This window comes from Embiotoca jacksoni, unplaced genomic scaffold, assembly GCF_022577435.1.
Source record: "Embiotoca jacksoni isolate LCO1_2020_lvr unplaced genomic scaffold, fEmbJac1.0.p SCAF_13, whole genome shotgun sequence".
Lineage (NCBI taxonomy): Eukaryota > Metazoa > Chordata > Actinopteri > Embiotocidae > Embiotoca > Embiotoca jacksoni.
This window is the reverse complement of record NW_027185263.1, coordinates 15,954,310-16,084,015: the sequence shown is the minus strand read 5'-3', so window position 1 is coordinate 16,084,015 and position 129,706 is coordinate 15,954,310. Positions and strand designations below refer to the sequence as shown.

The 129,706-nt window shown below is 41.2% G+C and overlaps 5 protein-coding genes across 11 annotated transcripts in view; 4 read left to right on the top strand and 1 right to left on the bottom strand.

Annotated features, from left to right (window-relative positions):
• LOC138196647 (LHFPL tetraspan subfamily member 7 protein) overlaps nucleotides 1-17,295 on the top strand; it is a 111,328-nt gene extending 94,033 nt beyond the window's left edge. The window contains exon 3 of the mRNA XM_069146916.1: nucleotides 14,904-17,295. Coding sequence (XP_069003017.1) covers nucleotides 14,904-15,130 — 227 coding nt within the window. The 3' untranslated portion in view covers nucleotides 15,131-17,295. The remainder of the gene's footprint in view (nucleotides 1-14,903) is intronic.
• A 426-nt stretch (nucleotides 17,296-17,721) lies between these two features.
• On the bottom strand, nucleotides 17,722-21,932 carry LOC138195968 (spermatogenesis-associated protein 22). The gene is made up of 7 exons (XM_069145622.1): nucleotides 21,899-21,932; nucleotides 21,540-21,677; nucleotides 20,176-20,365; nucleotides 18,789-19,161; nucleotides 18,555-18,678; nucleotides 18,375-18,472; nucleotides 17,722-17,913 (listed from the first exon to the last, which is right to left on the bottom strand). Exons 1-7 carry the CDS (start codon nucleotides 21,930-21,932, stop codon nucleotides 17,722-17,724), a joined length of 1,149 nt encoding a protein of 382 aa, XP_069001723.1.
• A 3,141-nt stretch (nucleotides 21,933-25,073) lies between these two features.
• stip1 (stress-induced phosphoprotein 1) lies at nucleotides 25,074-34,207 on the top strand. Its single transcript, XM_069146914.1, has 14 exons — nucleotides 25,074-25,169; nucleotides 27,807-28,016; nucleotides 28,100-28,241; nucleotides 28,565-28,706; nucleotides 29,020-29,185; nucleotides 29,275-29,401; nucleotides 29,747-29,849; nucleotides 30,641-30,761; nucleotides 30,975-31,071; nucleotides 31,156-31,280; nucleotides 31,398-31,434; nucleotides 31,542-31,645; nucleotides 32,503-32,675; nucleotides 33,153-34,207. Exons 1-14 carry the CDS (start codon nucleotides 25,161-25,163, stop codon nucleotides 33,223-33,225), a joined length of 1,629 nt encoding a protein of 542 aa, XP_069003015.1. The 5' UTR covers nucleotides 25,074-25,160; the 3' UTR covers nucleotides 33,226-34,207.
• A 2,367-nt stretch (nucleotides 34,208-36,574) lies between these two features.
• Nucleotides 36,575-49,135, top strand: rps6ka4 (ribosomal protein S6 kinase, polypeptide 4). Of its 2 annotated transcripts, XM_069146912.1 has the most exons (19): nucleotides 36,575-36,960; nucleotides 37,342-37,457; nucleotides 38,640-38,711; nucleotides 39,323-39,390; nucleotides 39,710-39,860; nucleotides 40,061-40,176; nucleotides 40,937-41,044; nucleotides 41,199-41,279; nucleotides 41,579-41,682; nucleotides 41,892-42,042; nucleotides 42,139-42,300; nucleotides 42,439-42,564; nucleotides 44,157-44,290; nucleotides 44,418-44,511; nucleotides 44,649-44,819; nucleotides 46,044-46,235; nucleotides 46,313-46,472; nucleotides 46,579-46,742; nucleotides 46,836-49,135. In XM_069146912.1, exons 1-19 carry the CDS (start codon nucleotides 36,911-36,913, stop codon nucleotides 47,046-47,048), a joined length of 2,433 nt encoding a protein of 810 aa, XP_069003013.1. In that variant the 5' UTR covers nucleotides 36,575-36,910; the 3' UTR covers nucleotides 47,049-49,135. The 2 variants fall into 2 exon arrangements, with proteins under 2 accessions (XP_069003013.1, XP_069003014.1); XM_069146913.1 differs by having other exon boundaries at nucleotides 36,575-37,457.
• A 25,676-nt stretch (nucleotides 49,136-74,811) lies between these two features.
• flrt1a (fibronectin leucine rich transmembrane protein 1a) lies at nucleotides 74,812-115,032 on the top strand. Of its 6 annotated transcripts, XM_069146906.1 has the most exons (4): nucleotides 75,037-75,448; nucleotides 75,586-75,632; nucleotides 99,791-100,040; nucleotides 110,750-115,032. In XM_069146906.1, the coding sequence occupies exon 4, from the start codon at nucleotides 110,827-110,829 to the stop codon at nucleotides 112,873-112,875; it is 2,049 nt and encodes a 682-aa protein (XP_069003007.1). In that variant the 5' UTR covers nucleotides 75,037-75,448; nucleotides 75,586-75,632; nucleotides 99,791-100,040; nucleotides 110,750-110,826; the 3' UTR covers nucleotides 112,876-115,032. The 6 variants fall into 6 exon arrangements, with proteins under 6 accessions (XP_069003011.1, XP_069003006.1, XP_069003008.1 ...); XM_069146910.1 differs by lacking the exons at nucleotides 75,037-75,448; nucleotides 75,586-75,632 and adding an exon at nucleotides 74,812-75,029 and having other exon boundaries at nucleotides 99,791-99,876; XM_069146905.1 differs by lacking the exons at nucleotides 75,037-75,448; nucleotides 75,586-75,632 and adding an exon at nucleotides 74,812-75,029.
• The last annotated feature ends 14,674 nt before the right edge of the window (nucleotides 115,033-129,706 follow it).

Below are 129,706 nucleotides of genomic sequence, written 5' to 3'. Positions count from 1 at the left end.
GATAATTCTTAATAGCTTACAACAATTACAAACAATGCAGCTGTTCTGTTTTTCTTTGGGGTTGTTTTTAATCTCTTTGTAACTGTTTTGCATCTTTGTGGTCATTTTGCATCTCCTTGTACTTGTTTCATGTTTTTTTTTTCATTTTTTGTCTCTTTGTGGTAGTTTTTAATCTCTTATTAGTCCTTCTGCATCTTCGAGGGTGTTTTTCATGTCTTTCTGGTTGTTTAATGTCTCAGCTGTTTTTGTTTTTAGTGGTTGTTTAGTGCCTTTTTAAGGTAATTTTTTTTGTATGTCTTTGTGTGTCTTTGTTGTTGTTTTGTCTCCTGGCTTTGTGTGGCCTCGTGGGGTCATGTAAAGTTGAACCAGTTCCTCATTCAGTAGCTTTCATCTCCTTTGCATTATACATGCAAGACATGTCATATTATTAGTGTCATGTTCTGCTATATATTTGCCTCAGCCACTCTGGCCCACAGATGTGACCTGTGATGCCACAGCACAGCAGGATATACAACGCAGCCACCAGTGTCACCGGGTTGTTGTGGCTTTCACGGCTGACATTCGCTGTTGGACCCGAGGCTCCAACTGAACCCAGGAGACGTCGCGCTTAAGGGCTTAGGGCCAAAGGCTGTCAACACAATCAGGGGGTTAATGTCAGACACACGGCTGCAGACACGCACACACACACATACACACACACACAGACATCACCTTTAGCAGCCGTCCACATGTAGCACAGGGACAGACCTTTCGCTTTCATCAGATAAACCATCGTTTCATCAGGGACTTCCTCCCCACACACCGTTGTCACGTTGAACGCAGCATCTCATACTTGATTTATCTCTTCAATCCAATCTCCACTTTATCTCTTGTATTATTATTATTTATTTTCTCATCCACACGTGAGGTACTTTGTCCCCTGCGCTAATTCAATCTGCGAGGTGGGATGGCTGGATTGAGTGACGGATTAGGTTTGGTTAGGGTGCACGCTGACACAGCCCTGTGTGCACGGCGGGTTTCCTCGTAACGGATAAGGAAGTCAAGGACAAGCAATTTGTCTGAGGTGTAAATTAATTTGCAACATAAAAAAATTTATGGCGATATGGAAATGGAAGTAATTAAGGTGATAGATTGGATGCAGTTTGTGATATTCGTGTGTCATCGCTACAGTGCTCCCAGGATGGAGACTGGCAGTCATAAGCAGGAGTTCAGATGGTTCAGCATGCACTGGGAGCTCAGAGACACACACTCCAACTGGTCTTTGTTTGGAGGCTGTGAAAAATGCTGTCCAGCTAACTGCATGATCTTCTTCTATGCATTTCTTTCGGTCTTTGTTTCTTTTCCTTCTCTTATCTCCAATCGGATATTTACATGCAAAATTCACTTGCAGTCGCTCTGATTCTCTGTCACTCATGAGATAATATTCAGTACTTGGATGAACCAACCCTCTCAAAAGAATAGTTGTGTGTTTTGGGAAATATTTGTTAGTTAGATGGTAACACTAGTGCTCCCATAACTACATGCTAAAATGGCAATTTTAGCATGTAGAAATCGTGGGGCTTTTAAATACAATTGAATGTCCATTATGTTCAAGCCCTTGCCAAACAAGATCACACAATGCTGATTAAACCTCATCAGTGCCAGAAAAATCTCTCTGTTTCACACAATGCAGAGTTTTTACATCTGGTGTCTGGTGAGGCATTCTCATGCTGCATACTGGGCATGCCCTATAGGCAGAGCCAAGATGACTAATTTCTGTTATTAGCTGTATGCTAACTTTAATGTGGATAAAATAATTCAATCTTGGGACTCTTCTAAACTTTCCAAAATGCATGAAATTCTGATTGTGAAATATGTAATTTCAAGGGACATAACCACGTGTCGACAATGTTTTTATTTTTACTCTCCCTGGCAGAAGGGGGAGACAAAAGCTCCGCGCCCCAGATTTAAGCGAGAGTCAGCAGCTGGTCAAAGCGAGTCGTAACAATGACATTCACTAAAGTCATCTTATTAGTTTTCTAGGCCTGTGATTCGGTCAGGTTTCTGCTCTGGGTCGTTGAGTGTAGTGTCCTCTGGTTCCCAGTCTGATTGAGTCAGATCCAGTGCTTGCTCCTCTGGTTTCAAAATAGCAAGATGGTGACGGCCGAATTGCTGAACTCGAGGCTTCAGAACTGCAGTTCATAAACCAATGGGCGCCGTAACGTTTGGTTGCCACTCGCTGGACACAGAAGGAAACAGCTAATCTGGCTTTGTCCAGCAGTAAAAACAAATCCGCCTATCAGCACCTCTAAACACATTATATAACACATTATATCTTGTAAAAATAAGGTTAGTGACAAGGTGTGCAACAAGTCTTTGTTTCATGGGCTTCATGGAAGAAGTAACTCCACCCATGCAGGAAATAATTCAGTTCATAACCACTCGTAAAATCATGAGGTGGTGGAGGTGTAAATTTCATTACTTATGGCCAGAATAGTTGTTTCCCTCTGCTTCCAGTCTGTGTGCTAAGCTAATCATCCAGCTTCATGTTTATCAGACACATAAAAGGGTGTAGTCTCGACAATGTGGAAATATTTTCTTAGATTAATCAAGCATCATCTTTAGACATCAATATGTTTCCTTGTCTTATCTTTAACACTGTGTATTTGTTTTGCTTTAGTGTATCGTATTCTCTTGTTGCAGCAGTACCACACATATTAATTTAAGCTTCACTTAATCATCTGATATGATCTCCAACATGCAAAGTGCTTGTTCAACTTCAAAATCATTAAGAGTCTCTGAGACTAAACAAAACGTGTACATGCCCAGATGCATTCTGGGTGGAGGGCTTGAGCCTCCGATGCAGTCTCCTGAATGAGCTTCGAGCACTCGGTGATAAAGAGACTTATTACTGGGCTCTGATTGACCAGTACACAGGCAGGCCTGCTCACTCTAAAGATAGCAGAAGCTATTTTATTGCCCTTCTAATCTCTCCTAACTCCCTGTGTTTTATTTCCTCATTGGCTTTCTCTTTCACTGCTCCCTCACTCTTTTATCTCGTTTTGTGCCGCTCTCAAGGTCAACAGGTTTGTGTCTCCATTGACAGTAGAGGACCATTTCCGCTGAAAATGGTTTGATCTTCTATTTAACAAGTCGCTTTCACACAGACCCTGACAGGTAATTCCCCGATGGTTTCAAACCAGCTTTGCAGACGTTTCGAGCGGGCACCCTTGGTTTGTCTCACCTCTTTGTGGTAACTAAAGATCAAGCTGGACCCAGCCAACTGCACAGTACATACTGAGCAGTAAATGCTCCCTGTCAGTGTTTTACTATTTTATATGATAGTTTTGGATTCATATTAATTGTTATATTTGTTTAAGGTTGAGCTCATTTGAACCAGTTTATATCCCGTTGGTTAGTTTAATCTACATTGATGCATCATATCCTATAAGATAAGTAGCATTGCTGTCCAGTAAGAACCATGCATCAGCCCTGTTTTCGGCTTTGTGACGATGCATTTTCCATCGAATCCAAATGGGTTTCTAAATTGTTTCTTTCGTTTAAGAAGCAGGAACATTTTCAAGAAAGATTCAAACTCACAATCAATAAATTTGGGGATACCTGGCTTTCACTGGACAGAAAGTATATAAAAATGTCATTCTGAAAAAAATGAACTAAAGCTGTCCGACAAATGAAGTGGAGTAAAAAGTCAAATATTTGCCTCTGAGATGTAGAGGTGAAGTATAACGTTGCGTAAAATGGAAAAGTGAAGGTACTTTTAATTTGTACTTCATTTCAGTACTTGAGTAAATGTAGTTACCACTAATCAGAGCAGCAGCCTCTCAGTTCTTTCCCTTTTTCATCCTTTTTTGTTCAAAGGTGCCTTTGAAGAAAATAAAGTTTTCTCCCCACTGCCCTGTTTTTCACTCTCTCTCAACCTTCCTCGAAACCTTTATTAGGTAGCCATGTTTTACTCGTCGCTCTGTTTGTCAGCACCTTAAGCCAAACGTTTCCAGATATGTATGTATTTGGAGGGACGTCATTAGCATAATTTCCCAGAGGCGCACTGAGCTTAATTATCGACATGGCTGTGTGCAGACTAGAGCACAGCTCATCACATTAGGATGGAGTCCCTGCTGTTTTTATGCCCACGCTCCGCCAGGTCCCAGCTGACTACCTGGAGATTCATTGCCGCCACAGTTCAACTTCCAGCAACTCCAAAACTTTCATTTTTCTCGCTACGATTCTTCACCCTGAGCACGCCGAGGGGTTGAAATTATGGGGAAAAACCTCGATGCACATTTAGATATGTAGGTCTGGAGACCGTGGTGGACCATCTGTTGTAGCCTGTGTACAGTGCCGTATGTTATTCCAACTCATTTTCTTTTATAGATGATTATTTTTTAGTGTCGTCTCAGGGACACTCACACATATGCTGCTGTCTGGCGATTCTCCTCCTTCGTTATATTTATGTCGTGGATTTCCCTTTTCTTCCTTTGTACAGCTGGACTGTAAGTCGGGTGGTGTACTCAGCGTAAGAGACAACAGAAATTATCCTTTGCCATCTCCATTCACCTGTAGATGGAGGGGAGGAAATGGAAATACTCCCCGTGTGCAGCCAGTGAAAAGGCAATTTCAAAGAGACACACCAATGCCCTTTGTTATGCTTTTATTGGGGAACACAGAGACAAACATTTCCATCAAATACACACGGTGACTAAATCATCCAGTTTAGACCCAAACTATGTATGCATCTCTGCACCTATTCATAATTGTATGTGGCTGACAACCTAAAGGTGTGTGTATGTGGGTCACAGTCTGTGTTTACTGCCCCAGGCTGTTGCTGTAAATCAGCACCTTATTTATATCGGCTTGCCGGATCACATCTGGGTTATTATTATCTACATGGGACTAGACAGAGATCAGCTCACCTGTTCTATTCATGGGAAATGCTTGCCTGATGTCAATAGAAAGTGGGAGACAATATGAGGCAGAGGAAGGCGCTGTATAAGAGCAGTTCTGATATGTAGCTTTGGGCCTGCATCTATAATTAAGCAATAGTTCTCTTTTTCTTTCCACCATAATGTTTCCCGCCACAACCTGTGTTTCATCATTAGCAAACATGTCCTACAACACAAGTCCAATAAGGAGAGATCATTAGGAATGGATACAAATAATAACAATTTTACTTTTAAATTTTGTTGGTTAAACTGATGATGAGAGGCCGCGTCATGGACCGCTTCACAGGACGCCCCAGAGCCTAGAGGTGGTGGAGGGGAGTTTGCAGATTTCTAAATCTTTTTATTTATCTGGCAAAAAATGCCAACATAAGACATCTGAGACAGGAATCAAACATTTACAAAATTCCCATGTGAGCAAAAGCTGGAAGGAAAAACTCCCTTTTAGCAGGAAGAGAACCTCCGTCAGCAGGACTAAAAAAAACCTCCCTTTTAACACTAAAAAAAAAAACTCTGACAGTGACAAGAAAAAACTTCCTTTTAACAGAGAGAAACCTCCCAGAACCAATCTCAGAGGTTGGAAATCATCTTCCTCGACTGGTTGGAAAAAGGAGGAATTTTGGAGATGACTCACACTTCCATTGAGACTCCCAGGAAAACCAATCGAATTAGGTGGTGATGGGAAGAAGTAGGGTTGTGCATCAGAAGGTCTTTAGACAGAATGACAGAATTACGATGATATCTAAAGAACAGGGCAGAGAAACTAATTGGCTAAAAAGCGCGGGCAGAAAGATCGTTGGGCAAGTATGGTGACAACAAGATTACAAATGAGTGTTTTGACAGCGAGGGAAAGCGGCAGTGATAAAAACAAATACAGCAGCAGGAAAAGAATGCCGACAGAGGAGAAGATAAAATGCAAGGAAGCAGATCTTTCTTGATGAACTAAAGCTTCATCAAATGAGTGCTGTTGGCAAATCAAGATTTATTAGCCACAATATGTTGTTGTTGGTTTTAAATTTGTCTGCAACTGTACCTGAAAGAAGAAGACCGGCCTTGACAGACAAAAAAATTTAGCTTTGTATTTGTGTCTTTGCTATGCAAGGTGATGTGACATCAAACAGGTTTGTGGTTACGTAAGGCCACAGTCTAATGTGCGCGCTCCTTTCATGTGTCTTTGAAGTGAATAGTAGCAGATAATGTCCCCTTCGTTTGGACGGCAGCCAGATAAGAAGTTTCTTTCAGGAGGGAGAGTGAGAAATAGGTGCCGGTGACACTGAGGATACGAGCAACACCCAAAGGGCCTCTATGCTTCTTCTTTTAATGTTTCTGTATTTACAAGTCTGACTGGTCCCATCCCGCCGGAGCTCGGTGGTCTCCACCTCACTGCCCGTCTGGCTTGTAGGTCAGAGAAGATAAGGAGGGCATTAGTCTATTCTAATATATTCCACTTCCTCCTTGCTGCATGGCTGCAAGGCTTGAATCTATATTGTATAACTTGGTCTGTCTTATTGGTGAATGTCACTGTCTTCCTTTAGCTGACTTCTCATTATACAACACTTTAAAGGGCATGCCCTCTAAAGAAGAACACAATGTGTTGGTGAAATGAGCTGTAAATCTTCCCTATCATCTTTACAAAATACAAATAATACCATTTTTAAACAGTGAATCACTGCTTCCGTACAAGGCTGCTGTTCACCAGGTTTCACTGCGTGGTAGTTGCCTATTCTCCAGACAGGCGTCTCGCTGTCGGGACCCAGGTGACAATAATCACTGCACTTAGTATATTGTATTTTATGTAAGTCTTTGCCAGAGGGAGCAAACAGATAGATGACACCACGGCAAAGCTTTAAATTAAAGAGCACTGCATCGACCCGTTTCCCTATGGAGTTTAATTCAAATCTTCTCTTTGCTAGCAGAGTTATGACAGTCAGCACAGGGTGGCAGTAAAGTCTGATCCAAAGCACAGGCCTTGGCTTTGTAATGAAAGGAGCTTTAAGGCTCACAGAACTACCGCGAGTTTAAAAGACAGTTTTGAGAGCAAATTTCTCACTGCACTCAAAAATCAAGTTTGTAAGTGAAAATATATGAACTGACAAATTCTCCCTTTCAGTTTTGTTGGTTTTGCTCCCAACTTCTTTATTGTGGCACAAAGTTTTGGTTGCGAATCAAAAGCTTTTGCTTTTTGCATATTTCATTCGGTCACTGTCAGCCATATGTCAATCCCTTCAGCAGGTAGCTCAGCATGCAGTCCTCTCCTGTTGAGTCTTCACACTGTATTCACTGTTCATATACTTTTACTTAAAAACTCAATTTTGTTTTATTGCAGTGAGAAATTTGCTCTCAAAACTGTTACTGTCAAAACTGACATAAAATGCTCTGTGAACTCCTGACTCTTCCTGCTCCCAACAACGGCCAGCAGCACACAATCAGTCAATTTTCAAAGGAAGCAGTTTACTACAGCAGTGAAGAAAAACTCCCTTCTACCAGGAAAGAAAACCTCAGATAGTGGGAAAGAAAAACTGCCTTTTAACAGTAAGAAAACCTCTGATAGTCGGGAGGACAAACTCACTTTTAACAGGGAAAACAGTCTTCAGAGTACAGCAATGCCCATAACAACCAAAAGTCTGTGGTTAGCCTAAACACAAAACCAAAATGCAAACAAAAGAAAAACCTGGGCTTGTGAAATCAAAAAAAAGGAGAAAAATGCTGTTCTTAATATTTAGGTTGAGATAATTAGTGCTATTAAGTATTCCTATTTACACGTCTTGATCAGAGTTGTTCTTCTCAGTTAATCTACTCAACACACAGAAACTACAGCTGGATCCAGTCGTGTTAAAGGACGGCCCAACAGCTGTCAACTGCAACTCGATTGAGCTTCAATTGAGAGGCATCAATTAATTCAAACTGACGAACCAGAATGCTCTGCCTGTTTTACACCAGAATGAACACGCCCACACACGCTCAGGGGAGGAAGTGCAGAGCTGACACATGAAAACATAATTTGACACATAAATAACCCTGGGTCATAACAGTGTGTGCAAAAAAAGAGACACAAAACCTCCCTATGAATGTGTGCGCCTCTAGTGTGTTGGATTTTCTGACAAAAGAAGATTTCAGATTTCTCCAGCTGAACTCAGGCGTTCATGCGTCAATATGGCACATGAGTAATCCCATGAATTTCCAGGTTTGTGTAATAAAGTAAGCCAGTGATTTCTGCGTTCGAGGTCTGTGATGAAACTGATTGGGTGTCACGCTTGGATGCCAGGTTATCACCCACCTTCCTGCCCCACTATCCCATTCAATCTCCTTCCATCATTCTCGCTGCTGTGAACCTCTCTCTCCGTCTCTGGGAGCAGCTCTCCGTTCCTCGCTGCACCACTGAGAAAGAGATTCAAGGCTAATTTAGTTCATTTAACTGATAAAAGCGGCTCTGAGTCTTTGTACGGTAGAACAATGTTTTCTGGTTTGTTTTATATAATTTCGCTTCCCTCCCCTGCCACCTTTGCCACAGATGCTCACACGCACAAAAACCTTTATACCAAAAGAGGGATGCAAGCACATCAAGGTATTTTCTATTCATTAGCTCACACAAAGGTCTCTGTAGCCTTGCAGCTCTCTGTGAAAACAGGCCCGAGCTGATGAACAATGAAATCTAGTCCTCTTGGATGCTTCTGGCTGCTTTGGCTTTCCAAATCGATTTTTTTTTTTACTCCCTCAGACTGGAGTCTGCGCGCACTTCAAAGCTAATGAAGTGTGCATTCAAACAAGTTGGCAGTCATGACAAATGTAGTACAGCGAGTAATCCAAGGATGCTTTTCTAGATCAACAGACTGTAAGTCTAATCCATTATGGATGGAGAAACTCAAAATATTCCAAAGCGACTGTTAGTCAGAACTGAAATTTCTGCTTCTACAGTTTAGTTTTTTAGGTTGAAAAATGATGACAGATACTTTGACAAAAACAGTAATGGCTAATGAGAAGGGGCTGGTGATATGGCTCTAAAATAATGTCACAATCATATTTATCAGGGTATTTATTTTTTTTTACAATAATGATATTCTTATTGATGGATATTCCTTATAGGAAAACCACATGAATTTAAAATGTACAAAAAGTAAAAATTTCTAAAACTAATGGGACCACATTAATGTGCACATGGGAAACATGGGATTTTGGAACATTTTCATGGTGTAATGTGTGAAGCCCATGTAGATTCCCATGTGAAAACATTTCCATAAACTATCCACACATAGTTATCATATGTTGCAGCATATGTTGGAATTGTTGGGTTTCTCTGTATAATATTGTAACGTCTTGCTGTAAGGACGTTAATGTGTTAAGTGCCATGAAATAACCGTGTTATGATTTGGCGCTATATAAATAAAGTTGAATTGAATTGAATTGAATTGAATTGAATTGAATTGAATTGAATTGAATTGAATTGAATGTTGCAGCATGTGGTAAACATGTGTCATACATGTGATCACGTGTCCCATGTGGAAAACGTGGGGAACTCCAACTTCTTCCATTATCTATACCCGCTTTATCCTCAACAGGGTCACGAGGGGCTGGAGTCTATCCCGGCTCACTGGGTCCATCACAGAAAGACAGACAGCCATTCACATTCACACACATTGAGAGAGAAGCTACAACCGGAGTCAAATTCATTGTATGTTTAAACATACCTGGCCAATAAACCTGATTCTGATTCTGATTCACAGCTACAGGCAATTTAGATTCAATAATTAACAAAGAACATGCAAACTCCACACAGAAAGACCCCAGTCGAGGTTCAAACGTAGAAGCTTCTTGCTGTGAGGAACCGTGAAATGGCAACAAAATAAATGTTATAGATTTGTCAGCCTTAATGTAACAGTTGAGCTTCAAATATTGAGCGAAAACAATCATGTTACTGTGGTTTGTTGTACCTGATCATTTGGAACCAAACCACTTTCACACAGTGAAGTCGCTCATGTTGTTAGAAGTAGCTCCTCCACTGTGGAGCCGCTCTCTGCCATGCTTTTTGTTGCTGTGCGTAAGTTACTTACGTCTGAGTAATGCTCTCAACAAGTCAAAATACTTCCATTATCACGCAATACATTTCTCTTATAATATTACAAATTATACCGCAATTATTATGGATGATAAAATGTAGCACACGGCTACGAATAAATCTAAATATCCAAGAAGTTCCTGTCTTGCTGTCTTTCCTGTGACTCAACATGCACTTTGACAATCCCCCTCCCCCACCCCCTCCCACCACACACACACACACACACACACACACACACACACACACACACACACACACACACCCACCCCAGCACTGTGTGGTATGTTTGCAGTGAAACTGGGACACATTAGTGCCCAGCTAACTTGACTAACCTCTCCATTATTCACTGCCTCATCATCTCTGAGCCATTATGATAGCCTCGTGGACTCAGCAGGACTCGTCTGATTGGGGCTGACACTCTCTCCACTTTTACTCCTCTCTGTGGGGAGAGGTCGAGCCGAGCTGCAGACTTTACATCCCGTCTTTAAACGCAGACCTTTGATTGGTTGTTGGGAGGTTAGTAAACTGTCTGCTGCTTGGGTCCATTAGGAAGTAAATGGTGGACCAACTGAGCTCTTTACTGCCCGATGGCTACTGAGCAAGACTCTTAAAACCTCCTGTGCCTGTGTTTAAAGGAGAATTTGAGTTTGTCTATGTTAACACGTTCGAAGCTCAATGGTGGATTATTTTGCTTTGTGTTGTTGATACCAACAACAGTAAGGTGTTGTTAGAAACTGCTGTCATATGATCTGAGCAGCTCTTTTAAATCATCACCTGCTGACTCGGCCCTTTATTTTCCAGCCGGTGATGTCAGTAACCCAGAGGTTCAGTTTGCCATGTTAAGTGGGCGTCCTGGTTGTGCGAGCCACGAACATGTTCAGGTTTCAGTCTCCCTGCACGGCATCATGGTGTCATATCAACCTATGTCATCCCATTGCCCATTAGTCCTGGGATTAGTCCCACATTATAAACCAATCATCATCCATCCTGTGCAGTGTCACACAGTCAGTGTCCGACTCTCAAAGGACATTTAATACAAAATAATTAAACATAAATGCAGCAGAACAAGAGGGTCTTTTTTTTTTCTTTACTCATTTTCTTCCTGCTTGTTAAACGGTGTGCCTACATTACCCACAATGCAACCCAACTGCCAACATTGTGGTCAGAGATTTTGGTGTGTCTGGGGAGCAAATGTAGCCTTAAGCCTCTATGGCCTGAAGCAGACAGGTCTGATGAGGTCGCTTCTTTCAAAGTTACAAAGTCGTCCTCCGCCTCAAACAACGCTGACTCAAGTGACATCACTTGAGGCAATTTCTCAGGAGCCACGCAGCTTCCTCCAGAGAGACAAAAGGCTTTAGATAAGTTTTTTCACACATCAGCACCTTAGTTACAAATGTTTCTCTGAGCAGTGGGCCGGCGCATCTGCAATTTCTCCACACACCTGAAACTGGAGCAGAGAGCGCATAAATAAAGTTTGTGATAAATTGTTGAGGAACAGAAAGAACCTGCAGGGAGACAGATCCAGTGCGTTGGGGTGGTGTGGAGCAACCATTGTGTTGTTGTGGGCAGTAAACTTGTGTGTTTACAGTATGTTATGAGCGGGCGCATTGACATTTCAGAAAAGTCCGTGTTGACAGTCGGACCCTGGGGGACAGATTCTTGGTGCAGTGCCCCGTAAATGTCATAGAAAACCCTCCTCGTTGTTCTCCTGACTTGATTCGCCATTTTCAGTTTCTTTGACCAGTGAAGTTGCGCTCGGAGACGCAAATGTCACTCAAAACACCTCTTCGGGCTCATTGCTTTATTGTTGTAGGCTTCCTGAAGCGTTTAAAAGGTCTCTGTTGCTGATTTCAAAAGTTTGACACAAAGTATGATGTGAGCCACCTGCTCGTGCCCAGATTGCTCACAAAACAGTGTAACTCAGGTGCTGATGTTGATCAAGTGACAAAACTTGAATTACTTACTCGCAGAGGTTATATCCTCTCTGTGCTCGGTGCACATCACGACGCTGTGCACCATTTGCGAATGGCAGGAGCAGTCTAAGAAGGAACTTTATGATCCGACCTCATAGTAGTCTGGAATCTGATCTGTAGAATCAGTGAAATTCCCCTTGACGTGTGACATGTGAATAGTTTGTTTTGGTTTCATCCCTTTCAGATTTGATGGATAAAATTGATCTATTCCGAGTTACAGCCTCTGATATGAGGTTGATTTTACAGATTTTCAAAGCGCCTCCTCTCATTAAAGGCTTAAAGAGATGCAGTCAGCCCGAGCCGCAGCTTATCTGATCCAGACAAGTGTCCTGCATGGTGTCCTGGTCTGATTGATAAAACCCAGCCCTCGCTCTGCTTACCTGACACTTCTTACAGACTGCTGCCTGAGTTTCAATCCTGGATGGATTATTTTGGGGTTATGCCGTGCTGTTGTTCGTCTCCCTGTTTTTAGGTTAGCTTTAAATTTCATCAGTTCAGTGTAGCAGGGAGGCGGCTGGAACCACACGCCTGGGTCTTTGTGTTTCTTGCACAAAAGCCGAGGATAGTTTGATAAAGAAGGTCATTAAAGTGTCATTAGGCAGTGAGCTTCGAGGCGTTGGGCCCCTGCAGATAAAACATGAGGCCTCATGGAGAGCTGGGAGCTGTGAGCAGGTTTGTGATGATCAAAGATGAGAGGAAGGCCCCCAGTGATCTCCAGAGAGACACTCGAGGAGGCTTAACAGACGACCCTCAGCAGATACCTGTGTCTTTGTTTCCTCCCCATCGTTCAGCTTTTTTTCCCTAACGGTCATCCCCAAAGCCCCCGGTGTGCAACTAGAGCATCACTGAAAGCTTCCTACTTCCTCATCGTCGTTCACTGCCCACACAAACCATCGATTTGATGCTCAAACGCCGCTGTAGCTCTCACATGAGTGCTGCTTCCCACTGACCATGAAGCAGCTGCTCTTGAAAGCAAGAAAACCGACATCTCCTGGAATCAATACGGCGTAATAAAAGATCTGTTTGTTGTGTTTTCGAGAGAGCTGCTCACTATCGCAAGTTCAAGCTTTCGCAGAAGCTCCTCTCTCCAACGCTAAAACAACTACGACACCTTGAATTGTAATGGAAATCCAGCCGGCACAATGACTAAGAGCAGCGGTGATAGCCTGTAGCACAGTCGATAACTGCTTGGCAGCGCAAGCTAGGAGAGTTGACTCAATTTGTAAAAGTGAGCTGGCTGCATGGGTGCTGAGGAGAGTCTGAGAAAGCTGATCACTGTAGTAGTGTGTGTGTGTGTGTGTGTGTGTGTGTGTGTGTGTGTGTGTGTGTGTGTGTGGTTTTTGAAATGAGGATTGCAAATGGATTCAGGACATGAGGGTTCATCTGTGTTTTTGTTGTTTAATTCATTAAAAGCTCTGTTCTGCCACCGATGGACTTCTACAATTATAAAGCTCATAATTCATTTTTATATATGGGAAACGAGGCAGCAAATCAAAAGTCTGAGTGCAAAAGGAGCCACTTCAGCTCTGATGAAGTTTGTAAATTACACTTGACTCTGAGTCACGGTGTGTCTGTAAAACCTCTACTGCCACCAAGTGGCTCTCTGCTGGCACAACAGTGAAGAACACACATCGACCATCAGGATGTTAAAGTGTCGGTTCAACAAATGACAGTTACACCTGTCATGATTATTACAGAATAGCCTGACTGTGATTATGAGCTGACTAATAGTTTTGTTCTTTATGATAGTTTCCATTCGCTTGTACAAAAACAGCTGAATAAAACCAACAGAAATGTCAGATTTCCGTCACTTTGATGATGTCACGAGAGGAGAATTAGTGCCACTTGCTGTTTGTCTTCAGGAGCTTAACTACTAATATTCAAGCGACCGCATTTCGATTGCTCTTTGGATCTATTGACATTGACATCATGGATTTAACCAAGCCAAACACCACAGTCAATAAACGGCTCCTCTTCTTTATAAGGTCTACACGTGTTATTACACTAGGATTAAGCTTATACTATAACAGTGACATAAAATTAACTTAAAAATGTAAAAAAAAATGTAATCGCAGTTATTTGAATGACAATCACTAACTAGACTTTCATGATCTTTACAGCACCAATGACAAAAAACTATAATAAAAGGTAATAATAATGTCACAAGGACTGTTACAGGAGATCATTCCTGCCCACTGCAATAAGACTGTACAATAAATCACCTCTGGCCAAATCAATCACACAAAAATAACACCCTTGCACTGCTGTTTTGTATGTTGTTTTGTTCTAATTCATTGCACTGTTGTTTAGGTTTAGGTTTAGGTTAGTTTTGTTTAGTTTAGTTTAGTTTAGTTTATTTAATATTATTTTACCTTATTTTATTGTATAGAATGTGCATTTTTTTTAATCATATTCAATATTTTGTATCCCTGTACATACTGCTATAACATAAAAAATTCCCTCTGAGGGATTAATAAAGTATCTATCTATCTATCTATCTATCTATCTATCTATCTATCTATCTATCTATCTATCTATCTATCTATCTATCTATCTATCTAAAATAAACACATTTTCTTACTTGCCTTTAGTGATGGGTTGTCCTGCCACGCAAAAACATCTGTCTTGATCAACCAGTTTGTATGATTTCTTAAGTAAAAAGTACAAATTGAATCTCTTTACCTCTGTTCCACTGGGGTGTCGGCAGAAAGAGATATCTTAAAAGTTGGACTAATAAAACCAAACTTACCATACATACCACCAAAGAAATTAAACAAATTAAAAATAGTTTTTTTGTTCTTTAAAAAAAAGTTTGATCTTGTGAGATTTCATCTGTGAAGGAATAAAGTCCAATAAACATGAATGAACACCATCCCTTTAATGTTTTCTGTACTCTACGCTATCTAACGTGCTCCTGTATGTCTCGTGCGCTCTCTGCAGTGTTCATCATGGCTGCCGGACTGCTGGTCTATCCTTTCGGCCTCAACTCGTCCCTGGTCAGGTCCTTCTGCGGGGACTCGGACATCTACTACGCCGGAGAGTGCCAGATCGGCTGGGGCTACATGCTGGCTATAGTGGGAGTCATGCTCACCGTCTTCTTGCCCTTTTTTGCCAAATACGCGCCGAAGGAGCAGCTGTCCCCCACCCCTTTACCCACGCTCTTATAGTCATGTCTTGTTTCCCCTCTCCCTCTCCCTCCCCTCCCCCGCCTCCTGCCCACCTCTCTCTGTCCTGGGCCTCAAGTCGAGAAAAGACACCTGCATCTTGTTTTTAAGGGCGATGCGACATGGGAAGCCCGACTCAGCGATAACTAAAGCGGACACTGCGACAACAAACACCGTCTTCCTGCATCTGCTATGTAATTAATTCAAATTCAGTTCATTCAAATGTTTTATGTTGGATTTAAAATGGACATACCTGTTTCCTTCATGTCAGTTTTGGAGACGATGCAGTCTGAAGATGAACTCGATAAAAATGACCACAAACAAAACAAGTACTTGCTAAAAAATCTTAAGTGTTTACCTTTGTTTTTGTTTGTTTGTAACATTCCAAAAACAGACTGGAATATGAGAGTGGAAGCATGACTTTACGTGGCGGTATGACTCGAGCAATCCAACAATGTTTTAATGAGAAGTTTTGAAGAACACTAAACTCAACAAGAGAGAAAATGTGAGCGGTCGAAGTTTGGGAGAATTCTTGGACTCGATCTGAGTCTCAACTTGAAAGGAGTTGCATCTCCACTGTTTTGTGCTGAGACTGTAAATAAAGTCTGGATTTCACCATCTGAAATCACGCAGCGGATGTCTGAGTTTTCAAAACATCACGTTGATAAGAGAACTCCTTGAAGGACTTTTCTCTCCAGGCTTTTTTCTGCCTTCCAGTCTTGTGACCGGGCAGTGAACCGCCGGGAGTCGAGAAGACGTTTTAGCTTTCAAAGACATTTAGTAACTGTCACAAAGAAAGAAAAAAAAACAACAGCATCAGACCTGCCGAGAGGACAAATGGAAACCTTCTCTAACAAGGAAGCGAATCATTATGACAAGTAGTAGTTTCAGAGCAGTGTTGTTTAAAAAAAAAAAAAAGATGTTGGGATACTGCATCCTTTTGTCAACCCTTTTTCCCAGATTTGTTTGTGTAATGAAATGCGCTTGTTTTTTTTTTCTGTCTACAACACACAATACTAAATACTCTAATTCAGGAAAGAAAAATGATCGCAAAAGGCTGAAAGATGTGGGAATTTTGTCCAAAATGCATGATGGGCTTTGTTAATGGTAGAACAATTGATCTAGATTTGAAATGTGATCTGACCAACTTGTGCCTTTTAACATAACCAAGACAAGTATTTAATACAAGTTTCAGGTAATCATCTTTTTCTGCTGAAAAACTGTGGATCCTGTTGTGTGATGTGAACTTTTTTTTGTTTCCTTCTCAGCGGTAAAGTGTTTCTCCTGTACTTGATGCAGTATGATCTCATTAACTTGAGAAAATGTTCCAGCGGGGAAAAAAAAAAAGAGATGTCTTCGAATCCTTGGAGATAATGGAAGAGAAGAGAGAGGGAAAAAAAAAAAGGAAAAGCTTATGTACTTGTGTTCAATTACGCCCTGAGATGATTTCTTCCAGTTATTAAGAAGAGGTAAATCATTTGAATTGCTGTGTTAAGAGGTGGTGACATGCAGCTAACAGATTAATTCCTGGCATCCTTGTCTTAATGTGCTTTTGAATGGGAGTGGAAGAAGAGGGAGCTGTACAAACTGAACTTTGGTTATCATTGCTGAGCCGACACATTATTCGCGGTATGTGTAAAACGTGGCTTCAAATAATTAGCTCCTCAAATAAACTAATGCGTTGGTGTGTTTTCGTCAACCCATTTCTCCTTTTTAAGCGCTGGCACCGTTCCCCGTCATGCTCCAAGGACAAAATGTCCACCTCTCCACTTACTGTCCCTGTACACTGCCAATTTCATCCAGCTTGACTCCCTTTTCTAGTGGGTGTTTATGTGCGTATTCGTGTTTAATAACGGGTTGCTAATGGGTTCAACTTTTAAATAATTCCCAAATTTGGGTTCCCATAATGACATGTCCCGACATGAAGAAAATTACTGTGATTATGTTGCCATATTTCAAAGATGAGGAGAGAACTGTTGGTATTGTATTGGACCTCATACTGTGCTTGACTGTGTGGGAATGACTGGCGTGACTGCACTGGACTTATTCCCCTATTTGTTGAACCATTGTGTGTAAAGTCTCAGCACTGGTGAAACTGTTTTGGTAGAGTAGAATTCCTGTTTTTTTCCATTGTGATGTTTGACTGTAAATAAACTAACTGTACTTGATATCACGTTATTCTTAACTGACCCGTTTTTCAAAGATATATTTTGAGATATTACCTCATCGTGGTTGCTTTACATGAATTAACCTCCAAATGTTTGCTGTTCTGTGAATTTCCTTTTTAATAAAAATGTTTGCTAACTTATAAAAAAAAAGAGAGGCTGTGCTTTCCCTTAAGGATTTCATTAAATTATTTTTTTATTTTGTTCACAAATAAATACAAAAACAGCGAAGTGAGAACATGCAAGTGAATTCAGCTGTCAGAGAACAAGTGAATGTAAAGAGCTCCCTCTACAGGTCCAAAACTTGAACAGTACCTGAAACGTGTTTTTTAAAACTACTTGGATTTCCAACCGTAACAAGTTAGAGAATACAGCACTCAGCTTATCTCTAATGAATCTCCGTCTACAGCTGACGGCACCTCGTCGTGCTCACACTTCACTGAGTGATTTCACCAGCACTCTCATTTCTGCATCGCAGGCTTTGACGGCCTCCTGAGCGTTCCTCAGCTCCGAGGGCAGGCCGGGTCTGACGGACATACACACCAGGACGTCTCTGCTGCGGTCATAGTTCCCCACGCAGCGATGGACCTGACCACGGATGAGGCGGGGAAGTGCCTGCTCCTGTTGGACAAAAGGCAGGGGGGACGGTTCGAGCAGACTGCAGCGCTATTTTATTGAATTGACAATATATTCAGTATTTCTAAATCACCAATTCCTCCACGGTTTGATCAGATGTGAAAGCCCCTGAATTCAAATCAAGGCGATTGACGATGTTGACATTTTCTTTACACTCCAAGTCACGTCACTGATGTTCATCGAGCGACGAAACTTGGAATACTTACTCGTCACGGTATTATTTCTTCCCCCTGCTCGCTGCTGCTCTCCGTTCACAGGCAACAGAAACAGTCCCTGAACCTTTTGATCCACCCTTGTACATACTGCACATACTAAAAGGTTTACTAACTTAACCTTAATTCATCTGACTGAAGCTGAAGAGACTCAAAGAAAGTTCTTCTTTGCAAATCTGCATTGTCTTCTAAAATACATTAATTCAATTTTCTTTTCTTTTCTTTCCAACTCACATTTTCATAAAAGACACACTGCACAACCTCCTTGCCGTCTCTCATGAGGAAGCTCTTGGCTCCATAGCGACCCACTGTGACCGCAGAGTCCAGAGTAGCTGAGGAAGAAGCACAGCTTCTCAGATTAATGGTGTTTACAGATGCTTACCGGACCACAGCAGAGACAGCAAATCAACTCACCAAATATCTCAAATAAGTGAAGCACTTTGTCTTTAAACTGACTCCAGTGTCTCATGCCATCAATAACTGCAGTCAGGATCCTCAGGGAGTTTTCAACAGCTGGCTTCTCTGGAAATGTTTCCTGCTGAACACAGAAAAAACAAGCATACAAATGTTGCACTGATCACTGACAATAACATGAAACTTGGATGGCAGATTGTGAAATATATATTATGACATATTTTACATTTCTACCTTAGTTGGAGTCGGTCGAGCAGTCTGATGTTTATTTGAGCTCCTTTTTCCCTCAAAGGTGGATATCTGTACTGACTCAAAGCTGTTAGTAAATTTCCAGGAGTTGTTCTGTGGCAGCACAGCATGATCTGAGGGCCTCCTGGGTGGTGGGACCGGAGGAGCAGGAGGTCCAACCTGCTGGGAATACTGCTGTGTGGAAGCAGGTGGTCTGCAGGAGGACTGCTGACCCATCTGAGGGAACCCTGCGTGGGGTGGTGGCTTGTTTTGTGTGCTTTCACTGCCGCGAGGGGCTCGATATTGGTCTTGTCTGGAGTTCACACCGGAGCTGGAGTCTGGCTGTCTGCCTGGGTTGTTGGTCTGACCCATCACGGAGCTGAAATGAAAATACAAACCCTCCTTTAAACGTTTTGTCATCTAAAATTAAAACCCATCTCATGTTATACTGTCTCCTGAAATCATTTGACATCCTGTCTCAGCGAGATGCTAAAATATTTGTCCATGCGTTTGTCACTTTTAGGCTGGACTATTGTAGATCTGGATAATCAAGATTTGCAAGCAACTCTCTGAAAAGCCTTCGGATGATTCGAAATGATGCAGTCAAGAACAGAATTTAAACTCATTCCCCTTTAACAAGTCCTTTAATGACCAAGCACCACCATATTTAAAAGACCTCGTGGTATTGTATTATCTGAACAGAGCCCGGGGCTCTCAGAGCGCAGGCTTACCTGTGCTTCCTCGAGCTTCACAGTAAAGAATGAGAGGCAGAGCCTTTAGATGTTCGGCTCCTCTTCTGTCAAAGCAGCTCCAGGTTTGACTCAGAAAGCAGACGTTGCCTTTACTTTGACGATCAGGCTTCAAACTTTCTTATTTGATCAATTTTATAGTTAGAGGATGGTTTAGGTGACCCTGAGCCGTCCATTAGTCCTGCCGCCTACGGCCTGGGTTTTTTCACATTTATTTTCACTGTGGTGTTTTTGATGTTGTTTGTAATTTGTTTCATGGCCGCGTGTGCTTTTGTGATTGTAAAGTGTTCTGAAACAATGTTACAGGCTGATTTCACAGTCAAAATAAAATCAAACTGAAATGTTGTATATATATATCTATGTTTTGCAAACACTGTTTCTGCTGGATGGTAAATAACATCACTGGCTCCAAGACGCTGTGAAATGCTGCTAGAAATGATTATTGTCCTGATTTCTGTGAACTTTTCCACCTTTTTCTCACATATCTAAATTGTTATCAACTTTTTCATTGTTGGGAACTTTAAACATCCGGTTGGTCTGACTTTCAGATTTTTCAACAGGTTTTTTTTTATTGTTGATGTACTTTAAGAGATGCAACAAGGCACAGTATTAATCATAATAGTAAGACAGTCAGGAAACGATACCTTCCGTTTCCAGCGTTGTATGGATGTGGTATGGGTGTATAGGCTCTCATTGTACGGGCCGGTCCAGGAGCAGGTCTGTTGCTGCCATACTGCTGGGGAGGAGCAGCCTGTGGGGTGCTCTGTCTGTAAGATTGGTGGCTTCGAGGAGCACCAGACGATGGACCTGAGGACTGGTAACATCCATAGCTTCCTGAGGGACGACACATTTTCAATGTAACACCAGCCTCCTTTGTCTGTAGCTGTAAATGGTTATGTTACTTCTTACTGATTTACAATACTGTCCGCTGTGTCACGTGTGATGCAGCTGTAGATTGTGATTTTAAGCAGACAGACATTGAAAACATTAAAAAACAAGATTTTTACTTTTTTTTTTTAAAAAAAACATCGTACACATCCAGAAATTGTTTAAGGTCACTTACTACATATATGGGACTGATTTACTAACAGTTTGCGTGTGTAAAATCACACGCAAACTTCACACCACCTGCGAAAAAATGTCCCGTCTGATCTACTAACGACGTGCAGCGAGGATCGCGTCTTTCAAATGTTCAATTTAACACACGTTGTCCATTTTGCGTGTTTGCCTGCATGCTTATGTAATATTGGCCGTTTCTGCTTAAAGGTGCAAAATACTGGGAAGGAACATTCAAATAGAACAATTTAGCACCCGCAACGATATTTACTGGAAGTAGAAATAAGAGAAGTGATTGTTGTGTATTTTAGTACGACTGAAGATGTTAATCAGGTGTGAACATCTGGAGAGACGGCTGCTCTTATTGTGGTGAGAAGAAGACGCAGGAAACTAAAGAATACGTTGAGAATGTGTTTTTACGGCCGTAGAAACATTTTTGAAATGACAGAGGGAAAAAATATTCAGACATATCATCTGTCCAGAGATGACATTTTTTTAGTTATTGAATGAACTGAATGATGATTGACAGCCAACAGTACGAGGAGCCGTGAAATACCAGCAACGTCAAAACTTCTTACGACTCAGCATTTTCCTGCCTCTGGGTCGTTCCAGCGTGTCTCTGCTTGGACATTAATTTCAATGGGATCAGATTTTCTTCCTCCTTTAACGGTCGTTCTGTCAGAACGGCTGGAATCACTTTAACACGCAAACCCCTCATTTAAATACGATTTGCACCTGATGTCAAAACGCAATTATTCTGAGTAAATCATCCGCAAGATGGGTCAAAAATAAATGTGCAAACTTTCTGAACAAACACGCAATTCAGTTCCCTTTATTTGAGATGTCAGTACTGTAAATCAGGCCCATAGTGTAGTTCCACTGTATTTCTCTGTGGGTGTACTGCCCCCTAGTGACAGAAACACACCGCAGTCTGTGAGACTGAACACTTCACCTGATGTGCTGTGAGATGTGGCTGAGCTGGTGCCCGCCATGTATTCACTGTGGGAAAAGAATTCATTCTCAGAGGGAACAGACGTCAAAGGCACCCTGTTTCTTTTCTTCTGGTTAAAGAGCGGCACAGAGAGGCACCCTGATGGAGACAGCAGGCGAGACACAAATCAGCAGGACAGTGGACTTTTTCCTTGGATATGGTCCCACACGGCAAAAAAAAAGCACGTTGGAATAACTTTATTGGGATATATTTATGATTTTCTGTCATACAAATCAAATCCAATTTTGACTTCAGTTTTCAAACTTTTGAGGAGCTGAATCTTTGGTGTGCAGATGGTGAACTACATCTCTGTTACCAACCTGCTGCGGGTCGCTGGTCTTCATGTCTCCTCATTACGGTGTCATACACTGGTTCACCAGCAGGTGGGAGCAACGACACGGACAACACCTTTCAACCGGTGTCCTGGTTTGAAAGGGACTCAGTCACTGGGCTCAAACAAAGTAAAACAAAGTGTTGGGTTAACTCCCCTGAAAAGACTTCACAAGTTCAACTGCTTTGTCTTTTCAAATTCATCAACACGTGTACTGTGAAGTCAGATTATAAATTAGTTCGCTAAAAGAGATAGCTTCAATTTAGCTCATCTCGCGAGGTGACGTCACAGCTGTCAAAAATACAGGTAGCTGGTAAAACTGTTTTTCTTTCATCATCCAAAATAATTTTTCTATGAACATTGTATATTAACTATAAACTAATTTATGTTGGTAAAAGTTAGCTGAAGTACGAAGTAAAGAGACGAACACTGTTTTCAGTTACCTCGCAGAGCGGCGCGAGCTGGTGGGCTGCACGTGAAGAGCACGCGCTGAAACCAGGAGTGACGGTGTCGCCTTCAGGATCCCCAGAGAAGCTCGGAGTTCTTAACGACGGCTCAAGGATTCAAGAAACTCACTTTTGGTGGAAAATAACGACGCGCCGTTTTTGTGACGCGCAACACTCGTTTCGTGTTTGGTTTTTTTTTTTAGATTGAGAGAAAAGCCTTTAGTTTAATTATTATTGTTGTTCTTTTTATTTATCTATTTTCTGTTGTTGCTATGATTTGTATTTAAAAAAAATATATATAGCTCAGTTTATAATGTATTGTTCCTACTGAATAACTTTATGTATATCCAAAATTTTATCTAAATGAAGTTTTTTTTCAATAATTGAGGGAAAAGTGTATAAGGCACCACAACCGATGCTATTATATGCACCATACTGTATACTAAGTCTTGAACGCAACACCTTCGATAATGGTGTCCAGAGTACAGTAGTTGTAACATTACCACCCCAATAAGACAATAATAGAGGAATATGCATGTTTTATAGTGTGCAAAACATGACAACACAACTCCTATCTTAATTCAGTGGATTGGATTATAAAGCAAGTTGGGACTCTTTGTAGAGACGTTTTCAGGGTTTAACAGTGATTAACATTTATTCAAAGAGGAATTTACAAGGACAGTCAAAAAGCAAGACTGAGAAATAAAACAATTAAAATCCATGTCTATTTGTGTGATGATAAAATTCTGTTTACCTCTGCCTGCCACATCAAAGTGGAGGAGAGAGCAAACAAAAATGTAGCAGCGCTTCTAAAACCCTTTTCAATATAGTTTAATCTACAATTGCTCACAGGATCCTCCTCCCCTAACAGCAAAACACAAACATCCCATTTGCACTTAAATCCTTGTCAAAGAACTGGAGGGTACTAAATCTGTGAAGGAGACAGACACACATCGGCTTCACCTCATTTGTTAAAGCTCAGTTATGACATGCTGATATGTTAGACCTCGGCTGAATCCTGGTGGTGTTGCCAGGAGATAGAGATGGCACCATCTTGGTCTGAGCCTATATATAAGAAAAGACCAGGGCAAAGGCTATAGTACCAGCTCTGCCCCTCGTTTTGCTCAGAGCCTTCGGCTAATCACATCCTCAGGGGGCTGTGTGACGTCCTTGCAGAGAGTTCGAAGGCCACTCTTTGATCTTGGCTAGTCTGTCTTGTGTTTCCTGGGTTTAGGAATCCATGGCAACAGCAGCGTGAATGGTCTATTCAGATAGACTCCACTACATCCTTTGCTTCAGAGAAAACAGATCAGAAAACGATTGATTTATGTTCCTGCTAAAAGGAGATTATCCTATCAAAAATAAACTGTTCACCATTCATTAACTTCCCCGTATGCTACAGGCTATGTAAACACTTGGTGTGACTTTAAATATTGGCTACATGCTGTTTGAAGGAGTAAAGTATTAGTTTGTAACTCTGACTGATGTATTATTTTATATGACATCATTGTATTTTTAATACTGAAGCATTAGTGTGAGCACCATGTTGCTGTTGCAGCTGCTGAAAGTGGAGGTCATTTCAACTACTTTATATCCAGTTTTATGTCCAGGGACAGCAGACAAATCTGAGAGGTCGTCAGGTGATTACTGGGAGAGGAGAGAAGAAAAAACACAGTTCTAAGCTACAAATCTGTCCTCCGTTTTTGACATTTTCTCAAATCTTTGAGAATTGTAAAAGAAAAAAAAAAGTTTTTTTGGTGGAAATGTTAACAACTCACAGACATCTGAGATGTGACCCTGACGACACACTGCTTATTGTAAGACATCAGAAGTCAAAAAGGATAAACTCCTGGTTTAAACCTTAAAAACGTGTTACGTTTTAAAAGCTTTTTCAATTATCCATGATGTCAAATCTTCATATTGAAAGTAACTCGTGGCTAAAGCTGTGGAATAAATGTAGTGGAGTGAAATATTAAAATGGTAATTCCAATGAATAACACATACAAATACGATATTTCCCTCTGAAATGTTGTGGAGTGGAACTATAAAATAGCATCACATACTCAAGAACGAGCTGGACAGTAATTGATTAAACGTAGTTCATTTCTACCACTAGAATTTCCTGAGTCTGCCAAAGAGAGAGAGACAAACCTCAAAGACTGATGATAATTAGTGTAGTAAAAACAACAGAGAGCCTGGTTGTGATGCTCAGAAAACCCACACCTCGTTTTATAATATTGACCTTCTGAATGTCATATTATAAAAATGGAATATCATATGATGAAATATTATGTAAAAAAAATAAATAATGAGTATCTATGAATGATGACACCATGATAACACGTGTTATATGATTTAATAAATCCCACAAAAAGCCCATTTCATAACCTATAGGCTACGTTTTACTAATGCATGTATTCACAGATTATTTGGGTTTATTTCACACCCATAGACTGTTGTTTTTTTTTTGTTTTTTTTAAAGGTCATCCCAAGCAATGATGAGCTCCAAATGATCACGAACCTTCTGCTCTGAATAACTTCGAGTCAGTTCCTCTGCTGTAACCTCAAACACATCTTGAGTAACAACAGCCGTGGTTGTTTTTTGTTGTTGTTTTTTTTCCCCACCACCTTCATCTTCTGGAAGTTTCTGAAACCGGGGGATTATAAGAAGCTCCTCGCGGGTGAAACGTACATCCGAACAGTAAATTACGGGTTTCCTACGTCCCGATCTGGCAACCCGCGCGTCGTTCAGGGGGGAGGCGCCAAGTCCGCAGTAGTTTCTGGAAGGAACCTCATGCTGGCACCATGGACAAAGTGAGTGTCCCGCTTTTCGATTATCGCCATTATCAGACGGACGTACTGGAGCTCCATCGACGTATGTCCTCCGGGCTGCGGTGTCTCCTCGTGTCCCCGGCAGAGACTCTCCGCTCGGCGTAGTTACAGGGACATCCGCGCTGTCCGACCAGCTAGCTCGTTAGCTTAGCATCACTCCGGTAGTGTTGGCGTTGAAGCCGTTTGTCCCCAGGTTGTCCTGAGGTTTGTCCCCAGGTTTGTCCCGAGGTTTGTCCCCAGGTTGTCCTGAGGTTGTCCTGAGGGGCTCGGACACTACATTATGTAGTGAAAGTGTTGAGTTTAAACAAACAAACTCGGGTCATTCGTGCTCGCTGGCGGCTGATTTTTTTTTTTTTTTTTTTTTTAGTAACCGCACACCTCAAGGTTAGCTGACTGTTAATAACGTAGATTACTTCAATCTTCCGGAGGTTTCCTCCCTGAAAACGCTCCCGCTGTTTGTTTCCTTGCGGCTCTTCGCGGCACGTTAGTCCGCTAACACGTTTGATGCTCCCCCGGTTAGCAAATCACCGCCTCGGAGCTAACATTAGCTCTCAATGTGAGCAGTGTGATTATTTAAGGTGGCGGACTAAAAGGAAGCCACCTCCACCCGCTACACCCTTTTTTTTTAATTTATTTTATTTTTTATTTTTGTATAAACACGTTGTTTCAGAGGACCGACAGCTTAAACTGCGGCAGTCCGTCTTGTAGCACATGCTGCAGACGTATTTTTGGATCAACTTCCGCAGGCTGCGCTCAGCGGAGGATCATTCTAGATGCGCGCGGCGCCGCTGCCATGACGACAGCCGCATTTAGTCGACAACTGCCGCAACCTGCCGAACACCGCAGTTAGAAGGCGGAAGTGTTTTTAAATGACTGGTTCATTTTAAGACAATTTCTATACTTTAAAAAATAAATAAAAATAAATAAATACTGGGCCGAACTAAACATTTCTGCCAGCAAGAGTTGACCCTGAAGTATTCCCGTCATTTGGTTTGGGTTTCAGTCTACTGATTGTCAACGCTTTGCTGTACTACTATTAGTCATGACTAATTTGATTGTAAATATCAAAGTAGAGTAGACTTAATCCACACCCACGGTGTCTTCACAGATGAACAGTTTACACTCATGATCTGAAATATAATAGACCTAAAGGTCTCACTTGCATCTGGGACAATGGATCTGATAACGGATCATTCGTCCGTTCTAATGACGGCACATTAGGGATCAGAGAGTATTTCCTGATGCACCAATCACCATCTAAAGGATGCACACTTGATAGGACGCTATGTCATCAAATCTTCCAGCGTCAAAGATCTTTTGAAGTCCTATGTATGTTTACGTTTGAGACCTTTTCAGTGATGCACACCTTGAATATTAGGAGCATCCCGCCGCAGCGGGTGGAGATGATGCTCCGTCTGGTTGCAATCTCCATTAGGATGAATAATAATACAAAGAAAGACGCACACTCACTTGGCTGGTATATTTTGTTCTCTCCCGAGGAGCAAGGCGGGTCCTTGGAAAGATCAGTCCCATCAAGGAAGCATCCACGAGATCATTAAGAAATACTTAATGTACTCAAATAAAAGCTTCATCATCAACAATCAAATGCTATTGAGCTAAACGTTTATGTTCGTCTCTTGTGCACCACCTAGAACTTCCCTAAATGATACTCGCACTGTAAATTTTACTTAATAACACTAATCAAACAGCTGCACAGTATTTACTGAAAATTCTTCCTCTGCCTATCATTCACCAAAATCCCACCCTACAGCGATACAGGGGACGGGGATGTTGCTGTCTTCTATCTTTTGTGTCTTCAGATAGTTTAAACCGATCAGATTGGATTGGACTCGGTGAGTGCGGAGAGAAAGTCATGCCAGTCAAAACTTGTTCCTCGCCCAGGATAATCATTAATGTGTTATCGCATAGTCGACAAGTGAAACCAGCGGGGATGGAGAGTGTCTTTTTTTAGAACGGTGTGGTGCTTCTTTCTGCTCGGTGTGAAATCAATTGCGTTACATACTGTGAAGACACAGCGTGAACTGATCACTTGTCAAATTGTAACAGCCAAACAACAAGTGACAAGGGGTGTGCTGGAGACTTTTTTTTTTTTATTCTCTCCCGCCCTCTTGTAGCATCACCTGAATATTTTGCTTTTGTGTAACCCATGACATCTGTATGCAGCTGCAGGGAAAACTGCCTCTTAGTTTAAAATACTAAAAGGCAATCACTGTTTTGATCTGAATGAGGGACTGTTTATTATTTTAAACTGACATTTTAAAAAGTGGAGTCACCTTTTGGTTGATTCGGACCATCTTGCTGTAACGCTCGACTACTTTTTTTTGTTTTTTTCCCCTCATGAGTAGATTACACCTGTACGACTGTGAATGTGCTTTAATGCAATAGATATTTTCTTCCAGCACCAATCATGCACCCGTCTGACATGAACAGCTGAATGTTTGTGAATTCCTTTATCCAGTTCTGCCAGTAGCAGCTGTGAGAGATGTATTTTCCACAGGCAGATCTATATTAGGGCTTGTGTGGTTGTGCTTTTGTATAAGAGTGAATTTAGATCTGGAGAGCTGTTGTATTTTAAATTGGTTTGTATGTGCTTCATAGGTTTCAGCATTGAAAGACCAGGGAAACAAGGCTCTGAGTGCAGGAAATATCGACGAGGCTGTACGCTGCTACACTGAGGCATTGGCTCTGGACCCGTCAAACCATGTCCTGTTCAGTAACCGCTCAGCTGCCTACGCCAAGAAAGGCAACTATGAGAATGCTCTCCAGGATGCCTGTCAGACCATCAAGATCAAGCCCGACTGGGGCAAGGTGAGATATACTTTGTTCTGACAAGAAAAGCAGGAATTGAAACTGATAATGCAATCTAAGCACTTTCAATTTTGATCAACCAGGGCTACTCTCGCAAAGCTGCAGCGCTGGAGTTCCTTGGCCGATTGGAGGATGCGAGAACAACTTATCATGAGGGACTCCGACAAGAGTCAAATAATCAGCAGCTAAAGGAGGGCTTACAGAACATCGAGGCCCGCCTCGCAGGTAAAAACATGAATGTGTTACGTCTTTCTTCTGCAGAAAAACAGCAATTAGGATGTGAAAACTGAGTTGTTTTGTGTTCCTATGTGGGTAAAGCATTTAAAGATGGCTGCTGACAGGATCACTAAAGTAAAATGGGATTGTATGTGCTCAGGTTTTCAAAAAGGTAGGAGGCAGTCCACTTGAGTTTTGAGTGTTGTGATTCATTCAGACAATGAGTGAGTAGTACAGGTTCAGAAGAGAGAAAGCTGGTGAATTTATTACTCGACTAGTGGAGGATGTGTCCACTCTGAAGGCTCCACTAATGATCATGTTTTCTCCACCAGAGAAAACAATGATGAACCCCTTTGCCATGCCCAACTTGTATCAGAAGCTGGAGAATGACCCTCGGACTCGCGAGCTGTTGTCAGATCCGAGCTACAAAGAACTGCTGGAGCAGCTCAGGAACAAACCATCCGAGCTCGGCACGTATGTGAATTTAAACATTTTTAACTTTTTGAACTCATGAAGTTTGAAGCCATTTTCTGATATGAGAGAAAAGGATGGAATGACAAACAAAAGGATGAGTCGCAAGTAGTTACTTGGAGTAGATTTAAAATTGCATTAAAAGTCTGGGGAAGTCATGAGAAATGTAAGGTATGTGAATGTCCAATATCATTCCTGGAATTTGTCTGAAAGTAGCTAAATACTACTTCTAAAGATGGAATAAGAATCAAAAATGTGTAACAGCCATGAATACTGTGGTATTAGAGATGCACCTCTTTGCGTGACTGTCTGGCAGGAAGCTGCAGGATCCCCGAGTGATGACTACACTCTCTGTGCTGCTGGGACTAAACCTCTCTGAGATGGAGGAGGAAGAGGATCCCACTCCTCCTCCTCCCCCTAAACCCAGAGAGACCCAGCCGCCTCCTCCCAAAGAGGAAGACCTCCCTGACAACAAGAGAAAGGTAAATCATGTCATTGTATTGGTCACATCTTCTGATGAATCACCACGCTTTTAGTTTTGTTCATCCTCTGTTTCCTCTTTCTATAACAGGCCTTGAAGGAGAAAGAACTCGGGAACGCTGCATATAAAAATAAGGACTTTGAAACGGCGCTGAAACATTACGAGGAGGCAATTAAGCACGACCCGACCAACATGACTTATATATCTAATCAAGCAGGTACATATTCTCGCACACCGGAAAACTAATATCAGAATCACACATTTGAGCTGACAGACATCGACTTGATCCAGGTGGCCTATTGAGACAGAACCTTGTGATAGATTGTGGTTGTGTAACAGTTGTGATATACGAGTTCCCCGTCATTACAAATAAATCTGTAACTTGGGAAAAATGTGACATTCAAAAATGCAAATTGATGCAGACTCGCAGGGCTGCTCAGTGAATCCTTCAGAAATATTAAATGCACTGAAATACTGACATTTGAGCTCAGCTCACATGACGTACAACTCAGGCTTTTTCCTTGAAATGTTAAATGCATCCTACTTTTTGTTATCATTTCAGCTGTCTACTTCGAGAAGGGCGAGTTTGAGAAGTGCAGAGAGCTGTGTGACAAGGCCATTGATGTTGGCAGAGAGAACCGAGAAGACTACAGACAAATTGCAAAGTGAGTTCTTTAAGATCCAAGTGAATCATTTTCAAGAGATTTCAGTAATTATAGTTGTTCTGAACGTCCATGCTGGTAAGTGGAATGGAAAGCTTGCTGTTATGTGGGGCTGCTTGGGAAGATGTAAATTGCTGCTTTTATCCGAAGCATTTTACTGTTTGAAGTTTCCATTCACAGGCACCACGCAATCTTATGTTATCATGCAAAGTGCTGGCATGACCATCAGGTGCAATTTGGGCTTCAGAGTCATCCTGAGCCACAGACGCCGCCCAAAGTGACAGAAATAGTTTTGTTACAATTAAATAAAGAGCGAGAGAGAGAGGTGTTCAAACCTCGGCTCCATTTTTTTTCTCAGAGTGAATGCCTGATTGTCGGAAAGTTTTGAAAAACAGTTGGAGACAGCCTCATCTCTTTAACATCAGAGAGCTGTGAAGGATCATTCAAAGCTGTTTGACCAACAACCACTTTTGAAGAAACTGGCCACTTAGTGAGCAGTTTACAAGATAAATCAGTTATGATGGCAGACTGGAGCCATTAAGGGGCAGTGTTGCTCCATTGCTTTCCACACCTATGGCTACAAATTGCCTTTCCATTCGATTTAAAAATTTTGGGCCCAGGTGTGTTCCTGTCGTTTCCTGTTATTAGTTTCATAAATATAATCAAATCTGAGTTGACCAAACTTCCCTTTTATATAAATTAAGAGCTCTCCTACTGTAAGTTATTCTATAGTTGAGGAAACAACAATGATGCAATAACATGTTCATGATCATCTGTCTCCTCTCTGCTTACAGGGCCCTGGCTCGAATCGGCAACTCGTACTTCAAGCAGGAAAAATACAAAGAGGCAGTTCAGTATTTCAACAAGAGCTTGACGGAGCACCGCACTCCTGACGTCCTCAAGAAGTCTCAGCAGGTGCAGTGACTTCACAAATACTGGTTTCAGATAATGAATGAATCATCTAACGCTGCAATTTGGTTACACAATAATAATGCCTCATTATCAAAATTACTTCCAAAATGGATATTTAGTGTGTAGATGATTACCATAAGTTTTAAATGTGGAAAAAAAACATACTTTGTAAAACTGCATCAGACCTTCACTGACACTCTGATACCTGTTCTGCAGGCAGAGAAGATACTGAAGGAAGAGGAGAAACAAGCTTACATCAACCCTGAGTTAGCTCTGGAAGAGAAGAGCAAGGGCAACGACGCCTTCCAGAAAGGTGTGTCTGCTTGTTGGTTGAGTGTCATCTGATACTTTGTTTAAGAACTTGTCTAAAGAGGATTTCTTCTCTTCCTTCCCACAGGAGACTACCCTTTAGCCATGAAACATTACTCGGAGGCCATCAAGAGAAACCCCGATGATGCCAAACTCTTCAGTAACAGAGCTGCCTGCTACACAAAGCTGTTGGAGTTTCAGCTTGCTCTGAAGGTACATGGTGTCTTTACCAATCACCGCCACAAGTCTATTCAAACCTTAATAAAAAGCGTGCCTGTGAATTTCTTTATAGATAACAAATGACCATGCTAATCTTTTTGTATTTGTCAGGATTGTGAAGAGTGTATCAAACTGGAGCCCACCTTCAGTAAGTAGAAAATGTGTTATTAAATACAATTTAATGAGTGTATACGCTGTTTAGATTTCTGCCAAATCATTGTGACTTCACAACAAACTGAACACATCTGTCCACAGTAAAAGGCTACACGCGTAAAGGAGGTGCTTTGGAGGCCATGAAAGATTTTTCTAAAGCCATGGATGTGTACCAGAAGGCTCTCGAGCTGGACTCTTCCTCAAAGGTATCTTACACGGCACTACATTAATTAGAAAGTAGGAAGTAAAATCTGAGCAAATACTGAGCACCAAAAGGTTTAATACAAATCCAGGGGCTCTATCTCACGAGCACAGTTCATGTATCTTTGCTAGTTTCAGACTGACAGTTGTCATTTTCCTGTCCAGCACCCATGTTGTTTAAATAGCAAATGTAACTGAACTCATATGTGCACCCATGGGTGTGTTGGTCTTTAAATGGTCAGGAGCATTGTTGCAGTATCACTCCTTGAGGCAGCAGAAAAAGATTATGCAAATATTTACACTAACCTGGACATAAGCCAATAATGCTTTTTTTTTTTTTTTACTGTTATTTTTTAATATTAATATTAATTGTAACCTTATTGAGATGGTCATACGGGTCTACATTGGAGGGTGCACAACACTCTTGCACTCGGCTTGTTACACACAGTGAAGCGGAGCTAAGCACAAACATGCAAAAGAATAAAGACAATGTGAAAAATTGTTATTGTGTACATGAGTCTGTGCATGAGCAGATTAGTTTTCTCTGCAGACAAGCGAGTTTTTCCAACTACTGCTGTGGTAATAGTGAACCACGAGGTCCAAGTTCACCTGGATCTATAAGAGAAAGGAGAATGACATTCCTTTTACATGACTCAAAGTACTCCTATGAGTAATTTAGGCACTACGTACCACTCCCTTGTACCATTCACCTTACTTTGTGCCGTTAAACTATCAAAACTGCATTTGGACACACCTTAAACACACAGTATGCTTTCATTGTTACCGTAGAGCCTAAGAATTTAGAGTAAGTAACGTTTGATTGACATTTTTTTTTTTTATCCTGTGCCCTCTCCACCATCAGGAAGCCACAGAGGGCATGCAGCGCTGTATGGTCAGTCAGGCCACGAGGAATGACAGTCCTGAGGATGTGAAGAAAAGAGCCATGTCTGACCCCGAGGTGCAGCAGATTATGAGTGACCCAGCCATGCGCATGATCCTCGAGCAAATGCAGAAGGACCCTCAGGCACTCAGCGAGTAAGTTTAAAAAAAAATATATATGTATATGTATAATAATAATATATTATTTTAAAGATTAGGTTTTGGGTATTTTATGCCTTTATTTGATAGTAATAGTTGGAATAGCTCCGCTCTCTCCTCACCCCAGCTGGGTGAGGCAGACGGTCGCCCCCTGGTTCTGTTGCAGGTTCTTTCCTGTTGAGAGGTTTTCCCCTCACAGCCGCTCATGTGGGAATTTTTGAATTGTCCGGTTCTTTTGTATTATGCTGTAAAGTTCTGACTCAGACCAGGAACTTACTGCTCTGGGTATTTGTGGCCATGTATAATGCAATTTTACTACTCCGTCATCAGTTCGCCCTTGTAGCGAGTACGTTTGCCAGCTTTTGTGTCAGTGTGTGTCTCTGCATTCTCACAGTGTGGTGCACACATGCAGTGACCCTCTGAAATGTGTGAAGATGTTAACTTTTTTTTTTTTTTGTCCTGTTTGATCCTCAGCCACTTAAAGAATCCAGTTATTGCTCAGAAGATACAGAAACTCATTGATGTTGGACTGATAGCCATTCGTTGATGAGACGAGAGCCACACGTGTGAAGAAACTCCAATGAAATAGTGGAACAACATGCAGATCCCTCCAAAATAATACATCCTCTCTTTTCTTGCCTTCAAATTCAAAATTCTATTGTCCTCAGTCTCACTGAGACTTTGTGTGTACGTTATGTTTTTTTTAAAGCAGTCTCACAACTTTTGCAATGTATTGAAGAAAGCATCTTGTGTGTAATCTGGAAAATGTGCAGACTCCAGAAAACCATTTGGAAAAAAACTGGATTCATATGTACAGATGCATAAACACATCCTAAAATAAACATCAAAATGCAGTACACCCATATGCTCAGTGTTTAACGGGGATATCCACCCTGAAGCTGTTCTTGTATTCCTATCGCGTCGTGGTTTAAGCAAATGACAACAAAAACCACTCGAATAACAACAAGTTGAAGTTGTCACCATTTGTCATTGTTCTTGACCTGTGTTTCTTTTAAGGTTTGACTAAACGTGGTTTAAAGTTGAGGTGTCAAATTTGTTTTCCTCAGTGCTTCCTCTTTTGGTCATTTCCTACACCTCGGGTACAAAGCTCAATCTACCCCGTCCACCTGCAGCTCACACACAGGCTGGAAGTCTTTCAAGCCTTTTAGGAATTATTTTTGTTATTTTTCATACAAGTATCAGCTACTGTCACCTTTGTGATTGAGAGGCACGAAGTGGTGACCCGGCAAAGTGTCACAATGTAGTGATCTGGTTTTAACTTGCCAGAGGAAGGTGTGTAGATAACATTGGCTAACAAAGATTATGTCCCATGTAAAAAAAAAAAAAAAAAAAAGACCTGCTTTTGATTGCCGAATCCAAATACGTTTTAAGAATTTCTCCCATCAGCCATAGTTTGACATGGATGGTTATGTTGGCTGAACACAAAAGAGGGACGTTCCTGAAGTCACATATAGGCAGAAATGATATGCGTGTACTTTTTAGAAGTCAATTTTACATATTTCAAGTCTTCAACAAAAGCCTTATTTCTGAATAAGCAATATATATCCAGTCACTTAAAAATGACACCTGATAACTAAAATCTAAGATCAGGCTACTATAAGGGCCACCTGTTTCTGTTTGTGGGGCAAAAGTACAAATTTCATTGCCCCAATGTAATCAAAGTCTGAGCAGATGCTTTTTGGTTGGCTTCAAGATTTTAGCTCTCTAAAGCCTGAAATTAATGAACAGCGATACAAAACTTGCCTGGCTTGAACATATCAAGATAATGGGAATAATGTGATAGTTAAAGGGTGGATTTACCTTTCTGAGCTGTACTAGTTGGTTGAGTATTTGGGTATTTTCTCACTTCTTCAATGTTTGTTGACTTGTCTCATTGAGTTCTGAAGCCTCGGTGCTACCTGTCTCAACTTCTGAATGTGTATTTCACCCAGCAAATCAATTCTTGAGGTGTATTGAATCAGCCTCTTCTCATTTAAATTGTAAAAGCCTAAAATGATTGGCTTTGCACATGCTGGTGGCATTATAGTCGTCCCGCAGTGACACACGGCTCTGCTTGTTTTTTTTTGAGAGAGGAACGTGTACATGTGCTAACATCGCTATATTGACCATTTTGCCACACGTGGCTTCGGATACCTCAAACTCACCACATTGTCATAGTATTTTTGTGCTATGGTTTCCAAGAGGCACTCAAATATGTGATAAAGAAATTGTTCTGCCTTTTGTTTCCACATATCCACAGTAGAGCTATCTGTAATTCTCTATTAACGGCGATGCACAGCACAGTAGAAATAGAGGTACGGGCATTTTTACCACTCAAGTCCCATTGTAATCATAAACTACATGCAACAAGTGTGGAACTCACATAATGTAAAAGAAACTGTCCCAGGAAGTGTCATGTTCAAATGGAAATCAGTTGTACTGTGAAATATACAGTATCTGAATGTACATTAAAAGTCAGTGGTGGCTTTTTTTTTGTTTGTCCTGAGACTAATATTGTTGGTACAGACTCAGTGCAGTAGTAGACCTACGCTTCATCGTAAGGTCTTAATGTGATTTTACCACCTTACAGTGCACACACATCAATAAAAAGTACAACGGAGATATTCTCCACAAAAACACTTGTCTAAATATTAATGCTGGTTTATGTTCATGTGCTTAATTAAGCCTAAAATAACATTTTCATCATACTGTTAACTTGATATTCAGTAGTATTTATTGGTAAATGATAGTAGCTGTGCATGCGACCCACAGTTGTTGTTTACTTTCATTAGTAACATTCGTTTTGCATCACTCCTATGTATGTAAATAACTCCAACTACCTCCAGACCTCCTCTCCCTCCAGACCTCCTCTACCTCCAGACCTCCTCCCCCTCCAGACCTCCTCCCCCTCCAGACCTCCTCTCCCTCCAGACCTCCTCTACCTCCAGACCTCCTCCCCCTCCAGACCTCCTCTACCTCCAGACCTCCTCCCCCTCCAGACCTCCTCTACCTCCAGACCTCCTCCAGACCTCCTCCCCCTCCAGACCTCCTCTACCTCCAGACCTCCTCCAGACCTCCTCCCCCTCCAGACCTCCTCTCCCTCCAGACCTCCTCTCCCTCCAGACCTCCTCTACCTCCTCTCCCTCCAGACCCCCTCTACCTCCAGACCTCCTCCCCCTCCAGACCTCCTCTACCTCCAGACCTCCTCCCCCTCCAGACCTCCTCTACCTCCAGACCTCCTCCCCCTCCAGACCTCCTCTCCCTCCAGACCTCCTCTCCCTCCAGACCTCCTCTACCTCCAGACCTCCTCCCCCTCCAGACCTCCTCTACCTCCAGACCTCCTCCCCCTCCAGACCTCCTCTACCTCCAGACCTCCTCCAGACCTCCTCCCCCTCCAGACCTCCTCTACCTCCAGACCTCCTCCAGACCTCCTCCCCCTCCAGACCTCCTCTCCCTCCAGACCTCCTCTCCCTCCAGACCTCCTCTACCTCCTCTCCCTCCAGACCTCCTCTACCTCCAGACCTCCTCTACCTCCAGACCTCCTCCCCCTCCAGACCTCCTCTACCTCCAGACCTCCTCCCCCTCCAGACCTCCTCTACCTCCAGACCTCCTCCAGACCTCCTCCCCCTCCAGACCTCCTCTACCTCCAGACCTCCTCCAGACCTCCTCCCCCTCCAGACCTCCTCTCCCTCCAGACCTCCTCTCCCTCCAGACCTCCTCTACCTCCTCTCCCTCCAGACCTCCTCTACCTCCAGACCTCCTCCCCCTCCAGACCTCCTCTACCTCCAGACCTCCTCTCCCCCTCCAGACCTCCTCTACCTCCAGACCTCCTCTCCCCCTCCAGACCTCCTCTCCCTCCAGACCTCCTCGCGCCGCTAGGCCCCGCCCACACCGACAGATCACGTGACCGACCGTCGCCCAGGTTGTTGTCGGAAAGCATCCTGGTGTTAGCACGAAAATATGAAGTGAAATGTAAATGTTTTCATCATGGACGAATCTTTTTCTTGGTTCTAGCGGAGACTGGGAGGACATGGAAGTACCCAGAGCGGCCTGTTCCAACACGGTCCGGTAGCTGGTGCCCGAGGAGGCCGGCTAACAGAGCTAACAGCGGTTAGCTAGCTAGCTGCTAACGCTCCTTCACAGTTTACTACCAACCTCACCAGCTAGCCAGACAACATGTCTCCTTCTTATCATAACTATTATGATAACTTACTGGCGTTGTAGCTGTTTACATGCACACTAACAACGCGTCATTTTGGATCAGGCTTTCTTTTACGTTAAAGTAAGAACAACGTTTTACGTAGTAACGTCAGACAACTTATGAATAAATGACAACTGTTAAGCAGCTAATGCTAACGTTAGCCACCGACATAAGACAGAGTTATTATTATTGTTTTTTTATTTTTTTTTTATTTCCGGTGTGATTTAATGAGATAAATCAAGATAAATAAAAGCACCAGGATGTCAAAGACTCGAGGATCGACGTCAGATCAACACCTCGATATTCACTGTTTAATTCACGAAGCAGCGACGAGCGTTGTTTTTATTTTTAAATTGCTGAAAGTGTAGTTTTTTTTTTAAAAATTTATTATTATTATTTTTGTTTTGGGATCATCTTGTGGAGAGTAGAAACCGTTTGACCTCCCCGGTTCGTTGTAAACAGCCCGCGGAGGCCGGAGTCTACTTTTGTTGAAGTTATGTCTGGGGACGACAGCAGCGATGAGTCGGACGGACAGAGCCGTGAAAAGGCCTGCACCGTGAAGCATCACATCACCAACGGTGAGTCCGGCAGCGTTTTACACCACTTTACTGGACAGGTAAATATATGACGGTCACCTCCTATGTTTGATGAGGTGTAATTAAACATACCACGAAATTAAAACCACATGCAAAGTAGTATTCTCAATAATCATGATTTAAACTGAGTTTTAATGACGTCTTGGACTCATTATATTTGATGAATGGTTTTCAGGATGAATTGATCTCATTTAGTCTGTCTGTCTGTCTGAGCACAGACAAACCTCAGTGTTAACAGTGGATCGGTGAATAACTTTCATTAAGGGATGTTGTGCTTCAAATCCCTAAAACCAAATGGATTAGAACTTTATTGTTGTTGGATTTGTGAATGTAATAGTCTGGACATGTTTTTTTTTTTCTTTTATTATTATTTGGCATTTGACATTTATTTTTCAGATTAAAACAAAAATAATTTGTATTCTCAGCAACTTATCATAACCAAGTTAAAGTGCATATTTGCCTTTTTGCTGTTGGAGTAATCTTTTGTGTGATTGTAGTTCTACTTTAATTGTTGTTAATTAATTTGGATCACTTCGTGTACATAGCAAGTCTGGACAGGTGGACAAAGACCTGTTGTTGACTCATAATTAATTCATAGACGCTGCATGTATCATAGAATTGCATTTCTATTGTCAGTTTCCAAATAAAGTGATATCATCACATAATGCTGAGTATCCTCCCTCCATTAGTGAAGAATTTCAGGTTAGTTGCAGATCTTTGCATACCACAATCAGTGGTGTCACTGCATGTTTTTCCTCAGTGGCCACAGGAGAAATAAATGACTATACTTACTATGTCGGCGAATGGGTTTTAGATATCTACTCAAGTGCAACAGAACTGCAGCAGGCAGCATGTGTCAGCCAGTCGCTGCCAAATAATGAATCTCCCAAATATTTACGAAATAATTTAAGATATGTTTATATTGGCAGCATGTCTTTTCACCTTTGCTGTACTTGTAAATAAGACCCACAAGTATTATTATTATTACTTTTGACACCACGTGTTTTCATTTTATACATTTGACCTAAAAGGTAGACATAAGACACGATTCCAATGCATTTATGAATGTATGTCTACCTGTACTTTTGAACCCCAAAATGTGTTTTCAGTGTATATAAATTGAGCTTTGTATATCCTTGTGTTTTTCTTTCTCTCAACCACTAGCTAACCTCACGGGTCACACTGAAAGGGTCGGCATGGAGAACTTTGAGCTGCTCAAAGTTTTGGGCACTGGAGGTAAGCGTCGACATGATGCACGACATATATAAAATACAGATTAAGTTGTTTTCAAATCTTGAGACAAAAATTTGAGTAAGATGTGAGTGTGGCATTATCAATCGAACACCGTTGATTTTCCTGCCTCGGTGAAATATCTTGAGGGCAAAATGTTTTTAATTTATATTCATCGCCTGTAAGTTGAAGTGCCCCGGAGGGTGCCGAGGTAAAATATTTCTTGTCATTCATATCCCCATTTGGGAGTTGCACAACATCATGACAGCATGACAAGTGTCTGAGTGTTTAGTAGGTGGACCATATGCTGCAAATATTTGTGTTGTTATTAGATCTCATCTATATTGAAAACCTCTGGGAGATCTTCGAGTCTTTTTCCATTAACCAAACAACACCTGATTAAATTTGGTCTTCAGGAACGCTTTTGCATATGTTTATCTGACTTCCAGAGATTTTAATTATTTTATGCACCGGTTCACCCTGTACACATGTTTTGAAGTGGCCCCACAGCTAATTAAAGCTCAATCTGATGGTGTTTATTTGTTTGCTTTACTCATTTCCTTCCAACTAGCAGCAATTTGAATGAGTGAAGTAAATATTTCTTTGTCTTTGTCCAGCTTATGGAAAAGTGTTTTTGGTCAGGAAGAACAGCGGTCATGATTTGGGTCAGCTGTATGCTATGAAGGTAAGATTCTTTATGTCAAGGTTAAATTACTGTGATAACAAAACAGTATCATAGTTGACTATTTAAATGATTGGGCTATGATTTATAATCCTTGCACAACACATAATTGGAGCATCACTCTAAATGATATTATGCAAAGTGAAGGTTGACTGAGCTGCCGTTCACTGAAAGTTTACAGAACGAATATAGAAAAAAATATATTTGTTTGGCCTTTAAAATGAATTGTGATTAGGATGTCTAGAGCTTAAGAGTTAAGATATTGATGGAAAATCCCAGCGAGTCAAAACTGAAGTGATGTTTATTTTGATCTCTGCCCTAGGTGTTAAAGAAAGCAGCTATTGTCCAGAAGGCAAAGACAACAGAACATACTCGCACTGAGAGGCAGGTGCTGGAGCACATCCGCCAGTCTCCCTTCCTGGTCACGCTGCACTACGCCTTTCAGACTCAGAGTAAACTACATCTCATATTGGGTGAGTGTCGGGGACATGACAACTGAACATGCAGGACTCTCTTGTCTCTTCAGTCTTCAAGCACTGAGAGGATGGTTTCTTTATCAATCTGTTTTATACTGCATGTTTTTTTTTTTTGCTGATATTTGTGCATTCTGTGTGTGTAATTCTTGCATTATGTCTATTCAAGCTTCCCGTGTGTTTTGTGTGTGTGATTACAGATTATGTGAGCGGCGGGGAGATGTTCACTCATTTGTACCAGCGGGATCACTTTTCTGAGGAAGCGGTTCGGATTTATATCGGCGAAATAATTCTGGCTCTGGAGCACCTGCACAAGGTGAGTGTTGTTCTCTCCGGCTCTACAATTTAAGGCGAAATCTATAAATTCTTCAATGCCAGGGGACTGAAGAAGGACAAAAATCAACTTACAGACACACTGCTCTTACATATCACATGCTCCACTGGAGTTGTGTTTCTTACCACATGACAATTGTCGGCCCAATATTTGGTTTAGCTTTAGTTTGGTCACCACCAACTTCTGATTAAGTAAATCAGCCTTTCATATGCAAAATTCTTAACACTATTCACCAGATAGTCGTTAACTTTGCCATTTAGAGCTGGGCAGGATGTCCCCTCTTACGTGATTGTGCAGTCTAGAGGTTTTTAATTTTTAGCATCAGTCTCTTTCAAAGTTATGACCTTCACTTGTTTTACTAGATTCATAGTGCAGCATTTACATACATTTTTGTGACATAAGTTTGTAGAATTTTTGCAGCTTGTGATAAAACTGTTGTTGCCAAAAATGGTCAAAATTGGCTGAAAAACAAAATGTTGACTATAAATCAGAACTCTCCAATACTCTCATTTCTTGACATTGTTGCAATGAGGGGTTGTGCTTCAGCTTGTGCTGTTGTTGGACAGGTGTTTACTCTGTCGTGTTTGGGGATTATAATTTGAGAGGATTAGAACACCTGAATGAGAGTGGAAAATGTTCTGCCTCTTGAAAATAACAAGGAGATAATTGACCAGTTCCTTCTAACAAAAGACTGCACTTAACATGGACGTAACTGCTAACTTTTCATTGTGTTGTTGTACAGCTTGGGATTGTGTATCGAGACATTAAACTGGAAAACATTCTTCTGGACAATGAAGGCCACGTGGTGTTGACAGATTTTGGGCTCAGCAAAGAGTTTCTGGAAAAAGAGGTATGGAAACACATTACTTCAAATTGAAACATAAGAATGTGTGAGCATGTGGACAGTAATGATACGGGGAATGTTTATCTCAAACAGAACAATATTTTGTTGCTGTATTTGTCTATAATTTAATAATTTAGGTTACATGTCTTTCTCATTACAGAAGGAAAGAACATACTCTTTCTGTGGCACCATTGAGTACATGGCTCCTGAAATCATCAGGGGGAAGACTGGGCATGGCAAGGTGAATATGGGACAGTAAGGCAGCAAACACCGGCTTTGGTGTCCAAATACTGTTGAACAGTCACACATCAGATATAAAGTAATGTTTAAATTATAGTTTATATTCAGATGTTTCAGGATGGCAGGGAGATCCAATGTGGCTTTAACATTGAGCTCACAGTTAGAGACTGCAGGCGCTATGAGTCTCATGTTTGGGATGGCAGTCAGTATTATAACAGACAAGCCAGGTTTCACTAAATATATACACAGTGGGTGACTTCTCATGTTTGTTTTTCTCTCTCTATGTTTTCTCTGCTTCAGTCGGTAGATTGGTGGAGCCTTGGGATCCTGATGTTTGAGCTGCTGACGGGAGCGTCTCCTTTTACCCTAGAGGGAGAGAGGAACTCTCAGAGCGAGGTGTCAAAGTGAGTGACTCCATAAATTCAGATCTTTAATCAACCTGCCACAGTCTGAAGCCATCAAAATGATCTCGGATGCCTCAGATTACCTTTTATTCATCAATTGATCTGGAACAAAATGAAAATGTATATTTGTACAATCCATTTCTTCAAGCCTGTGTTGGATTTTAATGGACAGTATATTATGTTAACATATCTTCACCTCCGCCCCGCAGACGTATTCTGCGCTGTGATCCACCCTTCCCCTCCATGATCGCACCCACTGCTCAGGACCTGCTGAAGAAGTTGTTGGTGAAAGATCCACACAAGAGGCTGGGCTCCGGACCACGAGGGGCTGAAGACATCAAAGCACATTCTTTCTTCAAGGTACCTCAACTGCCAGTTACTCAAATGTCTCTCCTACCCCGTCACCTTCGTTCATTCATCTATAACTCCTCCAATCTGCTCTCGGTCTCCTCACAGGGACTGAACTGGGCTGACTTGGCACAGAAGAAGGTGTCGAGCCCATTCAAGCCAGAGCTGAAGAGCGAACTCGATGTGGGGAACTTTGCTGAGGAATTCACTGGGATGGATCCCGTCTACTCTCCGGCGAGCACGCCCCCAAGCACAGACCGCCTGTTCCAGGTCAGTCCTCGCCGTCTCACCTCGACCCGAACAAACGTTGAGTTTCCTAAAAACATGACATGTAACAACCATCTGAAAATGTGATTTCAGGAAGTGAATTACCTCTTCATTACATCCAACACCTCTCCTTTGTTTTAGGGCTACTCCTTCGTTGCTCCCTCCATCCTGTTCAATAAGAACGCGGTGATGGGAGACTTTGTCGAATCCCAGATTGGTGCTGACCGACCAGCTTCTGCTTCTGTCCAACGCAGTGCAATGTTAGAGGTACGGATCAGGGCTGAGACCCATCTTTTGGTTAAGATTTGAAATGATTTATATAAAGGTGGTTGTTGTTGTTTTATAGTAGAGAGGCAGTCTTTTGATTTCAACATTGTTTGTTAACGGACAGGAAGAAAGAAAGTAAGCAAGAGAATCTCGATTATTCATCAAAGCTGCCTTATTTTGAAAAGAGCTCTGCAATATTCATGAAACTTTATTCTAATCTCATGTGAGGGAGGATCAAAAAGAGACTGAGACTGAGACTCCCCCCTGCTCCATGCACATCCCTGTGCTGCACTACATTCACATAAACAGGCGTGAAACTTTTAGATGCTTGTGCAGCATTTTAGCATCTTTTTAGAAATGAAAACTCTTATGTCAATTTGTTCAGATAATATTCATCACCTGTGTGTAAAAGAAAGTAAGGCTGGACCTATACTATTGCTTTTAGCTGGCCTTTTACAATAATACAGAATACAGGGATTATTAGATGTGTGTATGCAGTGTGAACCCTGTCACTGTTACATGATGTGTTGCTACTCGTACAATAAAGTTAAAGACACTTTTTAACATAAGTTGAGCTAATTATTTCGTTGTTTCATAGTTAAATCTTTAAGAATGCCTAATGTGCTTTAAGTGATTTTACATTTTGTATGTATCATTTTAAAGCCCACTGATCCACCTGGTGTTTACTGAATGCTAACTAAGCTTCCAGGACAGTGCGCCACGTACACTCTGTGCTTGACTGGAATTTCCCTCCCTCTTCTGTTGGTTTTCTTGTCCCTGTTCGTTGAGGTCAACTTAACTTATTTTTTCATTCTTATTAGTGCACAGAGTTTGCTAACATCATTTAAGACCCAACATAGTTCCTCCTATTAATACTTTATTGGAGGTTTGATATGCCAGAATGATTAAAAAAATATCAGTCTGGGTGGGCAGGTAGTCATTGTAGCTGTTTAGATCAGGGGTCTTCAACGTTTTTCAGGCCAAGGACCCCCAAACTGATAGAGAGATGGAGCAGGGACCCCCTACATTATATATTGTATAAAATTGTCTTTTATATTAAACTGGAGGAGTGCAGGAGGCTTGGAGGGACAGGTCCAGGCCCGTCTTGAGAGAGCTCCTGTGTGTCGATGAATGTCTGCATTTCTGACTGAAAGATAACATCTTCTGCCTCCGTTTATCCATTCACTACAATATGTTGGATTTATGTTAATGTGTATTTAAATTTGTGGAATTTATTTTTATTTTTTTTCAATGAAAAATTGTCTAATCAACCAAAAATGTCACGGACCCCCTGCAGTATCTCCGGCGGACCCCCTCGGGGTCGCGGACCCCCTGTTGAAGACCTCTGGTTTAGATAAATGCAACGGAGGAAAAAGTACAACATTTACCCTTTAAATATAGCGATGTAAAAGTATAAAGTTGCATACCTTGGAAATACTTTTTAAATACAATTATCTCAAAATCTTCAGTGTAGCACTCGAGTAAATGTGTAGAGTTACGACTGTGAAGGACGTAAATACAGACTTTTTAGGTTGTGCCACAACAACGCGCCGCTGACAGCTCAATACTCACGCTGTTCCTTCTGTGTCCAGGAATCCCAGTTTTTTCAGCACTACGAGCTCTGTCTTCACGGGCCACCGTTGGGTGAGGGAAGCTTCTCTGTGTGCAGGAAATGCAGACACAAGCAAAGTGGACACGAGTACGCCGTCAAGATCGTCAGCCGCAGGTGAGCGCAGATGTGAACAGCTGCGTGTCTGTGTGCTTGACTGCTTTATTGTGTCACTGTACCATGTGATGTATGTCTGTAGGTCACAGAATGGGCCTGTTAACATGGTTTCCTTTGACTGTGTTAGAATGGAGGCGAACACTCAGAGGGAGATCGCGGCCTTGAGGCAGTGTGAGGCTCATCCCAACATTGTCAAGCTGCAGGACATGTACACTGATCAGGTACAATGGAGGGAACACTGGATCCACATAGGATGACAGTTACTGGCATAACATTAACACGACAAGTAGTAAATGTACGGTACCTGTGCTAGATATGAAGCTCGGTGCTACAACGCATCTTTGTATGTCTCTGCCAGTACCACACGTATTTAGTGATGGAGCTTCTGCGAGGTGGAGAGCTGCTGGAGAGGATCAAGAGGAAGAAACTGTTCGGCGAAGCGGAGGCCAGTCAGCTGCTGCAGAGCCTGGTGTCAGCTGTCAGCTTCATGCACGAGGCTGGAGTCGTGCACAGAGATCTCAAACCAGAGGTGGGCTGTGATTTCATGACTGTAGACAGAATCTCTCGTGTAAACAAACAAAAACAAAGAAAAGAGAAGGAAAAAAAGTTGGGACTTGTGGTGCGTTCATGAGAAACTGGGAAGTGGGAAAGTTCAGAGAAGGAAAATCGGCCTAGGTTGATAACTATGTTAGATATTAAAAATGGCAGTACATCAAAATGTGTAGAAATTGGTACAAATAATATTGAGCTCCTGAGCTGCATTTTGTCCCCGTGTTGGTTAATATGCATGATGATGATGATGATGATGATGATGATTGTTGCAGCACATTTACTGAGGACGGTGATGTTGCCTGTTTATGAACGCTCTCAACTAGGAGGTGGGGTGTTCCCAAATGAGAATTTTCCCAATTTCCAGCTGCCTAAAAGCCCAACCTAACACTGGACCGTACACTCTCTTATATATAGGATTATTGTTTTATAAAAATCTCAAGTCTAATTTTATTTTTGCACCACTGGGCTGAAATACAGCGACTGGTTATTATAAACCAGGCTAATATGTGAGGATTGTGTTTTCACATGATGTAATCAAGATAATCAGTGGACACCAATGCTTAATGTCTCTGCTGCGGCACTGTTCAAATACAGGCTGCAGATTTATCACATAATATCCAGCCGACTTTAGAGGGATGTGGGATTTCATTAACTGGAGGCGAAGTCTTTTATAATGTATGTAGCAGCTGTGAATGACAGATAAGAATCCCTCATTAGATGTTTGATGCTTGTACTAACTGCATGAAGTTTGATTTCTATTGCAGATCGAAATGCATTTACTGGTCCGAGATTGTTTGATTAAAACTGTTTATCTAGATTATTCAAAACTCCTGCACATTCCTTTTTAAGTATTTATTGTGTGTCGGTTGGCAGAATAAATAAATAATGAATCATGGTCAGAAGTGGAAACATCTCTTGTGCATCTAATCTGATTTTCCCAAACTAATTTCGCCTTATTTAAATAACGCTGCCATCTGTTTGCCCTCCGCTTCCACCTTTGCACAACATGTGCTGCACTGGGAAAGTGTGTAACATACGGCAAAGCACCCACCAAGGTCTGCAAAATGTCAACTCGGAGTAGATGTAGTATTTACGAACAGTATTAAGTATCCTTTGCTCTGTCTTTAAAATTGAGCCCTGATCGTGCAAAGTGAAGAAAAATAAAGCGTCCCACGGTGGTGTGTGTTTGTTTGTCTTGCAGAACGTGCTGTTTGCTGATGAGGGGGAGGACTCGGTGCTCAAAGTCATAGATTTTGGATTTGCCCGCCTCTGCCCGGCAGGCAGCGCCCCCCTGCAGACTCCCTGCTTCACACTGCAGTACGCTGCACCAGAGCTGTTCGAGAGCGCCGGCTACGACAAAGCCTGCGACCTCTGGAGTCTCGGGGTCATCCTGGTAACGAAGCACAACACGCCGATTCTGTCACGTCAGGCTAACCGGAGCACTAATGACTGTGCGTGTGTCTCCGTCAGTACACCATGCTGTCCGGCCAAGTGCCGTTCCAGAGTGAGCAGCGCGGGATGACCTCGTCGTACGCTGCTGACATCATGCAGAAGATTAAAGAGGGAGATTTCTCATTGGACGGGGAGGCCTGGAAGAGCGTATCAGAGGACGCCAAAGAGCTTGTTAAAGGTATGAGGTTATGGAGTTGCCATCAGAGAAATGTGTCTCCTTGTGCCCTCATATTTTGCTTGTTGCTCCTCCCTGCCTGTTTTTGAAAGTGTCTCCGTGATCTAAGGCCTCCTGACTGTGGATCCAGAGATGCGTCTCAAGCTCTCTGATCTGAAGGAGAACAGCTGGCTGCAGGGCGGAGCCTCCATTTCCACCACTCCTTTGTGCACTCCAGATGTGCTCGAGTCCAGTGGGCCCACTGTCCGCACCTATGTCAATGCCACCTACAAGGTAAGAGCTGCGTGTACCAGATTTCTCCAAGCTCTTGGACCAGATGTAAAATGGATGTGCTTTGGGTAGTTCATCATCATCCTTCCTCACCAGGCTTTCAACCGCGGGAAGAGAGAGGGCTTCTTTCTGAAAAGTGTCGACAACGCTCCGCTGGCAAAACGGCGAAAGCTAAAGATGACCAGCACAGGCGTAGAGACCCGATGGAGTTCCTCCTCTTCCTCCTCCTCCTCTTCCACGTCCTCCTCCGCCTCCGCGTCAGCATCCAAAGACCAGCCAAAGCAAAGTGTGACCCCAAAGCAGAGCTAGCCTGAACAGCTGGGAGGGAGAGCAGCACGGAAAGGAAGCGGTATGTCCTCCAGTGGTCAGTCCCAAAAATTATACTGACAAATTAGAACACTGGTTTAGTTTAATATTAAGTTTCTAAAACAGAACTGAATTCCACGTTTATCGTCTTCATTCCTCCACAAACCAAACGTGTGTTTTCCTGCAGTGGATCGAAGAGAAGATTGAGAAAATTCTCCTCAGTATTCCCTCACCATAAATTGGTGACATCACACACTAAAAGTTATTTAAAAGACATTTACCTATTTTCACTGTAGGTAAGAAACCGTGCCTGGTCGTAAAGGGGGAAAAAAAGGGAACAAGGAGCCATAAATGAGCAGAAGCCATATATCCAGCGGAAGTGAATCTGCCAATTCAGCCGATGTGAAGACACAAATTTGCACGTAGCAAATGAACGGTCCTTCCAGTAATTTGTGGGATTAATCTTTTGAGTCTTGTTATTTTGAACTTTGCCACACATAGTAAGGAGTCCAGCCACAAGTGCTGTGCCACATTGAGGCACTCTGCTCTGTTCAGATAGCAGTTTAGTCTGATTAAAAACAGCTGTTTGCACTATTTGCAAAGAATGTAAATGATCAAGTGGTTTAAAAAAATAAATAAATAAATAAATAAATTGCTGGAAGGACTAAGCACAGAAGGAAAATTCTTGTGACCTGTGTAATATAACTTGAGATTTCAGAGAATGTTGGACATCTTCTCTGTTGGGTGCAGTTTTAACATCTTCAGTCCAGAGGGCGCTGCAGCTCTAGCACACCACCGACTACATGGATCCCACTGAACACTGTGGAGCCCGTCTTGGATCATTTGGCTCTGAGGAATTGTTTTGATGAACAGAGTCTGACATGAAGTGGTCGCAGTGGAACGTGTCTACCGGTAGCGCCTGGAAACAAACACCAAGATGAAGAAGCAGCCGTGAAACAGAGCTCCATTTTCTCTTCATACTTGCTGTATATTACTCGCATTGTTGTGCCGGTCTCAAAAGCATGGTAATCTGTTGTGATGATGGACTGTAAGAACTTTTCTTTTCTATATTTTGATATCTGACTCACTTCGAAAATGTCACTCGGATAGTTTTTTTTACGCTGCCACCTCGACGGCTTTGGTGACTTTTGAGCGCACATTTCCAGGAGTTTGTGAATTTTTAAAGGGTGTTAAAGTTTTGTGTTATGCCTCAGACCAGCGCCACATGCGGCTCCCACAAACACAATCAGATTTTGATGCAGTGAAATATTGTCGCCTGATGATCAAGCTTAGCTTGTTGGCATTTAACAAAAGTGATTTTTAAAAAGCTTTTTCGGCTTTCAAATTCAAATTCTGTTACAGGATGAGACACTTAATCGTGACTTCTTTGAGAGCATCCTGTGAGAGCTTTGTACATACTCATCATGATCTAGAGCAAAAAAAAAAAAGGTTGTTATGATTTCAGATTTGACAGCTGTTTTGATGGTATATTAGTCTCCTGATGTAACAATTTTTTTTGTGACTTTTTCTTTTTACATGTTGCACAGTCAGTTGATCAATTAAACACATTTCAGCTTTAAAAGGTGCTTTCACTGATATTTATTACATGTAATTGATTTTAATGCAGTGGTAATGGGATTGTCAAAATTTGGCTCTTGTGCACCAGCCCTTTATGTGTGTGTGTGTGTGTGTGTGTGTGTGCGTGTGTGCGTGTGTGTGTGCGTCTCTGTGTGTCTGAGTGATTGGTTGGACTAATATTTTTACACCTAATGAAGCATTATTGGAATGTTACTGTATTATTTCCCTGTTGTTGTTGTTGTTGTTGTTTGCTGCCATCGTCTGTTTAAAGGTGACTGGTTGTGTTTGATATTTTTACTTATGAAACTGCTTTCATTGGTGTTGATATTTTTTGTTGTTGTCGTACATGATATTTTTCACTTCTCTCTTTTCTTTTTTTTTTTGCATTATTTTACTGATATGCACTGTCACTGATGTCGTACCTGGGAATTGTTTCTTTTTCTTTTTTTCTTTTGTTTTTGCACCAGTAGTTTTTTTTTTTCTTTGATTGGTGAAAAATAAACACTGCTTTTAAATAAGATGTGTGTTTGTCGTTTTATTTTGAGTTGTGAAATTGTTCTCTAATACTCAGAAGGTCGAGGTAACCTGAGATCCACACTGATGACCACACTGTGCTGACACAATGAATTATACAGGAAGTCTGAAAACCCTTCTGTGTGACACAGGCCACTTTAGAAAATCCTCATTAAAAATTCACTGAAGCTTTAAAGGGCCAATTTGTGAGGTGTTTAATTTAAAACCTCCAAAAATGGTCAAAACCTCTCCACCGTATCCTCTGTGTAGAAATAACAATGTGCTGCTTTGTCAGAGCTGTCTATGTGTGTCCAGAGATATCTTTTGAATTTAGCATGCTAACCAGCTAGCGCCACCCCGGCCTTCTGGTAATACCACTTTGTACCACAAGATGGTACGTTGAGTCACTGGAGCATCCAGTCTGCTCTATGTCCTGTATAAGAAGAAGTCGTGCATTTTAACTTCCTGAACTTCAAACACAACCAGTGGCTGAAACTTTCGGCAAAACAGAAGCAGAACAAAAGTTAACAACCGCTGCTGGAGAGACAGTTTAATATCAAACTCGCTTCATTTCTGGTGAGTAAACAGCTGTGTAATGCTCACTGGCTAAGTAGTGACAGCAAATAAAGGCACCTGCTTAGTCAGCGGGGTTCTGACCATTGGGCAAAGGGTCAAAAATCCCAAAGAGCTGCCGCACCTACGGGGCAGTGAACCATCCAAAGACCCCGTAAGTTAAGTTTTCTGTCTCTCCCGGTCCTCTCTGTGCCTGTGATTCAAACTGTATTCGAGCAGCTGTGGGTGGTTCAGTTCAGTCCAAGTGCAGAGTTGAGTTTCTTTACGCGACCCACCGCCGTATAACTTCACTGACGGCGTTAACGTTCTCAATGGGGTCCGTATATCTGATGGGTCACAGATTTCAGCGTAACTCCGTATATCACAATGGACGAAGCCTCTGGCTCTGAAGAATGAGGCCTTAAACTGCAAAGCCATCGAGGGCCGATAGGGGGTGGCCCACAAAAGGTTCTGGCTCCATAGATTCCCACTCAACTTCTCTCATGGAAAACAAAGTCAGGATGTTCTTTTTTTTCAAAAAGTCATAATGATGTCATTCGCTAAAGTTACTTGGCCTCAAAAAGCAGTATGTTCGGGGGGGGGGGGGGGTGTCTGTTTGATTGACAGGTCTGTGTCGGAGTCAGGTTTGCGCTATAGATGGACAGACTCGGTGTCCTCGGAGATCGAGTCGGATTCCCCGCTTGTTCCTTCCCAGCTCGTCCAAATATCACATTTGGCTTCAAAGCAGTAAGATGGCGACGACCAAAATCCGAATTGAAGGCTTCACAAAGGCAGTTCGCAAACCAGCAATTGACATCACGGTTGGTTTCCGCTTGAGCGTAGCGGCGAACTGAGGGACGACTGAAGGACTCCCTACTGCCCCCTAACCTACAAAGAAATAGGATTTAATTCTTACACCTTTAATCTGTGTCAGAACCACGAGAAGTATCAGTCAGCTCCTCCAAACATCATCAGACAACTGCCTCCAGATAAAATCAGTTTCTAACAATCTATTATGCTGCTCAAATTGATCGTACATCAAACCCCCTCTTCTCTGTGATTGTAACATCTGTTGGCAATAAACTGAAGCGTTCCCAGTGAACGTTCCTATGTGTCGTATTATATAATCAGAATTTTTGACAGAAGCTTTAGAGACTATAAATGTCCTTGTTGGATCTGATCCTCAGCAGGGTTTCAGAAATGCAGCATTTCCTCTTTAAAACAGCTGCTTGACACAGTGACAGTCAGACAGTTGGTGACTGAAAGACGAAGAAGGTTTTTTGGGTCGAAACATTTTAAATTCCTTCTGTGGTTTAAAAGATTTAGCTTTAGATGAAAATCTTGTTGCGTTTTTCATATTACAGAATACTTTTTCTGGAGTGAAGCAGCATTTCAGGATGATATCTCATGCTAAAGTCTTGTGCCAAATGCTTTTATAAAACAGAAAAGCTTTATAATACAGTCCATGTTTTACAATTTAATTTCATTGCATGAATTGTAAAGTAATACTTATTGGTTCCAACTAAATGAAGCTACAATGGCATAAAACAAGACAATTGGAAATAACGTTTACGGATTAAAGAGGAGAAGAAAGTATAATTGTAAGCAGTCGTATCTGTGTGGTGCAGTCTTTACCTGAATGAGTAAAACGTGGAGAACAGCCGACACATTCATTCCTTCTGAGTTATTGAAATAATAAGCCTCAAGATCAGCTGTGCTTGATCCACCTACCTCCAACATTTCATCACTTTATTGTGAGTTTTCCTCCTCAAGTGATGATGAAAGCCCTCTACTGTTGTGCACTTGACAGAGATATGTTGGTTTTCCACTCTGGTGTACCTGCTCGGAGGTGCTGGTTGAACATGGCCTGCTAATAGTTCACTTTTAAAACGCATATACTCATTCCTCAGCCTTGTCCTTATTCTACATCACGCAGTGAAGCAGGAGACATAAAATTTGAGCACCCCTCTTTTAAATTCAATTTTCTCCTACGTGCATTTTATATTATGTACCTAATTTTTTTCCCATTAGCCTGTACAGTTACCCATTTATTCTGCATTATAACACTAAGCTGACCTATAAAGTTAAATGGGTCCTGGTAACTTAGAACATAATGTAATACAAGTTCAGCATCACCGGTTGCCATTCTGTTGTCTGATCACTGAAATAAAACACATAAAACAGGGACATCACTAATGTGACTTTCGTACGCTCGTTTTCTATTTCCTTCAGTTCATAAACTGACCTGAACACACGTTACAATCTAACTAAACTAAAAGTTTCGTCTGTGAGCTGTTTCCAGTAGACTTTTAGGCAGAGTGGGCGATTTGGGATGTAAAGTGTTGGCGCTCTTGAAACTCCTGAGTGTCATGAATGTTCGGATCTCTTGTTTGTGTGAGTGTGTCAGGTGGGAGGAACAATAAAGTCAGTGCAGTGATTTCAGCCTTGTTAAACTCAGTCAAACTATCCCTCAAAGCCTTTATATCGGTTCCTACTGGGCCTCCAGTGCAACCGAGCTGCTTAACAATGCTGATCCCTGCATTAACAGCAACTCTGGTTGTCATAGACGGAACTGTCCTGCTGATATTACTGCATATTTTGGACAGTTTTTTCCCCATTGTACATACTATCGAACCAAAGATTTGTTTCTAGCAGTCATGTCACAACACAGCTGTGAATGTTTCCTTCTGGCCAGCTACACACATACTGGATTATACAATACATGCGCACACATGGTTTGATGACTCATCATCATTATTGCTTAGTTTCCTTTCTGTGTAATGGATTTATGAGACCATTAGGTGGCTGCTGTGGGCTGGCCTGTGTCCTTTCTGTCCTGTGTATCTTATCTCTTGTCAGGTGTTTCCTCTCACTGCTGGTCACTTCTTTAAAAACTGCTTAATAAAAATCAGATGTAAGATACTTGCCTAATCTTTCCTTCCTTGATTTTTCTATTACTCATCTATGATGCATGATGGTCAGTGCCTCTGGGTTTAGGCTACATTTTCCCATCAGGCCACGTGAGGGTTTGAAACATTGCTCAGGACAAGACGGCAATTATCAGCACAGGACGCCAGGATCAGGACACAGCCGACACGGGCAGGACAGTAAAGGACGCAGCGTCCACCTAATGATGCAAAACCTTTATGACATCGGACAAGACACCAAATTACACCTTCCCACTAAAAAAAACAAAAAACAAAGGCCGCGTCACTTACCAACAAACCAGGAGCCTGTAAAAGACAATTTATAAAAGGTTTGTAGTATTTTCTAGATCAAGCATTATCATGTTTAATATGTTTAGAATCTATATTTAAAATCTTGGCTTGCTCACACTTAACCCTAAGTACATATTAGTGGAATGGGAAATGGATCATTTATTTTCAGGTTGTTTAGCCGAAACAAAGTATTAAACTCGTTACAGGTTTTAACTTTTGGTGGCAGTAGTTGAAAAATCAGGGGGTCGTGTGGAGGATTTGAATGTAAGCAAAATTCCCTAATAGTTGTTAAAGCAACAGACATGAACCTCACGGTGGTACACTGGAAAAATCAGTGGATCACCATGGTCATCAGGATCCCTCGTTTGTTGTAGATAAGAGTTGAGACTTTGACCACTAGATGAGCGTTCAGGATAACCAGTCATTAGGGTTCCTTCCTTCTGCACTGTGAATGCATCAAACAGTTGTTGAAACAATTTACTACAAAGCAGAAAACTCATCCTCACGGTGGTAGTAGCGGGAAAAGTCAGAGGATCTTGTCAGCACAATTTTCCCCGACGGACCATGGACCAGAACACTTCATTGCAATACATTTAACAGATGTTGAAACATTTTACTCAAAAAAAAACCTGAAGTAAAACTGAAAAGTTTACTACATAGTGGCACTTGACAAAAAAAAAAAAAAAAAAAAGCCAGAGGATCTTATCAGTATGATTCATCCTCTGGGGACCATGAACATTTGTACACCTCATGGTAATCCATCAGAGAGTTTATGAGACATTTTCCTAAAAAAATAGAAATGTCAACTTCAGACGGCCCTAGTGGAATTATTTCAGGGGATTTCGTCAGCATGATTTCTCTTCTGGGGAGCCTGAATGTCTGTACAACACTTTATGGTAATCCGTCCAATAGTTGTTGAGAAAGCTTGTTTAAAAAGAAAACAGAAAAGTCAACTTCATGTTGGCAGTTGTGGAAAAAAAAACATGGAATTTTGTCAGTATGATTCATCCTCTGGGGACCATGAATGTATGTACAAAACTTCATGGAGATTCAACCAAATAGCTGCTGAGAGATTTTAATAAAAAAATAGAAAAGTCAACCTCATGGTGGCATCGGACAAAAAAAAGTCCAGAGGATTTTATCAGTATGATTCATGCTCTGGGGAAATCTATCTAATAGTTGTTGAAACAGTTTGCTAAAAAATAAAACAACATAAAGGTCAACCTCATGGTTGCACTGGTGGAAATATTCAGGGGATTTTGTCACTATGATTCCTCCTGTGGGGACCATGAATGTTTGTACAACACTTCATAATAATCTGTCCTATTGTTGTTGGGGTTTTTGGGTCTAAGTTGTGTACCCACACACTGATTATATGGCTACAGAGGGGAATATCATATTGGTGGCGGTGATGCATGTGGAAAGACAAAAGCAAGGAGAAACCAATAAAACTGATTGGCATGCTTTGCAGCCCGCTTATTGATCGTTGGCAGCAGATGAATCCCCCTGCTGAGCCTCTGGGCTAATCAAACTCTCCGCTTCACATATTCTACAGACTGAGCGCTGCAGCACAGGCCGCTGTTATTGGCACCGCATCTCCTCCAAACAGCTGCACATTATGAAGGGCAAGACTTTTGTCTCTGCAGGAGGAAGCAAGTGTTTACTCCAAAAAATAAATATGATCACACGTTCCTTTCAAACAAACTGTGAATTAAAGCTACCGCGTTGATTTTAAATGTCAGCTTTAAGCATATTAACAGCTCCGCAGACGCCTTTAAAAGTGCGATCAAAGCTGTTATTAGCCAAACTTAAAAGACCTGGATGAGACTTGTTTTCCAATGTGTGGCAAAGCTTTTCTTGTGTGAAACCTTGCATCTTTAAAGAATAAAAAGTATTGTTGCACCAAAACACTTCTGCACTGAAGCTGCTCTTGTACAGTTTAGGCCTTATATCAAAAACTGTAGACTAAGTGTTTTAACTGATGAGTGTGCCTAATGAGATATTTAATAGCCTATTAAAATATGTGGTTCGTGATAATATATATATGTCAGGAAATATTGCCCATCAAGGACCCACAATGCTCTATTAGCTCACTGATAAATTTCATAAACTCTGACGCTGTCCGTGGTCCTGAAGCGCCGCTGCACCATAAATTCCTCACCACCGGGGGTCAGTAGGGCTCCTGGCACTGACGGCACCCGAGCCACAATGAGCGATTGAGAAGCGATTGATAACATGAATATAATGTGTCATTGAGCCGTTAATCAAATCAATCCCCGGGTGGGTGATTTGCACCTAGTAAATTTAATATAATGGGGCATGACAAAGATAGATCTGGATGAAACCCATGCTCAAAATCATGAATTACACTCCGTACGACTTGGAAGTGACCCAAGAACAGAAGGACCAGTCAGAATATGCGAACACACAAAAGGGGGAAACATTAACCAGTGGCACCAGCCTGCTGCAGATACTGAATTCTTCTTTTAAGAGTTCAATAGTCACAACAAGAATGGACAAGGGACTTAAAACTCTACATTGACTCGGTGCTGACGATCAGACTGGAGGGAAAAAAATGATTAGTATAGAAGATTTATGTGAGATATGAATTGACAGGGTGATTTAAAGGGGCACTCCACTAATTCTCAACATATAAAGGTCAGTTTACTGATCCTGAGGACTTCTACTCAGCCAATTACAATATATTCTGGGTCTCTGGAGGAGCTTTTTAAAGCCTTGAGAAAATAACCACAATGATGTGATGCACATTAAGCTTGTATGCATTAAAGAACAGAGAATGAAAAATACTATTGAGCTGCTTTGTGGTAATTCAGAGCTTTTAACTAAAAGCTGTAATTTCTCCGGCACCCATTCCCACCATGCCTTAGTCTGACTTAAACATCTTGTGAAGTGTTGCTGTTAGAGGGTAAATTTAAAAAGAGAACAGGTGAGGGAGAACATTAAACGCGTCACAATATATGTTTTTTTTTTTTTTTTTACTGTGGTCACTTGAAGCTCCAAAGAGTTTTGAACTGAACTGAACCTTGCATTTTCTGAGATTGTGTCTCTGCTACTGAAGAGGCTCATTAACCCGAGGGTCAACATATTTTCATCGCTTCCAGCTTCTTGTAATTGAAGTTCGAAGCTCAAAATAACCAGTTGAAAGGTTTCCAGCAGGCGGTGACAGGTTGTTAATGGCACCATGTAAATGAATCCTTTTTCCAGCTAATGAGGGAACACTTTCTCCCTTTGCTTGTGTGGCGCAGGTGAAAGGGCTCAGCATGACGCTTCACGGAAACCTTCCTCAGCGAGTTACCGAGCGCATCACCGGCCAACGAGAACGAGTAAGAACAACCCTGTGTCGTGCTTCCTCCCCTTCTGTCTTCGTCCTCCTCTGACTCAGTGGCATTTACATGATAAACTTTAATTTTGCAGTAGCCAGCTCCTGCGAGTAGATGTGGGAAAACTCATTCAAGCGGTGAGTGCACGGGTGCTTTCGCTTAATCACGCAGGTCAACCCAAGAAATATCTGAAGCATAACCGCCTCTCTATCTTTAGCTGTGTGTTTGTTTGCTGAGCCAAACCCTGGAGGCCCAGATTGCTGGGGCCACCTCCCATGATGCACCTCTCCTCTGCTCTGTCTTTTTGCTCTCTTGCTTTTGCATGACATCTAGCATTTATGTTTGAAGGTGGTTGTCATGCTTTTATGATCTCATTTCCTTTCTGTATGTTGTGTTATGACCATGTTGCTTGGTGACAGTTTGCTAAACTGAGCGTGAACGTGTATTTTGTTACATTATGACTGTATAAGACACAGAGTTGATAGAAAGGGCTTTACTTTGTGTTTCTCTCCGCCCTACACCCTTTCACCTCTGTTATAAAAGAGCCCTCACCGACTGACAAGCCCTCAGAACAGAGAAACCGAATATCGATTCAGCGGCTAAAAAGGCATTGCCAATTCACATACCATTTAAACAGCCTTTCCTTCACTTCTTACTCCACCAATTCCATTAACCTCACCCTCCCCTCTGGCACCCATCACCCATCTCACTCTCTGTTAACCCGCATCCGCTTTATTCTCATCTCATCATTTCTGGTTCAGCTGAGATCCTATCATTACCTTTCCGCACACGTCCATCTGTAGGTGCGACTGTGTAGCGACACAAACACTGCTGTAATATTAAGTGTTCTGTAAAATGTACAAATCACAGGATGGTGTCCCTGCCAGTGATCCACTTTAACAAGCCTGCTCAGACTGTTAGAGATTCAGCTGGCAGCAGGGATGCCATGCACGCACAAATAATCCAAGTCTGTTAAAAAAAGAAAAGGTAAACATTATTGCAACTTATAAAAAAAAAAGCCTCTGCGAGGGCAAACCTGAAAAGATGACGAGGCAGCTTTTAAACATGTTGAATACCTCCAACTGCACGCGTCTGGAGCCAAAAGAGCTGCCACAAAGAGGAGGAAGGAGCAGAACAAAATGAAAAGGGCGGGAAATCATCGTGGTGCACTGCTGGTATGATTTCTTAAGCTTTTGTGTAATATAAATTATGAGGCATATCTATCTCTCCGGCATTGTTAAGTGCACCTCCTTGGTATTTGATCTTCAGGGCTGTGAGCAGTTTATTAAAAATGGAAGTCATTCTAAATGAGCCCGTAATGCTCAACCCTTTCAGGAAATCTTAATGGATCCCAGCCTATCTCTGACAAGGTTAAATGCTCGAGGAGACAGCCAGAAACATTAACAGACTAGATTACAGAGAGAGATGAATACTAACCAGCACCTACTGTAGATTCAGCTGGAACATTCATCCACTCTGTATGTTTACAAGAACTGATGTTATTGAGTCTTCCTAACGTTTTATGTTATAACTTAATCATAAGAAACTAAAACTTCTTTGAAACCACAGAAAGGCCCTGAAAGTTTAACGCACTGCGACTAAAGAAAACAAAAGCCTTTACAAAAAACATTTCAAGGCAGGTTTATTTATTTAGCACTATTCAGACACAATGAAACTCAATGTGCCTTACAGAGGTACAGAAATACATTAGAAATAAGACTTGAAGAACAACCTAAAACTGTGACTGTTCAAAGTGCTTCGCAGAAATACAACCTCGTTTCCCAAAAAGTTGTGACGCTGTGTAAAATGTAAATAAAAACAGAAATGTGTTAATTTGCAAATCATCAAATTTAATTGAAATTAGACCAAAGACAGAAATGTTATTGTTTGAAAGATGCATACTCATTTTGAGTTGGATGTCTCAAAAGAGTTGGGACAGCGGCATGTTTACCACTGTTTTGTGTCACTTCTTCTTTTTACAACACTCTGTAAACGTTTGAGAACAGAGGAGACCTGTTTCTGGAGTATTTGAAAGTGAAATATTGTCCAATTCTTGCCTGATATAGGATTCCAGCTGCTCAACAGCTCGGGGTCTCCTTTGTCATATTTTTCGTCTTATGATTCATCAAATTTTTTAATTGGGTGACAAATCTGGACTGCAGGCAGGCCACTTTAGCACCCGGACTCTTCTACAACGAAGCCGTGCTGTTGGAACGCACACAGAATGTGGTTTGACATTGAAAATAAAGAGTTGACGTCACACAGTCACTCAAAATCAAAAACACCGCCATATCGTCAGGGAAGCCCCAGTGGATCCTTTTGACTCGCATAAAATATCTGCTGTTTAACATAAAGGTATCATTTCATGTATGAGGTGATGTCTTTCGAACATTCATTAACAAAATGATAATGTAATAAAAACTCTTGGTTAATTGAAGTTGGCACACCGATGACATGACACTGCCCAGTGCTTAGACATAAAGATCACATTAAAACTGAAGCTATTCAAAGAAACATAGAAGTACTGGACATTAAAACTGTGGTTACTTATTTTATTTATCGGAAAGCCACAGCAATCACTGATGTTTTAAGCCCTGATTTGAATAATATGTCTTGAAATAGATAAGATCGGGAAGCTTGTTCCGCAGGTGGGGAGCATGGGGGCTAAAAGCTGCTTGACTTTGCTTTGTTTTGATTCTGGGAACACGGAGTAAATCTGTCCCAGATGACCTGAAGGGTCTGGAGCTCTTCGTATGGAAATCAGAGATGTTTGTAGGCCCGAGACCATTTAGTGCTTCTTAGATAAGTAATAGAAACATTAAATAGTGAACAGAGCTGGAAACATCTGGATGATGAAGTTGACTGACCATCAGTGATGGAATAGTAACAAAGAGTTGGTTGCAGAGTTGGTAGTTTAATTCTCGCCTCGTCCTGTCAACTTGCCGAGGTGTCTTTGGGCAAGACACTGAACCCTGAATTGCTCCCCGTGTCAAACGAGCACCTTGCGGTTGCTGTGTGAGTGTGAGTGCGAGTGCGAGTGCGAGTGTGTATGTGTGTGTGTGTGTGTGTGTGTGTGTGTGTGTGTGTGTGTGTGTGTGTGTGTGTGTGTGTGTGTGTGTGTGTGAAGGGGTGAATGAATGACAAAAATAGTAGTGCTTTGGAGAAAGGTGCTATATAAGAGCAGACCATTCTGATTGCATGATTTGTATATTATTAACATTTTGCTGATTACTAGTCAACCATTTGAAATACTGAATATAACATCTGAATCTCAGAATCAGAACAACTTATTTTCATTCAGATAAATTCAACTGATTTGTGTCTCATCTCCGTGTTCTGTACGTCCCGCACTGTTTCTACATGTGGATGTATTTCTGTGTTTGCGGCGCATTTCTATATTCGCCTGTATTTTGACACGTTGCAGTATTTTCTTTCTAAATGTGCTGTCAATTGAGGAAGATTTTTTTCATCATTTGCTTGCATTTTGTCCACTTACATGTGTTTACTTGAGCTGCAGTCTCAGGACTGTTGTGCCGCTCTGCCTTGGCATTTCATTATGCTGCATTTTTAAATGGCTTCACTTTCTTTGAACACTTTCCTCTATTCTGTCGCTGAGGAGAAGTTGAGGAGTAGTCCGGCTGCCCAGCAGGCGCCGTCAAAAACACACCAACATTAGCTGCACTAAATGAAAATAAACAATTTGCTGCTGACTAAAGATCAGCAGAGCAGATAAATTTCTGGATTACCGTTCACAAGGTCACGTGCAACTACTTGAACTACGATATGTAAATGCTCTGGAATGATCTGCCTCTCCACATGGAGCATGTGTCCTTCAGATGACACCACTCGGAGGATAAATTCAGCCTCATTAACTCTGAATAACTCAAAGCAGAGGAATTTGTGGTACAGTTTCACGACATGGAATTGTCTGAATAATACATTATCTTTGTTTGTTTGGCGAGGAGCGCCTTTAAAGTCTTTGGGATAAGCTGTTCATATGCATCTTTAATGTTGTGCTCACATGTCCCCATGTATAATGAATACATTTAATCTGAATATGCTCACAGATGCCATGGAAACTGTGCTTAAATTGACATCCTGGTGTGTGTGAACACATCCTCGGAGTATTTTTAGAGCCTCTTGTATCTGGAATACGATATTAGCCAAACATTTTGTGAATCTAATGTTTACATGTGCATAAGCAAAGACACAAGACCTGCACATGTGATTGTTGAATATGAGGTCATTTTCCAGCATAAACTCCTGAATTATAAAAAAGGGTGATGGTGCGTAGCCAAGCTTTGTACAAACATTGGTTTTGTTACATAAAAAAAAGCCGTAAGTTACAGTTTCCATTAATATCATATATATTGTGTGCCGAATTAGAAGACGTGTATAAAATAAAGCACAAGACATTTAGATTACGAATATTTCATGCAAAGATGCAGCCATAAAAAACATGCTGTCTTGAGTTACTTATTTCATTCAATTTATTACAAACATCCTATAATTGTAATAAATTGCAGGGAAAGGCACTCACTGACTATACTTGATGTGATACTCTCATACATTGTGGATTTGTTTTCTACATAGAAATAAAGATAAGGTGAAATTTAAAAGGAAGCTCAGCAGTTTACAGCAGACCGTTGCTTTAGTCGTCAGGGTATCAGACACAGAGGCTGGGAATGGCCGGTCTGCCTTTTAGGACACATGGCTTTCAAAAGGACAACCTGTCATGCATTGTTATGTCTATCTGTGATCTGGGTCAGACCCCTGTAATGCATGAATGCTTTTATAGGCGCACACAAGGCCGCCAAGCAGCACGCAGGATCGCCGTTTCAGATGAAACACAGTCAAGTCTGTTGCGAGGGGTCTTCAGCGCTCCTATTAACAGTCTCTAAATCGCTCTTAGCTGATGATGCCCATGTGTGCCGCTGCTGTCAGAGCACCTACAGCTATCACTCAAGCCTCACAGCAGCGACACATCCGCAGGACGCAGATCAGCTGGAACTGGCACATGCTGCTGAAGGAGACACGGAAAGCATCCCTGCTCTTGTGCACAAACAGCCAAGCATAATAATTACCATTGAGATGCTTCATCTGCTGGATGCAGGAGGAGCTGCGGTGGCACTGTGTGTGTGTGTGTGTGTGTGTGTGTGTGTGTGTGTGTGTGTGTGTGTGTGTGTGTGTGTGTGTGTGTGTGTGTGTGTGTGTGTGTGTGTGGTGAGGGAGCACCGTGGAGGTTGACAATACACAAAAAAGGAAGAAATCTGTGCTGTGGTAGCTTCATTAATAATTTAGTTTTTCTTCGTGTGTTGCCTCACATTTTTTTAATGTATTGTTCCCAGGCTCGCATAGACAAAACAGATACACACTTGTCATGTGTGGCGGTGAACCTTCTCACAAATCAAGTATGAAAATACGTGTTTAGTATTCAGGATGTTCAGTTGCTTTTTGGCTGTAACTTCACAATGTGTAATATGAAACAAATGCTTTGTATCTAGTTGTTTGTTTCTTATTGGACTAAAACCAATAATGAATTCACAAGTATTTCCTGTGTAGCTAACAGCTGATATCTCTGCGCCATCGAACTTCAAAAAAGTACATTGATGAGCCATGCAGTTGCACAGAATCACATGTACCTTCATAATGATGGATTTGGGCACAACAGGATATTTAAATAAATCCCATATAAACCAACCTGCTGCTGTAAATACTGAAACAATTTTCTGGGTACAAAATGTATATTAATTCGCCACTGCAAAATAGTCCTTCCAAAAAAGTTTCTGCGACAAACAATGCTGAGGTGTTTCTGAAAATGTTGCCTTTTTAGAGCATGAAAGGAAACATCTGTGACCTTGTTTTTGAAGATCTACAACTTCAGGAAACTCAAATAGGCTTCAGTGCGAGAGAAGTCAGAAAAAAAAAATATAATAATAATTTTACAAACCTACGAAGTCTGTTTGACATCATGTCATACTGACTGACTCTTTGGACGGTTTTAGTGATGTCATGCTGCATTATCAGGACACGTCATCATCAGGACTTCCTGTGACTGACAGCAGGTCAGTCTACACTTTAATGCTTCTGTGTCTATCTACATTATCTGGTGCCATAATGAGCTCACAAAAATAACTGATCATTATTTGGAGATTATAACTGTAGGCTGCTAATCAATTACATGTTATGAGACAAGATGGAAATGAGACATCCGACAGAAATATTTGCTCTGCCTCCTGAAGGGCTTCTGATTTAATGAACACAAGTACACAGAGGATGTAAACACAACAGGCTGCAGTTTAAGCTGCCTGACATACTGATTGATCAGGGTGAAAGCCCTCACTCACGTACATTGGTGTTATAATGGTGACCAATGGATTTATGTTAACATGGCGGAGGCTGCTTCCTGAACAGTTCACGAACTATAATCTATAGTTTTGCTTTTGAATTTATTTGGAAAACCACATACAGCATCAATTCCAACTAACATTTGACTGCAAGCGAACTGCATCGAAGTTGGCTTGGAACCAAACAAAGACTTCTTTCAATTGGTGTCTGTCTGGTTTTATGTCTGTAGGATTCAATCACCATCTGAAATCAACTGCACTAAGTGGACAAATGGACCAAAATTATAACAATAGAATTCATAGTAAATGTAGTCTAAGTCTGAAAAATTAAACCGATGCGGAAGTGCTTTAAAATGCAATACCACTGAAAGCCACTAGGGGCTGGCTCCAAAATAATTCTGGCTCCAATAGTCTCCCATTCAAAAAGTGTCAATTTCTCCTATGAAATACAAAGTCAATACATTTTTTCCACCAGTCATTAAATTAAATTAAATCATTTGCTAAATTTATTCCTTCTGATCAGTGTTCTGGTGGTCCCTTTGATTATGACTCATTACTTAAGTAGATATCATGCCTCAAAGAGAGGTATGTTTGGGGGCGTGTCTTGTTTAATTGACATGCCTGAGTTGCAGTCAGGTTTCCGATATAGGTGTCGCGGACATAGTGGGCCCGGTTCAGTCAGATCCGAGCCTCCCCAATCCTCCCCAGTCAAAATATGATCCCTTTTGACTCCAAAAAACTAAGATATTGATACTCAAAGCTTCAGAACAACAGCTCACTGACCAATGGGTGACATCATAGTGGTTGTCACTTGGTTTTAACTGCACCTGCCAGGTTAGATGTAAAACACTGTCAGATGCTGTTTTCAATTCTTCTTTGCGTGGGATTTGTTGACAATATGAAATAAATAGAAACGTAGCAGCCTTGTCCTTTTAATCCTGTCGATCTCTGGCCATCTTCTCTGGTCTAAACTTAGTTATGCTAATTTAATCTGGAAAGTCCAGTTAGCAAAGCCAACACTGAGCTCAGTTTCAGCAAAAGGTTGTTTACTGTAAACATTCGGGCATAAAAAGAGGGACAGCTTTCCCTGGCGACCTTTTTGATCCTGTTAAGGATCTGGCATATGTTGCACTGACCGGGACAGATGAGAAAGGTGCGACAGAAAATCAACAATAGCAACATCCAGAGCTGCTTTCACAGCTTGGCATGAAGCCATTTACTGCACCAGGGAGCTCTGACCTCCTTGCTAACTCCGACTGCTTCTCTGCCTCCATCTGCCATAAAACCGTTTCATGTAGGTTAGTGGAAATAAAGGACTGCATTGCACTCGTGACTCCCTGCCCACATGCAGAGGAGATCACTGGATCAATAGCTGCCCTTAGTTTCTCTCCCCAGTGGCTCTTGCTGGGAGAGCGAGCATTGTCAGTCGCACCAAAACTGTTTCCTCAAATAACACAGTTTTAAAGGTGGCCAACATTTCTGTCTCCCTCAACCGAAGACCCATTTTCACTGTTAACTTCCAGCTCAGCGTCTAGCCGTACCTGTTCCCTCTCATTTCAGGTTAACACTTTAAATACGCATTTATTATCTGCTGCTCGGTTACTGCCAACCACTTTGCATAAGGCCGGGGCTATATCATGATCTCTCAGCCCAAACATCACTGCTTAATTCATTTACAAATAGCCTCCATAGATCTCTTCTGCTTCTAATTATTCAAGTCTAAAGGCCAAAGAGGAGAAGTAGAGCTCTGAACTTAAAGAAGAGACTCACGGGAGATAAAAAAAAAAGAACAATTTGGAAATAGGAGATAATCCGTTGCACAAAAAAGTCATGAAACAAAAGCAAAAATTGTTTTATTACTTTGACACAAACAAAATATTTGTTCAAGGTGAATTACCTGCTTTATCTGGAGCTTTCCATTTTATTTCAGTTTGTAATGCTGATCGATGTAATTCTGCTATTTTAATTTTATGACAGAATATTGGTTGGCAAAACACTGATGATGTTTTCATGTGTGTTCATTAGTTGTCTTGATTTATTCATTTAATAGAGACAAAGTTTCCCTTTGCATATGTTACTGTTAAAAGCTTACGTTATTGAGAAAGTAAAAATTGTATTGGGCCTTTGACAACTGGATTTTGTATAAATAATCTTAATAACCACCAAAAACTGTGAAAACCACCATCGTAAATAAAATTCTAACTTTATTTTGGACAAAATGTTCTTTTGAAATCAAATAATCATAAGCCAAACAAATGCTTGTTATATGTTACAAATGCTTTTTTACTAGTCAACAGTTTAGCGCTTTAATTTCCACTCAAACAAAACAGTAAAACAAAAAGTCTATGTTGCTCTTTTCTGCTAAAATGTTCTATTATTCGATAGATCTATTCGATTATGGGCGTATATTACTGCCTTAAGTCAAGATCATGTTCCTTCGATTTGAGAGCATGATTTCTTGTTTTCGCAATCAAATATTGTAATTTTGTAATTTATTTCTGCCAAACAATTCCATATCGCCACATTAATGTATAAAATGTGAAGTAATTTTGTCCTCTAGCAACTCATATGAAGCAATGATAGTAAAAATGTAAAAACAATAAAATCATGCTCTCAAATTGAATGCACATTCTCTTGAGTTATTAGCAATAATATATTCCCATAACTGACCAAATAATAGATTCATGGTTTCAGCAGTATGTGTGTTGGACACAAACAATGAAATAAACTGCCCTGTCTTTGTCTAAAATTACATTTTTGTCTTTTTCCTCTGATATATATTACTCGTGTATCAATGTTGTGTGAGATTGTACTGCTCTCTCCTCTCTCGGCTGTGACCCTGATAAAAACTGTACTATGGTCCTTGTGAGTGAGGTTTTGTCCAAGGAGGGAGGATCTCTATCTCTTAACACTCGCCCACACCCCAGCAATATGCATGTGTGGTAAATTTTGTCTCCCTTCCCTGCCTCCAATATTTCTGTCCCGTATGCTGTGGGACAGAGTAAGTCAGCCCAGCGGTGTGGAAAATTAGATCATTAATTGGGAATCATCAACAAGGAATCTTTGATAAGTAATTTAGCTTCAGTGGTTGTGGGGGATGAGCTGAGAATAAATCACCCTCTATTGTCTATTGCAGGGGTCTTCAACGTTTTTCAGGCCAAGGACCCCCAAACTGATAGAGAGATGGAACAGGGACCCCCTACTATATTTATTGTATAAAATTGTGTTTTATATTAAACTGGGCCTAGTGCCATGTATATATGTATACCTTGTTATTGTGCATTCAATACTAAGCTATTCAAATAATACACAGGTATCTTCTTTTCAAATAATATTGCAGCGTGTGTCCTTGTGTCTGGGATCTTCGTCAGCTGGGGACTGAGTAGGCTCTCGGTCAATCACGGGAAACATGACAGAGCAGGCCTGTAACATGCGGCCTTGTGATTTGGCACAGCAGCGATAGGGGCGGGTCCTCCTCTTTGTGTGCAGGAGGCTTGGAGGGACATGTCCAGGCTTGTCTCCCGCTGTGAGTGAACTGGTGCCCAGCTTGAGGGAGCTCCTGTGTGTCGATGAATATGTGCATTTCTGACTGAAAGATAACATCTTCTGTCTCCATTTATCCATTCGCTACAATATGTTGGATTCATGTTAATGTGTATTTAAAGAATTTGTGGAAAGAAATATAAAAAAATATGAAAAATTGTCTAACCAACCAAAAATGTCACGACCCCCTAGGGGTCACGGACCCTCTGTTGAAGACCTCTGGTCAATTGAAAGGATAAGGCTGGGGATATTCAGTAGTTTCAACAAATCACATCAAAGAAACCAAAACCAACAATGTGCTCGTCTGTTTCTCGACTCTCTCTGACTTCTATATCCTGTGTGTGGCTCTCGTTCTTTTCTAATGAGGACGCAATTCTTTTAAAAAGTCACACATGCATAGACTGCAAATGCACAATCATCTTGTCAAACAGCTGGGCATTGCAATTTATAGAAAATGTCATTCAAACAGGGTTAGTTAAGAAGTCAGGCTTTTCTTCTGGACTGTTTTCAGCAGCGGATTTGTACACAATTGTTCATTTTTGGTTGAAATGAATCAAATCAAATCAAATTTTATTTATACAGCACCTTTCATGCAAACTTGCAATATAAGCTACCTGACAATACAATAGAAATACATTTGTTTTTAGGAAAAATTTAAAACAAAGAAAAGAAAAAGAAATGAAGGAACATCTCACCCGACAGTATGGCTTATTGATGACGTTTTTAATTGTGTTGTACAATATTTTAGCTCTGTGGCACTGAGGAATAGTCTGGTACTATTACATAGACTGTATATAAAAGTGGACGTAGCTTCCAGGTCTCAAAAGGGAGGCCAATGCGGAAGTGCTTGAAACTGCAAGCAGGGCCTCTAGGGTTTGGCTCCAAATAGGCTCTGCCTACATAGACTCCCATTCAACTTCTCTAATGAAATACAAAGTTGAAACATTTGTCACTCGAGTCACTACGGTGTTGTTCTGTAAAGTCCCACCTTCTTATTCGTTTTCTTGTAGTCCATCTGAAAATAATCCCATCATTAATTAGATATTCGACCTAAAGTGACGCGTGTCTGTTTGATTGACAGGCCTGGTGCAGTCAGGTTTCTGCTATAGGTGGGCGGGCGTAGTGACCTTGGGATCCCAATCAGATTGAGTGAGATTCACTGCTTGGTCCCCCCCCCCCCAACTCGTCCAAATATGGTCACTCCCGGCCACAAAATAAAAAGATGGCGACGAGCAAAATGCTGAACTCAAGGCTTCAAAACGGCAGTTCACAAACCAATGGGTGATGTCATGATTGGTTGCCACTTAGTGTATCCAGACCCAAATTCTGGCCACCCTCTGTTGGGGATTGTTTTCAGTTGTTGCATCCTAATTGGTATAGACCTCAGGTTAATTTTGAAACTATTGGTGCAGCATTTCACCTTTTGGTATTGACCACCATATACCATAGTGTGCGCAAAAACCACTGCCGCCATGATTGGAACTACTTCAATGTCATCAGAGTTAGCCACACCTGCTGGTAGCTGATTGGCCCAACCTTTCAGAGTGGCTCTGCAAATCTTCACGCAAACATGGCTTCCAGACTGTAATCACAATGAAGACTGAAACAGTGATCAATATTCAGGTGGAACCAGGCTAACAGAAGAATAAGATCTATCAGTCTTTGGATAGTCATTATTGGTTTCGGACCTTTCATGGGATTTGTCGAAAATAAAAAAAAATACCAAGTACGAGCAGACTTATGACCCATTAATGACCCTCCAACCGGTGTTGACGCTGTGCCCCAACATCTGCTTAACCCCAGAGTTTCTCTCACATCCTCTTTCGCCCCCACTGTGCCAACTTCCTCTGTGCCAAGAATGTTTCACATCTGCCTCTGCAGGGTACAAATGATGGCTGCTATGTGGATTTAAGAAGGTGCACCTCTGTAAATATTTAGTTGTGCCTTAGTGAGGCCCACTGAGTATGATAAACTAAGAGGAGTCTCAACAGCAACACCCTCCTCCCTACAGTCTGAAGGAGTCCTGTGTGACTGTAATTCCTCTCTCCCGGCAGGAAGAAAATCCCCAGAGTATTTAGTGAAGTAGGGGAAACAAGGACACGAGATGAGACCGCCATCACTTTTATAAATATAATTAAATTGCCCACAAGGACAAACAAAATATATGGAGCAGTTAGGATTTATTAGTTGGCAGCTCACTCGTTTAAGTTGAATCAGACAGCTGCTTCGTGTTTAGTCGGGTGGTTTGACTCAGTTCATCTAGTCAGAATGACTGTTATCATGTTGTAATGGATCACTACCCTTCGCAGTACGCTCAGATGGCTTGTTGATTGCATGAATAGAGGAAAAAAAAGGATATGAACATTTTAACTCTTTCCTTCCCTTCATGCCTGTTCATCACATTTTTCCTGCAGAAACAAGACAGCTCCTTCTCCTTGTGTTTAAGTGCTGATGTCATGGTTTACCCATCTATTGCTTATTTTATGTGTCTCTTAAGAGAAACTGTAGCCAGACGAATGGTTTAAAAGGGGAACGTACGCTGAAATGTGAATGACGGAGAAAGGAAAGTGTGATCGTTTTTATAGCTTGAAGCTCCATAGAGAAGAGATATGGTTGGAAAGCTGACATTGTTATGGTTCTCACAAAACCCATTTACTTCCACATGAATGAGAAATTTCCAGTGGATATTAGGAGTCCTTTGAACGTTACACTCTTTCCTCAGTTTTATCTCGCTGTATAAAATTGGATGATGTGACAGGTAGGAAAATTGCAACTTCAGTTCTTTAATCTTTATACTGTAGCAATCCTGAATATGTAAATGTGTTTAAGATGAAGAAAGCTTTGAGGCATTTATAGTAGAACTGGCTCTGAAGCGGTCCACTGTTGCAAGCTTCACAGGCTGTACACTAAATTTATTATCCGCAAATTATTCCGTGATTGTGTTTTATGAGGTACTTGTATTAGGTCTTGGGGGTTTTTTGTGGAAATTTACAGCAATGATTTATGCCTTTTTTCAATCCATGAGTTTACCCAAAAGAAAGAAACACAGCATTCAGAAACTTCTTCTTTCTTTCATAATCCACGCCCAGTCTAACACAACAAACCTGCTCCTACACCTCGTTCCTGTTTATGGACTTCTCTAAAATGAATGTGCCATTGAATGTTCCCATTCACACTCACAATGAGACTGACTTAACTCCAACTGAACGGCTCCAGTGAGAAAGTAATGGCTGCAGTGTGCTTGTCCCTGCAGATTTCACTTCTAAATGATGTGACAAATACTTAATGGTCATATGCAATAATTCATTCACAGTGACAGAGATAGTTTGTTACGCTGTAAAAAAAAAAAAAAAAAAAATTGGTGGCGGTTTTTGTGATTGAATAGAGGACTGTGCTTAGGGACTTCATGAAAGTTATTAGTGGGGGAGAAGGGATCAGAAAAATAGGAGGGTACTGGAATTTTTCTTTTGGCTGAAGGGTGGCATGAGTCAGTCTTCAGGGAGAGCATCACATATTTATTCTTCAGCTCAGATATATGTTTCCTTTTTGTGCTCTGTTCTGCATGTCAAAGTGGCCAACGTCACTTCTAATGTTCACATCAGTGGCCACAATATTGTTCCTTTAAAGAGGAACTGATTGTACACATCAAAGTCTGTTTACAGGTGCTGAGGAATACCGCTGGGAGAAAACTTGTATACAGCCATTTTTTTGCTGGCCCACAGGGAGCTGTGCAAAATCTGATGTATCACTTGAATCAACAGCGGTTTGGTCTGAAAACTGCAAATTTTAAATTCTAAAAAAATCTGAAGCTGTTGCATTTGAAAAAGTTAGTTTATCAGACCACTAGTTTCCTCTTCATATTTGTTTTAGACCAGTGTCTCAAAGCTACGTAAGGTACTGTATTGGGAAGTAAATTCGGCTGCGTTGTGGGTAGAATAGGTGAAGAAGAACAATTTGTGGATAAAAAAACACATCCCTTAAAAATAAGTGTTGATTGTAATACTAAATTTTTGGACTAGCCTTCAACTTTTCAGTATAGTAGATAGTATAATAACTTTAATTCTTTATGACTCTTGTAGTATTTAATCGTAAAATGATGTTAGATTTTTGCCTCTCCTCAGATCATTTTACTGCGAATTCCCTGCACAGGATCGTGTCTCTTTAATTGTTTTTCAATATGTTGAATTTATTTCATGTCAGTGCTTCACTCCCAGTGTCTTTAAATGCAGACTGCTCTCCATTAAAAGATAAATTGCCCTCCAGACTCCAACCAGATCACAGTGATCTGGTGTGCGATGACTACTGACTCATCAGGACGACGCAGTGATGTCATTTAGTCTGCTATAATTACTTGCCAGACTTGCCAGATGAGCCAGTTCTTTGCCAACCTTGTGTGGTTTTTACTGCTGAGATGTGTGACCTGCGACAGACGCAGCTTATTTGCTGAAGTGAACATGATCGTTTGGTGATGCGGACCTCGGCTGGCTTGCGTGCGTCTTTCTCTGCGGCTGACCCTCTTTTATTCCCCTGAGGCGACAGAGCTGTGGGTCCACCCAGCGCCACGTCAACTCCTCATTGGGCCACATGTCAGCAGTCAACAGAGCAATCACAGTCTGAAAATCTAAAATCGTCATGACCTCTTCGTGAACCCTCCCTCCACTGCACGAAAAATACCTTACACTCAAAATTCCTGATTTCTTTGATAGGATAATTTCTTTAATTCAATAAGAAATCATTCAAGCCAGAGAGAACGATTTATTACTTTTATTGTCCGTGTCCTGCTGCTTTGACTGGTTTTATTACAGCTGTAATGTTGGCTATTCAGGAAGTGACTTTCTGTATGAGAACTTAGCTCAACGAGTAAACGTATATATGAGTTGTCCAGTTTGGAGAAGCCTTTATCAGAGTCTGTTTTCTGCCTAATGGTGGTAAATAGGAGAAGGGAGGACAGCCTATAGTCCAGGATGACCACGCTGCATTTAGTGTCTGTATCCATATAAAACTCTTTTAGTGAACTAAATCTGGCCACACGATTCTCTGCGAGGTTTCACAGGCTCAAATTTCTCTGAATATAGCGTTTTTAAAATTTGGATGACAGCTCTGAGATTTGAAAATGATTTGGTTCAAGCTTCCTTGTCCAATCTGACTGGTTCCTGTTTGCTCGCACTCGTTCGAAAATTGCACTCAAACCGTTGCGTCGATACTTCACTTTCATACTGAGGATGGAGAGACGTGATTCCGCGCTCGCTGCTACAGTTCAGCAGGCTGTTTTCCCCGAGTATCTTGACCTAAATCTTTTGGTGCGGTCATTAAGGTTTTGTACCTTGCCTCACACGGTTTTCCAAAAAGTCAATAAGAGCTATTGTAGCTGTTGTGAGGTGGCAGTATGAATGTAATCAATGGCAGTTTTCTAACCAGTGTTCACAGCTTTAGAGGGGCTTATGTTAAGAAAACAGAGGAGTAAATGCACTTTCGGTCTGAGGAGACTCTCTGCTCGCAGTAAATCGCACCCAAAACGTTCTGAAAATCTGTTTACAAGGAGAAAAGTGTAACACGGTGGCAAGAGTGAATTGTTACCCAGTCACGGTGTTCATTAAATGACAGTAAGGACAAATTGAACCACCTATCGCTCCTGTTCTTCACATGATTTAGAGCCTGACCTGGCATGAATATCAGCTGGCTGTTTGCTTTAACTTTGTGCAGAAGGACAGGATGATAATGTTTCCTAACAGCAACACTGCAAACGAATAACACAGCCATGAACATCTTTTTTATTTGCATTCCTTCCTCTGTATAAACAATTGAAACCCCACCTCTGATTGGCAAGAAACCAACTTAAATGTGCAGTAAAACCAATGCTGATGGCTTTTACGTGCGTGTGCACCTTGTAGATGTTGTAGTCGACTAAATTCTGTAATATAATGTCCATATGCTCCTTCGCTCTCCCACTCGTTCTCACTATCTGCTTCCCTCGTTTTCCCACTGGGTGGAGGAGCTATAAATTAAACTAGGGAATTACTGCTAACTGTTGGAATAAATTAAGGCGCTTTTGCGTCTGTAAACACCGTCTGACTGCGTAATTACACTCCCACTCCCACTGAGACGCCATGGAGAGGGAGGATAAGGGAAGAAACGCGGCACAGATGAAGAGTGGTGGTGGCTGGAGAGAGAAAAGATGAACTAAATGTCACAAGAGGGGTCAGATATTAGATTCAGAGTCCTGGACGCTGGCTGAGCCCTCCTACAGATTAGGGGGAAAGGTGACTTTGAACAGCATGATCCCAATTACTATATTGTTCATTACATCTTAATGATATAAAGCAAAATACTGCAAACCGCCTCAGATATAATACTCCAAACTTCTGCAAACTGGAGAAGAGTTGCAGGTTTCTATCTCAGCCGAGCATCAGGGCTGCTTTTTTGAAGCTTTACACATGTGAGCCACTGGACCTTGTGCATTTTCAGCTCAGTAAAATGTTTGGAACATTACCGAGCTCTCACTCAATCGGCAGTATAATTTTAATGTAGCCATGTTCATGGCAAATCACATTCAATAATCGCTCATTAGATGAACTGTGAGCCACTTTATCACAAAAGGATCTCAACGGCTGACCGTAGCGAGAGCCAGGTACACATAGACTTCAAAGACAGCCACGCTATAAACTCGGCGGTAGCCTGGATTACACATTTAATTTACACATCTGAGAATGTGACAGCTACCGTACACCCACATCGACGGCCGGCCGTGAGTCTGACTCATGCTCTCAAACAAAGTTGTTGACATTAGCCGGTACAAAACAACTGCCGTAGTTGTCCTCGCAGTGGCTCGACATGCAGCACAGGCAGACACGGAAATGAAGGACAGAGTCCATAAAGTATTATCTCACCTTTCCGTTTCATTGACATTACAGCTGTTGGAACCAAAAAAAAAAAGAATCATCCGTCGGCCTGCAGAGCTGGCCTCCGCAGCGACTGAACCCGTGGATGACTTACATGCATGTACTCTCAGAAGGCTCCGCTGATGATGGAGAATGTTTCTAGTGACACATGTCTGAGGCAGCGAGCACGTTCAGCTCAGCACTGACACCGTTTGCCAGGGGCACGAACCTTTGATAAGCAACCCTGACAACTACAAACAAGGCTTCTTACTCAAAGCACCTGTCACAGCGTTTTTTGGTAGCTTTTTTTTTTTTATAAAGGTTGGAGTTTTGTGACTCCACAGTCGGTATCATTCATACGAGGATTATTAGGCTGCACGTTTCTGTACAGAACAGTCGATGAGGAATGTCACTGAGCTGCGAAACAACACGACTCAAAAAGGTTTAGTTTTAGGTTACAGGCCTCCAAGCTTTTCTGTCAAGCTATATTTGCCACTGTTACTGTTCCAGTAATTGTTTCCCTGAGAAACACTGACATAAATTGGATGCACCGCGAACACAGGAAAGCTCGATGGCATAGAGACGCTATATTTTTCATTTCTCAAGGTCCTGCTGAATCATTAATGTAATAAGCTGTTGCTCTGCAGTGTAATTATAGAAGTCACTGATCTTTGCTTACAGTTTTGCCTTATATGTATAAAATTCAGCTTTACCACGCAAATCACAAGGCCGCCTTTCCACTGAATATGATTGAAGGGTGTAACGCAATATCAAAACTGTGGCAACAGCACATTCTGTACACTGACGTCCCCACATGAAGGGAAAGAGAGGCTGAAGCCACGCCACACCTACACACATCAGCTGATTCACAGGCAGCTCTCAAAGCTGACAAGTAATAGTTTTTGATGCTCACAAGACTCAGTCCTCACAGGACTCGGTTCTGAATTCCCACAGGAACCAGAGGGTCCACATCACTCTGGGGTGGGCGCTGAGACAGATGCGAGGAACGACTTGGAGAACGTTCTCTTGATTGGACAGAATCGTTACTTGCCGAACATCTTTCTCAAATCAGAGAGGAGGTTTATAGTAATGGTCATTTAATCATAAAATCATCCATCAGATTGAGGAAGAGAGGAGGACTGAGAGCAAAACTGTGGGAAAGTGTTGTTCCACTGCACAGAGACTCCTGATCATCATATTCAATCATTCAGAAACAATAGATAGATAGATTTGGAGAAATATGCACCGTATTGGTTCACTAATATTCAAAGGGCATGGAGGAAAGGCTTTCACAAATGTGTTCCAGCGTCCTCCTACTTCTCCTTTAATCCTCTCCATCCTTTACGCCTCAGTCTTCCTCTCCGCTGCTCCTCTTCTTTAGTCTCAGCTCAGATCGGAGAGGTTCTGTTTTTTTTTTTTTTTTTTTTGCTCTCTCTTTCTCTTCCAGAAAATGAAACACGTTTCAGCGTCTCGGGGGCAATTTATTCAGTGCAAATAGCGCATATAGCTGAGAGCCAGCGTATTTTGCAAAGATGCACGGGTGAGCAAGCACGGACCGGTCCGGTGACTAATTACCATAATAAGGCGCACAAGTTCGCCAGCGAGTCGGGCACGTTTTATTTCTTCTTATTACCATGTAGCCAGTGCCGCAGCGGGGAGATAATCGGGCGGAGGGAGCAGTTACAGAGAGTAGACAGAGGGAGAGAGAGAGAGAGAGAGAGAGAGGGGTGGGGGGGTGGGGAGAGTGAGAGAGTGTGAGAGAGAGAGAAGGGGAGGGGGGGGGAGAGAAAGGAGCTGGCAGCACATGATCACACAGGCTATCCAGTCACTGATCAACTGGAGCATTCATAATTGCGCTGGCGACAACATATGGGAATACAACAAGGCGAGATTGTGGTCACACCTGGTTTGTGGAGGACACCGGAGGACCCGTGCGGGAAAAAGGGGCGGCCAAAATCCGAGGGACTTTGCATCAAACAGTCGAGAGAAAGCGTGGCATCCGAAGCACCATCCGGTAGGTGAGCCTTGATTGATGTGCGCGGACTGCCAATATGCTTTTCATCATCCGATCTGACGGGGGGGAAATAAAATCACCTCATCAGTGTTTTAGCGCGCGTTACAACCCAATAAGTATTTGCCACATTTTATTTTGTGGTCCTCTGTTTTTGGCACGGTTCAAGAAACAATGGTTTGTCTGTGAAACAATACAATCGACTCTTTGCAAAACGCCAAGCCACTTGATTGAGGATGCGGGTCTCAGTGAATAGCTGGCAGTCAGATAGAGAGGCAGAGGATTCTGGTTCGAAGGCCCAGTCTGGATATAAATTCAAACAAAAGAGGAAGACAAACCATAAAAGATGTGGGGATTAGGCAGTGATTGGCGCACATCTACATCTAAGAAAAAAAAAAAGCAGCAGACTGAGCAGCAAAAACGTAAGTTTCTAACTGAAATATTTCACATTTGTAACTGTAATGTGTTTGTTTAACACAGGAAATGTCTGTATTTTTTGTTGCAACTGGGTCTAAAGCTGCAAAACAATTCTTTCAAGAATCAATTTGTCTGTACTCAGATCCATATTCAGCTGTGGGGATGAATCAGGACTGTAAAGTTGGTCAGGTGAGTTTTTAAAAGCCCCACCCTACTAAATTCTCACTGACTTATCTGATAAAAGACTTGTGGACAGAACGACCGCACATTTGACTCCTGCAGCAGCACCCCCCACCACCAACGCTCATTAAATTGTCATTAAGTTGGTAAAACAGCTGAAATCAACACAACACAGCAAATCTGAGCATAGGAAAAAGGAACACATAAACAGCTGTTTGTGTATTCATATGTTGCCACCTGCTGGTCTGACCTACACAAAAGAAAATAATGCAGCTAATAAGCAAAACTATTGTAATTTGAATGCTTTTTGCAGGGTCCTGTTGTGTATCATCATTAGATACATTGAAGGATTTGACGATGTTGACCAACCCCGTCAGATTTCGACCACATTTCCGCTGCAGCTCGTTGAATCATCCGAATGTCAGACAGAAGGTAGATGTGAAGCGAGCAACCTTTGGGCAAACGCCCACAGAGGGGTACTTCGCAGGGGTGAAACGAAACCAGGTGATGAGGACTCATAACGAGTAAGGAGAGGCTTGAGACATGCCCGCTGCAATAAGTTGATCTAACCTGTGCACATGGCACGCGGGCGATAGACAAACAGATGGCATCTCCGAAGGAATTCATCTTGCGAAAGTTGGAGGAGGTATTCTTGGATGGGCTACCCTCTGGCTCGCTGGCACCGTGGTCCGCGTCTGGCAGTAATGATGGCAGTCGTGTTGAATGGCCTTGCTGATTACATTGCTCAGTCTTATGATGCCCCACACCTTTCAACAAAACAAAAAACAAAAAAACCCTGTTTTAGTTGCACTGGAGCTGCGATGCTGATGCTGCAGAGTGTCGCTGAATCAATTTGCATTTGCTCATCATATATCAATAGATTGCAAGCAATTGAGATCTGCAATTGCACAACCAGATTGGGCCCACTCCACCCTCTTCCCAGGTATATTAGATGCCTGGTCATTAACATGTTTATTGAATAGTGTGTCTCTCTAATTCATTGGTCTGTTGATAGAGGAGGCACATTATATTCTTGTACAAAGTCTTTGTAGTGTAAGCGTCTTTGTGTGGCGCTTATTATTTTTGTACATTTGTTGATTTGGAGTTATCCTTAGTTACAGCAAAACCCAGATTAGAACACGGGTGAAGCTGCTTTATTTGGAGAGCACAATGCTTTTTATCGGCTGTCGGAGTCTGGACCACTCTCCCGTTGTTCCACTTTCTTTCACAGCGTAGCCGTGGACACTAGCCACGAACATTTCTATGGCAGCAGTGCTGAGCTGCCTTGTTAATTACTTCACTGCATTAAAGAAAAAAAAACATTTAAAAACAGTATACAGCGTCAGATGATTTACGTCCTGGGTAAGCAGCTACGTAATAAGCAGGATAATGTATAGGGAGCCATTCATTACTGCGTTTGGCTTTGGGGCTTACTTTCAATAATGACCAGCGTGCTGTAAGTGTGCCTTACTTGGCAACCTGTGGCAGATCAGATCCTCGTGCTGTTGCTGCCAGTGATAAGCCAGTCCCGAGTCACTAGTGCTCGTTTCAACTGTCTGTGAATAATGGGTAACATCACTCATTGATATTTGACTTATTTATGTTATTGATGTTTGGCTGATGGCCAAAATATTTGATCCTGATTAGCTTCAACACATCACATTTCAATCATGTCAAAATTATTCTAAACAGGCAAAGAATTGGTGCATCAAAGATTTTACAGCAGGAAGATACAAACAAAAAGATCAGCTGGAATATCTGGAATCTGCAACAACCTCTTTCTCCTCGTGATGTTTTGTTTTGTTTTTACCATCACTCACTGCTCAGTGTCGCCACAAAGCAGCTGCACAAGTCGAAGTGGTGCAGCCGTGCTAGCTGCCCTCAGCCATAGTGCCTCCTGCTCACACTGGGGAATAGGATGTGAACTTCCTGTCTATAAAACATAACAGCACAGCCATTATATTCATGACAGCACCGTCATTACAGGAATGACAGCCTTCCCCGCTACCCATTGTTGCCATTACAGTTGAAAAATTGATGGTTTGCTGTGTCTGGTGGGCAGTAGGTGGAAACCTGTCAGAACAGACTGGAGGTGGACCGAATGGCAGGATTAAAACAGCTCATAAAAATAAGTTCAGATTGATTTTGACAGAAAGCACCTATACTTACTATTGACTCATGTTAAGTGCAAGGTAAGTAATTCCAAGAATCCCGCAGTATTTTTTTCGATGCCATAAAACAGAACTAATTAAGGAGACATGTAAGTTCTAATTGGTAAAAAATGTAGAGTTTATTAGCATGTATTGAAATGCTAGGTACAAAAGGGACTATTTGTCATGAAATAGAGCACACCTACGTTTATCTGGTGGAGCAAATTAAGTCTGAAAATGTCATGGCGGGGAACATCTACCATAAGTGTTTGTGATTGTTCCATCCTATTCACCATCAATAATCATGACAGCAACTTCTCAGCTTTTCTTATGCCAAATTTGGGTATGCATATGCTTGTTTTTAAGGGATTTGTCATAGTTAAGGTGCATTTTGCGTCCATTGTTTTTTGCTGTTTTGATGAAAGCTGCTCTGGAGCTGTGTGTCGTTTGAAGCAGCAGGAACAGAAACGCAGTTCCTCTCTTCTCCAGTGAAAAGATTCAGAGGGAAGGGAAGGTGGTGAAGGGCGTGCTTTCTGGAACCAGTGTGGCCTTCAGTGATGGTACCCTTGCCACAGGCCTGCGCTGAGCTGGACAGCCTCTATCTTTGGCCATGACCACAAATTAATTAGTTGTACATTTGCAGGGTAAACAGCACGTTGAACTGCTGCTGACAAAAGTGAGGTTCATTGGATTGGTGTTAGTCAGCTGGCTGGGAGACAAGAGAAGGGCAGCTTACGACAGGATGTGTCTCACTACCTCCAGCTAACCAAGCATCTCCACATCCACGTCTCAGCTCAGTCTGCACTCACAACATTCACACTTCTTGTATTCACGTTGTAAAATCTTTCATGCCGATGATAAATACCCATTTCCTTAATTTTCATGTAAATTAAGGCATCGCCTCATCTTTGTGTGACTTTTTGAACAGCCATTAGTGTATTTCATTGGAGAAGACTTGGCAACACTGTCTTTTGTGGATTTATCCAGACATTTATTGTAAACTTCCTGCCATCTTGTGCAGCAGACGCCTGGGTTTTATGAGAGCTATTTATTTGGCAGAGTGGGAACGGCGATATCGGCACATGCACTCCAAACCCAAATCCATCCAAGGCAAATAAAATATAAAAGGACGCGAAAACATTTCAAACTGTTCCCTAATTGCTGTTGATTGTTGTAATGTTGGTTGCAAAATAGCTCAAAAGATGATATACAGTACAAGTGAATCAATATAATCAACATAACGTCATAAATACTTTGTTAACAGTGTGCAGTCCTCACTGTAAGACTCAAAAATAAAAAAAGATTTTTGTACAACAGCAGTTCGAGCTTCTAACCTTCACTGTTTCTGCAAACTAGCATGAAATCTAACAGCCACCTAAGAAAAAAAATCTTTGAAGGTGCTGTGCGGCATGAAATTCACATATGGCATTTTACGTGTTATTTCCAAGAATCAAAATGTAATGAAGTCAAGCTGTGACAGCATGCAAATTGACCATTACGACCATAAATGATTATTTCATGACACAGTTCATGGTGTTCTGTCTTGACATTAAGGGGACAGCTTTAATTTGTAAATATTCTTACACACACACACAACTGAGAGTCCATGTTTATTCCAACAGACTGAAGTAAAGCGAAATGGATGTTAAAAAAAAAAAAAAAAAAATCACTTTAAAGATGTCCAAAAAAAATGACACGGCCACTGATTCAACCACCTGAATAATGAAGCGGAGATTACAGTGTTGTAGCTCTAAATGTGGACAAAACCAAATGTTATGCTTTGCATAAATATGCTTTATGTATGTTTTGTTGGCTGATAGAGGTTTCTCAGTTTGAATTTATGAAGTAGGCCTCTTGTAGATCATTGACATTCATTAGGCTTCTATTTCCATCTGCGGAGGTACTCGTCCACCAGGGCGTGTGTGGGGTACGTATCGTGAGGAGGCATGTGGAAAGATTGGGAAGTCGCTCATTTTAAAATAACAAAAACAAAACGGTGTTATAATTTGATTCAACAATATTTGAGTCCGTAACATCTGACACCAGGTGTTGCAACTGAATGAACGTGATGGGATTTAGTAACAGAGGAGCTGAAACAGTTTCATAAAAGTCATGGCGACGTCAAATAGTTAATGGATAAATGGTTAGTTGCGAAAAGTAATAGCCAACTGTTATAACAGAAAGCTAAATGTAAACATGGTTGCTGTTTTAGTTAACGCGAAACAGCAGCTCGCTAAAACACATGGATACATTGTTGTTATTGTTAGCTGAAAATAATTGATGAATGGCTACAAATGTTAGCTGAAAGCAATGTATGATTGTTGAGATAGACAAATGAATTGGCGACCAGGTTGCCATGCTCGCTAACGTGAAACAGTTGGATAAATGGTTGAAATTGTTATCTAAATGTAACGACGAAGTGGTTGTCGTTTTAACATCAAACAAGTACCTGAACGTAATTGATAAATGTTGAGATAAATATCAAAATGTAATGGCTACCTGGTTGAAGAAACAGTTGGCTAAAAGTAACGAATAAATGGTCAAAATAGTATCGTGAAAAATAATAGACAAACTATTGTAATAGGGAGCTAAAAACATTGGATGACACCTGAACTAGATGATTAATGGATACATTAATGTTAAAAAGTAATAAATAAATGTTTGAAATTTAGTAATTCGGTAATTGATACATGGTTGGATTTTCACAACAGTACCCACTTCAATATCAAAATGAAAAAGAAATGAACACATTTGAAACCTGATGGGTGGTGCAGATGAAGGGACAAAAATGACGGGGAACCACAATCATCAGTGTCGTACCTGCTGTCTCTTCCAGCAGTTCTATATAACATCGACATTCTGCTTTGTTAAATGGGGAAAATAAGTTGTGAGGTTTAAGCCCACGTTATTAAAATCAAACCCAGCACACGTGCAAAAGTGAGAAATCGACAATTTAATGATATCACTAAAAAGACCAGACAGGAAGTGCGTTCCCTCCCCTGCTATGCTTCACTCTCGTCTTGCTGTGTGTGCAGTGCATATCGTTTCCTGATTACATCAGCTGTGATGCTGATATAACTATTTACTGTGGTTTGAGGCTAAAGAAATGAAGCTTCCTGTATTAATTTGGTCCGTTTGAGTATTTTGCATGTCTGCCAGTCGGACAGAAGATAAAACAGTGTGATGTCTCCATCTTTTCAAAACAGAAAGCCGGTTTAATGCAGTGCGCTTCAGAACAGAGGCACTTCTTCCACTATGCATGCAGAGTGACCCGTTCGTCCACAGATGAAAGCTCTGTGCAGATGAAAGCTGCGTGGGGACGCCGGGTCAGCGTTGCACCGACACTGTCCAATATCTCGGCTTTATTTTTGGTATAAGTGATATCCTCCAGAATTGAATGTCATATAACAATAGTTGTGGGAACAGACATCAATAGCTTGAAGCTGCTTGTGAGGGCGCACTGAGCTGGAATAAAATCACAATTTGTCTGTCTCAAAAGAGCCTGTGTTGCTCCACCACAGGCAATAATATTTCCTCCTTCATACATTACATTGCTATGTAGAGAGATTGAAAAGGCGAACTCTTTCAATTTTCATTCACTCTTCATTTTAGTAACAGGCTCGGGGAACACAGATGAAAGAGATATAATGTTGTTAATAGTGAATGCGCTAACGAAAAAAAAAATCAAAACTTCTGCCGGGAAAAAAACCCACTTGTGAGATTGAATAAGAACACAGTGGCATCCCTTAAAGACTGCAGCTCACACCTGCTGGGAAGCAACATAAAAAACAACTACTGTACAATAAAATACTCTTCACGTCAGTGTGATAGCACCTCTTAAATGTCATCTCATGTGGCCGTGAAAAAAAAAAGGTCTTATTTTAACCTGTACATGTCCACTCTGTGGATTTGTATTGTTCATGTTCACGTCACTCTACTAAATCTGCTTTTGTGACAGAGACACTGCTGGAGTTTGAGGCCTAAGGTGAAGCTCACAGGCTGAGAATTATTATGGGCATGAATGCGTTTTGAAATCACAACTTATTTAAAAACAGAGATATTTAAGAAGCTCAGACCATTACAGTCTGAAATGCACAAGAGCAGCAATTAATGGTGTTTTTCTTTAATGTAGTACTGCTCTAAATGACTCGTTGAGGAAGCTTTTTGAGGCCCGAAACTATTGACATTTGTCAAAATTACAGCATTTAAACCCAGCAGCAGACGTCGGTGAATGGACCTTCTAATGATTTACTGATCTGTTAAATCCTCTTGTATTCTGTAAATCAGAGAAATGAGCGTCTTATGAAAAGCCCAAGCAGGCATGCTACGTTTTGTTTGTTAGTAATCGAGCTGGATCTGACATTTACTGACAAAATACACACGCAAATTACAAAAATTGTCAGAACCACCCAAGCTTGAGAGGGTTGCTCATGTTGAAAACTATATTATGGGCCAAAATATATTAAATATTAATGTTTCCCATGAGGTGGGATATGAGCAAGTTGTATCTGAATGCGTCACGGCAAGTCGTGTAATATGAAAGGCTTCCAGACTTCTATTAATCTATACATCTGCCACAGCAGAGCGAAGAATATTGAGTAACTTCATGTCAAATCCAATGTACAGTATGTGCTGATATACAGTGTTTTCAAAAACATGTGAACACATGATGCTGACGTGCTTTTTTTGGAGTAACTAAGCTGAAATTCTCTGTGTGGCGCAGTGATTGATGGGCTCAAAGTCAGAGAGAGAAGTCATGACATCAGATTTTGTACAGTGTGTTGTTAGTGCAGCGCGTTCACAACAGTCTTCATTCATCATATAAGAGCAGAAATTGAGCTTTACTTCAAAACGAGCGGATCATTATGTTATTTCTTTTTACCAGTAGTTTTATTTTGCTTGTGGTTGGATCAGAATTGGGGACTGTACGCTCCATTTACCTCCATTGCTCATAACTGTAGAGGAGACCTTTCAAATTACATTTTTCACTCATGTTGATGAATTTGTATTTTCATCACAGTTTGGAACCTGTTTGTCACTGCTGGCATAATAAACTAAGGGCTGCGTCTGCTTAATTAGAGGGGGAGAGAAAAAAAAGAACCCAAAAGGATAACCGTTTTTGTTTTGCCTAAAATGTGCCTTTATTTATTTATTTATTTATTTTTGTTCCTCATGAGGAGCTTCTCTTTGTACAGAGGAGCTTTATTTTCCCCCAGTCTGTCCTAATTAGTCAGAGGAGTACTGTAATGAATACTGCAACAGGCTGTGGGTAAACGCGTGGTCCTCTGCAAACAAAGCAATTCAAAGTATGCATAAAAACACCACATTGTTGTATATGGTTAAAGCCATGGGAAACCCACAAGATGCTCATTTGGACGAATGCATTAGGAATCACTATGTTGTGGCCCGCATATCTAACGACTTTGCGAACAAACCTGAAAAATGGTTTGTCACATTTTGCCTTCCATATCATGCTCTCTCTGTCTTTACCTTCAGCATTGTTTTCTCCTTCTTTTCCTCTTGATGTCGGCCTCTCTTCCCTTCGAGCTGCCATGTTTTTTTTTTTTTTGCTATCATCAGAGAGACAAATGAGAAACAAGAGGGAAAGAAAGCCCCGGGGTTCGTGTCCTCACATCATCACCACCCCTTTTATCTCCCCCCCCCCAAACCCCCGCGCTTCCCTCTCGTTCTCTATCCTCCATCTTTCCGTCTTCCTGACTGACAGCTGGCAGCCAGTAGGGTACAGTGGGCATGCCAACCCAAGTGCAGATATTTGCCAACTGACTTGAGAAAAATACACATTCAAACGTGACTGACTCATCAGGCAGTGCCGTAGCTCTGTGATGTCCTATCGCTGCTCTTTTTTCTTTTTTTCCCCAGATAGCTCTAACACATGCAACACACATTACAACCCCACCCCTTCTCCTTTCCCCCCATCCTGCCCACACAGCTTCGTGGTCATTAAAACATGTGAACAGTACGCTTGCAGAAGGCCTGTAAATGAATCCAGAGGGACGTTCTTAAAGGCAGAGGCCACACAGGCAGCTGCCATAAAATCAAGCATCGAAAGCTGCAGCATGTGGAGAGGAATTGATTGCAACGAAAAACAATTACATTTCCACTGATTTTAAAATTAGATTGATGTTTTATAAACATGAAGATGGACTGATGTTCAAAAATGAAGAGCTGTGAAGAAGAGTGCTCACTTAGTTTGGTTTTTCAATTCCACTGGAGCGATAATCAAGCTCTACATGTAGCACACATTAACTCGCATATGTGTGAATGTCCAGCTTCATGCTACACACAGAACAGCTGAATGTGAGCTAAGTCTAATATCGCATCTCTCAGCACGTCATCTGTGACATGCTGAGTGATTAGTGGTGTTGAAAACAGCCTGGAAAAAAGGATTTCCCAAATGGCAGATCGTTTTTAATTTTTTTTTTTATTCCTTCGCCTCAAATGGGAATTGACATTTGGGACAAGTTCTCGCTGAGTGAACAGCAGCTCTGAAAATCCAAGATCTGATTAGTGTGGCGTGGATGCCTGATTGCGGCGTTGTCCAGCAATTTTATAGCGGGACAGAGGTCAGCGATTGCAAACAGGAAATTGCAGCATACGAGATTACAGAAAATATACACAGAGAATAAAAGCAATTAAGTCCTTCCAAGAGGCTGCATACAGACACAAAGATATGCAGGCAGTAGGTATCTTTGTGTAATCTGGGATTATTCTAGTACAGAAGGAAGGGCATGGCCAGCGCTTCAGGCAGCGCAGAAATACACAAAATGCACGAGGAGAATAAAGACAGACAAAACAAGAGGCTAAGACTTGAACCTTGAGGGATAAAGCAAGACAGGCGGTAATGAAAAATCGGGGATACAGAGATTTGTTGTTTTGCTTTGATGGGAGAGACAGACAGACAGAGAGAGAATTCGAATCAGACAGAAACAACAGCAACAATAATCTGCTGGAAGCAAAAGACAGTTCGCAGACATTTCTGTATACAGTAAATCTGATATCTGGGTGAATGTTGCTCTCGCTACCAGCAGCAGTTCAACATCGATTATCGTAACACTGATTACTACAATAACAGCTGAGACGTTTGTATAATTACCATCACAAACAGAGTAGCCATCAGATGAAATGATGCCTTTGGAAAGATGATGAAAAAAAGATGCTTAATGACACAAAGAGGGAGACTGGTGGTGGCACAGAAATGAAAGAGAGTGTTGCTCTTCACGTGGTCACATGTTTATTATTATATTTAGTGATATGTCAATCAATATATGGATAATAGATAAACCATAGCCTGTATATGAATCTTTATGTAGCTTGCGGGTCTGAAAAGTCAGGCCAATGCCAAAGTGCCTTAACATGCAATACCACCAAGGGCCACTAGGTATTGATAGTCAATACCTAGTGGTTTTTTCCACAACTTATAATGAAGTCATTCACAAAAGTCACTTCTTATTATTTTTCTGGCGGTCCATCTGAAAATGAGTCCATCATTAATTCAATGTTAGGAGGTGTGGAGGTGTGTTTGTTTGATTGACAGGCCTGTAGTGCAGTCAGGTTTACGCTGTAGGTGAGTGGGCGTAGTGCCCTTTGATTCTTAATTAGAATAAGTCAGATCCACCGTTCACTCCTCCCCCACTCGTCCAAATATGGTCACTTCTTGTTCCAAAATGGTAAAATGGCGACGGCCAAAATCCGAACTCAAGGCTTCAGAGCGGCCGTTCACAAACCATTCGGTGACATCTCTGATGGTCGCCGCTTGGGATAAACAGTTTAGGTCAAGCAAAACTGGCAAAAATTCTCTGTTTTTTTTAAAAAGTTTTATAGTAAACCAAACATATCTGGGTGTTTGAATTGATTATCAGATAAAATAAGATTGAAAGAAATTCTACTGACCAAACAAATAATGTAATGTGTTATTCAGAAAAGTAGATTTGTTCTTTTTGAAAGGACGACACACCAATGATGCTTAATCCCTAATCTTTATCCTCTTCAGTAAAGCTCCAGATCATTTTCTTCTTCCACAGAAGCAAAAAGCCAATTTTTTTTTTTATGGTATTTTTTTTTTTACTTATTAACAATAAATAAAAAAACATAGCTGAAAATCTTGTAAATATAATTCCATTATTTTCAACTGAGAGCATTCATGATGTACAGCAAGAATACATGATGTATTTTACGGAGGAAGAAAGAATTGTGACGGTGTGTAACAAAACCAGAGAGCATTCACTGGTTGGGCATGTCCGCTCCGCCCTCAAATCATTTAAGTCACACTTAGGTTTCAGTGGTCATTGCGATTCCTTTTTACGAGCCCACTGATCAATCAATCCTGTAATTCAATCCCTCGGTCAATCATGTTTAAATGAATAATTTACAAACCATCACAGAAACCTCGGTGAACTGGCTTCCAAGCAGAGCGTTGTCGTTTTACTGCAAAGAGGCCTGACTGGAAACAGTCAAAGGAAACTAAAGATGGAAATGCATCAAAGCAAAGTGAAGATTTGTGTATCACTGTGCTGCATTCTGACACTCTGAAGGCAACACGAGCATCTGCTCATCATTGTGGCATTTTGTTGTGGTTTCAAACTCTGATCTGTATGTGAAAAATGTAAAAATGGATTAGAAGCTGATTACATTTAAAAAAAAAAAAAAAAAAAAATCTGTTAGAGGAGTAAATGCGGCAGAGTTTCACTCCTCTCTATGCACTCTTCTAGTCACCGCTTTGCTGTCCCATTTCAAAGTAAAGTAATGTGAATAATTGTCATTAGTATGCACGGAGAACAGGTTGCATTTCTTTTAGATCACCATCCTTAACCTTTCATATTTGAGAATATGATATAATTGATCATTTTTCCTAGTGTTCTTTTTACTGGTTTGAAGTGGGCGCGGTTAATTTACAGAAAGACGCAACGTAATTCTGTGCACCAATCAGACTTTAGAAACGTTGACCCAGAATCAGTTCAAAAGTTAATTACTGTCAGTTAAATCTATCAACCACGACGACACCCATGACACCCACACACTGTTTTAAAGAAGCCAATCAGCTGCGTTTTTTTGTATTAAACACACACACACACACACACACACACACACACACACACACACACACACACCTAGCTATTTATCTATCTATCTATGCATTGTAAATTTGATACTGATATATAAACTTTGATAATTGATCTTTTTGTCATGACTGTTTACTGATATATTACAAATAAATTATTTAGATTGAAATATAATTGTATAATAGGCATCTTAAATGCTACCCTAATGCAACATTAGTACTGTAACTTTGTTGTACAACAGTGGCACGAGTTAGTTCAGTACCTTTAGATGTGTAATACATTACTTTCAGAATCATCCAGTTTACTGTTTCAGACTGGGGCTTCCCATTTAGTGCTTACATGGCAATCGCTATGGTAAAGCAGCGAAATGCAAGCATAATGGCCTCTACTCAACTCTCTATCTGCACGAGACCAGAACATAGAAGCAATCAGAGTATGTTGCACCGCCCACACGAGGTCAGATTACAGGGACACATCAGCGTCTCGTGGTGTGGACGCCCTGTCAGGGTGCAATAACTGGCAGCCCACACAGACGCAGCCCAGATGGACAGGTTTACTGTTTCTGATTTCCTTCCCTTCCCTCCTGCTGCTGAACAGTCCTCTCACTGCGCTTCAGGCTTTGTGCTTTGTGAAATGAAGTGCGATGATCAATTGTGCTGAAAATTTCTCAGAAGGTTTAAAATGGAGTTCTGTGGCCCCGGCCTGCCTCCTGAATTTTTTAACTTTCCTCCATGCAGAAAGACAAATGGCTGCCCTTTATGGAACCGCCTGGAGCAGTTTGATTGTTAATACTGTATGTGTTTAATACAGAAGAGAATTGTTAAATATACAAAAACATTACAGCACATTTAATAATTTATGTGCTTTTTAGAAAATTGCATCATACCTTCTTTATGCAAGCATCAGGTTTGTCTAGTCTTTTTCAATAATAAAATAGTAGCCTTTGAGCCCTCTGGGCATCCTTTGTGTGCATTTTTACAGTGTCAGACTCGCAATCTGTCATATGGCCATGGATCTTTTCCAGTACACACTCTTTCTGAGAATAAAGGAATGGAATGCAAATAAAAAAAATGCCAGGAAAACATTAAATTTCTTGACATTGAGGTTATTGGTTTTGTGACTGGAGAGAAGGTTTATGGCAGGGAGCTTTTCAGAGGCCAAAAGGAGACAAAGGAAGCTAATCTCTCTTATAACGGTAAAATCTGCTATATAGCTAATGAAGTATTATACTCTGGTCAATGAGGTAGAGGCACTGCAGAGAGCCTACGCAGTGTGTGTGTGTGTGTGTGTGTGTGTGTGTGTGTGTGTGTGTGTGTGTGCATGTACGGGATGTGTCAGCTTGCTTTGCTGTATGAGTGGGGGTTTGTTTGTCAGGAAGTTGCACTGATAATGCTGCCATCAAGAAATGAAGTCTTTCAAGGCAGAGTGAGCAATGTCAGGAAGTGAGGGGGAGAGAGGAGGAACAGAAAGAAACCAAAATAAGACATGGCAGGATAGTGAGAGAAAGTAGTACATCCAGGATCATCATGTCAAGAGTTTCTATCACCCTGTGAGGAGCACAACATTGGTTTTGCAAATGTTAGCACCAAAATATATCTGGTTGAGGAATGTGATGTTTTCCTCTGTACTTCTCAGGCAACTAGTAGTTTCCATTAATTTCCATACAGAAGAACAAGACTAGCAGCTCTGTGAAGTTCTATTTAGTCTGCTCCACCTGCTTATTGCTCACAGCGACAGTCTTCATTGCAGTTTGGAAACCCTGTTCTCATGAAGGTTTACTCAGCCACACTGAAGGCTGGCCCAATCAGCAACCAGTGGGCGTGGTTAAAAGTGTGATGTTGAAGTCAAGTGTTTGTTTGGAAATGTAGTGGCAGCTGTGGTAGAGCTAGATGAAGATACGAACAGTTGTAGTAACACTAACATATACAGTGGAATTAAAGCTGAAGCAAGAACAATGCCTACATTTATTTTAAATGTCTGCAATGTTCATTTATCGACGTTCTGCTTACAGTTGGGGAGGGGCTTTGTTGTTGAAAGGTCGGTGAGTTCAAAGCTGATCGGTTAAAGGTTGAATTTCAAAATTAACCCGAGGTCTACGCCCATTAGGATGCAACGAGTGGAAAGAAAATCCATTTGGCCGGATAGGCCAGACTCTATCCATTCACAAAGTGAATTTGGGTCTGATAATACCAAGCAAGGTTGTATTTAGCAAACAGCAACGCCTTGAGCAAAACCTTAATGTTGCTCAGAATGCTAACAAAGACAATATCATTGTTATCATAGTCAGTATCTTTTTTAGTGTGTTACGAAGTGGACATTTCAAATTATTAGCCTCTGTAAGTATAGCTGAGGCCAAAAGCAGAAGACATCCACAAAGTCATGCTGCTGCCATGGATGAAAGTCAAGTACCTGGCTCGGCCTGTTGATTATGCTTGAGTTATGAAATCATCACAACCGACATTTAGTTCCCTTGTTGTGCACCGTTACACAGTTTAAGTATTTCTTAAAAGTCTGCAATGTGTTGCACCACCTTACCACGATCAGTAATTTCATATTAACATTGGTTCACATGGCTACTTGTGTGTTGGTCTCACAGTGACAAATCCACAGATAATTTAAGTCTTGGTTTTGGTTTTCTGACCCACAACTTTGCTGATTGTGTTCACTCACTACTCTGTTGTTGTTGTTTTTAGAGCAACAGGAAGTTGTTTTAACCTAACAACCTCTAAACATCAACTGTATATTAACTGCTCAGCACCAAACAGCAGACTGACAAAGTTAGCAACTAACTGGTCGAGGATTTTGCTGTCAGATACTTTCCTTTAGTTGGTGAAGACCAAAAGAGAGCTAAAAGTAGAGTAAGTATTGGACCCGAAACATGACTCGAAATGAAGGATAATGTTGCTCTGAAACTGAATTCATAGGTACAGTTTGTCATATATGTTGATGTTGTTGTCCCAGCTTGTTTCCGCCTCCCCTCAAGTGACCCTCAAGTGAGTTGTTGCAAGTGTAACTGTTGATTACATAGCTCAAGCAAGTTTCAAGAGTCATGGCATTTGATTTCCACACCATAAAGAATGAATACAAACCAATTTGTGCACATTGGAAAAAAATCCTGTACTTTCACTCACATGACAGATGTGCAATAAGTATTGACACTATCAGTCATTTATTTAGAACTTGTTTCATTTGGAGCATTTTTGAAGACTCATTGGTTAAATTTTAAACTGTAGATCACATTTTCAACCATACAATCCTGTATTGATTGTTAATGTGACATGCATTTGCACTCCATGACAGTTTTAAGGAATAAGATGTGTACAGAGGAGTGTGCAGTACAACACTACATTAGTACACTTGTAGTGATATTTGTTATTTGGGATAACACTACTGTAACTTTAAAAGGAATGGCAGTAAGTGTGCTTATTGCTGAAGCCAGTAATCTTGATGAAAAGAGTGTGCATTAAGTTTGGTTAAATGTTGTCAATGTCACAATCAGACACAAGTGAAGGTCTAAAGTATCGAGTCAAGGGCTTGTGGTTTGAAAGAGGACAACTATATTTTCCACAGCAGGAGACAAAGTGTCAGCAGTTCTGAAAATATGGCAGCAGTAGTGCTGTGGTCAAAGGTCACGATGGACGGTGTACACACAGAGCTCTTTTTCACAGAAGCATAATGATAGCGATGGAGGCCAACGGGTTTAATGTTAGAGATAAAAACCTGGCGGACCTGCCAAGTGGCATCGGGGTGCGAGGAAATATGGAATACTAGGGCTTCCGTCGCCGCCACTGTAGCTGCTGTTGATTGATATCATCCACACTGTGGACTTTAAATCCAAATACTCACAGCAGTGCAAACCATACCACCCAGGTGAAGCAACCAATGATTGAACTTCTAAAATAACTCAGTTTCATTTACGAAATATCAAATATTGCACATATTTCCTGTGAATTCAATTTGGACTTTACCATTTCTCTACACACAAAGCTGCATTTTCTTTAGGCTCTGACAGTCTGCGTCCCAGGGGCCATTTGAGGATACTCGAGAGGCTTTTTCCATTACGAATGGAAGAAGCCTGGAGAAAGAGAAGGAAACCACATCCTCTTGTTCCTCCTCCTGTGTTCTTGGTCTCTCCCTCTCCCCGTTTGCTAAGTCCTGCCGTATCACTTAATGCTTGATTCTCCTTTCTTATTACCTCATGTGCAGACGGTATGGCAGCCCATGGGATGTGTCAACATGCAGACCCATTAAATTATTAGACCTCGTTTATTATTAACTCTGTAGCATACACAGTTGGCAGCAACCTTTTAATATTCAAACAGCATGACTGTTCATGATGCTCACAGGACCAAGTGGGATCAGATTAATGCAGTCACACGGAGAAGAAGACAAGCAAGTACAAATTTTGACATAGCTTTTTACTAATTAGTGCAGTACTTGTACAGAGAAACAATGTAAACGCACACAAGGGATCTGGAGAATGGTCAAGCGTCTGTTGTACTGTGCTGCAGCCTGGTCAGATTGACACGGCCAGTTGGATCGGTTTGGGCTATTTCTGTCTTTTTTTGGTCCGAGCTCGCTGCAGGCAGGAGAGGTGGAACACTGTCCACCCGGCTGAGTGGTCGAGTGAAGGCGACCCATCACGCAAACAGGGAAGACTTTTTAGAGCAAACATTTTGGAAGGTGAAGGCGCTCAGTGAATTGCGCCTCTTGTGAGCTGCAGGCCTCCCAACGACAGGGATGAACAAGCGGTTGCAATCCTGCAAAATGGTTAAAAAATTAGTTTGAGTTTTGTGATTGCGCGTTTCTCTTGCTTCCTCATGGAGGTGTAAATTTGTCACTAAAGAGGCCATCCAGACATGAGTCATCTGCAGGATTAGTTTTTGTTTTCTGCATGCCCTCTGTCCGTCTCTATTCTTATCCTGCCTAATTTCCTCTCTGTCTCACACGTTGTTGTTTTTTATTTTTCCACCAGCATGTTGACCTTGTCCCTCATTTCACCTTGTTCGATTGCGAGATAGTCCGCAATATACGTGTGTGTGTGTGTGTGTGTGTGTGTGTGTGTGTGTGTGTGTGTGTGTGTGTGTGTGTGTGTGTGTGTGTGTGTGTGTGTGTGTGTAGGTGAAGGGACAAAGAGGAAACACAGAGGTGGGAGAGAGAGCAGTGGAGGGAGAAGGAGAGAGAGAAAGAGCAGTGAGGTGTCCAGCACTTAAATTGCCTGTTTATTTCCAGTCATTGCATCAATTACACTGATGCAGCTTACAAACGAGCGTGTGTGTGTGTGTGTGTGTGTGTGTGTGTGTGTGTGTGTGTGTGTGTGTGTGTGTGTGTGATAGGGGTGGAAAAAAGAAACAATTAAGAATGAAATATATGGAAATTTTTTATGCTGTAGTATGCAGTTTCTGGCTTCATGTGAGGCACAAAAACACAGAATGCAGAAATTTGTATTTTTTTGGTTCTGTTACCGTGCAGTGAAGCAGAGGAAACCCAAACTGTATTTCAGCTGTGATCCATTTGATATCTGACCGTGCAAGTGTGTGTGTGTGTGTGTGTGTGTGTGTGTGTGTGTGTGTGTGTGTGTGTGTGTGTGTGTGTGTGTGTGTGTGTGGACGGGGCCGCATGGGTGTGCCCGAGAGCGTCCGTTATGTGGGGTCGGCCAGTGGCTGCCCCGAGATCAGGAGTGTGATCGTCGGCTCTCTGGGGAAGAGGGGCGTGTTTGTGACAGGCTGCAGTGATTAGTGGAGCTCGGCGGGCAGAATATATCAGACTCAGCCGAGGCCGTGAACCATTTCGGACTGCAACTATGCAATTTGTCTCCCACTTCGCGTCATATAACAGTTTCAATGCGGCTGGCGAGTGCAAGCTTTCAACACTCACGAATGTCTCACCTCGCGCTTCTCTTACTGGGCCTCCTATGGTGAGGTACATTTGAATTCATGATTGGTGAGATGCTTGCAAGTCACATATTTGAATGACAAGGCCTTTTAGGAGATGTAATGCTGTGAATAAAATATGATTACAGTTTTCTTTAGTTTTCCTGACTCTAAAAGCATGTTACATGCGAAGCTTGTGAGGGGAAAAATACTTCTCAGGAGATCTATTTCCTCCAGCAAAAACATCTTGAAGCACTGAAACGAACAGTCAATTTTCAAACATGAACACACGTTCTGTCCTGCATCTTGCTGAATGAGTGAGCATTCACAGGGGAAACTATGCTGCTAATGTCAGTTTGCAGTCTGCAGCATATTAAACAGCATGTAAATGTACCTACAAATGTCACTTCAGTCTACTTACATGCTGCTGTGGTCCCTACTGTTCAACAGTGTCTGGAAAAGTGACTTCAAAGCCAAGAGTAATATATTACTCTTTAAATATTACACATTGAAAAAGTAATTTGTCACTTTACTAATTATTCTTCAGTAAAAATAACCCTCTGCATTAGTCATGACTTTACTTTCCTAACTGAGTCCAGCTCCGCCAGGTGTCTTTAAATATTCCACACCTGCAATTCTTGTATTTAACACGTGTAGAAATAATAATTAAAAAAAAGGAGGTTTAAGAAGACACAGCCACCCTGATGCAACATTATCATTCATTTGGAGTCATATTTCACACTCTTTTAGCTCTATTTTTGGTCTCTACCAACTCCTGAGGGAAATATTTGATCTCTTTAGCAGCAAATACTCGACTATGTTCACCAGGTAGTCTCTTACTCTGTCTGTCTCTTGCTTGGTGCTGAGCAGGTTGTGTTTTCAAAGCTTTTATTGTGTAGTAACTTGCATGCAGTGGCCAAAAGTGAAGCTTAGAGTGGTTAGAGTGAGCTTCCGAGCTGCATGGATCTGCAGATTTAGGTTAATTCTCTGAAGGTTTGTCACTCCAACTGACCCATTTCACATCGCCACATTGTTTTCCCTTTGTCTTTTATTACTTTCTAAATATAAAACTATTGGCTGTGGCTGCTTAAACACATCCTCTTAGCCTCTAGAATATGTAGTGCAACGTCATGTCACTAAACAAAGACGAAACAACAACTGAGAAAAGAATTGCTAATGAAAATAATGATTAAATTCACCACTGCTGAAGAGGAAGCCATTAGGTTTCCTGCATGAAAAATGTCAAAGTAAATCCATGTATTAGGAGAAACTACTTTTAATCAGCTGCTGAACGGCTAATCATACTGGCCCGGCTCATTACTGCATGAAAAACATGGATGGCAGATTTAGTGGCCTGCCTCCATCCCTCTGGGATGCATACACCCTTTTTATGGTAAGGGAAACAATTCATCACAGGGCAATTCATCAGTGGATACCTTTTAATTAATGTTCAAACGTGCAAACCTTTAAAACACCAACCTCAGCTCACCCCCACTCTCAAGTGTCCGCTCTGTTTATTTCCTTGTCCTCGCGTCCACAACTCGTCTTCTTCTTTTTCCTCTTTGTCCTTAGAGTGTGATTGGTCTATTTACTCATCCGCTTTACTCCAACACTACCCCACTCTATTTTCACAGCTTCTCCTTTCCTCTCCACTCTATATTCCCTCCGTGTTTACATTAGTTTCACTGGCGAGTCCTTGTTCAGTCCCTGCCAATGTTTGTATTTTGGTAAATGCTGCCCCCTATTTCTACCTTTTTATCATCTTAATATCTCCACCAACCAGCTCATTTATTTTCTTATATCCGTTTTTTTTCCTTCTCTCCCTTCTCTCCCCTCTCCTCAGCCCTGAATTACCAACATCAAGGCTGAGAATTAAAAGAAATGGCCGATCAGAGGGTGCAGCAGAGGAGGAAACTATTGGAAGGGCTCAAAATGGAGCCCGCACGAGCAAATTGGACAGTCATAGCGAGCCTTGATGTAGAAAAGTCCACATAATAGGGTAAAAAAAAAAAAAAGGAGTCCGACAGATTGATTCGGAATGAAATTAAAGAGGACGAGGGGGAGAATGAGATAGAGTAAATTGAGCATTACATACTGCATTACAGTGTCTCTTAATTAACCGTGTAAAAGCTTTCTTATTAGGACTGATGCACTCCTCAGTTAACGAGGGAAGAGAGAATGCTCTTTCAGTTGTCATTGAGATGGGCCTCGGAGGAAAAAAGTGAAACAGCAAAGTCCTGAATGGGAAAGAGGGAGCACAACATGGGGACAATGATAAAGAAAAGTCAGAGCCAACTGCTCGTGTGAAATCATCTCACTTAATGTGGTTTGTCTCAATTATGTGTCATCTTTGTCATCTCGGTCTTAACGGCTCACCACAACCTCCTGGTCAGTGAATACACACTATGTGCAGCTGCGTTGAAAGTCTGATCACATCGCAGGGTGTCTGTGTCAGAGCAGTGTGTGTGTGTGTGTGTGTGTGTGTGTGTGTGTGTGTGTGTGAAATCACTTCAGCTTTAGGTTCACACCTTTGCTGTCTATCACTATTGAATCACTGTGAGGTCACTTAAAACACATACACACACTTATTTGAATCTTTTATTTGGACCCACGTGGAGACAGTAATTCCAAAATACACTACAGCAACAGAAATAAAAACTTGAACAACAACACGAGTATCGATTTGCAGGCAAATGTGATCACTGTGTGACTTGTCATCAGAAGTTTCCAAAGCATGAAATGAGATCATGACTTTTATCATTTGTTCAATAATAGCTTTTTTTTCTTATGAAATGTTGAGAATATTTATATAAATATCATATCTGCGCTTTAAAGAGCAACCTGCAGATTGATTTTATTATTGAATACATGACTTAGAAATAATCTTTTGAAAATTATTTATGAAGGATAGAAATTCAGAGAAAACGCAATGCCCTTATATTTTCACACTGCACCATATCACGTCACATGAAGTGGCTTTTCTGCAGCTTGCAAAAGATGACTGTGTTGGTGTTTTGTTATCAGCTGACCTTGGTGATTATTTAGTTTGTTAGGAGCTGCGCTAGCTATTTCTTCCTGCTGCCAGACTTTATGCTAAGCTAAGCTAAACATCTCCTTCCTCCAGCTTGACAACTAATGCCGAGACATTAGAGGTGCTTTCGGAAAGAAAGGGAGTCGTTCTCAAAATGTTGAACTAATAACAATTTCACAGAGACTTTGCGGAAGGGATTAATGCCATTCTTGTGTCTGTCCTTTAAGCTACAGCCAGGAAAAAGCTATCTTAGCTTAACTTAGCTCAGCACAGCACAAAGCCTGCAGGCCTAAACAGCTAATCCGGTTGAAGTTATAAACAGGTTCAGCAAAACCTGAAATTCTTCTTTTAAGGTCATATCTAGGTCAGGATAGATCAAGAAAAAGAATACTGTATAATGTATTAACCAGTGAGCTTTAGAGGTGATAGGAACTTGTGATGTTGTTTGGGAAGAATCAGGATATCTGTTTCCTGCTTCTTCCAGTCTTTATGCCAAACTAAGTTAAAAAATGTCCGGCCTCCAGCCTGGTACTTCAGAAACATTAGAGGTATTGATATTATCTTAATTTGGAAGGAAAGGGAATAGGCTACATGTATTTCCCAAAAATATTTCGCGAAATTAAATTCTTGCTGAGCGTTAGTTTAGATGCAACAGTTTGCTGAGCTTAGCTGGAACAGCACGCTGGGCTGGTTTGAATTTCTAAATGTTTTCCAACACTGAAGATTCTTTCTCCGAGTCTTATTGTAATGATTATTGATCAGACAAATAGAGGGGCCGGTAGTCTGATTTTGTTATGAAGATAGCCGTTTCCTACTGCAGCCAATCGGTGCGCAGTGTTTTGTTTACCATGCAGACATAAGACGTATCGATCTTCTTTTCTGACCCTGAGGAAGTTTTAGATATTAAATAATTTAAGCATAATGAGACTGTGCATCCAAGCAGTCCAACCTTCAAACACTGTTACAGTTATTGAAAACAAGCCCGAATTGTGTTGAAGTTTAGTTTGACAACTGTGTTGCGGTTATTTTCCGGTTGCTCAACCAGACAGGAGCTGCAGCCGTCCAGAAGGGAGACAAACAGTGTTTATACGAGCATCTGGGCATGAGTCAGCAGATTTTACACATAGCAAATCTGCAACGGCAGCTGCAGCAGTTGGTTGTCTAATATCAAACTAAACGTTGGTGTGGGAAGCAGCGACTGCACGGTTGTCACCGTGATTGACGGCTCTTGTTAGGGGCAGGATTTCTGAGGGGAGAACAGCGGCTCAGCCTTGTCAAGGTCAATCGGGAGGTGTTTGGCAGGAATCCAATTGGAGATTTCAGCTTGAAAATCTGAGATATGCAACCCAACCTGTGTGTCAGAGCTGGGAATCAAAAGGTCAGTTAAGTGTCATACCAATGATAGGAGGAATTATGGCATGTGGTGACAGAGCCAAGAGGTTTAGTGCCAAGAAAGAAGATGGTTTGGCCGTGACGGACCTCCTTGAAGAGGAAGATGCACTCTTCTCTAGACACTTATAACGGTGTTTTCTAAAAGCACAGGCTGTATAGATGCTGTCTGACTTCCCAAGCAGCAGTGATTTCCACTATATGTCTTGCTTCCAATGAATTTTCTTGAAAGCCTTGTAGTCACCGATCATACCTGTCTTCATTTTGCTATAAAAACAGAAAAATGCCTCATTTCAAAAAAATAGTCGGCTTTTTAAGGAGGAGAAAACCACATTGCATGTTTCTCTGCTTCTGTTGTTTCTTCCTGCTTTAAATTGTGACAGTCATTCCAATAATTAGGCAGTTGTTGTCCTCGTGTGTCTTTGTTTCTCGCTGTCACAGGTGCACTTTCTTAGTTAAGCTGAAGAACATGAGCACTATGCTAACACAGGCCTTGCATTGCTCTGTGTGTCAGTTGGATTTGACTCAGTGCTGCACGGCCACCTGGCATGGAAGATAGTTTAATCACAACCCAGTCATATAACTGATGATAAACTGGAATTAAATCATAGCTGAGGTGCTCTGTCTGCCCAGCACGTAGACATTTGGCAACTGTTGCGTTTGTGTCCGTTCCAATTCAGCGGCAATATTATATTCAGACTCCAAATGTAGGATTTCATTTGCACCTAACATCTGTGTTATGTATTTATCTACATTAGAGGTTTTCAAACCGTGCGTCTCTGGGTGGGTGCAGCAGAGTTGCAAGGGGTGGGAGGCGTGGTAGGCATGAAACAAAGCGCGAGGTGAAAGGGACAGGTGCACGCTGCGCTCTTAAAACAAGTTACTCGTTGTGGTCTGGCAGCTGATTCGGCCTGCTTAGCAGTTGGAGTTGTGGCAGTGACTGCAGCAGCTCATCGGGCCAATTAAGGTGCTTTAAAAGTCTAACCAGACAGCACCCTATAGCTGCAATTACCATCAAAAAATCACACTGTTTCTGAGTCATTATAACGTTTTTACATCTGAACACACAGTCATGATGCACATAGTTTTAGATTTAGTGTAGCTTATAAATCTAGATATCGTTATCTCCAAAGACCATAGCAAATAACTGTCCTTAAACCTGGTTGGAAAGTACAGAAAATATAGTACAGGCTTGCCTTAGAATCATTATGTTTTTAAGTTTTATTGAGTATCAAAGTAATATAGTGATAGGTGTCTGTATATCCATGTGTGCATTACAAACAGGAACTGCTAATGCCTAATGCGGCTTACTTTTAATGGTGCCAGATTGACCTACGGCACAAATGTCTTCATTTTGTAACTTTGCCAACCTTATGCTACATGTAGTTATGTAGTTATTAACCCCATAATAAGCCGCATCGAGCCAATGGGTAAAACAATGATGGTTTAAATTCACTGTTTGCTTTCCTGACAGAGAAAGTGGGACTTAAATGCACAACTATAAATCAGTTATTAAAGTACAAGAATGTAGTACTCCATAAAAAGCTTGTGTTTGCATGTGTGTTGTGTAATTACTCTTAATCATTTGGAACAATATAAAACAATTAAAGCATGTAAGAAATCAAGGTTTTCAGAAATGTGGCATTCAAAGTGCCCTTGTTACAAGTTTGTTCTGAAAAAGAGTTTTACAGAAGTAATTGTAGGCAGTATTTAAAAGGAAGAAGGAGGGAGCAGCACCTGTCACTGTAATTTTACAGGTCTGATCAGATGAGGCTTGGGTTCATGACACGAGGAATAAGTTGAACTAACTTGAGGGAAGATGGCTTGCTGTCTCGTGTCACACCGCAGCCGGTTGTGAGAAAGAGACCCAATCAGCATCAATGTGCAGCAAAGGCAGCGAGGCAAAGGTGGACGGGGCTTCTGGCAGTTTCTGAATTTTGTTTGGGGAAACAAGAAGAGTGCTCGGTAGTCGGGAGCTTCAGATGTCACTCGCCATTTTCTTTTTCAAAAGAGCATCTGAGGCGGAACGAGAAGGAGCAAAGTTTTGTGAGGTTAGAAGCAAAGACATGTTGTAAGGTCGCTTTGTTGGAAAACTTTCGCATCAACATATTTTATCTGAACAGTTTCTGTGAGATTACTTTGATTTAACAACCTCATGACTGTCACAGTGAGGTCATTATCAGCTTTGTGGAAAGGAACCCGGCATTAAATGTGATGGAAAATCAAGTGAGAAGAAGTGGGAATACTCAAGTTTGCTGACATAAATTTTTTTATAATTGGCATTAAAACCACTAGGACAGCAAGTGCGGTTGTTGTTGTTTTTAAATGACTTTTTAGGGTGTTTTTGATTAAATGGAGTCACAGTCATTGCTAATGCACATCGGATTTATTTGGAATAAATGGAATGAATGTTTGGTAAATGAAGATTAAATCAGTTAATCCTCGAACCAAGAGAGGATGAAGAAAAGTAATAAAGACAGAACGTGAAATACTGTATGTGACATACAGTAACAACACACACGGCTGGCAGAGAGTCATGCAGAAAGATTGGTAATGCCTCTTCATCACAAATGTGACATCTTTATTGACATCGATGGTCGTATGTGATCCCTTACGATTTCCCTGTCGCTGTCTTTCTCCACAGAGAATAGATCCGGCGCCAGAGGTGCCAACTAATCTACATCAGAGCTGAGCATAAAAACACAGAGGAAAGAGCTGTTCCTGTAAAAAGTGAGAACACACTTCTACACGCCTCCGGCCGCCTCAGAGTTTATGGACTACATGTTGATGAGAGCCAGAGAAGATACAGCTTACCGAGTTTGAAGGAATTGTGTTGGGAAGAAGAGGGCAAATGGTGCGGGAGCGCTTCCTTCTCTGTCAGCCCCACTTAAAAAGTAAGCTGATGATGTGTTTCTTTTTCTTACACTTGATTTAGTCTGTGCATTAGAAATATATGAAATTTAAGGTTTTACAATGTAATCAAACCAAAGTGGAATAAAAGTATTTGAATTTGATGATGCTCTTATGCTATTTTAACCCTGAGGCTCCATGGATTATGTTTGAGTCACAGTGACCAGCATCTCTTCTCAAAAAAATAATAATTTGGAGGCTCATCAAGTCAATTACCAACGATTTGCAGTGTCCTCATTATATTTTCTGGAGTTTATTCTGTACTATTCTGTCCACTGCAAAATGATAATACATTTAAAAAAAAAAAAATCCTTTTTCTCCAAGTAATGTTGTCTTTTTCTCGAGTCCAAACAAAGAAGGGATCTAAAGATTTATCGTCTCAATTTGTACAACATGGACCAGAATTGAAATTTACATTACAGGTACATTTATATACAGTATACTGATGTTTCTGCTGTATATTTTGCCATTAATATAATATTGGTGATTTTGCTTGTATTTTACCAAAAGAGCAAAAACAGCTCGATAGGAAATCGCAACTTGAGAAATGGGTTAAAATTTGTTTGTTTCTTTTATCAAACAGAATATTTTTTTTTAGTAATGGTTCAAGGAGTTGTAGCCTCACACAACACTGACTGCTGTTCTGAGTTTTCTTTTCCAGAGAAATAGAAGCTCAGCCCTGAGACTCAGATGTAATTGCATTAAATAGGAGACACAAATTTGGGTATTTTAACCCCATCCAATGTGAATCTAACTCAATGAACCTTTGTATTGGATCAAAATTTCAAATGCATTAGCCTACGACAGACTCGCTTCTATATGCTGCAGAAATAACAGCTGGGACGATCTCTGCTTATAATTTTCTTTCATCATCTAGCATTTTCATGAAATACAAAAACACTGATTCACCTAAAAGAGACTATGGAGCTGAAGCAGATGCAAACTCAGCCAGAGCACCTTCTCCACTGTACCTCTTTCTGAAATTGTGGCAGTAATTAAATAAGACATAAAAGAGGCTATTTAACAAACTAACACTTATCAACATTTAAACGGTGAACAATAAAGCCCGATTATCCCCCTCATTTTCTGCTTTCAGGGCGGGAAGCCAAACAAAGCAATCAGTAAAGGTTTCCTTAAAAGCCAGCGCCCATTAACGAAATATACGAACTCGCTGCTGTCGGTCAATGATTCGAGGTGGACTGTGTGTCTCGTGACAGTTTCAAAGCCCAAAATATAGTCATCCACAAAGGATTTTACTTCCCCCTCCCACATAAAGGACAGCTATCTGTTTGAAATGTGAGATAACATTTAAAAAAATAATATTCTAAAATGTCATTTTTATCAGCTTATCGTCTAAATCAGGAAAAGTACAATATGTTCTGTGTTTCAAGCCCAGTCTGGCCGGATGTCGCGGGGTGAAAGTGAGGTCGTGTGGATTCAGAGAGGGGAGAGTTTTGGAAAAAACTGTTTGAGGCATCTCAGGATTCAAAGCAACTTTTGCTTAAAGATGGGAACACTCCCACAGCTGATGCAGTATTTCATGCAGTCGAAACCCACACAAACCGAGAAGAAGTCAAAGTCGAGTGTACACTGCATAGGATCTTTTCTGAGCCCCGGGGGCGGCCTGTTTCTGTTTATCCACCGGGACTCCTGGTATGGTGAATGATCGACTCATACAGCTTCAATTGTGACAATACAAGATATTATATATCTTATTTTGAAGAAAATCCTGCTTACATATGCCTTTTTAGCCACAACTACAATTCAGCCTCATGGGGAGAGTTACTCAAATTTGATATGTTTAATGGCTCTGTAATTAATTTTCTAAGTTCTATAGCTGCTGTAATTTTATTTTGGATCAAGTCTTATTAGACAAAAGTGGATTTTAACTGGATGGTATCTGCCAACATTTATTATTTCAATCTGTCAAAGGAAAAGCTAGTATTTGTTTAGAGGATATAAAGGCGAACGCTGCACAAACAGAGTGACGCACAGAGAAAGATAGAGAGAGAGAGAGAGAGAAGCTGCTGCAAAAAGAAAAGCTGACTGAATATGCAGAAAAAAGAACAAAATCCCTGAAGGAGAGACGAAAACACTGTGAAATGCAGTTGACGTGGACAATTTAGGACAAGGCGTTTAATGACATTTGCGAATGCGGCACAGACAGCTGACAGGCCGGGCGAAACCGCGGAAGGACAACACAATTGTAATGGGATGCAAGATGATGACGCCAAAGAAAAAGTGGGTCTCGGTCAAGCGCTTCCCACTAGCTTCAAATGTGATTGGTGAAACTGCGACAGTGAGAGCAACGACTCTAAAAAAAAAAAATCTGTTCTGAGTAAGGAACGCAGAACTGCTTTTGTTAAATCAACACAGACTGAAATGGAGTCCTCAGACATCCGGGCTGTGTGTGTGTGTGTTTGTGTGTGTGTTTGTGTGTGTGCGTGTGTGTGTGCGTGTGTTTGCATGTGTGTGCGCATGTGTGTGCGTGTGCGTGCGTGTGTGTGTCTGTGTGTGTGCGTGCGTGTGTGTGTGTGTGTGTGAAGACGTGCACAGACAGGACTTGATTTTTGAAAGTACAGTATAGGCTTTGATGTGCTGGTTGTGATGTGGACAGTATGGAGATCAAGTCACAGGGAGATGAGTAGTACAGTGAAGTGGGAAATGACACGGGACGTCATGTGATTGAAACTGACCTAGGATCAGTCCTACTGAGATATCCATCAGATCTTCTGGATTATGCTTTCTGTTTTTGGAGGATACTTCATTGGATGTGAATTGAATTGTGAAATTTGTTCTGGTCAAGGATGAACTGGATCTGTTTGTTCACAGTATGAAAAACTGAATTTCACCACCACAACAATACAAAGATGTATTGTGCATGATCAAGACTCTTTGCGACATGAAGTGATGGTGGATCATTCACATTCTGTAAAACCTGAATTACATACAACTTCTGTTTTGCTGTTTTGTATTAGTGAAAGAAAAGTGCTACTGTGTAGTCACCATGTCGACATCTTTCAGGCAGCGCTGATTGTGGTGAGCAGAAGGCTTGCAGTGGAAATGGCTTTGCTACTTGTGTTACTGAAAAGCAGCAGATTACTGAGCCTTTCTTCAACGTACCTGTTGTTGTTTTCATTCCCAACAATCTCCAGCAGCATCAGAAACTCAAAGAGGAAAACACGAGCAATCACAGTTCTTGTGATTCACACATGATATCTTCATAGTTGCCAGAGACCCAATGTATAGTATTTTAAGAGCCTGAGCAGGTAGGCCTCCTCAGCTTACCTGAATGCACTATAGCCTGAACCTTTTTTTTTTTTAACATAAATCTTGATATTGGCACCTTAAATTTCCTAATTTAAAAATGTACTTGTTTTGAATTGTTATCAAGATACATACTAAGCAGGAAATTAAATTAACAACCGACAAACTATGTAATAGTGACATTGTGTCCAAAAATGTGTTTGTTTGGTTTGCTATACTTACTGATCAATTCATCTGTCCAGTTCTCGAATAAGCCACGCAAACACAAATCGAGCTGTACTTGTCTACCACACTTACAACCTTATAGTTTTACTTTTACTTTCCCTGAAATATCCCTGTTATTATTCTATGATGATGCTGAAACAGAAATTAATTTCCCCAACATTCATTGTGATTTTAATGTCCAACTTTGACAGCTGCTTGATAGAAACTGAAGGTAACATAAATGCAAACCAAATAACGTTTGAGGATAATCAAAAGTACAAAGAACTTTTTTGTGCATCACATTTATCCAGATACATAACACTTCACCTTAATCAAAAATCAGTCAATTTGAGATCACCAAGGGGAAATATTAAATTTATATTTGATTAAGAAATTAAAGGCAAGTACAACATCTGATTGTGCAGTAGGAATATTGAATACGAACCATTATAAAGTACAGAAATAAAGGAAAACAGAAATATTGAATGTGTAGTTCTCTTAATATTTGATAATCATAGTGTAAGACCTTCACAGGAAGCCACTGCTGTTGAGGACAAGTAGCAGCAGGGAAGTGATCAGTTTATACAATATTTCTCGCATTACTTTAGTTGTAAGATTGCTGAGTTTTATGTCTAGAAGCATGTTCAACAGTTTGTGGCTGTTGGACCTCTAATATGGCTGCGAGGCATAACAGGTCTGCAAAGGTGTCATGAAACAGAGAAGTTTTCCACTGGTGTTATCTCTTTTCTTTTCCCTCTGTTGTCTCTGAGGTTAATTTTCAACCTGAAGGCATAGCATTGTTTTGTGACTCAGCTGCCTGGGCCTCCCACGCCCTGTATTTATATTGCAACTTGTCAGGGTTGAATTAAAATTTAACCAATTAAGTTAACCAACCTCCCTCTCTCCCTTTCTCACAAATAAAAAAAAAAAAAAAAAAAAATCCAATCAGAGTCCCAGCTGAAGCGTGACAACCACAGGCTGACTCGTTGACTTAAAGGCAAAAGATAAATTTGCCTTTTTAAAATCTCGTTTAAAATGCTCAAGTGTGTTGTTGAAAATGGAGACGTTAGCTCGTCTTGAGATTAATCTGCTTCCTCTTTTTTTTAATGTAGCAGCAATGTTAAAAGCCTCTGATATCAGTAGCCAGCGGTGCCCTGATCAAAGACCGCATTATGACCAATGACACAAACTGACACATCTAAAGTTTATTTACCAGCTACTCTGCCAAGCTCAGGCTATCTCAGCATATCCTGCACCAATGTGGCCAAACGGCACATCTCCCACTGAACATCAGGAACATTTTAAAGAGCAAAATCCAGATGCATGTAGATCATTTATGTTAACAAAGACAGAGAATGTTTGTTATGCAACAAGTAGTTCCGACCCAGAGATGTGATTGGTCAACTGAACATTTGGAACGTGCTCAGATCAGCATCACATCCTGCTCATCACGAGAAATATCATTCCGCCTCCTCAATGGGAATACATAATTGGAATTAAATTCGGTATAATATGCAATATAATGTTGTTTTTAGTTGTTATATGTCTATTAAATGTAATGTCTTTTGGTCTTAATTTTTCGCTCCGAGCGGCAACACCGTAACACCACAGATAGTCGGACACTTAAAACCCTAGCGGCGGTAAGCTTGACCGGCTATGTTTTGACACATGACACGGTGCTGAAATCTTAAAAATACATGAGTCCGTCGATATCTTTTTTCAGCGTATATCTTAGTTACAGCAAGGTTGAGCGAGCTGAGCAGTTTTGTGTTTCTATGTGCTTTATTTATTCAGTTTGTGAAACCATCTCTAAAGAGCAATAAAATGGACTAGATCTCGTCTCTGTTGCTACGGTCGTTGCTAAGGGTCGGACTACTTCTTGGAGTGATTACATGAACCACTTAATTCACCCTAATCGAAAATCAGTCAATTTGAGATCACCAAGGGGAAATATGAAATTTCCCGGTCAGGGCCGAGGCGCTTGCGGACTGCATCACTGTCGTGCCAATAATGACGTTAAAGCACAGCCTCAGGTATAATATTGTTTAATTGTGAACATTGTGGTCGCTGCCTGCCAGAGACTGAAGTCAGAACATTAGTGTGAATAATACTGTCTGGAATCTGCTTCAAATAAAAAGTGCAAAGAATGTCAACTTTCTTTTGTCCATCACATTTATTCAGACACAGAAAACAAATAATACAGAGTTGACCTGAACTTAAAGTATAATTTTGGAACAACACTAAGGCACTGGCAGGGCTAAAAGCTTATCCTTTGTTGGCTGACAGTATTTCATTTTGAGTTCTTTTGATGTTCCCCAGGGTTTTTTGTTCCATTGCTTTAATTGCACATATATGGGAACGGGGGAACATAGGACCCTGAAAACATAGGACTCTGGTAAAATAGACACTCCCATTTAAAAAAAAAAAAAAAAATTAAATTGGATGCTTATTAAGCCAAACATAGTATTGCAACATTTAATAATATACATATCTAGTTCAGTTCAGTTAAGGTGACTAATTTATTGCTATAATACCCTTGAGAAACCTGCTGGATTACATGATTGATCAGCACCAGCATGTAATACATTTCAAACAAAATCCTCTCAAAACTCTGTCAACAACATGTTGATTTGGTCTTACTTTTACACACATTGCTACATTGAGCTGAAGTCCTTTTGTTAATGCTGAAAGGATTTACCTGTAATCTGTCTGTTTTAGGAAAGAAACACTGAGCCAAACGTATTTTGGGGCTGCAGTGGAGAGGACAGAGAATTTGACTGGTGGCCCGACACAACGTATTGTAGAGCTGTAAAGATAAAACATGTTATAGTGCTGTAAAGCTATATATCAAGTCACTTCAGGGCACTGTGTGCTGCATACCCACCAGCAAAGAAACGCCCGCAAGTTGAATCTCCCAGCTGTGAATCATGTATGCACTCTGTAGCTGCTCTACTATTTCTATTATTATGCAACAGAATATTTTCAAATCTATATGCAATGAAATAAACAATATGATCTAAGAATGTAATATTTATTCATATAGTGCTATTTATTTGTTTCATTATCTCTTTTCTTTGATATTTATATGGCAATTAGATGCAAACATCTGTGGAAATGCTTCTTTTGTATAAACAAATAATACAGCTGAATGATGAAACTGCCAAAGTCTTCGCTCAATGTCCAGATGGAACTCTGCATATGTGGTGTGTACTTTATTTGAAGCAGAATTCCATTTTCAGGTTATCCTTAAATATATCTCACATATAATTGAAGAATTGGTTATGTAGGTGATGTCTGAGATGTATTAAAAACAAAAATAAAAACACCAGTTTCACGATCGGAAAACCCAAAAAATGTCTTGTATACTGGGTCTTCCAGTCAGCAACAGAGATGAGAAACTGCTGAGTGCAAATCCAATTACTCCGTTACGCTTGGAAATTGGTGCATAAACCAAAGGAAAAAACAACAAGTGAGTTAGTATGGGGTGAATCCATTATTCTTTATCCTTTAACATGTTATTCAATCTGCCTCTATGGCGTACTCACGTTGCGTGTTTTCAAAGAAGAGGATAGAGATTTAATGGGATTGTAATGCATTGGTGCATAAAATAATTCATAATTAAAGTGTCTTTTGAGCCACAAACACAGGGACTAATTTGGTTTTGAAAACATGTCAGGCGAAGAATATAGACGGCTTTATTCAAAACACTTCAAGAGCTTTAGTGTTTACGCAAATGTCAGTTTATTTTACGTAACAATCAAGATCTTGATTTTGTGTAACAGTATGTGAAAGATGCAGATTGTGAAGTGTAAAATACGTCTTGTTTATCAATGCCATTTTTTCTTTCTTTCAAGAAACATGTTTCCATGTTTTAAGGTTAAAGATTGTTGTACATGTCTGCAAAGACAGTGTTTTGGATGGAAGATTACAAGAAATGTTATGTACACACACAAATACAGCCTCCACGATTAACCAGAAATTAATAGACCATGCTTTTCTGCCTTCATATATTTTTTTTTTTCCGCCATTTTAGATCTCTTGATGTATTTCTATCATCACCGTGACCATCATGTTTTGCATCATCCTTTCCACATGTCCAATCTGTAAATCTAAAATGTGATCCGTGGACATGGCATGTAAGATAAGCTGTGGGCCACTATTATCTTTTCCCTGCCATCAGTAAAGTGGATTTCCTGATACATCAGCAACCCCTTTGGTCATCCAAAATCCAGTTTTACAGATTTCTTAGTCGTATTCCTCTTGTGGGTGTCTTAATGGGGGAGATGGGATTGAAAGGTCTTGCTCAAAGCTGCTTTCTGTCACTCTCCCTCCCTCCCTCCCTGTCTGTTTTTTTTATTTATGTAAATCGATCCAGTCTTGGGTTCCAGTATTAGATTGGGGGTTGTTGTGTGTACTGTGCTCTGCCTGAGGCGGCTGGCTGTCTAGCTAACACATTACCCCATATCCCTACTTTACTCCCCACTATAGATAACCGAAATGTAGACTGCAGCTATATAGATTGTCCACATGTGGGTTAATGTTTGCAATTTGATCATGCATGGATAGACAAACATACACACACACAGTACTTCACACACACGTAAACAGAAAGAGCAGTCCGGTGACTTTTGTGCTTTTATATAATTTTCTAGTAGAGGAAGACAAATGAGCAAAAAAAAACAACCAAAAGAAATCCTGAAATGTGTGTCTGCCATATTTTTGCAGCACCTTCTTAATCCAGAGAATCACAACTCAATATGCTCTATTAATCCCTTTGGCTCTCTGCACCACTTCAATCTCACACCACATCTATCTTGTTTTTAAAGGACTGACCCAAATACTCCAGTATTCAAGAGACCCCCTGCTAAAGCTCTTGGGATTCAAAAGTCATCCATTCTTTAGCACTACTCAGCCTCTCTCTCTCTGTCACACACACACACCCACACACACTAAAACCTTGTGAACATTTACAACAGAATACAGTGTATATCCTTCTTAGTCATAAAAATAATCAATATCAAACTGCGTAAAGTAACAATCTGAGCTATTTAAATTTTTTTATTTTACCCTTCAGGTTCCACCTAAAGTGCAGCTATGCTATTTGGCTGTATCAAGAGGATTGAAGTGGAAATAGGCCTGAAAAGGGATCAGTGGGTAGCATTTTAATTTAGCAGTTAATGAGAGTATTTTGTGGAGCTGCGGACACAGAGCACAGATGTTATTCTCATTTCCAATCTGACCAAGTTTCACGCAGCGAGCGCTGAGTCGGGAGACGCTGAGGGTAATAAAACTTAAAAACAAGAACCAGGAAGCAAGACTTGGAACCTGCCAAATAAAGCATGACACACGGTGACGGCAGAGATTTCACATAAAGGTTTCTGCAATAATCTGCCCTGTCAGGGCAAGAAGGGCAAAAATATGTGAACAACATGCGAGTAGAATTGGAAAAGCAGAATATGTGTATTTTAAATGTGTTACTATTTCACACCGAAGACAACTGAACTGAAATTCTGTCAAAAAAACACTTTTCTTTTCTTAAAACATCACACTTCCCAGGTATAGAAATTCAGTGTCTCTGCGTGTGACACACTCTGCTGCTGCCAAAATATAAATTACTTTCAGCCAACCTCAATTTCAGACATCTATTTTCCAGCCTTTACACAGTGTTTTTAACAGAAGTATCAAATGTCCAGATAGGTTTGATAGTTAGATACAACTTGAATATAATAGTACATTTTTAACATGTTAACATCCACAGCTCTCAGTGGAGAAGAAACTCAATCCTCCGTTTATCAGAAGAATTTACAAAACATGTGGACTGACAAATGGTAGACAGTAATTACTTTCCATTAAATTATCCCTGACCTGCCACAACTGAATAACTCCTGGAGTGTTCGAGTGCTTTTAGATGATTGCACTTGAAAGGGAGTGGAACATCCACAATTTGTTCTCACAATTTTTTTTAATGTTTTGGTAATAAATATGTATGCAGATTCATTTTTGCAAATTCAACTCCCAGCGGAGTTATCATTCGCTCGGTTAATTATCGGGCTGTCTGACTTGCACTCCTGGGAATCCTGTAATCTGTATGAGAGACGACTGGCTCTGGCAGATCACCTCGGATTTGTGAGAAAATCAATACTACAGCCTGACGATGTTCGCTGCTGTGTGGGCCCTAACGGTTTGACTAATGGCCCTGGTTATTGAAGACTGCGATGGGCTCAAGTTGTCACTGACAGTGTTGCAATTTACCGGTTTCCAAACCTCAGTAGTCAATAATCTTCTTACTGTTATGGGATCTCTCACTTAATCTGTAACAACAACAAATCATGGTGCCAATCAAAGTCTGAGTTCAGTTTATGTAGATGCCTGCTGCACAATTAACGGTGACTGCAAACAGTTAATTAGCTGTCACATCATCTGCATTCAGCTGCAGATTATATCTTTCCATTACATTTTTATTGCACTTACGAAACTATGTAACACAATTAAGGAGAAGTTTTTAAGCAGTGCCTAGTGCCATCCTGACTCATGATGATCGTGTCGCGCTAAATCAGGTTCTTTCTTCTTGATAATGAAAAGTATCTTCAGCTCTGCCTGGCTAATGCAGCCATCTGCTGGCAACTCCTAATGGACTTATGGAGCCTCTCAAGATCTCATAAATAATTTAGAAGTGGAGAGTATTCTCAAGACGTCATATTTACACACAAGGCTTAATGCTAAGTGTAAGATTGGACTTGTCGATTCTAGAGACACTTTTCTGGTGTGCTCTGAACATTCAGAACAGTACACACCAAATTTAGTTTTATAACTGACTGTAATCTTGGATTACTGTTGCTTATTCAACATGATGATTGTTGGCTCTGCAGTTATCGTTGTGTCTTTTTGGCTTTGAGTCAAAGGCAGACTGTTGTGAGAGCCTGTGTTGGGAATCCTCACAGATTCATCTGTGTGTACTCATCCCCCTGATGAAATGATTATTAATCAGTCAAAGAAACCAACTTGTTACTGAGTGCAAGATGTCTCTTTTTAGACACAATAATTGCAGCATGTTCCTAGGTTCTAATATTATTTAGACAGAAAAGAACTGAAGTACGGTGTGAAGCTGTTAAATATTTCTGAGCTCCTGAAATTTACTGAAATGACTTTAGTTGTCACCTGGGACCATTAACTAATTCATTTGGGCATTAGTGCTAACTGTTCATTTCTCTTTCTCTTTCAGGGTGGAGGTCACAGGATTCCAGCTCGCTGCAGTGATTTGAGGATTAACCACACCCTTGGAAAAAAGAGACAGTGCTGATGTTCACCATAATGGCACCTGCCAAACTAACTGCTTGGCTGTTGATGCTGTTTATGTGTTTGACACTACATGCCAGCATGCTTCAGTTTGCTGCAGCCACGATACAAGGGTACATTGGGGACGCAGACATGACATGCCCATCTGTATGCAGGTGCGATGAGGACTTTATCTATTGTAATGATCGTGGACTGAACTCCATCCCATCACTGCCTCCCTCTGCGTCCGTCCTCTACCTTCAGAACAACCACATAAACAATCCGGGCCTGCCCACCTCTTTGGAGCACCACCTTGCCGTCCGTGTGGTCTACCTCTACGACAATGAACTGGATGAATTTCCCATGCACCTGCCGCCATCTGTGCGTGAACTGCATTTGCAGGACAACAACATTCGCACTATTCCCCGTAGTACGCTGGCTCGGATGCCCTTACTAGAGAAGCTCCACTTGGACGACAACTCTATTTCCACTGTCTCTATTGAGGATCAGGCCTTTGCTGACAACCCACGGTTGCGCTTACTTTTCCTTTCACGCAACCACCTGTCTAGTATTCCCTCAGGACTTCCTGCCTCTCTGGAAGAACTCCGTCTGGACGACAACCGAATCTCCACAATCCCAACCCATGCCTTCCGTGGCCTCGCCTCACTTAGATGTCTTGTCCTGGACGGGAACCTTTTGGCAAACCAGCGCATTGCTGATGACACATTCTCTCGCCTTTCCAACTTGACAGAGTTGTCCCTAGTCCGTAACTCCCTCCAGACCCCACCTGTCAACCTGCCCAGCGCCCATCTGCAGCGGCTGTCGCTGCAGGACAATGCCCTGACTCATATGCCACGTGGTTCCTTGGACGGCATGCACAGGCTGCAGAGGCTGGACCTGTCAGGAAACAACCTAACTACTCTGCCAAGGGGACTCTTCAAAGACTTGGACAACCTTGGTCAGCTGTTAGTGCGAGGAAATCCTTGGCACTGTGGCTGCAACCTGCGCTGGCTGTTTGACTGGCTGCAGGCCCGTGGTAACTCCATTACTGTCAGAGGTCTTACCTGCCATGGGCCTGACAGGGTGCGAGACATGGCTTTGTTAGACCTGGCCAGTGAGATGGAGGAATGTGAGGTGGTGAGGACAGCAGGGACCAGAGACAGAGTGGGCATAGGTGGAGTCGAGAGCTCTACCACCAACACCCCACCACAGGGCTCGCTCTTCACCCTCCGCTCAAAGCGACCTGGCCTGGGGCTTCCTGACTCTGGCTTAGACTACACTCTTAGCAGTAGCGGTGTGGGGAAGAGCCTGGCCCTCAACGTGAAGCCGCTGTCTCATAACAGCGTCCGTATTACCTGGAGTGTGGCGCAGCCCAGCTCCTCCTTCAGGCTGAGCTGGCTCCGACTCGGTAACGGGAACGCCATGGGATCAATCACAGAGACGCTCGTCCGGGGTGATCGGCGAGAGTATCTGCTTACCTCCTTGCAACCACGCTCCAGCTACATTATCTGCATGGTGCCCCTTCCGGCCAGTTCAGAAAGCAAAGGCGCAATTTCTGGAGATGCCGACACTGATGAAGCTCTGGTTTGTGCAAAAGCTGAAACATCAGATGTTACTCTGGTGGAGGAAGAGGAGGATAAAGACTCAAGGCAGATAACAGCGCTGCCCATGGCAGGGATTATTGGCGGGGCTACCGCCATTGTATCTTTGGCTCTTATTTTTGGTGTCTTTTGTTGGTACGGACACAGGACTGGGCATTTGTGTTCCCGTGACCACTATACTCGCAACAGCTCCAGAAAAAGCAAAGCCTATGATGACTACATTGAGTCTGGCACCAAGAAGGACAATACCATTCTGGAGATCCGTGGCCCGGGTTTCCAGATGACGCCTATGGCAGCTTGCCAGCCAATGCAGCCAAAACCGCTACGAGAGGATTATATCATTCATACCATATTCCCCTCCAATGGCACTGGCTTGTACAAAGGTGCCAACCATGTTTCTAATGCAGGACACGGCACCAACCGCGGCTATAGAGAAGGAGGAATCCCAGATATAGACTACTGTTACACATGATGTACTTTACCAGATCTTGTTCACAGTGTTATTGGTAAACTGTATAGATGCACAATTTCCCTTCGCATGGACACTTCTGAAGCACCCCTCTGTGCCTTCTTTTTCTTCTGGTCTCCCATTCCAAAATGACCTGCTGTTCACTGCACTGAAAGTACCGTATGTGATTAACTGGAACTGAAACCGCGTGGGGACAGTTCACCGCGGGACGCAGCAGCCAATGCCCCAGGTGTAAATGCACAGCTGAGCGTTTCTTCACCATCTTAGTAATGGCCTGTGTATGTTTCCTTATCTGCTTCTACCCTGTGACATGTAAGCAAAGAATGTATCCACTGTGGAAAGGTCAAACTTTACATAGGCGCACACACAGGAGCCACAGCAGTCGATTCAAAATGGATAAAGAAAGGAAGAGAAACAGACATTTTTGGTAGTCATCTCCTGCTCACCGGTCATACACAGTATGTAGTCTTATCAAGTCATTGTTCCAAACGCCTCAACTATATTGATGTGCCCTACCAGCTATCCAAGGAAAGGGCTTTGTAAAGCTGTGAATTGTTCTCTTTCAAACAACCCAATAACCATGTGTCTTAAAATAGGCTTGTTATTACCTTATCCAGTAGTTGGCAGGGTGAAGATCTTGTAAGGGCTGGTCAGCCTTGGTTATACCTCTTGAGATCATTCACCGGAGATCCGTATTGTAGTGTTGCATCAGATGAAATGCAGCACAAGCGTGTAGATAATTTACTTAGATACCGACTGAGCTGTGTTTGAAAAATTCTTTGCTATTTTTATCAGTGGTTTGTTTCGTAGCCTATTGAAATCCTGCACAGTTCTCTTTATTTATTAATTTTGTTCCTTATGTGATGTTTTTTGTCTCTGCTTAAAGTTTTTTTTTTTTTATCTTCACCCTCATGTTTGTCATTATTGATCGACCTTTTGATGAAGACAGTGGCTTTTTTTTTTCATCTAAACAACGAGTGAAGAAAATATACTAATGGCTGTCTCCGGGTTCATGTTTGGTTAAAAGCATCAGTGTGAATTCTCGATTGAAGCTGTTTGTATTATTGTGTAATTTTGAAATTAGACCCCACCCAAAGACGAGCATGTCAGCCCAATGAGACAATACACACCAACCTCAATCCCTCTTTTCTAATGTTGTGCCTGTGTGCTTAACCTGCAGTTTCATTTGGTGACTTTTGGTTGTAAAATGTTTCCTCCACATTCTTAAAGTGACGACAGCGTTTGCAGAGAAAACCAGACTGGACAAAATACTAATGTGGAGCCTCTCGTGGGAGGCAGACTCTTGTGAGTGAACCTCGAAATGAGGGTGAGAACTGTGAGCGCAACTGAGGAGACTCAAACCGCAACACTGTTGACCTACACTGTGGGGCGGCGGCCAAGCTGTGTGGGTGGGTGGATGGACAGGTGGGAGGGGAGCCGGGTGCTGGGGTGGCTCCTCGGTGATGGGAGTTCATTGATGTTTGTTTTAGCAACGGTAAAAGGCCTCCACTCATTCCACCTCTTTTATTACTGAGCAGCACTAAAAATGTAAATGTATTAGCACTTAGCAGGGAGCAGGGATAAATGTAATGACAGGCGAGGGAGACAGAGGGTAAAAAAACATATCCATGCGCTGACAAAGATGCAGAATTGATGGCTGTGGTGCAGTGGGGTTTACCCATGCATAAATTTGTTTGTCATACTTTGCTTCTACCCTTAGGTTTATTATTGTCCATCAGTTGTTTACCACTGTGTTGCTTCCAAAGGGGAAAACCAATCGTGCTTCCTTGACTGTTCTGTCTGGCAGAGTTTTACACTGGTGTCAGGCAATCTGTCAGTGGAATGTATATTTTATCTTGCACCCAAAATCACTGGCTTCAATATATACCATCTTACTGGCCTGGCTATTTCTGTTTTGGGGAATGTTGGTATAATGTGATTGCTATTTTATAGTGGGTCTATTCAAGATGCGTACTTCCTCATCATTTGTATAAATAAAACCATGGCCACAGCCACATGAATATTTTTTCTGGTGAAATAATAGAAATTAATGGTGCCATAACTTTGCGTAAAAAAATTATGTGAACCTGAGATATGTGTGGAATTTGCTTTATAAATTCATCTTCAGAGGGGATCAATAAAAGTTTTATAATCTTGTTATTACTGCAACCTGTCATTTCACCTCATGCCTGGGGAGACTTCTTTTTTTTTTTTTTTCTCACAACTCTAAATGCTTTGGTGGAGTATAAAACTATTCTAGCAACCTGGTTTTAATGCAGAAATTAGGCCTACATATTGCTTTCATTTGATGAGGACAGTGAGGAGTACCTGGATGAAACCAACTACAGCCTGTGTCAGACATTTGGAACCAGTTGAGATTATAAGTCGGAGCTGAGATGAGTCAACAGGCTACTGCCTGAAGTGACTTTATGTTCACTTGCAGTCTCCACACAGCTGAATGACCTCAATTGCAAATGAACAACTTCATCAAGACACTTGAGATGAAATAGAGTTATCAGTCTCTACTGGGCTGCTGACATTTTAGTCCAGTGCATCAGCTGGATACCCTTCAGTTACCTCTGGAAATGCATGCACCGATGACACAGCAATTCGCTAATTTAGTAAGGGAAAACAAGTTGTTTAGTTTGCAATACAAATTAGTCACTTCATTAAAGAATGAAAGACTTTATCAACTTTAAAGAGCAACTTAAACACAGGGCTGAAATGTAGAGTTTCACCGCCCTGTCTGGTTGAACGTATGTTTCACAATAAGGCTCACCGAATGGGGCCTTCTACATCCATCAGAGACTGCTGCTGTGTCACAGTCCGCTGATGTCTCATACCAGCCCAGTATCACAGCAAAGCTTGTAATACACATGCATCATTTGATAAAGGGAAGCAAGTCTTTGACACGCCTGCCGTTGTCTAGATGTGAGAAGAACAACTTTGAAACAGAAGTCAAGTGATGGAGGTCATGTGAAAAACGTCACTCGACAGAGGGGTGGCTTGGTGGTGTAAGTCATGGACCATCACACAGACTTTTTTTTCCCTAAGCCTAATCAAGGTTTGGTTTTCCAAATCCTAAACCCCGTGTGTTTCCACATGGTTTTGTTTTCCTAAAGGGCGAGACACTGACGAGGCAACAACGTTTAGCCGTTACACTTCCCTCTAATGGATGTGTTTATGTGTGTTTATTACACATAATAATGTAAAGGTGATACCTCGTTGCTTATCCATATGCACAAAATGTTTTTGGTTTAGGCACCTAAAACTAGGGTTCAGAAAAGATGGTTTGGGTTAAAATAAGTAATTTTATGTAAGTAAACCTATGTTCGTTAAATACTTTGTTACTTAAAAGAAATCTGTGTTGACTTTTGCTTTCTCGCGTAATTTAACGTCTGTATCCTGTCTGATCAAATTACCCCAACCTCCTCTTTATGGGGACCTTATGACTCTTTCTACTCTTTCACATGACTTCCTTGTTTGACCTGAGTGGTCATGATGCCAATGCCAAAGAGCACCTTGCATCTGACGCCAACGACTTTGACAAAAAGCCATTATTTAGTGCCCGGGGAATGAGACGTTTAACGGAGCTGGGATGACTTACCCCTCCTGAGCATTTGCTCAGCAGGAGGGGTAAGTTGTTCCTAAAGCAAACCAATATACAAACGCTCACATTCGTCACTGACTGTTGTTGTAAATTGGAATAAGAAACCTGTCAGAAACGATACATCCACCAACTAATCTGTAATGAAAGTGGGTCTTTCACAGATTATTCTCTGCTGTTGTGCATGACAAAAAGCAAAACATTTGCCAGCTCTGTTATTGCAAGCTACAGACACAGAAACAATGGCACAGATTCATCTCGTTTGTTTGCAAACAGTGAACATTGATTGAGTGGAGATGGAGAAGCCATTGGCTGCAATTGTGTACCGACAGTCATGTGGTGTTTATTGGCTTTGTCAGAAGAAAACGTATTCCTAATGTCTGCGGTTTGAATGGTGGAATTACTGGGTGTTGGCCTGAATTGGTTACTGTCAAAATAGGACTGTGAACTTGAGATACGATATATTGAAACTCTTAAAGAAGACAGCCTCCTTTTGTTGCTTTATGCCATTGTTTAGTTTAGTTTTGTTTCATTTTCCTTTTTCAATACAACTTGAATTTCTTGCTGACACGCAATTGAATGCCATAGAAGTGCAATGTGCTGCTATTTTTTATTTTTATTTTTATGTTTATGCCCATGGGAGTGAGGTAGGTCTGTTAGAGATTTAATGAATGTTGCCACAGATGAACAACGTGACTGCTGTTGCAAAGCATTGTGAACAGTTTATAATGGCAGCTGAATCCTCCATGCAGAGCAACAGAAGTTAATTGGATTACCCCCCCTCAACTTGCTGGTGCTGCGAGTCAACCCAATTCAAGTGGATTCATTTAAAAAGGAGATATAAATGACGAAATATGTACTGTAAAAGTTTATTCATACTGCATCTCTCGGATTTTGAATGAAAAGCCAAGAGCCAAGACAGAGCAGAAGATCAAAGCATCTTGACACTGCTTTGCTTCTCCAAATCAACTTTTGATTCTGGACAGGTATGGTTAAAGTAGAACTTGCTTGTTTTATTTATCAAAAAGCATATGAACACCTTTGCAATCTGCATCCTACCAATTTGGTTTTAAAGGCGAACTCCACAGAGTCCTCGGGTTCTACCAACGCTTTCTCATTCCCAGTGCAAAACCATTTGCATCTCATACAAGGTGCATTGGTGCATCTCATATGGATGCACAAGGTGCTTCATGCTTACACACCAAAAAAGACGTGGTTATGGTCAGGAAAAGATTATGGTTTGGGTTAAATGTGTGACTGATGCCATTTGATTAGGGTTAGGCATAAAAAGATTAGGGTTAGGGAAAGATCATGGTTTGGATAACAAAAATAAATCCATGTGGACTTTTACTTTATCATGGATGTGAACACTGGTCTCCTGTGTGGAAGTCCTGGGTTTGTACCATTCAACCACCCCCCAACATCCTTCCTGTGTGGAATTCTCCCCCTTCGTACCTCCTAACATGACCTTTTTCAACCTGCCTTGTCATGTTGCATAAGACATAAGGTACCTTGTGCATATGTCTTCATTGCCAAAAGATACCTTTTGCTTATCTCTCTGACCCCAACAGCTGTGACGAAACGGCAGTATTCAACGCCCTAGGAATGAGAACGGGCTGCAGTGACATTTGGGGCTTAAGACATCATTTTAAAATAAAAAATGTTGATAAGACTTTTTTCTTCTGAAAAGAAAGTGATTTTACCAGACCTCTCTGCCTGCTCAAAGCTCCATTAGCTACTAGTACCATGAAACCATAATTTCTTGATCAACTATCGGGGGTGGAGTTAAATTCTAAATGATGTAGACACCAAGTTTTGACCAAGAAGAAGAATGTGTGGAATATAAAAGGACAATATGTCTGTTTCTGCTTAATCTTATTGTCCATCTTGTATTAGACAGTGTTATAGGAAAGCAATACAAAGTTGTTGGACACAAAGAAGGGTAATCACAAGGGAAATTTTGGAAATCCCAAAAAGTGAAGAGGCTTATTTGGAGCTACATCACTTTAGAGAAGACGCATACATCAGAAAGCAGTGTGTAGAAGTGGAGTATGTAAACTGGGACTGCATTAAGGAAGGCGATAATTTACCCGTTGCAGTCTTTGTCTAAAGCAGAGCAGTCGCTAGCCTCATGGTCACCCAGGAAGGCTTTACTGCCAACAGAACATACGTCTCCAATGGCGGTCCTTTCTCGGCCACCTTTTGTGCTCACAGAGATGAAAGAGCATCCCATTGTCGTGGTCAGATGGATCACAACTCAAATAACTGTGACCTGAAGGTTGGGCTGTAACCTATTTCTTGCCTCACTCCTGGACGATTTAAGGCCGTCCCCTGTAAATCTCATTGTGTGGCAAGGAAAAAAATATGAGAAATACGATATTGGAAACGAGGCCAAAGGGGGGTGGGGGGTATTGCAGGGATAGCAGAGATCTTGGCTGTGGGAGTCGTTGAAGAGTCTCAGAGCAGATGGTACACTTGGTTTCTAATGCACAGTTTTTTCTCTGAGATTTCAACAGTAAAGAGTTGATAAACTGGCAGTCTGATCATCTTGGATAGGCATAGAATAACACTGCATGGATTTTGGAAGGAACTCCTTGTCTGAGCCCTTAAGATCCAGAGGAGTGACTTCATTGGCTGCACCGACAACACAATCCCCAAAAGTGCAGAGACAAACTGTACTGAGTTTTTATTTTTGAGAAGTGGAAGCAATTCTGAACCTCAAAGACATAGCTGTAACTCGGTACTCGCTGGAAGAAGATATAAACATATTTTCTTTCTCTTGTTTACCTGTAATCCCAAAATGACATCAAGGAACACAGAGTGGCCTGCAGTGTAACACAGAAAACTGTTTCAAAAATACCCTCTGCGCTGCAGTGGTGTCGAATCTTTTGTCCAAACCGATACGTGAAAGATGGAAAAGGATGATAGGACATTCAGTACCCTCCTGCATCAGAAGGAAACCAATTATGCTGGACCAGGCAGAAGGGAGGAGCACTCAGCACAAGGGCACGGGAAAGCTTAAAATGTAACCTCTTGGACTGCCGTTTCACCCTTGACACTGACCATGCACCAACAGTCTTGGTGTCAGCAAACAAATAGACAACCGCAGATTGGTAGCCAGACATAATCCCTGTCCCTGAGGGACTGAGCTGAGCTTGTTAGCTCAACCTCACTGGTGTGACTGTGGATAGAAGAGGACCTTGGTGCTGTATATTGGAGTTACTGTATAACCTCTTGAACCTGTCTTGGCTTCGACTGAGCTCTAATTACCATTATTTTATCAGCGAAGCTGCGTGGTTGCTCAGATGGAAGTGACCTAAAACCTGTCCAGCTTTTAGTTTTAAAGGTCCGACAATAGTTTTCTCTTTCATTTTACCCCGTGACTTTACTTTTCTTAAGTGATACCCCACACAGCAAATTTCTGGGGTGAAATATCCTGGAGTTAAACAAAGAGTTTGATTTTGGGAGTTTATTTTCTAAATTACACTACAGCTTGTGTTCAGTGTTACTCTCTGGTGGGATAATATTCTGGTGTTCATTCGCTGAGTGTTGACAAGCATGATTCAACACTACTCCCGGTGTTGACTGCACAGCTTTGTTGTTGTATATATACTATATACAAAAAGGAATTTTGGGTCACTTTTTGGACATGCTATAGTATAACTTTTTTTTAATATATATTTTGGACGACATACTTTGGCTATTTTGGATGAATTTTTTTTTATCACTTTTTGGAGTATGACCTTTCTCTGAACTGACATGCATGCCTCAAGTTACTTCTCAGTTAGGCAACTGCTCTAACCAGTGCACCACTGTGTCACATACAAATAGCATGTTGTCCGAAATATGAAAAAAAAAGTCTCGTTTGGGGGACTTTTATTTTTGTTTGAGTTTTGTATTGTTATTGACCTTTGGTTTGGTATTAGTATGACTGCATGTACAAACCTGAACCCGTGAGTCTTACCCTTAGAGGGATTCGCTCTCCATGAACCGTGTGGTCCAAAGATTTGTCACAATGCTGTCAAACTCCTGGGAAGATAGATGGTGCAGTGGTTAGCAGTGCTCCCTCTCAGTTAGAAGGTTCTGGGTTCAATCTCCCCCTTTGTAATGACCTAAAAAAAAATTATAAATCATTTTTGGGTCATTTTTTGAACGACATGGTATAGCATGACTTTTAGGTCACTTTTTGGCCACCACACCACGGACACACCGATCGACGAAAACAAATTATTTTGATAACTTTTAATTCCAAACATGTTAAGAGGGCACTGACTAAATTTCAAGTTGGTCCAAAAAAATCTGTAGGAGGATTTCGTTAAAGTACAGCATGCATGAATCGCCAAAAATGCCAACTAAATTCAAAATGGCAGACTTCCTGTTGAGTTGACCTAATGGTGCACTGGAACTTTTTGTACATCTCGGTGTGATACACATGTCCACTGAATTTCATGCATGTAGGTTAATGTAGCCGCCGGGGCATCTGTTTAGCTAGCGAGCCATTTGGCCACGCCCACTAAAATAATAATAAATTTTTCGCCGGGAGAGATGTGTGTACCAACTTTCATGAGTTTCTGAATTTGATAAAACCTCCAAAAATGCAGTTCTTGGCATAACTGTCCAAGGTAGGAATGTAGCATATCTTCCAATCACAGTTGCATGAAAACATCGGTTAGTTTGCAACTTTTTACACAAAGTTTTCCTGCAGCATTAATTGTTGCACACCACATATCACACTGCATATATGTTATACATTTATAAATTCTACATTTGTGAAGACTGTTATTATCTTGTTGTCAGTCTTACCTGAAACCTTTATAATGTGATGAAATTTTAACTCCACGAATGTCAAATAATTCACTCTTTTAAGGGTTGACTGTTAACACTGTGAAAGAGTTTCACATTCAAACAACTCAAGGTTAAAGTAAAATTTACTCTTCATGGGAGGCAAGTTTAACTCCCAAAGAGTTCAAGTTCAACTCCTGAAAAGTGTTAAAAATCAACTCCAAGAAAAGAGTTACTTTCACTCTTGAGAGTGTTTTTGATGGTCTCACATTTACAAGTAAAAGGAATTGATTTGAACTCAGAGAGATTTTATTCCAAAAATGTGAATTTGCTGTGCACCATTTATCAGACAGGATGTCTTGCCTTCAGACATGTTATGACTGCACAGTGATCCTACAGTAATCCTGAAACAGCCCTGATCTTCTTGTCTGTTCCAAGGTCTCAGCAATGCGTTCAGCTATAATCTGCAGACATACTGTATTGTTTTCTGGGTTCGCTACGATTAAGATTGCATTCTTTTTTTTAATTACCTCATGTAGTCGACAAATGGAGACATGTTTGTGTGGAGGCGTGAGAGCTTTCCTCCAAGAGAGGATTTAAGCAGAGCATTATCAAAGACAAATTTGCTGCAGCACAAATTGTAGGTAGGCTAACATCTGTTTGATGTGTGCTATTTATTCTGAAGTGGTAGCAATCACCGTGATGTGGCTCAAATTACTGAGGTGCTGCTCCAGACTGGAATAAAATTACATTTTGTAAACCAATTTAGCCTAGCTGTTTCACAATTAGATCAGGAGGATATCACTGACGCAGTTGTTCTGGATGGACTCAGAGAGTAAATACATTGTACAGGAGTCACTTCATAAAAGTAATACCATTAAGAAAAGAACTTATGTGCATGCTGGCAGAATTTATGCAACTCGGACAGTTTAAGTTCTTCTTGGTGTTTCTATAATAATAAAAATGTCCTGCTGTTACAATTACAGGGATTGGACCAACAGTTGGCAGGAATAGACAGGTGGTGATGGTCTGGCCATGTTTGAGTGTGTGTGTGTGTGTGTGTGTGTGTGTGTGTGTGTGTGTGTGTGTGTGTGTGTGTGTGTGTGTGTGTGTGTGTTAGGATGAAAATAATGATAATAGAGCGCAAATAAAAGTAAGCAGCAGGAATGTATTTCTAAATATTCTGACAAGATTTCTTTGAAAATTGTGTTCATTAGCTTTATCATCACATTAAATGTGGATTTACAAGGATTTACACAGGAGGAACACGATCAAACCAGCATGAGATTATGATTGTGATGCCCATTAGGTGGTTGTCAAACAGGATGGCGATTTTTTTTTTTTCTTCAGTTAAAACTACTTGACAAGTAGCAGGAAAGTGTAATTTTACCTTTTATTTCTGCAAATGATTGTTTCTAATGATCACACTCTTGTTGAACTCTGTTACACTGAGGGGAAAAATAAATATTTCATACAAAGGATGTCTTGCAATTTGTAATTCTATGTGAGCTTTTAAATTAAATAGTTCATATTGGTTCCTTAACAGGAAGGTTTTTTACAAAAAAACTCATTTTAGAAATGACTCTTGAAATTCAGCACTCAAAGTTTATGTGCTGATGAAAGTCAGCCTGTAAACTGTAAATGACTCTTGTTTTGTTCGACAGTCATCTTCCTCGTAGTGAACAGCTCCTGGCTTTCAGTTATTCTTTAAAGCTGCCAATGTGCAGCCATGTTAGCAGCATGTGTCAGATAGTGATAGTCTGTTAGTTGGTCCTCTACTTTGGTCCAAATGTCATTATCTCTCTCAGGATGAATTGTAATTCAGTTTAATTGAATTAGATTTAATTAATCGGCATCAACAGGTCAAGGTTTCAGTTTGACCAATACTCTGGTATATGACTAAAAGCCTCTGCTGTGTGTAGCCTTAATTAGCTAATGTTAGCATGCTAACAGTAAATTGAGATGGTGAACATGGTAAAACATCTGTGTTATACATTAGCATGTAATTACGAGCATGTTAGCATGCTGATGTTAAGATTTAGTCCAAAGGTTGCTACCATGACAACCATTTCACAAAACCTCAGCATCGCAGACTGTCACAGAAGCTGTTTATTAAATAGAGGCAAGAAAGTGTCATTTTATGTGACTAATACAAAATACAAAGGTAAGTCTTCTGTATCTTTAAATGCTTTTTAAATCAGGTTACATTGTATTTCAACATACTGTCTGCACAAAAACAAAGTGCTCTCTTTTAAAACTGGAAGTGTGTATAAAACCTATCTAACATATTTATCATTCCATGACAAGACTACATTTCCCATAACCCCCCTTGGCTGGTCTTGTTTTTCTGCCAGCATGTGGTTTGTTATGATGATGAGAGGAGAGGTTGAAGAGCCTTTGCCGACTGAAATCAGTTGTTAATAATGCAAGTTTTGTTTGTAAAGACTTTGTTTGTGCTGTTCGACCTTTAGCGGGGTGTTTATTGTGGACCCTTCGTGCTGATCTTTTTGCTGAATATTTTGCAAATATTGCAGAGATTTCTTGAATTTGCATTCATTATTTTTGGGTTAAGATCATGACTTCCAACTTGTAAAGGCTGTTCACGTCAAAATTGAAACCTTAATTACAACTAGGGTTACATTTTTCAAAGAAGCTCCAATATTATTATTATTAGAAAACAAGCAAATAATATCTCATATTAGGCAAAGTGACTATTAAAGGTAGTTTAAAAATTTTATGAATACGGCACTATAATGAACACAGCAATAAAAAGACACACATTCAACTCTTCAGTAAAACAACTCTTACTTCTTATTTTATGACACTTGGTTGAAATTACTCTCCTCTGTAATAGCCAGCAATAGTGTCAGCAAACAATTTAATTGCTAGTTACATTCTTTGAAAAAACTGTCTCTACCGTTTGTTTCATACTTTTTATTTTAATGTTAATACATAATGACAGCTGGAATCTCTTCACAAGAAGACTGACAGCCATCTTGAGTTGTCAGTTGACATGAACTGACAACTCAAGATCAAGATCAACAACTCAATATGTGAACAGATTCTTTCTCATCATCATCTATCATTGTGTGGCATTAGTCTTGTTTCATGATGGACATTTTATCCAGTGTGTTATCTTAAAGTACAGTATGCACTTTAGAGCAACTTGTTATCTTGCTCTTTTCACTTGATAATACCTCCCATTGTATTTCCTGTTGTTTATATCCTCTCACAGATGAACTCCTGAACAGAAAATACTAGCAGCCTCCTGAGTGTAAAAGAACAACTCCTTCCTGTTGTAGTATCCTCCCAGTTGCCTTCCTCATGACAGACATTTTCATGTCAGCCTGGCTCTCCCGTCCACCTCCTCATTATACACTCATATACAGTATACAGTATATATATATATATGGAGACGACCTAACAAGAATTGTATGTTAGTGGATAGAAAACATATATATCTGTTTTCTCTTGTCACGTTCAACTTGAGCCACATTTTTATCCACTAACATACAATTCTTGTTAGGTCGTCTCTTTTATGCTAAATAATTAAACTGGGCCAACACAAACGTAACAATGAAAGGAGTGGGTGCTGAGATGTTGGCAAAAGACGGTGTTTGTCAGCCAGCAAAAAAAGAGTAATAGCCTCATAAGATGAAGAGCTTTTACAACTGGTCCTGGAGGAAGGAACTCTTCAGCCAGATCCAAATCCAGTTTGGCTCACCGACTCTCAGGCAGCTCTTTCTTTTACCGGTTTTATCCTTTAAAATTCTCGCTGGAGATAAAATGATAACAAACCATGAGTCAGAGAAATATTCATGACAAATTCACAGTGACTACTCATCTTTATATTATGAGTTATTTTCAATCTTTGACAGATCCAGTGGAGTGTTCACTTTTAATCATTTGAGACCTGAGCGATGCGCTGATGCTGTCGACAAAGCCATCCTGATCAAACACCTCAAAAGTGGGTGATACTGACACATCACTTTAATGGTTCATCTCCTTCCACTCTGACTGAACGTATCCATTAAACTCATCAAGTCATTGTCAACACCTGCACACAAAAAAACTGTCTTCTTGGGATTCATTCTCCTTATTTATTCCAAAATGTCTAACTTACAGTATCTAAATAAATGAACAGGGTTTTCGATGTCTTGTGGTTGTTAACCGCTCTTTCACATTGAATAGTCAAGTGCAATTTGAGCTATGTTAAATTTGGCCTGTCAGCCACAGGGCGAGGAGAGGCGAGTCACAGATGGCTCACTAACTCACAAACAGCTGCTGGACCTTATGTCAAAGTCCTGCCTTCTCCACGTGTCCCATACTGGACGGGGCAATCAGTATAAGAACTAACGCTGGTCTTCATCTCTTCTAGTCGTGGTGAGGGATCAGACAAACTCGTCTCAAACAGTCAGCCAGCAGTTGACCAATGATGCTAATAGGAAACACACAGGTTTCCAGAGGATGAGTCATTCCACACCTTGAGCAGCAGCATAATAAGACATCTCTGACTAATTCTGTGTCAGTAAAAAAAAGGTTGACCATCTGTCTGTCCCAGAACGGAAGATGACTAAATACAATATTTCAACTTAAATGACATCAGACAAATGTGTGTTAATTGTTTCCTGTGGTCAGCAGCTGGACACAGAGATAAAAAATGTGACTCATCTGGCCAGGTGTAAAAACATAGTGGTCTTTTTGGTGAGCCTCTGCATGTCCTATGTTCTTTAAACATGTGAGAATAACCCATGTGAAACACTGAAAATAAAGCCGCCATGTTTGTTTCACTTCCTGCAGTGTAACTTGGATGAATTTCTAGGAAATCTGTATTTCATGGCGTTGTGCTGCTGACTTTTCATCTGGCCATAAACAGGTCGAAATTCAAATTGGTCTGTTACCAACTTATTGTGCGTTCATCTGAGGATTACACGCAAACGTAAAGCACCATGATTCTCGCTCAACAGGCCTTCAGTGTATTTTCCTACTCCTCCTTTTGTCCTCCTTTGTAGACAATTTTTCATTCATTCACCATTACTATTGCGAGCACATTAGCACACTATTACCTGCATTTAGTCCAAAGCATCACTCTCTACAGCTTTACGGAGCAGCATGACCGAGCACTCTTATGTTGTGTTCATAACAAATGCGAAGCAAAGTGCCTTGCCTTTCTCGTTCAAAATCAAAGTTTGTATGTAATCGCTCCGTGAGAATGATTCACTTGGTGTTTGGTCTGAACACACCTTTAGCCCTGTAATGATCTCGATAACCTTGATATCTGGTTGGTGACAGTCAGAGATTCACCAATGACACCCTGCACCAGACCAAACTACCTCATCCAACTGTTCTTATGTTGTATTTATGTACTATTCTGTAAGCAGTCAATCACAACCGGCGGAGGGGCCCCTCACTGTGACACTACTCAAGGTCACTACAATTTCTTTGTCCATCATGAGATCCTCAAGCTTTATCTCATACTCACCAGGATCTCAGGAGGAGTGTCACTTTAATTTACTGTCTCATAACGCAGGGCCCTTTGAGACTTTAATGGTGATTACAGGCTATCCAGAGGACCAATAACAGCTGAGAGCCAGGGTAGGGAGGGTTTCTCCGTCCTCTGCACACCTCCACTCCCTTTCAGCCAGGGCACTTAATCTTTGCCTGTCTGCTCTCTGTCTTCACGGGTGAAGCTCCACTGTAAACATCAGGCACCACTTCATCTGATCCTGGGCTGTTTTTGTGGTGTCTCCTATCTGGATTTCACCAGGACACGTTTCTATTTTTTTTACCTGCAGTGTTGGCGTCTTCACTCTCTATCTGTCATTTGAAGAAGTCTGGATAATTGAGCGTTTGGGGCGATCTGGTCGTTCTGCTCTGTGGATTTGAATAATGCCGTGCTGGGGCTTCTTCTAATTGGCTGGGATTTATTTTTTTCTTTACTTTTTAACGGCTGGAGGAATCAATAATAACCATGATAGGGGGTGAATCCTTGGTGGAGTACAACACATTTTAGCTGAATAATTGAAATGTTGAGGAATTCTGCGCTGCAACGTACAGCAGGCATCTAAAATAAATTATTCCTTAGAAACGCTGGAGTCTTTTCTCTGTCAGTCAGTGTATATTTGTGTGTGTTTATGAGTGAGAGAGTCTGGCAGTCAGACAAAAAGCACCTATTAACCAAATGTTCATTTTTATTCTTTGTTTTTAATTATTTTCTGTGCCAGTGCAGTTCTGTCTACTTGTTTAACCAGACGAAACACACGGGAAGCATTTGTACAAACAGGCTTAATATAATAACACATTATAAGCTTGACCTGAGGAGGAGCAGTCATTTGTGCAGCAGCGATGTTTTTATGTCACCGTGCTCAGTGACGAGGACCGTCTAAGTGCTCCGGACCTCTCGGTCGTTTATAAGATTACAGCATCCAGAATCCAATAGAGGCATGTGCAAAGGTTGGAGGGCCGGGGAGGAGTCAGGCAGGACCGAGGTAATGTCAATGTCGTTCTGATGTTTATTAGAAGCGGCACAGGCAGGACCTCCCTCCACACACACACACACACACACACGCACACACACACACACACACACACACACACACACACACGTGCATTTCCCTGTATTGATCAGTTGATAAAAACGGTTGAGGTCAGCAGGCATATGTCTAAATTTCTCTCTCTGTCTCTCACACTCCATTTGTCTCTGTCTGATTCAATCCTCTCCTTCCCCCATCAGGGGCCATGCTTCATCCATATATCTGCAACTCCCCTCCCCTGACCCGCTCTCACACTCTGTGGTTCCTTTGTGTCCGTCTCTCTGCCCTTCACTTGACATACATAAATCAATCAGTCAGTCCAATTTCATTCTGAGCAAAGCCTGATGGATTTGCTTCTGAGCCACCATCCTAATAAAGCAGCAGTATCCAGAGTGTAATTACGGTCTGAATTATATAGTTATGGGACCATGCATTGGCTGTTGCTCCATTTTCAGCTATCACACAAAAAAATGCATGTGGAACAACAAAACACACAAATAAATACAAAGCAATCAGAATAAATGTTTAGCTTTAGCTCTGAGATGGGGTTAAAAGTCATTTTTATATTTACATTATTTGAGATGATTATGAAACAAGACAAAAAAAAATCTGCTTTACATATAGCTATATCTATTTATAAAGATGGATGGATGGATGGATGGATGGATAGATAGATAGATAGATAGATAGATAGATAGATAGATAGATAGATAGATAGATAGATAGATAGATAGATAGATAGATAGATAGATAGATAGATAGATAGATAGATAGATAGATAGATAGATAGATAGATAGATAGATAGATAGATAGATAGATAGTTTCCACTGCTTGCACACAAAATTAATTCAATTTATTTATAGTAAATCTATTCATTCAACAATGTTTACATTTTGTATTTAACAACAGATGCACATAATTTTAAATCCAATTCATTGTAATTTAAATTAATGACAGTTTGCAGTTATTCTATGCATATTATATGAAGTATACATACAGTGGGTATGGAAAGTATTCAGACCCCTTTAAATTTTTCACTCTTTGTTTCATTACAGCCATTTGCTAAAATCAAAAAAGTTCATTTTATTTCTCATTAATGTACACTCAGCACCCCATCTTGACAGAAAAAAACAGAAATGTAGAAATTTGTGCAAATTTATTAAAAAAGAAAAACTGAAATATCACATGGTCATAAGTATTCAGACCCTTTGCTCAGTATTGAGTAGAAGCACCCTTTTGAGCGAGTACAGCCATGAGTCTTCTTGGGAATGATGCAACAAGCTTTTCACACCTGGATTTGGGGATCTTCTGCCATTCTTCCTTGCAGATCCTCTCCAGTTCCGTCAGGTTGGATGGTGAACGTTGGTGGACAGCCATTTTCAGGTCTCTCCAGAGATGCTCAATTGGGTTTAGGTCAGGGCTCTGGCTGGGCCAGTCAAGAATGGTCACAGAGTTGTTCCGAAGCCACTCCTTTGTTATTTTAGCTGTGTGCTTAAGGTCATTGTCTTGTTGGAAGGTGAACCTTCGGCCCAGTCTGAGGTCCAGAGCACTTCTTCTTTTTTTCTCTGTACTTGGCCGCATTCATCTTTCCTTCAATTGCAACCAGTCGTCCTGTCCCTGCAGCTGAAAAACACCCCCACAGCATGATGCTGCCACCACCATGTTTCACTGTTGGGATTGTATTGGGCAGGTGATGAGCAGTGCCTGGTTTTCTCCACACATACCGCTTAGAATTAACACCAACAAGTTCAATCTTGGTCTCATCAGACCAGAGAATCTTATTTATCATAGTCTGGGAGTCCTTCATGTGTTTTTTGGCAAACTCTATGTGGGCTTTCATATGTCTTGCACTGAGGAGAGGCTTCTGTCGGGCCACTCTGCCATAAAGCCCCGACTGGTGGAGGGCTGCAG

Coding starts and splice junctions, on each gene's coding strand:
- LOC138195968 (XM_069145622.1), bottom strand. CDS start 21,932: ATGAGGAGACATGAAGACCAGCGACCCGCAGCAG. Junction 18,679..18,788: donor CTCGACCGACTCCAACTAAG/GTAGAAATGTAA, acceptor TTCTGTGTTCAG/CAGGAAACATTTCCAGAGAA. Junction 18,473..18,554: donor TCACTTATTTGAGATATTTG/GTGAGTTGATTT, acceptor CTTCTTCCTCAG/CTACTCTGGACTCTGCGGTC.
- rps6ka4 (XM_069146912.1), top strand. CDS start 36,911: ATGCACACTAACAACGCGTCATTTTGGATCAGGCTTTCTTTTACGTTA. Junction 42,043..42,138: donor AAGCACATTCTTTCTTCAAG/GTACCTCAACTG, acceptor GTCTCCTCACAG/GGACTGAACTGGGCTGACTT. Junction 46,236..46,312: donor GGAGTCTCGGGGTCATCCTG/GTAACGAAGCAC, acceptor TGTCTCCGTCAG/TACACCATGCTGTCCGGCCA.
- stip1 (XM_069146914.1), top strand. Junction 31,435..31,541: donor CAAACTGGAGCCCACCTTCA/GTAAGTAGAAAA, acceptor ATCTGTCCACAG/TAAAAGGCTACACGCGTAAA. Junction 31,646..32,502: donor AGCTGGACTCTTCCTCAAAG/GTATCTTACACG, acceptor CTCCACCATCAG/GAAGCCACAGAGGGCATGCA.
- flrt1a (XM_069146911.1), top strand. CDS start 110,827: ATGTTCACCATAATGGCACCTGCCAAACTAACTGCTTGGCTGTTGATG.